The 144,179-nt window shown below is 37.3% G+C and overlaps 1 protein-coding gene across 1 annotated transcript; it reads left to right on the top strand.

Moving 5' to 3' along the window:
- The first annotated feature begins 92,339 nt into the window (after positions 1-92,339).
- Positions 92,340-142,090, top strand: SOD3 (superoxide dismutase 3). The gene is made up of 2 exons (XM_044062181.1): positions 92,340-92,731; positions 140,798-142,090. The coding sequence occupies exon 2, from the start codon at positions 140,804-140,806 to the stop codon at positions 141,494-141,496; it is 693 nt and encodes a 230-aa protein (XP_043918116.1). The 5' UTR covers positions 92,340-92,731; positions 140,798-140,803; the 3' UTR covers positions 141,497-142,090.
- Positions 142,091-144,179: the final 2,089 nt, after the last annotated feature.

Below are 144,179 nucleotides of genomic sequence, written 5' to 3'. Positions count from 1 at the left end.
GGATCTATTTACCCCTTCTATTCCAAAACATAAAATTTCAGGTAGATTTACTGTTTTATATAGCCAGGTTGTTAAGAGGTTGATTATATTGTCTCATAGGTTCATAGGTTCATTGGTTCATAGGTGTTTACTAGGCTAATGACCTCATTGGCCTTTTTAAGCCTAGTCATGCATCCCAAATCTCTGACAAATTCTGATACCTTTGATAAGTTTAAGCATGGACCTGGGAAATGAACAATGTACAGGTTAACTGTGTCCATTACAGACATAGGTGCCAAACCAGGGATAATTTTCTGGTTTCCCATCCAATTGATCAAGTTGCACTTGAATTGGGTTAGGGAGGAACTCTGCTTCACATGGATGGGGAGTCTGTTCCATAGACACGGTAATCTCTGGGATACATACTTATCTCTCCAGCAGGTCCTATTTATATCGCAGGCAAGGATTAAGTCTTTAGAATGGGTAATTCTGGTGTTGTTTATTTTGTGGATATACAGGAGGTCCATCAGAGTGGAATCTGACAATGCCCTGTATGTCAGGCATAGATCTCCCCCTCAAAAGCCTGCAGGAGACAGAATACAGGGATAGGGCCTTGAGGCAGTCTGCATAGGACATTTTACTTACACCCTGTATTATTTTAGTGAGGAGCCTCTGTGGACATTCCAATTGCTGGATATGTCTGGTTAGGTACATACCAAAGGAGGCATTTTACTCAATGATAGGTCTGATGAATGCCGAATACAGTGGAACAATGACTTCCTTGGACTTAGATGTCATACCTTTGTTTATAAGTTGCACAACATAGAATGATTTCCTCACAACTGTAGACACATGATGGCCAAAAGCTAGATTACTGTCTATGTATGTCCCTACGTCCCTGACTACTGGGTCAACTCTAGGGGGTGTGTCAATATGATAGTTATCAGGGATGGATGACTTCCCAAAGGATACTATTATGCATTTCTTGGCATTTAGTTTCAGTCCATCGCTCTGACACCAGTTGTTTGTCTGTGTCAGCCCCTCCTGGAGAACATTTGTGTCAGTGTGAGATTTAATGACAGCTCCTAATTTGTAATCATCTGCAAATGTAGTCAGTCAGAGACCACTGACATGGGCCTTGACTTCTCCCTCATACTTTTCAGGTATTCCATAAATTATAATGTTATATCTGATGTTGTCAGTCTTTATTCATTCATGATAGTTGGGCTTTGGTTCTATCCTTGGAACTGACTCAGCCGTTGTATCAAGCTCAAGCCAGCCAGAAACTCTCATGCTAAGGCTACCCATAGTGACTCTCTTCCCCTCCCTTCAGATCTTGTTTGCTGCGTAGTTTCAGGACGTGTCAGGCTGTGCTCTCAAGCTAAATGCTTCATTTTTCAAATTTTCTCAATATATTTCTTCATTATAGCTCATTTTCTTGGTTGTTTTTGTATTCTATTACCAAATTAGTGACTATCTGTGTGTGAGTGCTGCATTTCACTATTTTTTACCTATTTGGTATTTCTTCAGTACCATAGTTGGTATAGGCCCCACCCTTCCCTTGTACCTCTGGTAACCCTTAAATACCATTGTTCGTATTTTCCCCCTTTTCTTTTCATTTCTTCTTCTTTACCACTTCTGGCTATCTCTCTTGCTATTAGAAGAAGTAACTAAGAAAAGAATAACAGGTCACTTTTTTCCATTGTTGGGTTTAAACATTGACGAAGGGGTACATGTGCCAAGGTCCAGTAGTAACAATACTGGTAGTATGAGTAACAACATTATGTACAAAAATGCATTGACAGTGACCTACAACCCACAATTTTCTTTGATTAGAGATATCTTAGTAAAAAATTGGTTCATCCTTTAAGACAATGAACAAGTGGGAAGTAAAATAGGTGATGAACCATTAGTGGTATGTAAAAAGGACACATGTTTTAAGAACATATTAGAAAAGAAAAAAGAAGGTGTGAAACATAGAAAGAATGGTAGGATGAACAAATGTGGATACAGTTTACAATGTAAGTTTATTTTGGAGGGAGACAGTGTTGAAATTAAAAAAATATGGTGTGATAAGATACTACCATAAAAGTAATTGTGGAACCAAAAATGTGGTATATGTTGCTGTGTGCCATGTTTGTTACAGATATTACATAGGGAAGACAAAAAATACACTCAGGACATGTATATACCAGCACATGTATGATATTAGTAAAGGTAATACAAATAATGCACTTGCCAAGCATTTAAACAATTTCTCCAACCACAGTTTTAAATTTTCAGAAACAAAATTGTGGTACGGAAAAGCAGAAACTTGAATATTCAATGTCCATGAAGTATCGAGTGTCGCCACTGCCAACAAACAGCACCAAATAAGTGCGAGTTCAGTTGCGTGAAATAAATAAAAGTCTTAAATCACTTCCAGCACCATGTAAAGTTTTTCAAACTTCCAACAGTCTCCTCCACCGAACAATAGCTTGTAAAAATATACGAAAAAATTCCAAGCGTTCAGCAAAGTAAAAGCAAGATAGTTTATTGAAACACCCGGCAAGCGCTTTCAACTAGGTCTTCTTCAGGCCGTTACACAAAATTCAAACAATACACACATATATTTGTAGAGGATGTGGCGAAACATCTTGATGTCACATCCTGTTAAAACTAATTCAAAGTAAAAAACAGATGTCTGTGCCCTATCCATCTAAATGCTATAAAATATAGCACTTCACAATCTAATTGTGTATGCACGAAGTGCATGCACTATTAATTCTTGGTTTAAAACAGTCCGTGAAAACATGTACTTAGTATAAAGTAAAAAATATATAAAGTAAACCAATACGCTAAACAGCCTGGTTGTATATGCCCAAAATACATCTGCTGTTATTAGATTATAAAAAATAAACCAATATTATATCCAATTAAAATAAAATAAAGCGCAATGAATCAAGTTTCAATGCCTTATACATCTAGGATCTGTAGAATATAATACTTCACAGTTAAAATATGAATGTATGAATTGCATCTGTTGTTATTTAACATATATAGTAGTGCATAAAAGGATCGACAATTTAGTTATGCTAAAGGTGCTTATCTCATAGTTACACACACAAAATTCTTTACAAAAGCGCTATATATGCACGTTTGACATCCGTTATTGTATCATTGTAAAACCTGATACTTTACAGTTAAAATATAAATATAAAATATAATGTATGAACTGCATCTGCTGTTATTTAACTTATATAGCAGTGCATAAAAGGATCGACAATTTAGTTATGCTAAAGGTGCTTATCTCATGGTTACACACACAGAATTCTTTGCAAAAGCGCTATATATGTCCGTTTGACATCCACTATTATATCAATGTAAAACCTGATACTTTACAGTTAGAATATAAATATATAAGTTACATCTGCTATTATATAATTTATGTAGCAGTAGATTAAGAGATCGACAATTTGATTATACTCAAGGGGCTTGGCTCATAAACACACACACAAGATTCTTTGCAGACAACAATATATATGTGCATTTAACATCCGCTATTGTATCATTATATATAGCAAAAGATCGACAATTTAATTATACAGGATATGCTTGGCTCATAGAGACATACATATGATTAGTTTCAACAAGCGCTATATGTGCGCATTTTGCATCTACTATTGTTACATTGTATATATCATAGATCGATAATTCAATTATACTAGAGGTCTTGACTCATAGAATCACACATGAAATTGTATGCAAAAAGCGCTATATGTGCGCATTTAACATTTGTTATTATGTCACTATATACAGCAAGGCGTATAACAGTAATCTATCATTTACTTCTACAGTACAAAAGTAAAAACAACAATATAACAGCGTATAATAACATAATTCACCCATCCACATCTCAAATGTACACATAAAACAATATGATTATGTGCTAATTTTGTGCAGAGGTGAATATATAAATTCACCAGGTGTATAACCATGCACAATACACCATAATTAAATACATACATCTATATGGAGAACTATATTTGGGCTGAATTATGTAAGGTGGTGGATATATGAAAAAATGGTGTGCATATATTATAGAAAACTATATGAGGTGTGTAGAAGCTCAGTAAAATACACAAAAATGCTGTTTAAAAAGTATGAATGGCCATAAGAAAAAGGGAAATGGGTGTGTGTGTGTGTGGGGAAGGGTGGTTTTCAGGGAAGATATGGGTGGTAGTGACTATACTGAGGGTGGTAGCCACTAAAAATGACAAGAAATTTCAATTTATTTTCAACGAAGTCTTCTGCCTTTAAGTATAGGCTTTATGGATAGCATTTTTGTGTATTTTACTGAGCTTCTACACACCTTATAATATAGTTTTCTATAATATATGCACACCATTTTTTCATATATCCACCACCTTACATAATTCAGCCCAAATATAGTTCTCCATATAGATGTATGTATTTAATTATGGTGTATTGTGCATGGTTATACACCTGGTGAATTTATATATTCACCTCTGCACAAAATTAGCACATAAACATATTGTTTTATGTGTACATTTGAGATGTGGATGGGTGAATTATGTTATTATACGCTGTTATATTGTTGTTTTTACTTTTGTACTGTAGAAGTAAATGATAGATTACTGTTATGCTGGGCATACCTTCATTGAAGGTTGTGCGTCAGGCCTGGCAAGCCGGCACGTAAAATCAACTGCCAATCATTAGCGGACTAGAGTTCCACTGTGGCGACCCCTAACCAGGAAAAGCCGAAAGACACACACAAACAAATTGTTAACAAAAGTGGATGCCTCCTTCAGCATGTCAAATATTTTGGTTGCTTCAGAAAGAAATAATTTGATCTTTGCAGGAAACACCAAAGTGCTTTTAATATTGCTCTTTTTAAGTTCCTTGATCAGTTGTAAACAGTATTTACTTTTACTCGTCACTGTACTGGAAAAATCATTGTCAAATCTGACTATCTGTTCACCTGTTTTAATAGGTAGGCTGGACCATGCTGTTTTTAATATTTAATCTTTTTCTAAGCAAGACATAAACTTAACTATAATTGAACATGGTGGTGAGTTTTCCTTCTCCAACAGTACTGTCAGGGATCTATTTACCCCTTCTATTCCAAAACATAAAATTTCAGGTAGATTTACTGTTTTATATAGCCAGGTTGTTAAGAGGTTGATTATATTGTCTCATAGGTTCATAGGTTCATTGGTTCATAGGTGTTTACTAGGCTAATGACCTCATTGGCCTTTTTAAGCCTAGTCATGCATCCCAAATCTCTGACAAGTTCTGATACCTTTGATAAGTTTAAGCATGGACCTGGGAAATGAACAATGTACAGGTTAACTGTGTCCATTACAGACATAGGTGCCAAACCAGGGATGATTTTCTGGTTTCCCATCCAATTGATCAAGTTGCACTTGAATTGGGTTAGGGAGGAACTCTGCTTCACATGGATGGGGAGTCTGTTCCATAGACACGGTAATCTCTGGGATACATACTTATCTCTCCAGCAGGTCCTATTTATATCGCAGGCAAGGATTAAGTCTTTAGAATGGGTAATTCTGGTGTTGTTTATTTTGTGGATATGCAGGAGATCCATCAGAGTGGAGTCTGACAATGCCCTGTATGCCAGGCATAGATCTCCCCTCAAAAGCCTGCAGGAGACAGAATACAGGGATAGGGCCTTGAGGCAATCTGCATAGGACATTTTACTTACACCCTGTATTATTTTAGTGAGGAGCCTCTGTGGACATTCCAATTGCTGGATATGTCTGGTTAGGTACATACCAAAGGAGGCATTTTACTCAATGATAGGTCTGATGAATGCCGAATACAGTGGAACAATGACTTCCTTGGACTTAGATGTCATACCTTTGTTTATAAGTTGCACAACATAGAATGATTTCCTCACAACTGTAGACACATGATGGCCAAAAGCTAGATTACTATCTATGTATGTCCTTACATACCTGACTACTGGGTCAACTCTAAGGGGTGTGTCAATATGATAGTTATCAGGGCTGGATGACTTCCCAAAGGATACTATTATGCATTTCTTGGCATTTAGTTTCAGTCCATCGCTCTGACACCAGTTGTTTGTCTGTGTCAGCCCCTCCTGGAGAACATTTGTGTCAGTGTGAGATTTAATGACAGCTCCTAATTTGTAATCATCTGCAAATGTAGTCAGTCAGAGACCACTGACATTGGCCTTGACTTCTCCCTCATACTTTTCAGGTATTCCATAAATTATAATGTTATATCTGATGTTGTCAGTCTTTATTCATTCATGATAGTTGGGCTTTGGTTCTATCCTTGGAACTGACTCAGCCGTTGTATCAAGCTCGGGCCAGCTAGAAACTCTCATGCTAAGGCTACCCATAGTGACTCTCTTCCCCTCCCTTCAGATCTTGTTTGCTGCGTAGTTTCAGGACGTGTCAGGCTGTGCTCTCAAGCTAAATGCTTCATTTTTTCAAATTTTCTCAATATATTTCTTCATTATAGCTCGTTTTCTTGGTTGTTTTTGTATTCTATTACCAAATTAGTGACTATCTGTGTGTGAGTGCTGCATTTCACTATTTTTTTACCTATTTGGTATTTCTTCAGTACCATAGTTGGTATAGGCCCCACCCTTCCCTTGTACCTCTGGTAACCCTTAAATACCATTGTTCGTATTTTCCCCCTTTTCTTTTCATTTCTTCTTCTTTACCACTTCTGGCTATCTCTCTTGCTATTAGAAGAAGTAACTAAGAAAAGAATAACAGGTCACTTTTTTCCATTGTTGGGTTTAAACATTGACGAAGGGGTACATGTGCCAAGGTCCAGTAGTAACAATACTGGTAGTATGAGTAACAACATTATGTACAAAAATGCATTGACAGTGACCTACAACCCACAATTTTCTTTGATTAGAGATATCTTAGTAAAAAATTGGTTCATCCTTAAAAACAATGAACAAGTGGGAAGTAAAATAGGTGATGAACCATTAGTGGTATGTAAAAAGGACACATGTTTTAAGAACATATTAGAACAGAAAAAAGAAGGTGTGAAACATAGAAAGAATGGTAGGATGAACAAATGTGGATACGGTTCACAATGTAAGTTTATTTTGGAGGGAGACAGTGTTGAAATTAAAAAAAAATATGGTGTGATAAGATACTACCATAAAAGTAATTGTGGAACCAAAAATGTGGTATATGTTGCTGTGTGCCATGTTTGTTACAGATATTACATAGGGAAGACAAAAAATACACTCAGGACATGTATATACCAGCACATGTATGATATTAGTAAAGGTAATACAAATAATGCACTTGCCAAGCATTTAAACAATTTCTCCAACCACAGTTTTAAATTTACTGTACTTGAACATGTGGAGTTGGATGAAAGAGGGGGACCTGTTGATTTATTTCTTGAGTATAAAGAGTTAATGTGGCAACTTAGGGTGAATGCCACTAGTCCTCCTGGGCTAAATGAAGTAGTATCCCTTACTAGTTATCTAAAACTTAAAGCTGAATTTTATTTGTGATGTCAACATAGTAATATACAACATATATTTTTATGAGTGTATTTAATTTAGTGCTTACATTTATTGATGTTTTAGTGTGTCAAAATTATGTGACCAGACATAAAAACAGTAGGTTTTAAAATTTTGGAGTCTGCAGCTTTAAATAGGAGGTCTTAATGCTTTATTGAGTACTGTTAAGTATGTAAATGCATTTTCTGATGACAATTTAATGTGTTTTGGTGGAAGATTCATTTATTCGGAAGAAGTCATAACTTATTGTTGATGAAAGTGATTAATAAAAAGTTTCTCGTCTTTTACTATGTCTTTGTACGTTTTTTTTACTTATAATATTGAATTCCTATTAAAACAGAATACTGTATTATTAAATAAGGTAGATGATCTTGAGAACAGATCAAGGAGAAACAACATTCAAATTTATGGAATACCTGAGAAGTGTGAAGGTGATAAAATCATTAATTTTCTTACCTCGTGGCTTTATACACCTTTACAACTTCCATAGGCATTGTCTTTTGGTATCAAAAAAGTCCACAGGTCTCTGGGGGGTCTCCACTTCAACAAAATAGACAAATCCTGGATCCATAATTGTTCATTTTTTTCTAACCAGGACAAATAATTAATTTTAAAAACTGCATGGACAAACTCACTGATTAATTTTAATGGGCATGTCATTAGATTTGACAATGATTATTCATCCTCAGTAATACAAAAAATAAAAGAATTTCTTCCCTTAGTAAAATAACTGAAAAAGTCTCAAATTAAGGTACATCTGTTATTTACAGTTAGGCTGAAAGTCTTTCTACCAGATGGAGTTAAAATATTTGAGTACTTAGAAACAGCAATGACTTTCTTAAAAATAAACAACATTTTTGATCATATAGAGAACATGGATTGCAGTGGTGCTTCCTTGAAGAGACAGGCAGAAAAAAAAATACATGGAAGACAACTTAAAAGAAAAAAAATAAAAGACTAATAAATGTATTATTATCTGTATTATATTTTTCCTTTTTTCCTTTCAACAGAACATAGTTAATTTTATTGTTATTTCCACACTGCTTTACAGTCCTTTAACAATTGTCATATCTTCCCAAGGAAAAGGACATTGTGACAATTCACAAATGAAAGGTATATATATATATATATATATATATATATATATATATAGCTTCTTTTTTATTTACAGTGTTTCTTTTGCTGTCTTGTGTAACTTATGTTTTTTGTTAGAACATTGTATTTCATTCAGGCATGCTTCAAACAGTTAAAACTGGGCATCATTAGATAGGGACAGACTAAGTATATTTGTTTGCGGATGTTTCTGTTTTTATTTAGTGCACTCGACTTTGTTTTTTCAAAGTTGATTAAATTCTTTTTGTGAAATTTAGTCTTTGGATGAATGGATAACAGCATTGGTGGGAGTGGATTGTTTGGGATGTGTTTTGCCGTACATAGATTATCGCTAATATGTTTGTCATTATCCGTAGTGAAGTTGGGTACCATTCATTTGTTTACGGAGAGATATGTTGGAGTGCTGCTGCTGTTTTCTAGCGTGGGGGTGCTTGGTTCTCTGCAGTGGTGGTTTTACATTTATGTATATCTGTTGTTAGGAGACTTGTTCTAGTGGAGATCGAGGTTACTTATTTGTATGGAAAGAGTTTGGTTGTTGCTTTGGGTGATGCTCAATACTTTGTTGATCTGTATTAGATGCTCAGTTTGGATCTGCTTTGCTTTTGTATATTTGGATTTTTGAAGCACGGTTCACAAGCAGGGATTTGGTGATGTGAAGCTTTTTGTCTTCTTCATTGTTTCCTGCCAATGTCGTCAGTTAGGTGGTTGATCTGCTGTTTAAATTTTAGTATCTAACTACTTTGTGAACTTTTCCTTGAGAATGTGGGAATGAATGGAGTGATGTAAGATGTAGCTCTTGTAGAGTTCAAAGGTGATTGGGATAAGGAAGTTATACTGGATACTTTTTTATTTCTTTAAGCCTTTTTTTGCTATTTTAATTACTTGTGTTACTCAAATTCTCATTAGATATTATTGAAATGGTAACATGCAGCAACTCTTAAAACAGATATATTACCAGTACCAAAGAAAGTTGTAAGTACGATAAATGTTTTTAACTGAAATTTTATGATGGCAGGTACATATAGAAGATCAATAACAACTTTATCACTCTTGGTTACTCATTTAGTAAAACTAATTTGGGTAGCATCTGACAACTGAAGCAAGGTCCAGAAAGAAATCACTACAAATCTCAAATGTCACTTTGTATTAATTAGTAAAATGTTTTATAATTGTTGCATGGGTATATAAACAAGACAAGAGTGTAGTTTCATTTAATACATGCATTTGTTTCAGAGTCAGTAATATGCAGAATGGATTTTGTGTTAGTTCCACTTTCAATTGATATTCTTAACAACAGTTAACAGGCAGTTTAAGTGCGTTATTCTTTGTAGTCCACCCATGTTCAGAAAAAAAAAGCAAATGAATTAAGACTATAATGTTCTCATATTTATGTATAAATGTCATGGAAAATCCTAGAGGATAAAAAATAGTGGGGTCAAATCAGAGATAGCATCTCGGAGCAAAGTAAAAACATTTCTTAAAAGATATAGTAATAATACATTGCTAAAAGATCAAATAAAATGAATAGATAAACCTATAACAATATCACAATTAAAGTCTCAGATTAATAAATTAAAGTTAAATAAGGCTCCTGGTAATGATGGCATGATTCTGGAGATATATAAACTTCTTCCTAAAGAAGCTTTAGTACGTTTATTAAAAGTATAGTCATTAGTTAATGAATCAGAAAATAAACCCTTGTCTTGGAAATACACATTAATTTCACCTATATTAAAATCGGATAAAGATGAAAAAGAATGTTCTTCATATAGACCAATTTCCTTACTGAATATTGATTACAAAATTTTCATGGCAATATATGCTAATAGAATTAAACAGCACTTACCATTATTAATAAATGAGGATCAAACATGATTTATTATAAATAGAAATTTATATCATAACATTAAAAAAATAATACTTACAATAATAGATTACTTCATTTATACAAAAAATAAATTTAATTTTGGTTAGTTTAGACATTAATAGTGCCTTCGATTCAATGCATTGGGATTACTTGATTTTGGTACTTAATGAATATAATTTTTCTAATAATTTCATACAATTAATCAAAATGCTATATGAAAATTATTTCGTTTACATTAAAATTGGATCATATACATCTAAATCTATTAAAATTACTAAAGGTACCAAACAAGGATGCCCTTTATCCCCATTACTTTTTGCTCTAGCTATAGAACCATTTGCCAACTTTATTAGATCTAATGTTAATATTAAGGGTATTCAATTTAATAATATATTAAATTATAAAATCCAATTATTTGCTGATGATATTTTATTAACCTTGTCTGACTATAATTATTCTCTGCAAGCCTTATTTGATGCAATGATAATCTTTTAAAAATATCTGGGCTTAAATTTAATGACAACAAAACTAAAATTGTACCTATTAATTGTAAAATAACTAGTATAAATAAAACATTTTAGAATTATACAGCTTTAGACAACAAAATAAAATATTTAGGGTTATACTAACAGACAGTATGAATGATATAATATCAACTAATTATACTAGTAAAAACTATGGAAATGCACAGACTTAGATAAATACACCGTTGGAAGAAAAATGGGATAATCACAGAACAAAACCAATGGAGTAACACACTGGCTGAAGTAGAAATGTATTTATAACCAAACAAATAAAACTTAGTTGCCAAATAAATAAAACTTGGTAAGCGCTTTCACTACTGCTTCAGCAGACCATAGAGACTGGACAGTAGGTGGTGCTAGATTACCTGATATAGAAATGTATTCTCTATCAGCAGTTGTAAAGACAATAACTCTATGGCTAAATCCAAATTACTATTCACACTGGAAAAATATACAGGAATCAATCTGGTTAGAGTCTAATCATTCAGATTTAATATGAAACAATAATATATTACCATATGCGTTTCACTGGTTGTTAAGAGAATATATACTGGGGATGAAAAACAAAAAAATACATTCTTGTTATATATCTAATACATTAAATATTTTTAAAAATTGTATTATAAAACTCCTAGCTTGAAAGCATGGTTATTTTTGCAGTTTCCAATAGCTTGTACTCCAAATGTTCTAAATACATACAATATATTAAATATGTCTGAATTCAATGAAACAAATCTTACTTTCTGGTATCAATTTATGGACTCTGAGAAAATGCATACCATGGATTATATTGTGATTAAATATAATATAGCTAAGGAAAAGTGGTTGGATATACAATCTATATGACAATTTGTCATTAATAATATTGAGTTAATGAGTGTGTCTATTAAAGAATCTATTCCAAAGTTTGTTGAATTTATGATTAATTTAACTAATCAACCAATACTAGGAAATAGGCACTTATGTAAAATACATAAAATACTTAAAAAGTTAAAATTGTATTTTAAAGACAATTTTTGGGACTATTACAGCTTGATTAATAACCAATTACCATTATCCCACATAAAATGGAACTGATTAGATTGTTGGAGATGTTGCTTACAGGTTAGGGCAAATTAGTAACATATGTTTTATGATTGTGTTTTCCTTAAGACATTTTGGAATAATTTCAACTTTTTTTGCAAACTATCTTTAATGACAAGTGTATTTTAATCAAATATCTAGTGTTATTTGATGTGCCTGTTCCTAAAAGTGTTCCTAAATCAAAAGTAACCAATTTTATAGAGTTTATTAACCATAGCGTGCAAGGTTATTACAACAAACTGGAAAAATTAAACAACATCCTCTTTCAAGTAATTTAAGAATATAGCAATCAATGTTTCTGCTATGGAATTATTGACTATTCAAGCAAAAATTGATAGAATCACTTCTTGTTGCTTGTCTGGTCAAGATAAAACAGATGAACATCTGTGGGTTCTGTTCAAGCAGCTTTATTATTTACAAACACATTAGGATTGAGGCTTAATAACGTTAACGTAGATAAACTTATAAACAAACTAGCTATCACACTCATACATGCTCACTCTCTGGCTGCACTTTCAAAATGGCACTGAAGCTAGCATGTGCTTGCTATTTATATGCACGTGCTGTCCTTGAAAAGCTTCTTAAAGGTACAGCACACACACTATTCTACATCTTCCCTCTTTGAGAAATGAGTTATGTATTATTGATGACATCAATTGACATGCAATTGATACAAAATAATGTTTTGCCATGCAATTATGCAGAATTATATATACATATTTAATCATGTCCAGGTTGCTGTGTATTTCACACTAGGTCTGGAAGTACAATCAAATCACGTGACATAGAAATTAGAACTAGATTTAGCAACTGGGACTGTCTCTGTTGAATGTTTAACTTTGGGGACATCAGGAACATCATCAGGAATGGAAGTAGAAGTTAATACATGTTCTGCAACAGGAACATTGTCTGGATCGTTCTGAGATCTAGAGTCTGTATCACAGGAACAATACTGCAATATTGATTCTGATACAGAAAGAAAATGTCTGTAATTTCTCCTGTGCTCCACACCCTCAGATTCCATGAAGTAGGATCTTGTCTCAGCACATATACTTGTTATTTGACCAATCTGGTTGAAACCTTTCACCGTTTGTATCTTCACTGCCTCTTCTTTCAATGGACGAAGAAATCTGCTCAATTTATCATAGCTAGACTTCTGGAAAGAATGCTTTCTGAATAGTTGGGCTTTGACTGTCATGTTGTTCTTTGCTTTAGGCCTCAACAAACTGGAACTGATAGGCAATGTTATTCTGGTTTGCCTAGACAGAAGTCTCTGAGCAGGTGAGCCAAGTATATCGTCAGGGAGTATGTTTCTGACATTGAGTAAAATCAAAAAGACATCACTATTATCACACTTTAACTTATGTAGTAATTGCTTTGCACCCTGTACTGCATGTTCAGCTAGTCCATTTGACTGTGGGTATTCTGGACTACTAGTAACATGTACGAAGTTCCATTCTTTCCAAATTTCTGAAACAACTAACTGTAAATTGGGTACCATTGTCAGAAATAACTTTGTGTGGACTACCATAACTGAGAAATTATGTTTAAACTTTGTGATAACAGCAGTGGATGTTAGGTTAGGTGGTAAATCGATCTCAAACCAGTTTGAGTAAGAGTCTACCAACAGTAAGTAATGCTAATTGTTCCATTCAAATGTATCTATAGCTACTGTTGATCAAGATAGTTTAGGAACTTGACTTAGACGAAGTGCTTCTTTTTGCAAATGCGGTTGAGTACTATTGCATACTGAACAAGAAGAAAGTACTTTTTCCATGTCTTTTGCTAGAGAAGGCCAAAATACAAGTCCTCTCATCCTTCCTTTGGTAGGTTTGGAATCTGGGTGACCACGATGCAAAATCTGGATGTATTCATATTGTAAGGAAGCAGGAACAGCAATTTTAAGACCTTTGAAAATAATGTCATCTTCCATCAACATCTCATCTCTGTAAGGAAAATAGGTTTGCACTTCAGGTGGTACACTAGATTGCTTTGACAGCCATCCAACATTAATTTAGTGGTTGAGCTTTTGCAAAACTGGATCAGCCTTTGTATGATCTCTCAGCTTATCAAGTCTCGTGGTAATAAATGATGCACTTCCATGACATCAAAGTCAAAATTCTCTGCATTAAGCTGTTCCATTTTATTTCTGGGTGATCTGGATAAGGTATCAGCCAGATAAAGAAGTTTGCCTTTTGTACAGACCATTTTGAAGTTATACTTTTTTGCAATTTGAGCATCATTCTTTGTAATCTCACTGGAGGTGAATGCATAGGCTTCTTTAAAATAGTGACTAGAGGTTGGTGATCAGTTTCAATCTGAATAGCTCAACCATAAATATAATCATGAAACTTTAACATGCAAGTACTATTGCCAAAAGTTCTTTCTCAGTTTGAACATATTGCATTTCAGTTTGGGTAAGAGTTCTAGATACATAGACTACTGGTCTGCCTTCTTGAAGAATGACTGTGACAAGATGAAATTTTGAAGCATCACAGGCATGAGTGACTGGTTTATTGACATCATAATATCTTAATGTTGGTGGTGGGGGGGGGGGGCAATTTTCTGCTTAAGGTCTTCAAATGCTCTCTGGTGCTGTTCCAACCAAGACCATGCAACATTTTTGTGCAATTGCTCTCTCAAAGGCACTGTCAACTCACTGAAGTCTGGTATAAACTTGCCTAAATAGTTGACCATACCAAGAAAACTTTGTAGGGCTTGAACATTATCTGGTGTTGACATCTTTAGAGTGGCTGCTTGCTTGGACGGGTCTGGTCACAAGCCAATACTAGTAAATAAATGACCTACATATGCAACTCTGGTAGTCTGAGTTTGCACTTCAGAGGATTGAGCTTCAAGTTCACTTCACATGCTCTGTCTAGAACTTTCTTAAGGTTTCTGTCATGCTCTGCTTCACCATTGTCTCCAACCAATAAATCATCTACTATTATGGAACAAGGATAACCTGAAAAAATGTGCTCCACTGCACGCTGAAAGACTTCACTTGCAGAATTTTTTTCCAAATGCCATCCTGAGGAATCTATATCTTCCAAATGGGGTAGTGAAAGTAGTCAGTAGTAAAGATTTGCGATCAAGCACCACTTGCCAAAATGAACTTTTTGCATCCAAGACAAAAAAAAAAACTGTCATTCGGTACTGGGGCTGCAACTTCCTCGACTGTACACATAGGATGATGTGGTCTCTCTAATGTTATTCTTCTTTTGGCTTTTCGCAGTTTGGGGTTGCCACAGTGGAACTCTGGTCCACTAATGATTGGCAGTAGATTTTTACAGTGCCGAGGTGCTAGCCCGGCACCCAACCTTCAACGAAGGCACGCCCATTCACACATGTCTTTGAACACCACTCAACTGCAGGGAGGACATGCAGACTCCACACAGAAGGTGCTCCAGCCAAGAATAGAATGGGAGAACATCTTGCTGTGAGGCAACAATGCTACCGGTGGACCACCATGGCTGATGTGGTCTCTTTAATGGTTTGTTCAAATCTCTTGGGTTAATGCATATACTGATTTCATCTGAACCTTTTTTGTGGGCTGCTACCCTAGACGACAGCCATTCAGTTGGTTCTGTAACTGGACAAATTACATCTTGCTGCACCATTTTATCCAGCTGAGCTTTGACTTTATCCTCCATAGCTTTCAGAACTTTTCTTGCCTGACTGACCACTGGACTGACCTCTGGGTCTAGCTAGAAGTTTGCCTAACTTGTCATTGAAAACATCAGCATACTCTGAGAAAATAGCTTCAGTAAAATTGGAAATGGGACGTGCTTATATGATGAACTTCTTTGGTAAAGGAAAGCAGATTCATTCTTAAACAGTCTCTGAGACTCAAAAATGATTGCATAGAATAGTAAAGTGTAGCAGTTCCTTGCTGAATAACATGAAAGCACTACTGAGCCTTCAGTTTGAATTTCTTCACCTCCATAAGCAACAAGTTTCGCACAACTGGCCATATTAAGTTGCTCACTAGCTCTCACCTTAGCAAATGTGTCTGCTGACATAACATTAAACTTTGAACCAGTGTCTACTTTGAGCTTGGTGGCTTTACCATTAATCTGGACAGTACAAAACACTCCATTCTTTGCCAACAAATCTACTGCATCAACCTTTTCACCAATTACTGATACACTATTTACATAGAAAGTAGAGTTGCAGCTTTCTATATGATCAACTTGCTTTTTTTAAGTGACCCTTCTTTATAAGTGTGTCAGGTTTACTTGGTTTGCAAAACTTTTGAAAATGGTTCCATTTTATACACTTGTGGCATTGCTGACCAAATGCTAAGCACTTTTCTCTTTTAGACTCATGATTGGCACCACAACTGTGGCACTTAACAATAAAGCTTGATTTGGGTTTTGCTGACTCACCCTTGTTCTGCACTGAGCATATTCTTCTCACTGAATTATTCTTAGAACTTGCTGGAAAACTACATGTTTTACCTACCACACTTGCAGGTGTTATAGCTGCCATATGCTTAGGCCTGCTTCTTTTAGCCACATGTTGCATGCTGTCTACATTTGCTCTGGAACCTGCTGAAACCATGATGTTATCACTTGCAAGGATACTTGTGTGCCTTTCTGTAACTTCATGGATTTGACAAAACTCAATAGCTTTGCTCAGCATTAAATCACTGTCATGAAGCAAAATCTTTCTTACTGCAGCAATATTAATACCACACACAAGTCTGTCCTTTGTTAACTCATCTTTTAAAACACCAAATCTACACATTTTAGCTTTATTTCTCAGGTCAGCAATATAAGCTGCAAAAGTTTCTCCTGGCTTTTGATCTTTTGTGTAAAACAAATGCCTCTCTAATGTAACACTTGTCTATGGGTTGCACATTTCCCTGAATTTGTGTTTCAAACACTCAGGGTCCTCCCTTGATTCAGCCCACACAACAATATTATGTTTTTCCCTTCGCCTTCATGTACTGCTGGTGCATACACAAATGAATGGTCTCTTTCAATGGCCTCTGACTCAGCTAAGTTTAGCAAAATGAATGCCCTGGTGCATGAATCTTTGTCAGAATAAGCTGCTTGTATAAAAATATTGTACTCTTGCTCAAATATTCTCCATTTCTCTGCAATATTATGATCAAATACAAGTGGACCTGGTCTGCAAAATGCCTCTGCCATATTAACACATACCAGTGATGGCTTTTGCAGGTATGCATGAACATACACACATATACATATGCCAGAAATGGATGCCAGCACTTGTAACTATGCCCAATAGCACAACAAGCCTCTGAATAACCAAACTTTGGGAAATAAGTCTCCTGAGCACAAGAATACTCTTTAAATCACTGTACTGTAAGAAATTACCTCTTATCAGTGTAAGAAACATTTCAAAATAACTACACTGTGTGAAGAACTGGGCAGAAGAAGCTCAGAATAAAATCATTTAGAAGTAACTACACTTTGCGAATAAACAGTACACAACACACTGAAAGCCTTCCCAAAATGGTTGCACTTTGCTAAATAACTCTTCTACAGTGCAAGAAACACTCTGTAATGGTGTCACTCTGCGAATAGACACACCCAGCACAAGAAACGTTTCAAAACAGCTTTATTTTGACTGCCCTTTATGAAATAGTTGCACTTTGCACACAAATAAACTCTTTGAAATAAACACACAGTAATAAGCGCACACTGTAAGCACTTTTACTCACTTTGAGATACTTTGAATAACTCTAGTTGTGCCCTAAAGAGCTTCAATCAATGTGAAACAATAGTTTATGCCAAAACACAGTAATCTGACAAAAAACATGCAGTTTCCTTGCTTTATTTATACTTAATGTGCCCCTTTTGCACTTTATTATATTTGTTTTGCTCGTTTAATCTCTTCTCATGCCCATTATACTTTTCTTGTGCTCATTTTACTCTAAACATGCTCATTTTACTTTAAACATACTCATTTTGGAATTCCAAGGTAATTCCAAACCCCTCATGTGCTTTTCTGATAATCATTTCATCAAATATCGTAATTTTAAACATTGCGTTTAATTAATAAACGTTTTGTGCCTCTTGCTTGCTTAATAATGCTCTGTTTTATGTTTTTGATAAAATAAATTGTTTGTGCAAGTTTTCATTACATTTAGTTCTTTTCTGGCCCCTTTTTGTACTCGGTTCACTTAGTTTACCTTCACTGCTAACTCTGCACCTCATAGCTCTGAAAAGCAGTCTCTGGAATTCTGGTTCTGACACTATGCTGCTTGTCTGGTCAGAATAAAACAGGCAAACATCTGTAGGTTCTGTTCAAGCAACTTTATTATGTACAAACACATCAGGATTGAGACTTAATAACTTTAACTTAGATAACTTTATAAACAAACTAGCGATCACACTCATACATTCTCACTCTCTGGCTGCACTCTCAAAATGGCACTGAAGGTAGCACATGCTTGCTATTTATATGCACGTGCTGTCCTTGAAATGCTTCTTAAAGGTACAACACGCATATACTATTGTACACTTTTTATTATAATTCCTGGCTAAACGTTAAGGAAGCATTAGGGAAGATTGAAGACAATATGACTGAGATCATCTTTAGGGATTTTTCAATGTTTAATTATTTTTATTAGATAGATATCTTTTGTAAATCGTTTATTGTTTTCACTAATTTCCTCTTATTATTAATGAATTTAATTATGTTATTTGTGTATTGAATGTTCTTATGTATTTTATTAAGAAATTTAATAAAGGATTTTTTGAGAACAAAAACGGGCATTTCCCACCAAAGAGCTAAAGCACATTAGAGTGACCCTCCATAATACCAGAAACTTAAACAAAATCGTGTGGAATCTTAAGGCTTCTCCAACTCAACAGAGTGTTGGGACTTGTATTCTCAATTATCTTACTTTAAGGACCTATCCATCATATTTCGTATTCTTCAGTATAGAGCATTTCATTTGGTAAGATCCTATGAACTTCGTGTGGGAAGGGTGTCCATCGTCTGTGATAAAGCAAATAGATTAAGGGCACAGAGCTGAGATAATAGGAACCCTTTTAACCATTAAGTAAAATTAAAGCACTAGGGTGTAGTGGATATATATATATTTCTTTAATGCTTGTTTTATAAAACTTTCATCTTAAAACTGCTGCACTGTTTTCACATATTCCTTTCTCATACAAAGAACAGCTTGACTTTTGTTAGAGTTCATTAGAGCTTAGAAAGCAGGAGGTAAGTGTTTCTTCTTGTCATGCAAAATTGAAAAAATGTATATATCCTGTACTTTATGGAACATGTACTGTACTTGCATGGAACATATTTGCAGATAAGGTTGTTGAAAGTGAACTCATAAATGTGGCCAAGATGGCTAACTGAGAGCAGGAACTGGTGAAAGCTGTGTGATGGAAATGTTTTCTCTGACAGAAAATATAATAAAATAATTAAAAATTGGAGATACTTGTTAGCTAATTTTATTCATTAATAGTCAGAGAAAAGATTTATAGCTTCAGATTCTTCAAAAGCTGTAATTTTCCTGTCAGAATTTCAACTGCTTGGTTAAGAGAGAAGAGACTTCAATGTGAGCCGCTCGAGAAACGGTACTCAGTATTCTTCTGTTAAAAAAACACATCCAGTCAATAATACCTAGTATACAGGATGTATGACTTAAAATAGACAAACTAGATAGCAAAACAGAAAGTTTCAAAGTAGAGACCAGAAAGAAGATGGAACATTTATAAATTATTATGAAACAGCAAATTACACAAATCAGCAGTATGGAAGAAGCTTTAAATGATCATGAAGGGAGAATAACTGAAGGTGAGTCTCACAATGATTTTTTTTTTAAACAAAATAACTGGCTCATAGATAAAGTTGATTTAGAAAATAAACTGAGACAAAAAAGAAGTTATGTTCTTACCATAACATTTCATCTGTGTTGTTGATTTTCATTCATTCTTGACAGCTGGGTTTCGGTTCTGTCCTCGAAACCGACTCAGCCATTGTAACAAGCTTGTGCCAGCCAGAAACTCTCAAGCTAATGCTACCCATAGTGCCTCTCTTCCCTTCCCTTCAGATTGAGTCTGCCCATAGAAATAAAAAATGGAAGCTTTGTCTGAGCAACTGCCCTACTACCAAGCCAGGACTAATTCTGAACCTCCAGGAGTCTTTAGAGGGGGTAGGAGGGTGGGACATCAAGAATGAATAAAGCTCAACAACAAAGATGGAATGTTATGGCAAGGACATAACTTCTTTATCTGATGTTGTCAATCTTCATTCATTCATGACAGTTGGGACACAGTCCCTAGTTACTTTATGTCCCGGGAGGCCCTATGGAAGGATATTCCTGAGCACCATAGAGCCAAAGGATGCCCTTCCCCTGGAGACCATATCCAATTTGTAATGAGTGATAAAGGTATGAGGGGTAGCCCAAGTAGCTGCTGTGTAAATGTCATCCATGGAGGCTCTAGAATGAAAAGCCACTGAAGTGGAAACTGATCTGGTAGAATGAGCCTTGACTTTAGCTGATAGACTCATTTTATTTTGATGATAAACAAAGGTGATGCAATCTCTCAACCATTTCTACAAGGTGACTTTGGAAACTGGTTTGTCTAGTTGAGTACCTGAAATAGACAGGAACAGTTTGTCCGATTTCCTGAATGATTTCTAAGTAAAAATTTAATTGTCTGTGTACATCCAACAAATGCAAACAGTATTCTCCTTTGTTTGAAATTTTTGAAAAGAAAACTGGCAGATCAATGGATTGGTCAATATTTGAGTCTGAGACAACCTTGGGTAGAAAGGAGGGGTTAGTCCTAAGGGATAATCTCTCATTATGAAAAATGATGTATGGGTGCTTTACACACAAAGCCTGCAATTCTGATATTTTCCTGGGTGAAGTGATGGCTACCAGGAATAAAGTCTTACAAGATAAAAATTTGATACCGCAGGTGGCTGCTGGATCAAAAGGCCGACGGATCAAAGTTTGTAAGACTAACATCAAATTCCAAGGTTCAATGGGCTCCTTAAAAGGTGGCTTCAAATGCTTAACTCCCTTTAGGAAGGTTTTGCAAAGGTGGTGAGATATCAAGGAGAAATCATCAAAGCCATTACGGAAATTTTAAATAGCAGCTAAATGGACTCTGATAGTAGAAGCTGAGGTTCTTGATCATTGTAAAGTTGATAAATATTCTAACACCTTACTAATCAAGGCTGAAAAGGGTCAATTTCTTCTCCTTGAGACCAGATCACAAATCTGTTCTATTTGCTAAGATAAGATTTCCTGGTGGATGGTTTATGGGAAGCCAGAAGAATCATTAGTACTGGGGAAGATAGATTATTCTGTCTGGCAATTACTGGAAGTGGAGGTACCAATCGGTCAGCTTGAAAATTTGTGGGTTGGGATGGACCAGCCCTTGTGGATGAGACAGCAGTCTCAGAGTTGGGTCCAGAGTCCACGGACGGTGAACTAGGTGAGACCAGAGAAAGGGGAACCAGACTTGACAGGGCCAATAAGGTGCAATGAGGATCACTTTACTTCTCAACTGTTGCACTTTCTTCAAAAACTGGGGTATTAGGGGAAAGGGAGGAAAGTCATAAAGCAGTCCAGGGGGCCAATTGTGTAGAAGAGCATCTCTTGGGGACTCCCCTTGAGGGGTATTAGGGCAAAGTAGCTGCTGCAAACAGATCGCAGCAAGGCTGACCCCAATGATGAAAGATTTCCATTGCTACTGTGGGATTAAGAGACCACTCATGACGCAGGAGAATGCATCTGCTCAGTTTGTCCACAATCACGTTGGAATTCCCCAGAATGTGCATTGCTATGAGAAAGCAGTTGGATGCTATTGCCCATTCCACAGGGCTTCCCATCATAAAGGGTAAGATCTGATTCAACCCTGTTTGTTGATGTACCAGACCACTGCCATGTTGTCTGATTGGACAGCAATTGTCCATGAAGGGAGGGTCTATTGAAATGCCTGCAATGCTAGAAGCATGGCCCTCAGTTCTAGGATGCTGATATGCAAATTGACCTCTAAGGGGGACCAAGTGCCTTGGACTGTCTTTACCTGAAAATGCCCCCCCCCCACCCCATCAGGAATGCATTCATGGTCACTACGGCTTTTGGCTGAGGGGGTTAAAAGGGGCGACTCCATAACTCTTCTTCTGGCTTTATCCACCAATTTAGATCCGGCTTGCATCGATTTGTTATGCGGATTGAATAAGATGTTAGGATGTGTCAACAGAGACAACTGTGATGCTAGGAATCATTGAAGCAGCCACATGTGGAACCTCACCAGCAGAACTAGGATGATTGTCACCGCTAATGACCCTAGTAGATGTAAAGCTAAGTGAGCTGGGACTATGTCTTGAAAGAGTATCACTTGGAGCTGTGACCTTAATCTTTGTAGTCTGTGAAGAGGTAGAGCAACCACACAGGATCTTGTGTCGAATGTCACTCCAATAAATTCTATGCTTTAAGTGGGCACCAGTTTTGACTTTTCTTTGTTTATTGAAATGCCTAAGAACTCTGCCAGTGTAGAATGTAGTATAAGGTGTGAAGCAGTAAATGCCTGCTGGGGAGCGGTAAGGAGCCAATCGTCTAAATATGGAAAAACCCAGAATCCTTGCAGCCTCATATGAGCTGCTACCACTGCCATACATTTGGTGAACACTCCGGGGGGCTATGGTGAGACCAAAGGGCAGTGAGCAGAATTGGTAATGACTGGCTCCCAGCTGGAAGCGGAGGTATCATCTGGAGCACTTTTCCATTTTTATGTGGCAATATGCATCCTGAAGATCTATCGAGCACTTCCAATCATCTTTGTCCAGAAATGGAAGGGTACACTGAACCATGACCAGCCAGAATGTTGTCTAGCTGACAAACTTGTTCAAGATCACTTGTCAAGGGACAAGGTGTGAGGTTAGCCAGAATGGTTAGTGAAATTGATATGTTTTACAAAAAAAGGGAGGTTTTAATGGGTATGTTGTTGAGAAGACGGTACCCTGAAGAATTTGTGAGGCCGATATTAGAAGAAGTAACTAAGAAAAGAATAACAGGTCATTTTTTTTCCACTGTTGGGTTTAAACATTGATGAAGGGGTACATGTGTCAAGGTCCAGTAGCAACAATACTGGTAGTATGAGTAACAACATTATGTACAAAAATGCATTGACAGTGACCTGCAACCCACAATTTTCTTTGATTAGAAATATCTTAGTAAAATATTGGTTCATCCTTAAAAACAATGAAGAAGTGGGAAGTAAAATAGGTGATGAACCATTAGTTGTGTATAAAAAGGACACATGTTTTAAGAACATATTAGAACAGAAAAAAGAAGGTGTGAAACATAGAAAGAATGGTAGGATGAACAAATGAGGACACTGTTCACAATGTAAGTTTATTTGGAGGGGGACAGTGTTGAAATTAAAAAATATGGTGTGATAAGATACTATCATAAAAGTAATTGTGGAACCAAAAATGTGGTATATGTTGCTGTGTGCCATGTTTGTTACAGATATTACATAGAGAAGACAAAAAAGTACTCTCAGGACACGTATATACCAGCACATGCATGATATTAGTAAAGGTAATACAAATAATGCACTTGCCAAACATTTAAACAATTTATCCAACCACAGTTTTAAATTTACTGTACTTGAACATGTGGAGTTAGATGAAAGAGGGGGACCTGTTGATTTATTTCTTGAGTATAAAGAGTTAATGTGGCAACTTAGGGTGAATGCTACTAGTTCTCCTGAGCTAAATTAAGTAGTATCCCTTACTAGTTATCTAAAACTTAAAGCTGAATTTTATTTGTGATGTCAACATATTAATATAATATATAACATATTATATTTTTATGAGTGTATTTAATTTAGTACTTACATTTATTGATGTTTTACTCAAAATTATGTGACCAGACATAAAAACAGTAGGTTTTAAAATTTTGGAGTCTGCAGCATTAAATAGGAGGTCTTAATGCTTTATTGAGTACTATTAAGTATGTAAATGTATTTTATTTAATCCTCCTTTACACCCACAACTTAAAAATTTAACTTAAATTTAATTTAACAACTTAAAAATCTGAAGAAAATTTTAGAAAAAGAAATTAGAAAAGAAGAATTACATGGGATGAGAGTATATAGTAATTTGAGTAAGGAAGAAAAACAAATATTAACGGATCTAAAAACAGATTCAAATTTAAGAATAATGAAACCAGATAAAGGTGGGGGCATCGTTATAATGGAAAATATAGAATATGAAAGTAGGATGTATAATATTCTTTGGGATGAAAACAAATATCAAGCAGTATCAAGGAATGAGATCCATATAGCTTATAACAATATAGATATTTCTTTAAATGAGATGGTAATGGATGGATTAATTAATCTTGAAACTTATAATTTTTTGAAGGTAGAGAAGCCCAAAGTACCTATTATATTTGGCATACCCAAAATACATAAGAATATGACGGACCCCCCCTTTTAGACCTATTGTTAGTGCTGATGGTTCAAAGACTCATTCTTTAGCAAAATTTGTGGACAATATGACTAAGAAACTGTGGCTAGATAGGGAACAAATACTAAAAGATTCCTGGGACCTACTACAAACCATTGCTAGCTGTAACAATATGGAGAACTTAATATTTGTCACTATAGATATAGTGGACTTGTTTTCCTCCATACCATATTCTGAAGGAACTAGTATGTTTGAAGAAATAATCTATGAGGACACGAATTTATCTAACAATGACAAACTTTTAAGTGTATGGTTAATGGAGATGGTATTACAGAATAATTTTCTATATTTTAATGGAGAATTCTTCAAACAAATACAAGGCGTAGCTATGGGGGCTGCCTGTGCCCCCACCTACGTGAACTTATTATTAGCAAATTGGGAGGAAAAGTATATATTGAAAAGTGAATTTAACACCTCATGGGTCATGTATAGGAGGTTCCTGGATGATATAGTTATTTTTTGGACTGGTGATGAAGTTACTTTAAAGGCTTTTCTAGATTATCTTCAAAATTCTAGTGATTTTTTGAAATTTACTTATCGTATTTCCCCCAATGTTCTACAATATTTGGATGTGGACATTTATAAAAAAGGAAATGGCTTGGAATCTAAAATTTACAGAAAACTGACCTATTGCAACTCTTTTCTACATTATGAAAGTTCACATCCCCCACATGTAAAAAGGAATATTATAAAAGGGCAGTTCGTGAGGGGATGTAGAATGACTAGTGAGGACGAAGTATTTAGCCTAGAATGTGATTTTCTGGAAAATATGTTTAGGAACAGGGGATAACCGGTCGAACTTCTTCATGATATTAGACAGGAAGTGTTAAATGGTATAAGTAATAGATTCTTGCCAATAGTGAAAGGGGGTAATATGAAGAATAAAGTGGACAACATGGTGAACAGTGTTAATAATCAGGGAAATTACCAGCTAGCTCTCACACTCGAATATAATACTATTAATAACAGAATAAGAACTATATTTAATAAAGAATGGAGTAGATTTACTGAATTAATGGATTTAGATAAGGACAATATTTGCTCAACCAAGACTGTGTATAGAAACTCTCAAAGTATTAGAAATATACTTGAAAATAAAAAAAACTACAAATTTTTAAGACAGAAGAAGGAAGGGGACTTATAAATGTGGTAGGTGTTCCCAGTGTGCAGTTATTTCTAATAGTAATGTTATTCATATTAATAGTAGAAGTAGGACCATAGTGAACGACAAGTATCACTATAATTGTGATTCGATGGGACTAGTATATTTTGTTTCCTGTAAACATTGTCAGTCCTTTTATATTGGAAAAACTGAAAGGAAACTGAAAAGAAGGATATTTGAACATTTGAAAGACATTAAAAATTGTAAGGAAACTAACGCATTATATAAACAGTATGGTATGTGAACAAGCTAGTTTTATATTCTCAGTACTTGAGCACACAGAGAAGGACATTAGAGGAGGACCCTGGGAAGAAAAACTGGAATATAAAGAACTCTGGTGGAAGATTACTCTAGAATCACATAATACACCAGGATTAAATGAGTACACCAGTATCCTACCTCTATTAAAACTGAGAGCAGCTAAATTATAACAGACTATTTTTAATATATTTTATATTTTTATTTATAATGTATATATTAATTTATTGATGTAACTTTTCCTGTCCTATTTATGTAATAGGTATAAATGTTGTTATATGACATTTTTAAAAAAATTTTTTTTTAATTTTATTTCATTTAATAGTTAGATATTTAATACATTTATTAAGTAAAAATTCAAGGGAGATGAGCTGCAATTTATGTAAATGACCACTAGATGGTGATGCAATACACAGATTATATGAACCCCAACACTTTTATAAAGTGAAGTTTTAAGCATTTTAAACAATTTAATTATGCTGCTATAAGTTATAAGATATGTGATATTTATATATAACATTTATTAACAATGTTCTATTTAGTTTAATGAGAAGTAACACTGTATCTAAGATTTCATCTGAAAGTTTTATATGTATTTTTATTCAGTGGAACATTTGACTGTTTTTTAAAAAAAAGGTTTCAAAACCCTTTTAAATGTAATGATTGTTAATTAATTGTATTAATTATTCAATTAGTAATTATATAAAAGTAGTAGGTAAATTGCTTATTTTTATCTGATGAAGTGCATGGTGAAATATGAAAACGCACTGACTTGGAATAGCGTTAATACGAAGTGTTTTTTTGGTGTTTTGGAGTGCTTTCTAACAGCGTGTGGCGTGACAATAAAATCCTGGTAAAGTACTACAAGTTTGTCCAGCTTTCTCCAACTACTGAGGAATTATTGGTTTATTTTCACCCTTATTTCTACTGTGTTCATGTATTTTCTGATGACTATTTAATGTGTTTTGGTGGAAGATTCATTTATCCTGAAGAACCCATAACTTATTGTTGACAAAAGCGCTTAATAAAAAGTTTCTCGGTTTTTACTACGTCTTCATACTTTTTTTGACTTATTTGGTTTGCTTTTCAAGTGTTTTACATTGGTTTATGGGGAATTCAATATTATGTTCATCCTCTGTTACCCTACTTTCGATATCATTTAGTGCATCTTCCATGATTGAGATCTGTAGTTTCTGTGATTTCAGTATTTCATGTAGTTGATCAAATTGCTCTGGACATTTTTCTTTAAAGTTGTCCAATTTAATTGTCCATTTTGCCCAATTTAAATGATAATTCTTGAATATTAGTAAGTACTGACTGCAATTGCTTCTTCATTGACATGTCTTGCAAGTTGGATTTAGAAAGACTCACTTTAAGGTAATGAGAATATACTTTTTTGCTTTTATAATGACAGGAAAAAAATTGAAGAATGGTTTCAAAAGTTGATAAAGTCTTCCTAGATGAAAGAAGGGATGCAATTCCACAAAACAAAAAATAATATGATGACTTAACATTATTCAATCCTGTCAGAAATAGATTCCCTGTAGCAGAGAAGTGAAACAGTGCTGTTAGCCTGTCACCATCTTGGCCACATTCCAGGAAGTGCCCCATTTTTGAATGGGAAATAGGACTTCTTTTGTAAGGACAGTTTACTTTCATTTGTGAGTAAGAATGAGAATTTATATGCATTCTCAATAAGGAAGAGTTTTTCTCTCTGTCAGAAATGGGAGTTGATTTGCTTCTAAAATATTTCTGGTCCATTCTGAATTGTGCCTTAATTTGCTTTAGCTCGTGAGAGACTGTAAAGTGCCTCTATTTCTTCCAGGAAGTCTCCTTCTGTTTCAGATAAGGAAAGATTTATTTTTTGCTCAAATTGTTCATTATCTTGTCTTAATGGTCCTTTAACTCCTATAATAAACTTATTGTAGGCTTGTTGTTACAGTGTAAGTGGCTGGTGGTATATGTTAGAATAAGCATTTTTCTACTTGGTTGTGACAGCGTCATGGTTTTCATCTTTTGCCAACTAAGTGAGGGTACCAGAATTGGCCCTCTCTTTCTAAAACTAGCTGATAAAACAGTTTATCCAAATTATTAACTTGTAAGTACTGATGCTGTGTGGTTTTCACATGCTGGGAGATTCATCCGTCTGTTTGATGACCTTCCCACTACTAGATGGAGCTAGTTGATTACTGACTGATTTGTGGTCTGTACCTGGGAATATAGAGGCAGTGATGGTTGGTGCAAGAGTAAGCTACAGGGGCAGAGATGGATGGAGTAGGTGTAAGAAGCTCCACTTTGTACAAACAGTCTTTTCACTGAGGGAAGAGAAGGTATATATTTACATTGCTTCTGAAATGTGTTATGTATGTGCTGTAGTCAGAGACCTACATTGCAGCCCTTCTGCTGTCATAAAAAGAGTAGAATAAAATGAGAAAGATCACCTAAGTTGTTCCATTGTTAGTATAAGGTAAGGACTGTAACTTTCCTCTTAAGTGACTAGTAACAACCCCACACCCCATATTCTTTCTAAGACTTCCCTTCTGGTCATTTTTAAAAATAGACTGCTACTGTATCAGAAATAAACAAAAGTAAGCAACTCATACAGAGGTTTCCCAAAATAGTCATAGCCTCTAAAAATGATTATCCATTCAGCATTCCACTGAAAGCAAAATATGCAGATCCATTTCTAACTCCCCCGTCATGAACACCATTGTACCACCTTCTCCAAAGCCAGATGACTCCTGGTCATCTACAAAGTTGAGCTACTCCTGTGTTCTCCACTTTTCAAACTACTTAAACTAGGTGTCCTCTTGCCTCTTGTTAATAAACTCTATATTAAATCCACCCCTACAACCGCTGCAACTTCCCCAAGGGACTGTCTCACTCCAAACCCAAACTTCATAGTACTAACCACTCCTTTTCATTCTTTTACTTAACTCTGGAAATGATTTTCATCTTGCCTAAAAGAATCTCTTCTTTCCCCAGTTTCATGCCACAACTCAAAAAATGCTGCCATCAAAAATCTAACTGCAGGTGCTTTTCCATTGGACTTATCACTTAATTTACCCCTGACCTACATGACTACATCATTTCTATTACCTTCTTACCTACTATTCATCCCCATATTCATCACTTAAAACAATTCCTCATTATTTTTTAACAATCGTCTACTTCTTTAATTAGTCCATATTTCTAAATTAAGCTTTTTTGTGAATTTCTTCACTCAGACTGTGCCTACAGTATGATTTGTTATGATCAGTGTATTATCCTAGTAAACAAACTTACTTACATAAATGAATGAACAAACTAATAAAAACTATGATCAACAGAGGTTCTACTGGAAGTCTGAGGGTAAATGAGTACTGCAGTAAGCTTGACAAAAAAGTGTTTGTACAGCTTGAAGCTGTAAAGTGGGTGAGGAAATCTGTGAATGTATAATTTTGTAAAACTAATACCTATGCACAAGTGCCTTGCAGCTAATTTATTACTTTGCAGTTCTCCATGTTCATATCTGCTAAGAGTACTGGGTCTGCACACTTACCACTTAGCTGTGCACGTCAGCTGCAAGCTTACAGCTGAGAGTTTCTTGCCATTCTTGGGTGTAACATGCATCACATTTTGCAGATAGTACATATTTATGTTTGCATCTTCCCTTAAAAATCTAATACACAAAAGCAAGATGTTTGTTTCTCAAATTATGCTGATTTGTATTAGATTCATTTATGTGCAACATTTTTCTGTTTCTGGCATTACATTGCTGTAGAAACAACTGCTGGTTTAATAGAATAGTAGGGCAAGGAAACTGATAAGGAATGCTACAATAGTCAGTTATATCCTAGTTACTAAGTGGCAGGAAGCTGAAATCTGTTTAGTTTTCTTGCTCATTTTTAGCAGATTGGTGCATATGAACCAGTACCTCCAAAACAAACTGTCAATTGCCCAGTGTTTTCAAAACACCCCTAATTTTGACTCATATTTTTACTATATCCCCTGTAAAATGTTTGCATTTCTGGTAAATCGCAGATGATTGCAATCAGTAATGCCAGATGTAAGATTTTCCTGCAGCTTATTATTCAGAAAATGCACATTGATGCAAAACCTGCTCTCTATTAACTTTTTTAATGAAATAAAAGTAATATTTTGAGCCTTTTTCTCACCATTATGTTTGATTTTGACCAGAATTCGTGGGCAAAGAAGTTGAGAGGTATGTTCCAAAACCAAGATTGTGACTATCACAGAGTAGCATTTGGAGTCAGTAGACATGATTTTGTTGGTTTGGGGTCTGTGCTTTAGTTAGTGATAATACGCAAGTTATCATGAATCAAAATGAATTCACGGTCAAAACTAGTTTTGATGTAGACATTGAGTTGTGTAGTATGTTCTGAAGTTGTTACATAACCACATAATAAAGTGCAGTTTATTAAGCTATGAGGTCTACATGTCACTAGAACACAGATGAGTTCTGAACCCTGTAAAACCATGCGGGATAATTCTGCCTTTTCCCAGCCCACTGCAACTCAGTTCCCTGAATGTTTAACTTGTAAATGCCTGTTGAGGCTCTTTGATGTTAATGAAATAATTGTCTGTATAACTATTTACTGGCGCTGAGAAACTCCTCACTGTGGTGTGTCTCTCTCAACTGTGGCTGTCTCCAGTTGCATGCAGCTGTGTTTGTATTTTCTGTCAAGTTTACAGAGAAAATGTATATAGAACTGATGAAGATAAACATGTATCATTTATGCATTTAGTAGCTGAGGGTTATTATGACATTCATTTGTATACAGTTATACATATTATGTACAGTTGTTTGCCAAACCATTGCATTCATATTCATAACAGTCATAAAATATGAGTTCATGTTTCTCATATCTGAACAATTTTCATTCTAGTAACTGTGCATGAAAGCTCTTTGTTTAGAAACTTCTACTCTATCCCCATTTCAATTTAAAATATTTGTTTGTAATTAGATAAGATAAATTATAGCTGTTGGGCATTTTTATTTATGCTTCAGAGTCCAAAGACATACAGAGGAAACCATTATAAAATGCAGGGTTAGCCCAAATAAATCATTTGTTTTTATTCATGATACAGATTACATTGGCAAAGGGAAATGTAACTTGTATGTAAAGTTTAGGGCACGCTAATCAGCCAGCGTTTTTTTAGAAGGTGACAGAAAACTAAGAGTAGTTGGATAACACTTACATGATGAGAATATGAAAGCTCCACCATGAAAATAATCATGGCTTAGTGCTGAATCCCAGGACCTTAAACAGTGACGCAGAAGCCTCAACCACTGAGCCACACTGTTGTTCCTTGGGAGATAGGTCCATTAATTTGTAACATTGAAAGAAATATTTTGCTTTTATTATTGGCTCTGTCAAGACACTTTTAACATTACAAAATAATGACTATATATTCTGTTATAAAATACAGAGGAGCATGCTTAACCATGTATGAGTGGAATCCAGACTGTTGCAACCAGATAAAAACAGTGGACATATTTGCACTGCAAACTGGTAATATTCTGTCCTGTCAATATATCCACTGCAGCTGCCAACATTCTCTGATTTCACAATGTCCCTATGCCTTGTGGTTGTCTCTGAATTTGCAAAACCTGGGGTATTGCTTCATACGTCTGCCTTGATCATCCTAAAAAAATGGGGGGGGGGGTTGGTAAATTTCCAAGGATTACAGTCAATCAGTAATGCTAGATATTAGTTTTGTACTGCTTAATGTTCAAAAAATGTATGTTGATGCAAAGCCTGTTGTTCCCTCCTAAAAACATTTTTTTTTTCAAGTAAATTACTAAGGATTGCATTCAGTCAGTAATGCTAGACATTAAAGTTTCATATGGCTTATTGTTCAGGAAATGTATGTTGATGCAGATAGGCAATATCAACACTTACACTTGGTGACTACATTTACTTTGATGTAAAGTGGGTCCAAGAAGACGGTAACAGCATGTATGAAAAGAAATTTTGAAATTAGCTTTCAGTAAAAAATTTCACCCAGTATGTCACTGCAGGAAGCACATCAATTGGTCTAATTCACTTTAATTGAAAGTTAATTCATCAAAAAAAAATCATGCCATAACTTTCAACAAACCTGGGGGAATTTTTTTCTTTTAAGCAATGCAAGTCCCACTGCACCCCCCCATTTGGGGAACACTCTCCACACACACCCTGAACATATGTATACTTACTCCAAGGTCTCACAACAGTGCAGAAAAGGGAAAACTACACTATCTCCAAAAGTTTTTTCAGCTTGTTTCCTTCAGTCTATTGGCAAAGAAAAGTCTGTGAACAGACGTACGGGCACCTTCACTGAAGAAACAAAGGGGTTGGGGTATGAAAACACTTCAGCTAGATCTTCACAGTCACTGAAATATGGTAAAAAGAGTTTACAGCTCTGCTGGGATATTCTGATATTAGTTGTTTGGTCTGACCTACTGGAAGGCATTCTATTTAGTAATGTCAGTTATTTTGGAGATTAAATAAATGTTGACTTCTTTGTCATTAACAATTATTTTATTACTACAGCTTGCAAGATAATATTAGAACAATGCAGTCCTGAGAAAGTCTGTGATACACTTATTGTTATGTTATGGCCTTTGACTGAGATGCATACAGGTTGTTAACATAATACCAAGAAGTCGATGAGGCAGAACACCTCAATGAATAAGATGTTTACTGAAAGCAGCATACTTATTCAGCCTGTAAGGCTTCCCCTACTATAAAGCATGTCTTTCAGATATTTCTAAGAAACCAAACAAATCAGTGGGAAGAAAAACATGCAATAAACTTTCTTCCTGACATAAATGATAATTACAACAAAAATGTATGTATCAATGTGAATGGTGGCAAAAATCTACTCATTCAATTGGTCTTATTACAATTAAAAATTAAAATGTGTTAAACCCTGTAACTATTGCTGATGAATTTATTAAAACATTTCAGAATTTATTTTTGGTCCTACAGATGGTCAAAGTATGCCTCTTCCAATTTTTACAGGCAATACAGTCCCTGGTAATACACCTGAAAGAACACTCCATATTGCAAAATGCAAAAATGGTATGAGACCATATAGTAAATAGATGTATTTATGAAATGATGCAATCAAGAGTTTTCTTGTGCTATTATACACATTATTTATATGAGCATTAAATGTAATAATGCTGTACAAATTTGGCATCATACCTTTACTATTGCTATCTATAATGGCGGTATGAAAAATAGTACTTCTGCTTACAGACCTATAATTTTAACCAGTATCACAGAAAAGTGCTTCAAAATATGCCTTATTTATGCAACCGAAGGTAAATAAATAAAACTAGTGAATAAACACTTGCTAACAGGGTAGGCTTAATGAACACACAATCCCTTTTCAGGGACAACCTGAGAGCAATGCCTAGTAAAGTGACCTGTACAGATTCACACATAAGGCAAATGGAGGCTGTGAGAATCAAACTCAGGACTAACACAAGGTTTAAGTTTAACGACTCGATTGTTAAACCTATGCACCAAACTGCCATACAGTTGGCAGTGATTAACAGCGCTTATTACACTGATGATGTAAGTAAAGTGATAATAAGCACTGAAGATAATAGTGTTTATTATCACTTAAGAGATTTAACTTAGCATAGACTTTGTAGAAGCAAATAGCATATAGATTCATAGGATCATAGGCTGTTACTAGGCTAATGACCACTATTGCCCTTACAAACCTAGCTGTGCACACCAAACTATTTGGGTCCCGAGTATCAAAGGGGGGAATGTGTTAATAGGGAGGACCTAAGGATATGTATGGGGGTGTTAGTTAGGATAATACTTTTCTTGTTGACAGCCTTGGTCCATAAGGCACACAGAGGCCAAACCAGAGCTAAGTTTACAATTTCCCGTATAATTGTCAAGGTTTCATTTGAATAAGGTCAGGGATGAATTCTGTTTTACATAGATGAGGAGCCTATTCCATACTATGGGGTTCCTTCTGTTTATGTCATAAGCAAAGTCTTTATTCCTGGATCTAGTATGCCTGGTGCTGTTTGTTTTGTGCATCAGGGCTGGGTCTGAAGAAGGCCTGTAAGCCAGGCAAAGATACTTTTTCAGCAGCCTGTAAGAAATTGAATACAGAGACAGAGCCTTTAGGTGATTAGTGTAGATAAGGTATTCATGCCCTGAATTCTCTTGATGAGAATTGACCACCCCCAACCAAGGAAACCACAGCCCCCATGCTAAAGGATAACACTGCCCAAGATACAGAATCCTTTACAATTGCACTCTATGAGCACCTACAAGGATGCATGGATCGTGCCATCCCTAGCAAAACCAAGACTCACTCCCCTAAGAGAAGGAAACCAGTCTGGTGGACCCCTGCCATAAACAGGTTATACAACAAAAGGAGGAAACTAGTTCATAAAAAAAGCAAATCCCAAGAAGGAAAGACATCCCTGGTCAGTATCAGTAAGAAACTAAGGTCCCTCATAAAAATCATCCAAGGCTAACTTCAAAAGAAAAATAGCCAAGGACTCGAAAGATAACCACAAAGCCTTCTTTAGCTATGTCAAAAATCTAAGTGGCAACTCGCAGATTTGCTCTGAGGTAGTGCAAAATAGCACAAAATATACTGAACCTACTGATATTGCCAACATGCTGGCAGATAGATTCAGTGCAAACTTCACCTCCCTCTCACCTTCAAAAGGGCCCACAACAATACCGGAAAAGTGTAGTGTCCCGGGAATCACAGAAACACAGGTGAAAACAGCCCTTTCAAAAGCCAAAAACACAGCACCAGTGGGGCCAGATGGTGTCCCAGGCTGCGTCTTGCATGAACTACAGAATGAACTAACCCCCCCACCCAAACACGCTGTTCAACCTCAGCCTCTCCACAGGCTACGTGCCCATAGAATGGCGCACAGCAATGGTTATTCTGCTCCACAAAGGAGGAGCCACAACTGACCCTGGTAACTATCACCCCATAAGCCTGACTAGCCTGGTCTGCAAGGCTATGGAGCGCATCATCATGGAACTCATTAACAAAGACATTGGGAACCTCCAAACACTTGACTCGACCCAGTTCGGCTTTGTTAAGGGCAGATCATGCCTACTAAACCTGGTTGACTTCTTCGAGACAGTTACCAAGGCCATAGACGAGGGAAAGGTGGTTCACACAGGCTACACCATTCCTCACTCGGGTATTATAGAAAAACTCACCAGCCTGAACATAAACCCCTACGTCACAAGATGGGTTACCAACTGGCTTACAGACAGAACTCACATGGTAAGAATAGCGGGCTCCAGGTCTGACTCTAAACCAGTCACAAGTGGTGTCCCACAAAGCTTAGTTCTGGGACCTCTAATGTTCGGCATATATTTCTCAGAAGTACAGGCAAACACAGGTGGACTATGGCTAGCCAAGTTCGCCGATGACTGCAAACTGGGAGCCATAACTGACTCTCTGGCTGACATGGACATCCTCCAAAAAGGCTTACTGAGACAGACACCTGGTGTCAAAGTCATGGCCTCAAGCTAAATGCCAAAGAATGCATAGTCATCCTGTTTGGGAAAAACAAAAAACCCACAAATTACCACATAGGCAGCAGCCCCCTTAATACAGAAGAGGTAATAAGAGATCTGGGGACCCAGGTAGATAGTAATCTCTCCTTTGACAATCATATTGCCAAAGTAGTTAGGAAATCCTTCTATGTGGCCCATCTAATTATTAAGGGGTTCACATCTAGAAATAAAGAGGTTATAGTGCCCCTCTACTCATCACTCATCAGACCCATCATAGGGGATGTACCTCACAAGACATTTCCAACAGCTTGAAAGACCACAAAAGCACCTCACAAAGAGGATTACTGGCCTCAAACATATGTCCTACGCAGCCCAACTGAAAAAACACTGGCTGTACTCAGTGGCATCTCGCTTACTCAGAGGTGATCTCTGCCTGACTTACAAAGCCATGTCCAACTCAGAATTGATGGACATGCTCTACCTAAAGAAATCCAAGTCACTGCGAGCCACGCACTCTAGTGAGCTAAACCTCACCACAACAATAAATAGAACATGCTGGAGGGATAGATTCCTGTCACAGAGACTCCCCATGCTTTGGAACAAAATTCCTAACTACATTAGGCAGAGCCCCTCACTAACACTCTTCAAGAGAAGCCTTGACGAGTGGATGGGTAACAGAAAGTACACCCCTGGGATCACTTCATTGGCTCTGCTTGACAGAGGCTCAGTTAATTAATCAATGAGGCGGTGAAAGCCGACACACTCTGGCTAGGCTTATAAATGCCCTCGGGTAGATAGCCTAGTACCTACCTATGAACCTATGAACCTATGAGAAGCCTTTATTAACGCTCCAACTGTTGCAACTGTTTGGTAAGATACATGCCAAAGGGGGCATTGTACTCAATGTTAGGCCTGAACAGAGCCAAGTAGGGTGGTACTATAACTTCCTTGGATGTGGATACCATACCCTTACTGATAAGCTGGGTGGCATAGAGTGATTTTCTTATTATCTGAGCTGTATGTTGGTCAAAGGAAGATTCTGTCTACATATGTTCACAAATCTCTTACTGCTGGGTTGACTCATAGGGGCATTTTATCTATGTAGTAATTAACTTGAGTTGACGGTTTCCCAAAGGGTATTATAACACATGTTTTGACATTAAGTTTTAGGCCATGGCTTTGGCACCATTCATTTGTCTGTGTTAAACTTACTTGCAAGATGTTGGTGTCTTGGTGGGAATCTATAATAGCTACCAATTTAAAGTCATCTGTGTACTTGGTCAGCCAGAGGCCTTGACCATTAGCCTTGACTTCAGAGAAGTAGGTGCCAAACAGGAGGGGCCCACCACAGAGCCCTGGGGTACTCCACTGGTGAACAGTCTCTTGGTGGAGATGGTCTCACCAATCCAAACTTCTTGGGTCCTGTTACCCTGCTGATAATCCAGCAATTAGCCTAAGTGAGTTCTATGAGCGTGTGAGTATGACAATGGAGATGAACATTCATATTACATTTATTGACTTAGGTATATCCAAAAGTATTAATTTCAGTACTGCAAAAATACATCATAAAGGGGGTGATCAATAAAGAAGCACATCTCTATATTATCATATGGGTACAAAATAACTATAAGAACTAATGGGTTACTGTTTTGGGACATAAATCTGAATAGGATTCAACATTTCCCTCTCCATAGAATATATGGTTATAAAAGTTTACTGAGTGTAACACTTACATACCTGATAATATAATTTACTAGTGTCTTCACAATGATCTGTCACTAAATTATAATAAGTGTTGTATGGTATATTACAGCAAAGGAACTTACTGTCTACTTTGAAAAAAAAATAACTGAAAATTACTAAGAGATAGGGGATCTCAGTTTTATCATATTTTATACTCTGTCCTTCAGAGGCAGTATCATTATACTAACATCAAGGGCACTTATGTGTATAAACCTACTTTTTCGCTCGTTAATATTTCAAGAGAATACTATGTTAATAGAACAAGTTAAAAATACAATATGGCCAATTTTAGGTTTTGATTTAATGTTTTTTTGTACTCTATACCAAAACTAAAAAAAGCTTGAATCAGTATAGATGTGCATTACAAGCCATCTGCCTAAAGGTACATAGAAAATAAATTATTGAGAGTCTCTGAAAACACACTTTTACAGTACAGGGTACATATTCATGATGGGAAATTATGTTTGACATATATAGTCTTTCCATGATGGTACCCTGAGTTTTCTGTTAAATCTCAATACATATTCTAATTCAAAATCCGTTTGGAGTAACTATGATTTGACAGAGTCACAAATGACCAAAAAGCAAGACAGGCACATTGCTCAATCAATTCCTACATAATAGAATAGGTTCCATGAAACATAAAGACATCTGCTTCTCTGTTAATTTTTAAATCCAGATTAGACATATATGTCGGTACAAAAATGTTTAACCATAGCTTGAAGAATTTGTTCTTAGACGGTCATTCTACTTGGAATGAGGCACTGCTTATTATGAACTTAAGTACTACAGAAAGCAGCAAAAATGGTGCTGAAACAAAGAAAATGAATTACTTTCTATACTACAATATGTCTTTCAACATCCTTTAAAAATAATACTGTAACACTGTAATGACTAATAATGTAGCTTAAAACTAAATATATTGCCATATCAATTGTGACCTGTTCAGAAGTTTCTAGAAAATGTGAGGAAACCAGATTGTTTTCAGAAAACCCAAACCGACATGAAAAGAATATGCAACCTCCATGTAGACAGTGACCAGAAGTCAGAATTAACCCCAGACCATGCGGATGGGAAGCAAGAACTTTAACCATTGAATCACTGTGCTGCCTACATGTTATTCTGATATGTTATTAATGTTCACAAGTGAAATCTCATCAAAACACTTCAGATTCACTCTCCAAACTAGCAACTACATAAGAGAAATCTTATAAAAACACTTTAGAATCTATCCCCAAACAAGCAATCCCATAACAGAAATCATGTTATACATCTCAGAAACTAGCCTCAATCAACTCCATAAGATAAATTTCATAAAGCACATCAGAATGTATCCCCAAATTAGCACCTCCACAAGAAAAAAACTAATAAAAACATCAGATTCTATCCAAAAACCAGCAATCCCCCACAAAAGAAATTTTATAAAAACACACAACAAAATCTATTTCCAATCTAGCAACCCCCTCATAAAAGAAATCTCATAAAAACATTTCAGAATCTTTCCCCTAAACAAGCAACCCCAGTAAGAGAAATTTTATCAAAAAACATTTCTGAATCTTTCCCAAAAACAATTGCTATAAAAGAAATCTCATCAAAGCACTTCAGAATCTATTCCCAAATCAACAACCCATTAAAATAACTCAAAATTTAACCGCAAACCAGCAACCCCCCATAACAGAAATATCAGCTCAGTTCAGAATCTACTCCAACACTAGCAACCCCATTAAGTGAACACATTGGAAACATAAGCCACAAAGTATTTTAGAGACTGATAATGTTTATATCACATAGGATTACCCATTACCAACAGTTCAAAAAATAGAGGTGAGGAAACCAGATAGAGTAGACCACGAAAAGAAGACAAAAGTAGTATTGCTCAATGAAATCACCACACCCAGTGACTACAGTGTCATACGTGCAGAGACACAAAGTCATAAAATACCGGGATTTGTAGGCAGAAACTAGGGCAGTGTGGAGGAAGGATACCCAGACAGTTCCAATGGTAGTAGAAGCAATGGATATCATAAAAAGGAATTTACAATCATATTTAGATATGTTACCAATACATGTAAATCCGTAGGAACTGTAGAAGGAGTCATTAATGGGCACATTGTGAGTTCTGTGAAGAGCACTTCTGGCTGACATCAAAGATTGAAACAATAGTAATTTCACAAACTTTAATCATATTTTGACATAGGAATGGGATCTATTCTCATCATGGTATTAGAAACCCAAAAGACTTAGTGAAATAAAACCATGAAATCTCATCAAAACACATCATAATTCTCAATAAAAAAAATGTCATCAAAACACATCAGAATTTATCCCCAAACCAGCAACCCCTATAAAAGAAATATCATCAAAACACTTTAAAATGTACCCCCAAACCAGCAATCTCATGAAGATAAATCACATTCAAAACACCTCATAATCTGTCCCTAAACCAGTTATCCTATAAGAAGAATTCATGCTGCCATGTAAACAATGAAGTTTAAACACACAACCCTTTATTTATAATAGTTAATGCAAACAAAGAATAATTCTATATCACAGGCCATCTTACAGATCACATTCCATGCTGAAATCAAGATTAGGAGGAAATGCTTCAACATTTTTAAATATATATTTGAGATGATATAGCTCAACTTAGAGCTTGTGTTGACTCCATACACCGCAAATCAGATGTTTATCAATTTAATAATTTTAAGATTAAGTGATGTCTAATTTAGAACATATTGTTATATAATAAGGGAGGAACTGGTACTGCCCTTCAATGACACCCATATGTAAATATAATATGTAAATATAAATATTAATCTGTTGTAATGGGATGCAAGGATAGATGTTCACAAAAGTGCACTTCTCTAAGTTATTTATGTGCATTGCTGATGTTTTCTTAAATTATTAATTGCATTTATCTGCATTTTAAGACTGTAAATTGCATTTGTTTTCCAGTGTCTTTGCTGTTTGATACATTTCTTGAAAATTGGTGTAAAAGTGCTGTCTTAGTTGTTAAATTTGCTTCTGTTAGCTTTTCACATTTAATTAACCTTTGTGTGTTTTCACAATAAAATACTTGGGATTACTCAATTAGTGGCAGTAGGGGGTAGTCTGGTTGTCCTGTTGGGAAACACACAGGAAGGCTTAAAGTGAGATTGTTTTATTATACAGAGGGCTACTGGTGTTTAGTAGTGCCTGTGAATCTACCTCTGAAACTGTACCCAGTAACTCAGTCACTCAAAGAGCAACTAGTCTGTGTGCTGAGGAGCACTGCCCCTGGAATCTACTCTTACATAATCTAGTTTTTGCTTCTAGCCTCAAACACATTCAAGCTATCCTGCTATTAAGCCCTAATGTACCAAACCCTTTAAGTTCATCAAGAAGGACCTGAAAGGTATATGCACTTTCCCAATTTCCCCATCACCATTCTGGTGGATATAGGAATATTGAGGCAATGTAGCAATTGTCTTATGTTCACTGACAACTAACTAATCCTTAGAGAAACCAATACTGTATGCAAGAGATGTAATTACACAATGTCACAGGAGGCAAGACTCTTACATACAAGCACACAAAATAGCAATCAGGTTGTCATTAACAAACACACTACACCCACAACATAGTATAAACCTGATATGTAGACCAACATATGCTGAGGCACTAAACGGACAGTCTTCCTAAACCCCTAGATACTCAATCAACATCAATTATCTTCAACAAACCCCAAAAATACTCTACTGAAACAACACCCAAAACTACACATACAACCACAGCCCATGAAGCCTCGACTACAAAGCCTATGAGGCAAGTCAACACACTACCCAATACTTTAGTCATAGCAGGCTCTAATTTGAGACATATGAATACCATAATCACCAGGCTGATCAAGGGGAAAACCACAGTCAGTTGTCTATCAGGGTCAGAATTTGCCAAATCACTCACGCACTCAGGTCATTGAACCACAGCTACCAGTATGACTTGGTCATAGTCTGTGTAGTCATAAATGACCTGAGACATACTCCCTGGACTATATGAAGAGAGACATTATCGAGCTCTCAAACTACATGTCCCAAGTTGGTATGAATCTAGCAGTGAGCATCATTCTACCTTCACCAAGGATGATGCTATTATATGAACAAAAGATGACGGGCTTTAATAATTGCGTTAGCTTTTGTACTCAATCAACAGTGATACAATATTTGTCAGCATGGGGGGGGGATATTGTCAACAGACCATGTTGCTTTGCTGTGGATGGTCTGCAGCTGCACCTGTTAGGCTTTTGAATGTTGGCTAAAATATTGTCCTCCCCCACAGTGCCTTTTTGGGAATGCCAAACTGACAAACCTTCCAAATTAGCAAAATCATCCCAAGGGAATCTAAAGGTGTTACTTCTCAGTGCCAGGAGTCTAAACAAGAAACCCCACTCCCTCCAAGTTCTCCACACCTTGGAGAATTCAGACATCTGTGCAATTACCATGACATGGTTTAAAGCCCCACAGAGCACCCTGGCAACACAAGGATACAATGCCTTCCACACAATTAGACCAGCTATTATGCAGGCAGTGGAGAAAGGTGATGGCATCTTGGTCTACATCAAAAACAAACATACCTTAAGGTTGGTCAAACAGGGTGATGCACTGGAACTTCTTCATGTCATAATTACCATAGATAGAGTACCATATCATATCCTTGCAAGATCACCTTCTAAGACCCATACTTGAGACAAATAACATTCAACCGAATACCTTATTCATGAGGGACTTTAACACCCCTGTATAAAATGAGAATCCTTCATGACCCCAAACTTACAGGCCCAGAGATTCCTGGACTTTGAAAACGCACATACCCTGGACCAGTTAGGCCATTTGCCCACTAAAGGGTACAAACATACTGGATCTGATACTCACAAATATGGGAAAATGCTGCACCCCCAAAAAATGTAGTGTCCTTTCTGGTAAAGCCAAACCATAAAGCTGACTACTTCAAAATAAAAATCAATGCTGTGACCCCAACAAATCCTGTAAACGTTATGAACTACTCTAAAGCAAACTACCTATTAATTATAAACAATTACCTAACAAAATTTCAAGCCCCCTCCAAAACCAGAGAACATAGCTGCCTCTGTAGACTTGTACACAGAAACCCTATACGATCATGTTAACAGATGTGTAAAGACAGCTGTGCCTACCAGAAACAAGCCCAGAACAAACTCAAAAAAGAAAAGCCACCTTTGTGGAATCCAAACAAAAACAGATTGGACAACAAAAGGAAAAATATCAAAGCAAAAATTAGGAAGTGCAGTGCCTAGCAAAATGAAAACTCTCTTGTTAGACCTATCAAACAACTAAGAGGGCAAATTAAACCTACCAAAGCCAATTTTGAGGTAAAGATAGCCTCTCAAGTCAAGGACAACCACAAGGCTTTCTTTAGCTGTATCTGAAATCTCAAAGGTGGTACACAACAATGCACAGAACTGATTGTTAATGGAACCACTTACATGGACCCAGATGATATAGAAAATCTGCTGGCTGTCAAATTCTGCTGTAATTTTACCCCCCCCCCCATCCTCTGGCTACCCTCAAACATTACTCCCCAAATATCACAAGGGTGAAGGTTCAAACCGCACTGTCTATGGTTAAAAACACCACTTCAATAGGCATTGATGATATTCCAGAATGCCTCCTTAATAGCCTAAAGCATGACCTATCTGGACCTCTGGAGTCATTATTTAGCCATAGTCTCCAGACAGGCTTTGTGCCATGTGAATGGAGTACTGCAACAGTCGTCTGTCTGCACAAGGGTGGTCCATCAATGGACCCTGTGAGCTACAGCCCCATAAGCTTGACTAGTCTCATATGCAAAGCCATGGAAAGGACTATCATGAATATGATTAATGATGGCATAGAAAACCTTCAGACACTGGATCCAACCTAATTTGGCTTCATCAAAGGCATATCATTGCTACTCAGTCTAGTGGGTTTCATTGAAAATGTCACTAACGCAGTTGATGAGAGCAAATGGTGCATACTGGCTACCTTGACCTACCTAAGGCATTTGATACAATACTTCACTTGGGCATTGTAAACAAACTCATGGAATTAGGCATTAACCCTATGTTATACACTAGAGAGAGAGTTGGCTGTCAGATAGGACCAAGGAAGTTTGGAAAGGGGAGACCACCTCCACAAAGAGGGTAGTCACTAGCAAAGTCCATCAGGGCCCTCTGCTGGGCCCACTCCTCTTTGGCATTTACTTCTCAGAAGTCAAAGCTAATATCAAAGGCCTCTGACTGACCAAGTTTGTAGATGACTGCAAATTCTGATCAGTGGTAGAATTCCCCCAAGACACTAACATTCTGCAGGAAGGACTAACACAGACAAATGACTGGTGCCAAAGCCACAGTTTAAAACTCAGTATCAAGAAATCCATAATAGTAGCCTTTTGGAAGTTGTCCACCCTAGGAAACTACCTCATTAATAACATACCCCTAAGAGTTGACCCAGAAGTTACGGATTTAGGGGACATATGTGGATAGTAACCTGGCTTTTGACCAGCATGTGTCTAAGGAAGTAAGGAAATCATTCTATGTTGCTCAACTTATAAGCAAGAGCATGGCATCTAGGTCCAAGAAGGTTATCGTTCCTCTGTATTTGGTCCTCATTGAGTACAATGCCCCTTTTAGTATGTACCTAACCGGGTACATGTGGCAAATGGAATGTCCATAAAGGTTTCTCACAAAACGAATACAGAGTGCAAACAACATGTCCTATGCAGATCACCTCAAAGTTCTATCTTTTCTTGCCAGCCTTATATTTCTTTCCAGAGACTACTGTCCAAGGAACAGGCTCCCCATCCATGTGAAGCAGAGTTCCTCTCTAATCCAATTCAAGTGCAACTTGGACAGTTGGATGGGAAACCGCAAATTCACCCCTGGTTTGGCACCTATGTCTATGATGCAAACAGGTAGCCTGTAAATGGTTCACCTCCCAGGCCCATGCTTACACTTATCAGGGTAACAGAACTTGTCTGAGAATTGGGATGTATGGCTAGGCTTAAAAAGGCCCTAGTAGTCATTAGCCTAGTACAGACCTATGAACCTATTTATATTCAGTTTTCTACAGACTGTTGAGAGGCTATCTGTGCCTGATGTGCTAGGCATCCTTATATCCCACTCTGATGGACCTTTTGCACATCCGCAAAGCCAGTAAAATCAGAACTACTCAATCTAAGGACTTAAGCCTTGCTTGCGACATAAATAGGACATGTTCATGGGACAAGTATATGTCTCAAAGAATTCCCCTCCTTGGGAACAGGCTTTCCATTCATGTGAAGAAGAATTCTTCCCAAACCTTATTGAAGTGTAAAGTGGATGGGCAATCAGAGATTTACCTTAGGTCTAGTACCTGGCAGTCTGTAAATCATACCCTAGGTTATATATACCCCTTGAAATAACCTCAACTTCTCAAAAACTTGAGCTATACACCTGGGACGCATATATAGACTTATAAAGGCCACAGAGGTCATTAGCCTAGTATACACCTATGAACCTATGAACTTATAAAATAGAAATATGTCTTCCTATAAAAGCTACATTGATGTATAATCCTCATTCAGATCCAGGCAAACATCCAGACAAACATTTTTATGGCTTGAAAAAGTAGAATGAAGCTCAAAATGTGCTTTGAAGGGTATTTTCGTCATTCTCCAACTTACTACAACCTTAAATTTAGTATATAAGCATATAAGTAAATGGAACAGAGGTGCAGAGTGTCATGCCACTTATAAAAATGTCATGTTATTTCATTTATATTTGTTTGTTTTTCATTACTGGCAATCTACGTTTTTCATGATAATGCTACCAAGGAGTTTCATTTCACTGTACTGTGCTTTCAGCGAGAACCCATAAGAAAGCCACATATCCCAAAGCTTCACTTAGCCTTTACACAGAGTATGACCCAGTGGCCTCCTTCTCTGTCTATGACAAACTGTCCAATTGTCCGTGCTGAAAGATAAATTTGAGACTCATAGTAAAGTGCATCTGAAAATGAATTTTACTTTGTATCAAGATTTGAGTGAAGTTTTACTTTGCTTATTTGTAGTCCTAGATTTCATCAAGTAGGATAACTGAAAAAAAGACAGTGCAAGGCCATTCCATTTGAAGTATTTTTTTGTAATTTGGCTGTCAAGACAATAGTCACAGCATCATAGTATTACACTACATTAATAAAAATTGGTATTGGCAGCTGCTTGTGGTCAATAAAAGGCTCCTATATGTCCTTTTAACAAAGTGTCTTCCACTCAACTTCACTAGTCCAGAAAGAGACACAAATACACTTAGAATAGCAAGCAGTTCGGTATTAGTACATTTGTACTGTCATGCCCCGCACTATGATATTACTTCGTCTGCCTCAACATTCTAAGTGCAGATCTGTAATTTAAATAGCCAATTATTTTATTACTGTCAGTTCTTTAGCTACTTAGGCTTCCATGTTTGAAATCTGCTTTTCAGACTGGTCCACATGCCCATGAAGTGCTTGTACAGAATTCTTGATTTCCAATGATTCCACTGACATTCTAATTAAAGATGTTCATCATATTGATTATTGCTTAAGTAGTCTTAGCTATATAGGTTATATCTTTCCAACGATATAACAACCAGCCAGCTTTCAAAGCTTCAAAGCACCTTCTATGCACTCAAACCATTAGGTAGCTTGAGATGAGCTGCCAAAAAACACAGGTTTGAATGCAAGCCTTTTAGAGCTTTCCTGTTGTCAAAGAGAGTACTCCTCTGCAGGCTTTCAAGGATTGACAGTCAGCTTGTACTGTTGTTTTGCAGGGCAGATAAGTTCCCTTTGAAGAAAAACCTTCCACATTTTAAATTTATTATTTAAATGTACTTCCCTGATTAGGAAACTACTTTTTCATCAGTGTTTGTGTTTTTAAGGACTGTCACAAGACTTACCTGTACTTTTAAATGGGAGCACACTTTTTTCCTGCTGGTTTAAAAGTAGCTGAAAACCACTTTTCTGTAGAGAAAATGCATTTATTTTAATTTTAGGGACTGGTGGAAAAGTGTATTAAAATGCTTTTTACTGTATTTTGTGAGGTAAAAATGACTTTTAAGAACTAAGTTTTTTACTGGCTTATGCTGCTTGTTTTTCCCAGGGGAAAGAGGCACCACATTCAGTTTAACCATGGACTTTCAGCTTAACTATGGTCAGCCCTTCTTTCAGCAACAAAAAGAAAAAGTTAAACAGCCTTTGCCACCACAGCAGGCTTGCATTTTGCCCCAGCTGCAAGTAGGTTAATATGCTATGGCCAAAGTTGGATCCTCAGACCACTCATCTTTTACCCTGGTGTAGCATTTACAGCCACTGTGGACCAGGGGTTGGTCATGTCCTCTGCAGCTGTTAGGATCCCCTCACAGGGTATTGGAGAAACACTCTTGTGGTTCCTGGGAGAGGGAACAGGGAGGTCTTCCCTGTTTAATCAGAAAGCTGTGCCCATCACTGGGGAAACTGTTCCTGCCATTATTAACTCAGTTTGCCCCATTTTTCCTGTCAAAAAAGCAGAAAACTAAACATGCAACTATTCAAATTTCTGTGGATAAGCATAGTTTACTAGATCTGGATAAGGGCTAATTCAGGCTATTGATCCTTATAAGGTGGCTTGTGGTAAAAGAAAAATGAATGCCTCTTTTCCTGCAGTGATTAAAGATTCTGAATCTGGATAGAAAGCCGAAGGGACAGATGTCCCCTCAGATTTCTGATTCAGATTCAGAAGAGAGCACAGTATCTGATTCTCCCTACGGGAGTTTCTCTTCCTCTGAGACTATTTCCAGAATGTGCCAGTGTTTACAGTGGGAGAATACTAGGGTTTCTCCATTGTTCAGAAAATACTATGAACTGCTACAAATGGAATTTCTAGAACCTTCACCCATTCTTCCAGTACTGTCAACACTGGAGGATGTGTGTGTCACTGCCTGCAATCTTCCCGATAGTCAGCCCGCTGTCTCTAAAAAAGGCAGATAGATTGCATAAAGTTCCTCATTCTTTTAAGTTTTTATATGCTCATCCAAAACCTGACCCAGCAGCTATAACTTTAGTTAATCCTACTGCTGCTGAACATTTAGTTAATCCCAATCCTACACTTCCTGACAAGGATGGGAAAATCACTGATAAGTATGGGAACAAATGTATGCTTCTGCAAATGTGATTTTCAGAATTTTGAATTGTCAGGCTCATATATTAAAGTTTATTCTCACTAATTGTGAAAGTATGAGGAATGTTTTGTCTGCAGTTTCTTCTTGTTTGGAAAAATCCACCTTAAACAGTTTACTTTCTTCCATCTTACAGGTCAGAACTCATTGTTTAAAGTGTGTGTATAATTCTGTTGCTACGTCTTCCAGCACTACAGCCACTGGTATTGTTATGAGGAGGTTTGCCTAGCTGAGATCTCAGACCATCCTAGATGATGTGAAAAATGAGATTTTAAATTCTCCTTTGGATAGAGATTTAGTTTTTTGTCCCTCTACTGCAGACATTATCAAAACGTGTGATGAGATGGTTAGACTGATTCAGGGAATCTCTAAGATTCTTTAGTCCTTCCATGTCTCAAGTTTTCTAAGGGATTCTGTGATCCATCATCCAGTCATGGCAAGAAACAAAATTAACATTCACTGGTAAAAGTTGGTAAACATGTATTTAAGAAGCAATGGCAAAGGGAATTACAAAAGGAATAAAGGAATGTGCCAAAACAAAGTACAGTCCAAGTCAGAATGATTATTTAAGGAACTATGCTCCCCATCTCCCATTCTGTCAGCCCCTTTCCCTTCCAGAAGTTTGAATCTCCACTTCTCTCTTTGGCAACAGTCTCAGACAAGTGGGTTATGAAGATCATTCATCATGGTTACAGCTGGCAATGGGAGAAAATTCTTTCTTGACAGGGGGTAAGTCCTTATCCACCAGACCAGACTCCTCTACTCTCCTCGTCCTTCAACAAATGTTGCCTTGGGGAGTAAAAGAGCCAGTTCCTCCTTTCCAATTTGGGAAAGTTTTTTTTATTCAAGGATGATATTCATGCAAACGAATTAAAATGTTTGCAAACCAGTTCTGGATTTTTCTTTCCCAAACCAATTTGTGATACTGCCCAAGTTCAAAATGCTGTCACTTCACAGCCTTTTACCTCTTCTTCTTCATTTAAGTTTCCTACTAACATTACATTTAAAAGATGCTTATAATCACATTATTATCCATTCAGATTTCAGGTGTTTCTTAAGGTTTTGTGTGTCTGGATCACATTATCAGCCCTCTGCCTTACCCTTTGGACTATCCACTGTACCCAGAGTGTTCACAAAATGTCTAGCTCAAGTTTTATTTATTATTTATTTATTTTTTTATTTTACATTTGTTTACCGGGAATATGTTTTACTGGGCAGAGTTGCTCATTTTCAGAGGAGGCCCAGGGAGAAAATCGCCATACAGTAGTACATAAGATATTAAAAAAATACAGTATTAAATATAGAAAAATACAGAGATAAAATAGACAGTAAGTATAGGTAGCATACAGTATAAATCAGTTATAGCTCATTGCAGGCTACGGGGTATCCACATTTTTCCATATTTAGGCAACTTGATTATCTTTGCTGAGTCTTTTTCAAAGTGTCAGGAATCTTTCACTTGGGTGAGGAATCTCTTACAAATGCTGAGATTACAAGAGAACATTTAAAAGTCTTTTTGACTCTGTTACAAAGGATTGTGTTCCTTGGGAATCTGCTAGACATCTCAGTTCAAACAGCTTTTCTTCCACAGGAAACAAAAGATATATATATATATATATATATATATATATATATATATATATATATATATATATCCATAGATCTGTTTCTAGGGTTTTCCACTCAGACATCGGCCACTGCCGAGAGAATACTTCAGGATATTGGGTCTCATAGCATCTGTGATTCTCGAGATACTCCCTTCAATACTCCACATGAGAAAGATGCAATGGTATCTGAAGTCTCTTTGGTCCCAACACCCATTATCTTTTCAAATACAAGTTCTTGGATTTATCAGAAGAGAACTCTCTTATTGGAGACAGCAAATATCCCTAAATTCACGTCTCCCATTCTCTCTTCCTGCTCCAAAGCAGTCAGTCACCAGAGACACCTCAGACTTTGCTTGGGGAGAAATTTCAGGAGAGATAAAAGTGCAAGGTGTTTGAAAGCAAGGACAGATGCAATCACATAAATATAAAAGAGATGTTTGCTCAAATCAAGGCATTCAACTCCCTGAATCACCTTTGGTCTTCTGAACTTCTTCAGGTTGTTGCAGACAATGCCGCAGTTGTATGGTACATCAACAAACAAGGGGAAAACCAGGTCATGCACCTTTGTCTAATAGGCATTTTAGTTTGATATATAGCTTTACAGTACAGGCTCACTCTACAAGCATTCTGCATCCCATAAGAGCAAAACTGTGTGTGGCAGACAAGCTGAGCATGACAAAGGCAGACCCTCATGAGTGGAGACTAGATCAGAGGGTCTTCCATGATTTGATCCATCTGTGAGGACTTCCTCAAGTAGACCTCTTTGCCTCCTCTCTGAACAATCAGCTGGTAAAATTCTGCTCATGGACTCCAGGCAAGTAGGCCTGAAAGACAGGTGCCTTTTCTATTCCATTCCATGAACATATATAATCATGTATAATTTTTCCTCCCTTTTCACTGATATCAAGGGTACTTCTGAAGATTCAGAAGGAATCCTACAAGATTATATGGTGACTCTATTATGGCCCAGGCAGCTGTGGTTCTTCTTTCTTCTGGAAATGACCAGGGGTAGTTACCACAAGTTTCCTCACAGAATGGATCTCTTCACACAAGAACATGGGTGTCTGATGCACCCTGACCCCAATCAACTTCAACTGACTGCCTGGATGATAAGGTTTTAATTCCCTTTAGGCACCTATTTACTGAGGATGTGCAGCAGATACTAATGGAGGCAAGAAAACCTGTGACTAGAAAATTATATATTAACAAATGGAAAAGTTTTTTTTTTTTTGGGTGCGAATGGCATAACCAGCACCCATTCAGGGATCGTGTTTCTCTGTTTTTTCAATATTTGTATGAGCTATTATCCTTTGGGCTTTCTTACTTCTCCATCAAGGTTTATTTCTCATATACTTCAGCATATCTATCCATGGACCCTTCTCTTTTAATGCAGTCTCATGTGAAAATGTTTTGGAAAGGGGTTTTGCATAAGAGGCCTCCAATAAAACTGATGGCTCCTCCTTGGGATGTTAATTTTGTATTAAAGAAGTTAACACGTGCTCCATTTGAACCAGCTGTGCAGGCAGACTTACGGTTCTTAACAAGAAAATTGTTTTACTGATTGATCTAACCTCTGCAAGAAGAGTATCTGATTTAAAAGCTATTATGGTAAGTCAGCCTTATCTCATTTTCCACACAGACAGGTTTTCTTTGAGAACTAATCCTTCTTTTATGCCTTAAGTGGCATCCAAGTTTACTTTAAACCAAACTATTCATCTTTCTGTTTTCTCTCCTGAACCTAAAAATGAGAGAGAAAGGGTTATCCATGCCTTGGATGTCCACAGACAATGTCTGTACTATTTTGACAAAACAAAATCTCTCAGATCTTTGGATCAGTTGTTCATTACTTGTAAAGCCAAAGCAGAATAGTAGTTAAAATGCAGAAATAGGCAACTAATCACAATGTCACTCTCCAAATCTGGCTGAATGATTCAAAAGACAATAAAGACTCCCTTTAAAATAAAAAAGCAGTTTAATTCTCACTTAGAATTTGGAATTAGTGCTTTCATCCTGTTTAACAGGACTTCTTCAGATTCAATTAAAACAAGATGGCCAACTTCATTTTATAGTTTCTAGAACCAGGAAATGACATCATACTTCTCTAAAAACACTTCCTGTGGCAAAGAAAAACACTGATGAAGGACTATTTCATCTGAAAACTTTGTTCAACATTAAATTATTTGTGTTTGTGGAAGATTGGTTCGCTATTTTTCGCAAAGAATAACATCAAAGATAAAAAAATTTACAACAATGAAAGCTTCCCTTACAAAACCCATAAGATACTTGAAGTGGAATATTACAAAAAAATATAAAATAAACATGAACATGAATTATAAGAAATCACTTTCAAAAGAAACACTTTATATCCCAGCCTCTAATACTGGCTTTAGTGCAATAAAATCATTAAGTCTTGGGGGGTTGCAAGTATTTAATTTTAACTGCCAACAAACTTCTTTTTCTTCTAATAATAACTTACAAATCCCACTCCTCGGTTTAATGTTTACCCTTTCCAAAATGGCAAATCTGAATGTATTACAGGTGTTACTTTCCATGTGCTTGTACAAAGCATTCTTCCTGTTTTGTTTCCTAATTTCATAGTAGTCCTCATAAATTCTGTTTTTTAGGAACCTGTCTGTTTTCCCGACATAAAATGCCAGGCAGGTGGAGCACATGGCCAAATAAACTACACCCTTTGTACTACAGATCCCATACTGAAAGATGACCTTAGTCTGATTCGTATTTTCTAGCTGTATTTCTCCTTTGAGATATATGTATTCACACTGATTACAGCATCCACACTTCTTGGTCCCCTTGTCTCCTGCATACTTTCCTTTATTCTTACTGTCCTCTAAGTTAGTCTTAATATTCCTACCTGTTTTATATACAAAAGTTGGGCTATTTCCGTGGAATTTATAAAGTTCAGTGTCACTCCTTAGTATATTCCAGTTCTTTGTTATCACATCTTTTACCATACGAGAATAAGGGCAATATTTCAGAACCATAGCTCTACTAAAATATTTTCAGATGAATTTTCATGTACAGGGGTAAAATCTGTTCCCAATAAGGGTTTGTACAAAGTTCCCCATTTAGACAATGAGTAGTCAATGGTCTCTCTAATAAGTTTCTGGTGGCACCCCCTTTCCAAAAACATACTACCCACCGTACCTAATTCTTTAACCACTTTGGTATAGTCAGATGTCAGTCTTGCTGCCCTAATACATTGTCCTTTAAGTATGCTTTCTTTTCTGTGAATAGGGATGACAGCTATTAAATTCCAAGTAAGAATTACTAAAGGTGGGTTTACGGTGGATGTTGGATTTAAAACCTCTATCAGTGTGTGAAATGTAACAATCTAAGTAAGTTAAACCTTCCAAATCATAAGTATGAGTGAACTTAAAACAGGAACATCTGTTGTTAAGGTATATAGCAAACTTCTCTATATCCTCAGTTTCTCCTTCCCATAAAATAAAAACATCATCAAGGAAACATACATACAGTTTGAGATTCTTTTTGTAGGTACTGTTGAATACATGTTGGTGTTCCCATTCAGTTAAAACTAAATTCGCAAATGTGGAGGCGCAAGAGGCCCACCATAGCAACCCCTTTTATTTGCTTAAAGTATTCACCCTCATAAAAGATAAAATTATTTTCTAATACAATAGTCATGAATTCTAATGTAGTCAATATCTTGTCATTGTCTAAATTCTTGTGCTTAACCATTGATTGGTGAAATAATTCCAACCCCTCATCTTTGGGTATGGAATTAAATAAGTCCATCACATCAATGGTAACAAATTTAAATCTTTATTCCAAAGTTCATGTTTCAATCTCCCTAAAAAATCCTATGAGTCTCTGAGTATGTGGGGGATATTGTTTTATGTGTGTTTTAACCAATTATCCACCACTACACCAAAAGGGAATATTTTGGACTTACTCCCGGAGACTATCGGTCGGAACAGGGGATGTAAAATGTCTTTATGCACTTTAGGCACTCCAAAGATGGTGGCTAACACAGGATGTTTGACTTTCAAAAAATTATAAGTGTCGAAAGATATTCTTAGGTCCAACAAAAATTCTTCCAGCCATAAATCAATGTGCCTGTATAGTATATTGATTTCATTTAGTGAAATAGTTTCATATACTAAAGTGTTGTACAAAATCCCATGCATTTTGTTGGAATACTCCATCTGATCATATAGCACAATCCCCCCTCCCTTGTCAGGTTTCATGACCCTGACCTCTGCATCATTACATATCTTTCTAAATAAATCTCTTTCTGTTCTGTTTAAATTAAAAATGTTTTTTTTTCTTTTTACCCTTTAACTCTTTTTGAATTTTGTATAAATATTCAGAAATTAGTTTATCCAAAGTGCATAAAGACATTTTACATCTCCCGTTCTGACCGATAGTCTCTGGGAGTAAGTCCAAAACATTCCCTTTTGGTGTAGTGGTGGACAATTGGTTAAAACACACATATGACAATATCCCTCACATACTCAGAGACTGAAGGGATTTTTTAGGGAGAATAAAACCAGAACTTTGGAATAAAGATTTGTTACTACCATTGATGTGGTGGACTTATTTAATTCTATACCCAAAGATGAGGGGTTGCAGTGGCGGATCCAAGAATCTGCAAAAGGGGGAGGGTGCAGTCTGGTTAGTCAGCTACCTGGATGGGATTAATGATGATGATTAAATAGTTCCAGTGTTTCTAATAACATGAAATTTTAAAAACATTAAACATTTTCTCATGTTTTTACTAGCCACAAAGATGTCAATGGTTAATTAATGTCTGGCTGCACAGACTTGATTACCTGGGTTAGCTCTGTTAAGTAAAAGCTGGACATAAAACTCATCAACTTGCCAGTAATGAACTAAGGATTGCTGCAATGAATGTAGATTCAATGAAGGGATGTAACTTGGAAGTGGATGACATGGTGGTAAGTGCAAAATAGGATATTCTGTGTATCTAGGAAACAAGGTGGAAGGGCAGCTGACTAAAATGGTGTTGGAAAGGAAAGGTGGTATGGCAGTGTGTTCTATGACAGTGAGGAACATCAATAGAATCAATAAGAATTCAGATATAGCAGTCTCCATGATCTCAGCCCTGTACTTCACAGCAATGGTGCCATGGCAAGGAAAAGACAGAATTCAAACAGCAGTTACAGGATCTCCTGGACAAAGAAGAAGAATACCAGTTGGTCTCAATAATGGGAGGCCTAAATGCTCATGTATGAACAGACAGAACAGGATATAAGTAATGCCTGGGTACACAGGACTGGGGTAACAGAAGTAATGGAAACACCACTGAAGACATCTGTTTAGAAAATGGCTTAATGGCAGATATGACATGGTTCACCAAGAAAGACAGTCACAAGACAGCATTATAGCAATAACCCACGCCTGGGTGTGGGTAATGCTGGATTTACCCATGGTTGGCGTGGTTTGGTCACGAGGGTGAAGCCCGAGGGACCAAACAAAGCCAACCGTGGGTAAATCCAGCATTACCCACACCCAGAAGTGGGTTATTGCTATTATACAATGACATTATTTAAGAAAAAAAAAAATTCATTTTCTTAAATAATGGCATTGTATAATTCCTCCTTGCTGCCCTTCCGCAGCTGTCTGGTATTCCACGGCAGTTCTGATGTACTGCGCATGCGTATGCCTATGCAGTACATCAGAGCTGTGGGCAAAAGCAATGGAGAAAGCAAGATCTCCGTTGCTGTTTACAAACTGTTTCACTATGTTAAATGGGTTTAACATAGCGAGACAGCTTTAAAATAAGCAGCGGAGATCTCCGTTGCTTATTTTAAAGCTGTCTCGCTATGTTAAACCCATTTAACAATAGCGAGACAGGTTTTTAAAAAAAAGCAACGGAGAAAGCAAGATCTCCGTTGCTTTTTACACACTGTGTCGCTATGTTAAAGGAGTTTAACATAGTGAGACAGCTTTAAAAAATGCAATGGAGATCTCCGTTGCTTTTTTTAAACCTGTCTCACTATGTTAAACTCCTTTAACATAGCGAGACAGTGTTTTAAAAAAAGACTTATACTAATGGAAAAAGTCTGGGCGACCGAACATTTTTCCATTAGTATAAGTCGATTTACAACGTGCACGCTGACCAATCAGCGTGCACGTTTTGGAATATTAATGGGGGGTTCATGGTATAATAAATAGTAATCAGCATGCAACTCAAGTAGACTTCCTGCTAGTAAGGAAAGGGTATTGAGTCAAATTAGAGGTAGCAAACTCACTCCTATGGAAGTGGTCTGCCCCTAAAATAAACCTCTGGTGAACATAATCAGCTATAAACACTGGTCAGAGAAAGCTATAAGGTCAACAGAAACTTGGCTGTGATCTGGAAACTGACTGATGCAGCACAGCAGTTCAAGGAATTGTTCAAGGCTCTAGTACCTAAAGACGAGGAAATAAGGGAAACAAAGAGGAAAGGCAGTGTCTCAGAACAGAATGTGTGAAGACATTAAAAGTGACATATAGCTAAGTATGGAAATAAGGAACACAAAGAAATCTGGTGGTGCAATGATGAAGCCAGCATATATGGAATACTCTAATAATCTGCCTATGGCCATGATAACAACATTAATGCAGCTAAGCCAACTACTGTGAGCAACTCTGAATTCAATGATTTGACAAAACTAATCTATTAAAACTGTATGATAATCTCTCAAAATTCAAATACAAAATTCAAGCCCCCTGTGTAACCTCAGTTGTCAGTTATGCCATTGAAGATGAGACAATAAGCCAAGGTCCTAGCTGCAACAGTTAGTAGTAGCACAGGTGTATATAAAAGATTCCACAGTACTTACCAAAAATAGTAGGGAAAGTCCTCAGTGACCTGGCCAACTTTCCAAGTCAATATAACTACCACCTCAGGTCTCCCCTCAAAACTTATCACTAACTTAGTAGAACTAACTTGGTCAAGAAAGACTAAATAAATAAAATAAAAATTATCCCGTGTAAGAAATAGCACAAATCAAACTGTTGCAATCAGTAATAAATATACTGAGAACATAAAAAAAATAATAATCTTGGTGGAATGCAACATTAATAAAAAAAAATCTAAATTCAGAATGCACCTCTAGATACAAGCCAAATACTTCAGCTTCAAAAAGGATACATCTCCTAATACACTATGCTTCTGTTCTTCCCATTTCTCTGCTGCTCTCAAAAAATTACTAAAAGATTACCCACTTTACAGACTATTGTAAATATTGTACACCACACACTGCTTGTTTACTGCACTATACAAATACAGTTCTATGTAATTAATCTGAACTACTCTGTTATTGCTTTCATGCCTACCTTTTTTGTTTATAAAATGTCTTGTATTTAACCCTGGCTGATTCTAAACTTGATCAGAGTTGATCATTGTACTACCCAGGTAAAAAATAAATAAAACATGTATGAAAACACACACACACACACACACACACACACACACACACACACACACACACACACACACACACACACACACCATGTGTATAAAGGCCTGTAATAAATAAAACTCTATCCACGACTACAGTCAAAGTCTAGATGGGATTACATACAAAAATATTACACAAGGTGCAGTGCAGAGAACAACATACAGTTACTTCAGTATTATATTATATTGTGAAATATTATCTGCAAGATAAAATATACAAATCACAAAAAAATATACCTAATTAGACAAATAACAAAATGCTGTAAAAGGTACTAGTTTATGCAAAAACTGTAGCACTAGTCCAATTCCCCCAACCAACAAGTAAATGGTTATAACACGTGATTAACCCAGTCAGCAGCCTGCAGTGGCACACAATGGGACATGAAGTTGATAATGGCAGTATAAATACACAACAGGAAAGACGTGCTTACATTCACAAAATTAACAAAGTCACAACAGAAATCAAGAGCCTACCCAGTTAGCATCATTGGCAAGGAATGCAGTTAAGCCATCTGTATCACATTCTGGGATTAAAATAGTATTACTTTAGTGTATTTCTCTGCTTTGTGGAAAAAAAGGGGGTACATAAACCTAACTGTTCTATGTAATTACAGATGATTTAGGTGCAGTATGCACTATATACTGCAAGTGTAAGGAATAAATAATGCCTCAGGCCTACCAGTCAACATGCTGCCATTAGTAACACTGAAATTTCCAACAGTATCAATGTTTACATGCATGTAATCCGCGGTGGCGCAGCGATAGCATTGTTGCATCACAGCAAGAGGTTCTCCCGTTCGTTTCTTGGCTGGAGTGCGGGGAGTGCCTTCTGTGTGGAGTCTGCATGTCCTCCCCGCAGTTTGGTGGGCATTCGAAAGACATGCGTAAATGGGCGTGCCTTCATTGAAGGTTGAATGTCGAGCTGGCACCTCGGCGTTCGTGAAAATCTACTGCCAATCATTAGCGGACCGGAGTTCCGCTGTGGCGACCCTTAACCGGGGAAAAGCCGAAAGAGAACAACAACATCAATGTTTACATGCATGCAGTCAAATTCATAACTAGAAACACTGCTGGAAAAGTATAAAGAACCATTAATAACATTATCTTATTAAAAATATTTTGAAAGATGGTATGACCTCTACAACACCACTAAGATCTTCTTTGACAGAAAGAAAGAAAGAAAGAAAGAAAGAAAGAAAGAAAGAAAGAAAGAAAGAAAGAAAGAAAGAAAGAGAAAGAAAGAGGAAAACTAGAATTCAGTAAAATGGTGTCCCAGACAAAAGGTTCTTTGACACTCATCTCCATGCTGCCCACTGCTCACCTCTCATACATATCCCCCCCAGCACTCCACCCACCTGTTTTCTCATGACAGCCTTCCCATATCATCCTCATTTTTTTTTTTACTTTGTCTGACTTTCTGGACCAGACAACACTGTACTAACAGTAGGGAAAATAAATTAACTGAGCTAACGTTTTTTCAATTGGTGTTTAGAGGTGTTTAATATCATCCACCCCATCCAACCACTACCTTTCTTTCCACCCCACTAACTACCTTGATTATAGCAAGCTCAGATGCTCATAAGCTTAGTACTTATTATACAGCAGGAACTTCTTATTGTAACATTTGTTAATGCCTGTTATCTACTTCACAGATACAGATTCTAGTTGTCTACTGATGTACTATGTTCTTCATCTGTAAATATGTTGTAAGTAATTTCTATGTTAAATTGTTAATCGCTATGTAATCCAATGTAACTACTGTCTGTTTATTTTACTGTGGAATTTTTCTCCCTGGGCCTCTGCTGAAAATGGACCTACGTCCAGTCGGACACTCCCGGTCAACAAATTTAAATAAAATAATAAATAAATAAATGTGCATTTTACGTTCTGTTTTTCCAAAATGTTGATTAGTATGGGACAAAATGCTCAAAAGTGCAGCTTGCTTTTCAAAGGATGGCCTGCACTTCTCAATACAAGGATTCCAAATGCTGGCTAAAGCCTTTGTTGGCCCCATAGTGCTCTTTTTTAGACAAAGTCCAGCTTATGGACAACAAACTGCCTGACTTGAGTCTTTTCTGCATTTGGATCACATCTACATTTAGAGTTATTGAAACTTGATTTCAGTGTATAAAAAGCGCTCTCTTCATACATGGGGTTCACAACCTACCATGCTTTTAGACTCAGTGGCAACTGCGGTGACATTTCCATGTTTTCCACAGATCATATCACATCCCGGTAGATTCCCAGAGACCAACAAACTGAATTAACTGAACTCCAGACTGCACTAAACAGGACCAGCTATTAGCTTATAGCTTGCTCCAGGATACCCTCTCTGTCTCCAGAAAGTAATATATGGTTCCAAAACATACTTGCTGAACTCTCTATAAATAAGATCCCTTTCATTTTGGGAGGCTAACTATTCCTCTGGTAATATACAGTATCTAAACCTCCAATGTAGGATATGCCAAAAATATCCTACATTTAATAACTAAAAACTCCTAGGAGCAGATTGAAAACAGACTTATTATAGAGGATATAATCTTCCTGACCTGTTCTTTATAATTATAGCCTCTTCCTGCACTATTCCCCTGGTATCTCCATTCCCATTTGAGGCAGGTCATGAACTGGTGACTTTCAACTCCAAAGCCTCTACATCCTCTAAAATCATTATTTTTGGAAACACAGGATGTCAAGTGGACTAACCTCATGAATTCTATGACAAAGTCTTAAAATTAATTTATTGCCACGTCAATTGTGTGTCATTACCACTACTGCTAGTCAGCCACTTCCTGTGCTAATCACCAATGGTGGCATATGCATCATGTTGGCATAGACCCCCCCATTACAGGTTCATAAGTTCGTAACTGCCTACTAGGCTAATGACCATTAGGCCATTATAAGCCTAGCCATGCAGCCTAAATGTGGCCCACCAATTTGATTCATATAGGAAGTGATTTACTGACCGCTTATGTCCATCAAAGACATAGGCACTAGAAGAGTGGTGAATTTGTGATTATCCATCCATTGCTCCAAGTTGAGCTTAAATACAGGTAGGATGGAATTCTGCTTCACATGGATAGAGAGCCTGTTTAAAACATTGAGAATTCTCTGAGAAACACATCTGTCTCTCCAACACATGCTATTATGTCAGAAGCAAAATTTAGGGCTTTTAATCTAGTAGTTCTGATGTTGTTTGTTTTGTGGATGTGCAAGAGGTTCATAAAAACTGGGTCCAGGGATGCCTTGTATGCCAGACAAAGATCACCTCTCAGAAGTCTGTATGATACCAAGTAAAGAGCTAGGACTTTGAGGAATCAGCATAGGACAGCTCTCTGTATTCCGTTTGTAAGGAAACTCTGTGGATGCTCCAGCTGCTGCATACAGAAGGAGGAATTATATTCTATGATGGGTCTGATGAAGGCCTAGTGCCCTGGTATGATGATCCCTCTGGTCCTTGCTTAACTGATTCAAACCTCTTGGGTCCTATACGTTCATAGGTGTATACTAGGCAAACCACCACTAGGGCTCTTAAAAGTCTAATCATGCAACCCAAATGTGACTCACAACTTGGATTTATATTTGATTTACAGTGGGTGAGTGACTGCCTCTGTTCATCAGAAACATAGCAGCCAGACCAGGGATGAATTTCAGATTATGGATGCATTGGTTTAATTTGCGAATAAACAGGGATATGGAGGAACTCTGATCACATGGATGGTGAACCTGTTCCAAAGAATGGGAATTCTCTGAAAAACATCTGTTTCTCCAACATGTCCTACATATATTGCAAGCAAAATTTAGGTCTTTTAATCTGGTAGTTCTAATACTGTTCATTTTACAGATGTGCAAAGAAGTAATCAAAACAGGGTCCAGGGGTGCTTTGTATGGCAGCTAGTTAGCTATACAGCATATTATAAAAGGGTTTGTACCTAGTTCTGCAAGTTTGTTGACAATGCCCTAGTGGGTTATTGTATCAAATGTTTTAGCCAGATTTAGGTAGGTAGTATGCACCATTTTCCCCTTTATCCATTGCCTTTTTGACCTTTTCAAAAAAGTTCACCAGATTCAATAAGCATGACCTTCCTTTGACAAAGTCAGACTGTCCTTTGTGATAAACAAATTCCATGATAATTCTTTCCATGGCTTTGCAAATAAGACTAGTCAGACTAATGGGTCTGTAGTTTCCAGGATCTGTTGAAGGTCTTCCCTTATGACAGGGGATGATCTTTGGGGTTCTCCATTCTCATGGCACAAAGCTTGTTTTAAGACTGTAGTTATAATGACTCCGGTGTACCTGATAAATCACATTTTAGACTGTTAAGGAGTCATCCTAGGATGTCATCGGAACCCACCTAGGCTGTGTTCTTGGCTTTAGTGAACACAGCCAGTACATGCTCCCTAGTTAGAGTTAAAAGAGTTATGTTTGAGGGTATTTCTTGGGGGTGGTTGTGGAAGAGAAGGGGGTAAAGTCTGAACTGAATTTTTCGATTAACAGGTTCACTATGTCTCCAGGCTTGGTGAATGTGGCACCATTAATCACCAGTTCAGCACATTGGTGTGTGCTGCCCTTGAGGTTTCTGACATAGCTGAAGAAGGCCTTATGGTTATCCTTCATCTGCAAGGCTATCCTAAACTCAAAGCCAGCTTTGCTTGCCCTAATTAGCCCTATTAGTTGCCTATTTGATGAGAGAGATTTTTTTATTTTTTATGGGAATTACCCTTCCCAATTTTTGTCATATTTTTTTTTCCTTTTATTGTATATTCTGATTAATTTGGGATGCCACCTTGGCAGTTTGTTTCTGAGGCTAGTCCTGGGCTCACGTCTGGTACAGCAGCCTCTATGCAGCCACGGACATGCCTGTACAGAGTTTTTGAGAATAATTCAGCATAGGCTGCTGTGATCTCTGGGTTTGGAGGGGCAATGAATTTTGAAAAAAACATCACTTAATAAAAGGTAATTTACCTTGTAATAGTTCCTAACTGTTACTGATTTAAAGGGATTACAGACATGACTTTTGGTTTCAAAGGACACAGCTTTATAGTTGGATCCTACCATGGAGGATGTGCTCTCAGATATTTGTGCGCACAAGGTCCAGTCTGTTAGAGCCTCTAGTGGGTGTATTCACCGTTTTCTCAAGGGTGTTTGTATTTACAAAAACCCAGGAATCTCTATGCCTGTAGATTTGAGCCCATATAGGATTTCCAGTCTACAGAGCAGTAATTAAAGTCTTCCCTGATATGGTGATAGGTTGGATGGTAAGTGTCTTCAGTAGGTCAAAGTATGCATTGCGAGCTTCTTGATACATTGATGGTGATCTTTAGCTGGCTAGAATATGATACAGGATTATGTCTATGGTGATCTGCACGTGGTGGAACTCCAGCACATCATCCTGTTTGACTACCATAGAGGTCTGCTTGTTACTGATGTATATTTAGACACCTCCGCCTTTTAAACCAGTAACTGCACAGATAAGGGCTAAAGTGTGGAATACACTGAAACCTTGCACAGCTGGGTACACTCTGCCACTTTAATCGATATATTGGTAAATGCACAGATGTCTATATTCAAGTGTGAGGAGGTTTAGGCTTCTGGCACTGTGCAGTAACATCTTGGAAGTTCAGCTGAGTTGATTTAGCTATGTCAATACGTTTGTCAATTTGGCATTGTCGAAAAAAGGCACTATGGGGATGGATAACGTTTTAGCCAGTATTCGAAAGCCTACAGGGGATAGGTGCACACAGGTGCAGACTATCCTTGACAAAGCAATGTGGTCTTTTAACCATCTTCCCAAGATGACAAATTGATCTTATTAGAATGACATCTGAAAGACAGCCCATTGTTAAAATCAAAATTTTTTCCTCATGTTGTGCCATTATCCTTGGTGATAATAATATGCTGCTCAGTGCTAGGTTCATACCATCCTGAGACACAGTCAGAAAGCTCCATAATGTCTCTCTTCATATAGTCCAGGGTTGTACATCTCAGGTCATTCACACCTATATGGACTATGATAGAATCACAGTGGCACCTCTGGCATAATGACTTGAGTGTGTACATGATTTGGTGGCTCCTGACTCCAGATAAGCATAAGCTATCTTCTCTTTGTTCAGCTTGATTATCTTACAACAGAGTCCCCCCTGATGAGAGTCCTGGGAAGTGTGTTTGCTAGCCTTAGGGGCTTAGTGTTTGGGATTCCACAGAGAGTGACAGTATGTGTGGTGTTAGGTGTTTCTTCTAAGTACCTTTGGGCTTGCTGAAGCATATCTTTGACAGTGTATGTGGTCTAAGTGATCTTTGTTGTTTAAGAAGATTACTTTTAAGTGCCTCAGCATAAATTAGTCTGGGTATGTGCTGTGTGCTATGTGAGGTGGGTGTAGTGTGTGTGCTTTCGACAACCTGATGTGCACATGTATACAACAGTGTAGCCTCCAATGTCATTGTATATATACACCTCTCATATGCTGTGTCTGATCTTTTAAGGATTAAGTGGTTGTCAGTAAATGAGGCAATTGCTATATTGTCTCATAGGTTCATAGGAAATTACTAGGTGAATGGCCTAAGAGCCCTTACAAGTCTAGCCATTATTACCTGAATTTTACCCAATTTTCAATCCCTAAGGGCTAGAGGATGGCTTAGGTTTGTGCCTCTGCCTTTGAGTATCAGGTCTAGGATACTTGTACCCTTAGAGGAAGTGCAGACTAGCTACTCCAGAGCATTTGCATTGAGAAAGTCTAGAAATCTTTGAAAAATTGGTCATTTGCAACCAGACAAGGGATGGGTGCTTACTTAGTGTAATCTACAGCTATCCTATCCAACAATGTTGCTCAACAAACAAATCAGTTGCTCTTTGAGCACTAATAGTTATGAGTGTTGTAATAATGTAATCGAGAGATAACTAGATGGAGCAATGTTGCTCAGCACGCAAATTAGTTACTCCTTAAGTAGCATGGGACTGAAAATTTATGCGGTAGTTTTTATAGGGAAAATACAACTTCTAGTGATTGCATACAAACAAGGCACCACTAACCACTGCTGCACAAAGAAAACGTGAGTCTTGAATAAAACACTCAGGGCGGGGTAGCTCTGTGCTGAAAATGAGAGGCCAGCCAGAGAGCAATCCAACAAAGTAAAGGCAATACTGGCGCTCTTTCATAAACATTAGCTTAATGTGTAAGTGGGGGATGAGGCAGACACATAACGCAACTTTAACAAGGTAAAAGATAAGAGGAATATAACAATTTAATAAAAAATGCAATAATAAATGATTAGGGCTCAAAATCTGGCAGTACACAGTTCTGGCACGTCTATACATTAAACTACAACAGTATGGACCAGCAGGGTATAAAATACAAACAGATAGCTTTTACAAGAAATTCTACTTGTGGAAATAGAAGTGCAGAATAATGCAGAAAAACAATCTTCCCAAAACTGCTAATAAAAATACAAGACTAAGGTCCCACAACAAACCTGAAAATGTGGGCAAATGGAACAGCAGAAAAATGCCAAGTATTATTACCACACAGGTCTCTACATACAACTGAAATATTTAAGCAGAAGTGAAATAAATTAATTCCCTCTTTTTTCTTTTTTCTTTTTTTTTTTTTGGAAAGCTAGTAATTCAGTTTTACACCTGTTCAAGTCTTGGATAAAAGATGCCTATATCCACCATGCTGGCTAAAGAGAAGTTAGGAAATTGCATATCTATACTGTCCAGTCATTTGATTGGTAGGATACAAGGGGTGGTGTATTTAGGTTAGAATGTTATAAAGGGTGCTTTGTTGATGCAGAATAAGAAGAGTGCTTTATTGGGGGAGATTATGCTAAACAGTACTAAATTACTAACTTTAACATAAACAAACACAATACTGAAGTCAACTAAATTTATAGGTATTGCCACTCAATGCCCAGCTAGCTGTTCTAAGCATGTTGGCATGCAAGGTATTTGCTCTATATTACTGCTTTAAAGAGTGCAGTTTTATAGACCATTCCAAATGGAAAATGTGTCAATGCTAACCCACACAAATGTGCAAATGTTATAGCAGCACACAAAAAAACAGCTAATGAGCCCTCTGGCCAATAAAATGAGTATATTGCAAGTCCTTTTGTGCATTCCCCAACTCAGACAGACCAGGCAAATACCTCCTGCCACAAGATGAAGAAACTCAGCCCTCCTAATCTAAAAACACAGTAGAAGATACGCAAGTGCAATGCTACCAAAAATCATTAAACGGTGAGTTGGAAATCCTTTGCTGAAGAAGATTTCAAAACAGTCTTACATCAGTAATAATGACAGGAAGAGCATTTGTTTCTTAAATACACTGACATGCATGAATAAAAGCTGGAGATCACACCAATCACTCAAAGTAACTTAAGAAGTACGATCTAGCAATCAAAAGGACTTTACTTTTCCTGGATGGCACTCACTATCATAGATCTATGGAAAACAGTGGATGGGGAGAGTACTTAAATAGTTTACACAACAAACAATAGCAATGAAACAGGGGAGTGAGGGACTTTGGAAATCAGATTACCATAAAAGGCAAAGGCCAGAGAAACAGCCTTATGAGACCACAACAGCAAAAGGGTATGAGAGTTGGGAAACTTTTCAAGGGAAGAAGCAGGCTAGCTAGAGAGTCATCCAGTCAAATAAAGTGAATATTGTAGCTCTTTCAGAAACTTTAGCTTATTTTATAAGTGGGGAAGGGACAATCATAAAGAATGCAAGTTTAAGGAGGTGATTGATAAGCAGAAAATAAAAGCACTGAAACACCAACTGGATCAGGAAAACAATTATCTCACTATTGAACTCCTACAACAGTTTAAGGCAGCAGACTATGCAGACATTTACCAGTAACAATGTCTATCTTTGGCCTAGCACTCTTGTGTGGGGTCATTTACTGGACTGTTATAACTTGTTGATACTTGTTAACCTCTGCTATCTCTGAAAAAACAAAAAAACAAAAAAAATCTTGCTTTTTTCCCACTTTTCTGAGATTTAAAAAAGTTCAGTTACAGGCTTGCTGTTCTTGAACTGTTTGTAAGTTTCTGTGAGGCCATTTTTTGCTTGGGCCAAAGGAAAGTCTCTCTGTTGATCAGTGGCAGTGAAAAACATTGAGCAGCCTGCCTGCCCCTGTGCATGGCTGGCCTTAGGCATAGGCCAACTAGGCGGCCACCTAGGGCGCCACTCTAGTAGGGGCGCTTTTCCAGTATTTATTTGGTGTAGGTAGACTAGGATGGGGGCACCAGATAGTGTGGTGGGGGCGCTGTGGAGCCCTTTTGCCTAGGGCATCAGTTGACCTAAGGCCGCTCCTACCCCTGTGGGAGTGGTTACTAACTTGAAACTGTAGTTTTATTGGCCATTTTGGGTCAATTCCAAAACTCCTTCATCTTCCTCTCTTAAAACCCTCTTTTGCACGGTTTTGTGCGTTTTTGAGCATAGCGCAACAACGGGCAGCGCCGCCTAATTGGGTTTAAACTATTCCTGGCTCCACAAAGTCTGCTCTTCACTTTTTCCCTTAGAACTGCTCTATCTCTCAATTTAAACACCATATTCTCATTCTAAGGACCTTCACTGGTCTAATTAAGTAATCCTACAAGTTAGCACTATTAAATCATAAGCACTACTTACTCATACTCTCTACGATTACCCTGTCCTCTATTGGTCTGTCTTAAATTCAGTTTCTCTATTACTCTAGCATGTCCAAAGGTCAGTCAATGGTTTCCTCTCCAGTCCAGCTGGTGAATCTGGGAATTTTAAGGCAATGTTACAACTGTCTCATGTACACGGACAACCCTCTCCTCCTCCAAACAGGTTCAAATATATGTGAGAGATGCAACTATTTAGCCAAACTGGAGGCTGAGCTCTCTCATCTCAAAACTGGTGTAACCAGTCAGGAGGAGAAGGTAACCTCACACAACACAATTCCAGTATCACACAGTCCCACCACATCAGCAAACCAAACACATAAATACACAAAAACATACTCGGAGGCTCTAAATAAAAATCTGCCTAAGCAACAGAGACCTCCAAAGCAGACATCCAAGCAAACGCTACCTCAAAACAAAACACACACAACACATAACACACAAAGTCAGTGTGCCAAGCAGCCACAGCCCTTATGGCTGAATAACACACCTGATACTCTTGTTATAGGTGACTCTATTGTCAGACACACTGACGTCCCGCTCACCAGGCTGAATACAGAGAAGGTCACGGTGATCTGCCTGTCAGGTGCTAGGATCCGACACATAACGCAAGCACTCAGGTCACTCCAAAGCAAATACAAATATGACACAGTCATTGTACATGCTGGTGTGAATGACCTGAGACGTACCTCCCTGGACTACATGAAAAGAGACACAGAGGAGCTCTCTGATCATGTAGCCCAGGCTGGTATGACCCTGACCTTGAGCAGCATCTTACCCTCACCTAGAATGATGCCACAGTACAAAGACAAAATGATCGATTTTAACAATTGGCTAAAATTTTGGTGTCATTCAAAGGGGATCCAGTGTCTGTCAGCCTGGGATGACATGCTCGACAAGCCACGTTGTTTCGCTAGGGATGGCTTGCACCTGTCACCACTGGGCTTTCGGATATTGGCAAAGGCTCTTGCCACCCCCATAGTGCCTTTTTTAGGCAAGGCTCAAAAGTCAAACCCACCCCCATAGACAGCACAAGGAACAAGAAACTAAGGGTAATGCTGCTAAACACCAGAAGTCTTAACCTCAAGATGCACGCACTCGAAGCTCTCCTCAGTATGGAGAACATCGATATCTGTGCAGTGACAAAAACCTGGTTCAAGGCTCTAGAGAGCACCCCAGCACTACCAGGCTATACCTCATATCATGCTTTTCGGCCCCAAAACCTGACCGAACCACAAAAGGAGGGGGAGTTTCCATATTTATCAAGGATATCCACACCTCCAGGTTAGTGGCATTGCACGTATCGGAGACCATCCATGTGCAACTAACAGTGGGCAAGACTGCTTTTCAGTTTATAGCATCCTACAGACCACCCTCTCAAAGTCAGGAATCCCATTCGGCTTTCCTGAAAACATTGGAGAACATGAAGATCTCTCCGAACACCATTATATTGGGTGACTTCAACTACCCAAACATTGACTGGGAGCACTACTCAAGCCTCAGCACCTTAGCCCAAAGATTCCTGGAAATTATAAACTCAAATGCTATGGAACAACTAGTCACCACTCTCACAAGAGGGGACAACATACTAGACCTGATCATTACCAACATGGGGACTCTATGCTCCACACCAGAAGTATATCCCTCATTGGTAAGATCAGACCATAAATTAATTTCACTGGATGTCCACATCCCGACCCCACCCCCAGCCCAGAAAACCACAGTGAAAACTTCTCAAAAGCGAACTTCTCACTTCTCAAAACTGAAGTGGAATCCTTCAAGGCCCCAGGGCCAGTGGAAACTACAGCCCAAACTGCAGAATTCTATATAAATGCATTCTTCGGACATCTCCAGGAATGCATGGATCATGCTATCCCAAACAAAACCAAGACTCAATCATCCAAAGGCAGGCGTCCAGTCTGGTGGACCCCTGCCACAAATAAACTGTACAACAGAAGGAGGAAGCTACTACATGATAGAGCAAAATCCCTAATAGGGAAGGCATCTCTGATCAGTACTAGCAAAAAATTACGATCCCTCATAAAATCCTCCAAGGCCAGCTTCGAGAGAAAAATTGCACAGGACACCAAAGACAATCATAAGGCTTTTTTCAGTTATGTTAGAAACCTGGGATGCAACTCCCAGACTTGTTCTGAGTTGATTCTAAACGACAAAAAATACACTGAACCCACAGACATCGCCAATATCCTGGCAGACAGGTTCAGTGCAAACTTCTCCACCCCCTCCCCACCAAAAGAGCAAGTATCTATCCCGGCAGAGGGCTGTCTCCCAAACATCTCAGATGCTCAGGTGAAGGCTGCCCTCTCCAAATCAAAAAACACTGCTTCCATGGGACCAGATGGCGTCCCAGGTTGCGTCCTACATGAACTACAAGAGGAACTAATCCCTCAAATAAAACAGCTATACAATCTCAGCGTCACTACAGGATATGTGCCCACAGAATGGCGTACAGCAACAGTGCTCCCACTCCACAAAGGTGGAGCCTCTACAGACCCTGGAAACTATCGCCCCATAAGCCTGACTAGCTTAGTCTGCAAGGCTATGGAGAGGATCATCATGGAGCTCATAAACAAAGACATTGGGGACCTACAGACACTAGATCCTACCCAGTTCGGCTTTGTCAAGGGCAGATCCTGCCTTTTGAACCTGGTTGACTTCTTTGAAACAATCACCAAAGGCATAGATGAAGGGAAGGTAGTCCACACAGCCTATCTGGACCTTGCAAAGGCATTTGACACAATACCCCACTCGGGCATCATAGATAAGCTATCCAGCTTAAATATAAACCCCTACGTCACAAGATGGGTCGCAAACTGGCTCAAAGACAGAACCCACAGAGTGAGAGTTACTGGAGCTATGTCAGACTCGAAACCGGTCACAAGTGGCATCCCACAGGGTTCTGTCCTGGGACCACTCTTGTTCGGTATATACTTTTCCGAGGTACAGGCAAACGTGGGAGGACTATGGCTCACCAAGTTCGCAGACGACTGCAAACTGGGCACCATAATCAACTCTCCAGCTGACACAAACATCCTTCAAAAAGGTCTCACAGAGGCAGATAACTGGTGCCAGTGCCATGGTTTAAAGCTAAATGCCAAAAAATGTATAGTCATACCCTTTGGCAAAAGCAATGTGCCCACAAATTACCACATAGGCGGAAACCAATTAAGTACAGAGAAAGTTATTAGGGACCTGGGGACCCAAGTTGATAGCAATCTCTCCTTTGAAAACCACATTGCCAAAGTGGTTAGCAAGACCTTCTACATAGCCCACCTCATCGCGAAGGGTTTCACATCTAGATCAAGAGAGGTAATCGTGCCCCTTTATTCATCCCTCATCAGGCCCATCATAGAATACAATGCCCCTTTTGGGATGTACCTTACCCGACACCTGCAGCAATTAGAAAGACCCCAAAAGTATCTCACCAAGAGGATCAAGGGTCTCAAACAGATGCCATATGCTGCTCGGTTAAAAAAACTCCAGCTCTACTCAGTTGCATACCGCCTACTTCGAGGTGATCTATGCCTGACATACAAAGCTATGTCAAATCCAGAATTAATGGACATGCTCCACCTCAGTAAATCTAAATCCCTTAGAGCCACATGCTCGAGGGACTTGAACCTCAGCACAGAAATAAATAGAACTTGCTGGAGGGACAGGTTCATAACCCAGAGGCTCCCTTCGCTCTGGAATAGAATTCCAGTTCATGTGAGCCAGAGCATCTCACTGAATCTCTTCAAGAAGAATCTCGATAAGTGGATGGGGGATCGTAGGTTTGTCCCAGGGATTACTCCCGTGTCACTATTAGACAGAGGCACAGTAAACTAAACCTTAAAAAGGTACAGTATACTCAAATCAAGGGGTGGCGTAAGCCATACAGAATCGGGCTAGGCTTATAATTGCCCCAGGGCAGATAGCCTAGTATGAACCTGTGAACCTATGAAAAAAATGCAGTAATATATGCCTAAATAAGGCTCAAATTTGACAGCAGTACACAGTCCTGCCACAACTGTCAATTAAACTAAAAGACTATGGCAAGCAGTGTTTAAAGTACAAAAGGCTAGCTTTTACAAGTAAGGATGCTTGGGGAAATAGAAATGCAGAATAATGTAGAAACACAATCTTCTCACAAGTGCAAATTAAAATAAAAGATGAAGGTCACAGAACAAACTAAAAATGCTAAAACATGGAAAAAAAGAAGAAATACAAAATAATATTACTACACAGAGTACCATAGGTACAACTTAAATATTAAAGCAGAATTTAAATAATTCTCTCTACTACTACTACACACACACACACACACACACACACACACACACACACACACACACACACACACACACACACACACACACACACAAGTATAAGGCAAAATCAGAGATCTCCAAAATAAGAAACAGTTTACTGGTATGGTTAACTTCATTACTCAAGACTTGTCATACATAAAGACAATGGGGCAAAACTGCAGACATTTTTTATTTCTCAGTGCCACTTAAAAAGGTTATAGAACAAGTTTTGCATAATTATGCATTTTCCAAACAATAAGAAATATGCAGATCTAATCTTGGACATTACTAACTTGTTTGCAATTACCAGTGAGTTACCAGAACATCAGGGAAGTAAAACACCTGATGCAAAATTCAAAGATGTTTTGCAGAATCAGGCACAGTTGAGAGGTATTACTCCCTGCATGTCTGCCCCTATGTTTAAGGACTTTGGACATAACAAATAATAAATAAATAAATAATAGAGGGACAAAGTTAGGGACAATTTTTTAAATATTACTCAATTTAAACAGTTTATAGAACTGGTTTTGTAAGAAGTAGTTTCCAAATATAAGCACAAAATTCTAAAATCTAGCATTACTAACTTGTTCAAAATCCTCAGTGGTTAACCAGAAAAATCTAAACTTTTAGAAGGGATATAAAAAATATGAGGAAAAAATGAGGGCCGTTCTGCAAAATCAGGGACGACTGAGAGGTATGCGTGCATCCTTGCAGGAATGCATAAGACTCCACGCACACACACACAAACACACACACACACACACACACACACACACACACACACACACACACACACACACACACACACACACATAGAAACTTTTAGGAGATACCATATCAACCTGTACACCTCACCTTCATTCATCAGTCAAGCACTGAATGAGTTCCTTTTTAAACTGCAACTCCCCAAACTGAATTCTGATGACAAAGAACAGCTTCTAAAACTTCCACTGCCAAGGAGATTGTGGCAGCCCTAATATCTGTACCTGTAGCTGAGCTGTGGCTCCTGATGGCTTCACTAATCAAAACTTTTATTTCAATAGATGTTATATAGCACATCTTTCTATCTGGCACATTTCTCCTTTCAGTACACACTCGCTCACAACACCATCTTCGCACATACGCACACACATTTCATACAGTCACACTCACAAAGACATTTATTCCGTTTAAAGAGGGGGTGGGCTGGTGCCCATGAATCTGAACTTTAACGTGTGCACTAGCAATTACTTGTTTGTGCCTAACCAGAAAAAAAAATCCTCAAAATTAATGTTTCAACACCAAGTCAAATATTTACTAAAATGTCTGATATTTGATACCCCTTTTCTTCCCGCACAATAAAGCAAAACCATTTCACACATTCCCTGTCATGCAACTGATGTTAGTTTATCATGTAAAAACAACCAAAGGTCTGATGAAGTGGCTTAGTCCACGAAAGCGCTCACCTTTGTCTTGTGTGGAATAAATTGCTTTTATTTTTCTACAGCCGTGGCCTGTTGCTTCCTTTGGTTGTTTTTACATGATATTTGATTGTTTTTTGGGAGAACAGCTTACCATTACCACTTATTTTTTGCTTTTCTATAATGTTAGTTTATGTTTGCCTTAATCAATAAAAATAACAGCAATAAAAAATAATCTATGTGAATAAAAAACTGCAGTAGTAGTGATCGCTACAAACCAGTATGCCACCTGGGAAAAGGAGAATGACATATTCTCAAACACTGCTGTCCTGCAGAACTTAGGAGTTACGACCAAAAACAAACTCAGCAGTTCTACTTGAATGTGGATCAACTCTGCAGTTCGCTGCTAGCCTGACAAAATATCTATTTCACTGTCTACTAAATCCTCTCTGTCACCAAACAAACTATCTTTCAAATACAACAGAGATGCAGTTGGAGGAGCAATTAAGAATGGTCATGTAGATCACGTGGCTGCAACCGACTACATCTCTGATGCATCTTTCATGCAAAAAGTAAAAAAAAAAAGTTTGGTTGAAACAGAAATGTACCATTTTGGTGGTACATCTTCTGATTTCAGCAAAAGCCCAGGGAAGTGCGCTTCTTTTTTTTATGTCATACAACAGATTTAAAAAGGGGGTGACACGCACCCCTGCCCCATGCCTAAATCCGCCACTGGGGTTGGAATTATTTCACCAATCAATGGTTAAGCATTCCAATTTAGACAATGACAAGATATTGACTGCATTAGAAGTCATGACTATTGTATTAGATAATCATTTTATCTTTTATGAGGGTGAATACTTTAAACAAATAAAAGGGGTTGCTATGGGGGCCTCTTGTGCTCCCATATTTGTGAATTTAATTTTAACTGAATGGGAACATCAACATGTATTCAACAGTACCTACAAAAAGAATCTCAAACTGTATGCACGTTTCCTTGATGATTTTTTATTTTATGAGAAGGAGAAACTGAGGATATAGAGAAGTTTGTTATATGCCTTAACAACAGATGTTCCTAGTTTAAGTTCACTCATACTTATGATTTGGAAGGTTTAACTTACTTAGATTGTTACATTTCACACACTGACAGAGGTTTTAAATCCAACATCCACCGTAAACCCACCTTTAGTAACTCTTACTTGGAATTTAATAGCTGTCATCCCTATTCACAGAAAAGAAAGCATACTTAAAGGACAATGTATTAGGGCAGCAAGAATGACATCTGACTATACCAAAGTGTTTAAAGAATTAGGTACGGTGGTTGGGTAGTATGTTTTTGGAAAGGGGGTGTCACCAGAAACTTATTAGAGAGACCATTGACTACTCATTGTCTAAATGGGGAACTTTGTACAAACCCTTATTGGGAATGGATTTTACGCCGTACATGAAAATACATCAGAAAATAATTTTAGTAGAGCTATGGTTTTGAAATATTGTTCTTATTCTCCTACGGTAAAAGATGTGATAACAAAGAGCTGGAATATACTAAGGAGTGACACCGAACTTTATAAATTCCACGGAAATAGGCCAACTTTTGTATATAAAACAGGTAGGAATATTAAGGCTAACTTAGAGGACAGTAAGAATAAAGGAAAGTATGCAGGAGAAAAGGGGACCAAGAAGTGTGGATGTTGTAATCAGTGTGAATACATATATCTCAAAGGAGAAATACAGCTAGAAAATACGAATCAGACTAAGGTCATGTTTCAGTATGGGAACTGTAGTACAACGGGTGTAGTTTATTTGGCCATGTGCACCACCTGTCCAGCATTTTATGTCGGGAAAACAGACAGGTTCCTAAAAACAGAATTTACGAGGACTACTATGAAATTAGGAAACAAAACAGGAAGAATGCTTTGTACAAGCACATAGAAAGTAACAACACCTGTAATACATTCAGATTTGCCATTTTGGAAATTAACCAGAGGGGTGGTAATTGTAAGTTATTATTAGAAGAAAAAGAAGTTTTTTGGCAGTTAAAATTAAATGCTTGCAACCCCCCCCCCCCCCAGGACTTAATGATTTTATTGCACTAAAGCCAGTATTAGAGGCTAGGATATAAAGTGTTTCTTTTGAAAGTGATTTCTTATAATTCATTTTCATGTTTATTTTATTTTTTTTTTTGTAATATTCCACTTCAAGTATCTTATGGTTTTTGTAAGGAAAGCTTTCATTGTTGTAAATTTTTTTTATCATTGATTTTATTCTTTGCCACAGGAAGTGTTTTTAGAGAAGTATGATGTCATTTCCTAGTTCTAGAAACTATAAAAGGAAGTTGGGTATCTTGTTTTAATTGAATCTGAAGAAGTCCTGTTAAACAGGATGAAAGCGCTAATTCCAAATTCTAAGTGAGAATTAAACTGCTTTTTTATTTTAAAGGGAGTCTTTATTGTCTTTTGAATCATTCAGCCAGATTTTCAAAGTGAGATTGTGATTCATTATTTGTAAAGGTTAGAAGAAGAGACAACATGTGCCAAAACAGACTATTTTTAAATGGTTGTCTCAGGCTATTTCCTTTAGTTATTCTCACCAGTGGTGCAGCTAGAGTGGAGCGAGAGGGGAACTGTCACAGGAACAGAGTGCTGGGGGCACGATTAGCTAATCCAGAGTTCTCCTTAATGAAGTACTGTTTTTTAAAAGCTGGTATTGTATTTGTTGTCATACCTGAGTGCTATAGTGATTCATGTATGGTCTAAGCTGTAGTAACTGCTTGTTACATCATAATAAGCAGTTTGGTATAGTTTAAAAGTAAAAAAAAAAAAAAAATCTTTTTTTAACTGAAACCTAAGTACTGTAGCTTTCCATGCAGGCAGGGTATAAACTGCAGCAGCTGCTTGCCACATTTGTAGCAAACAGTTTGCTATGGTTTAAATGAAGAAAGTATTTTTTAATTAAATATGCTGAAGGAGAGTTGGGGGCAGGGCACAAAAACCAGACCTGAATGGCTGAGGCAGGTGGGAGGGTATGTGCGTGCTGTTCATCATCTGGCCATCTTTTGTTTCTCTTTAGTGAAAGAATTGGGGGGGGGCACAGGTTCATAGTACTGGCCCATCGTGCTGGTTGATCCAGCTAAGCTTCTGATTCTCGCCACAACAAAAGTATTCCAGTTAGGATCAAGGCTCACTGTACCATTGCCAGGGCTTCATCTATTTTTTGAGAGGGTTATAAACTTAATTCCTTCTCAAGGTCTAGATCAGGCTTTGCTAGGACCATTCTCTTAGGGCTGCTGCACCCTTCTCCTTCCACCCCTTAAATGTGATAATCTAGGGTAATATATAGCTAAGGCTGCTTCATCAGTGACCAGTATGATGAACATAGTACAGTTGCGTAAGTAAACTTACCATAGCATTAGATGTTTGAATGGTCACTGCTGCAGTAGCCACTCCCTCCCTTCACCCTCCTTTGCTTTTTGTTTATGTTAGGGAGTGTATTTATATATATATATATATATATATATATATATATATATATATATATATATATATATATACTCTTAGTTATGTCCTCTTAGGGCTCAGCCTCCCTCTCTCTCAAGTCTGAAGGGCTTGATGCTCACACCTGTGTTTTAGTCAGCTCGAGCTGCCTAAGAGTTGGGGTGTCTGGAAGGTGCCCAGAAGCTTTGGAAGCTGGCAGAATGTTATATCTTTGGCAGGATGTAACCCAAATAGCTAAGGTTACTGTAACAGTCATCATTCAAATGTCTCCTATTATCTTACGTTTACTTACACAACTGTAATTTTTGTGCACCGAGGCAAAAGTGTCTAAAATCATCAGAAGTTATTCAGTTTTCAGACTTGGAAGACTTGTCAAGTTTACATTTGCAGTCATCTTTAACATTAAAAAACAAACTGTTTTGCTTTCTTAGGTTTAGAATCATTAACAAGAATCACTAGTAATGCACTATGATGCATGCAAGTCAAATGCTGTGTGCTAACTGAATTCAATATAATGAGACTTAAACAGAAGGTGTAGAAATAGTCCACATTTTCCAATTTTAGGGTAACACTTAGTTGGTCTTCAGTAGTGCTTAAACCTAAGTTGTAAAATGTGGTTTATACATGTAATAACTTATGAAGAAAGAAGAAAACATGATATGCATTTTCTTAGTTTACCTGCCTATCCAGAGACTTAGCAAACTCTTCAGATTGTTTTTCCGGTTAAAGGCTATACCTGTTTTACAGATTACGTGCAGCTCAAGTTTTAAGGAATCCCAACATGAGCTGATTGGTTGACATGGAGTTTATTGGCTAGAAACTGCATATACTTAGAGCTAAAATGATGTAAGCCTTACATTTCTTATCATTAAATAATATGGGATTAGCATTCCATAAAGGGGGTTCTGAGACATTAGGTTCTGTTTTTACTTTAAGATATACAAATAAATATCCTGACACTGTGATGAATAACTATTCACATATGTTACCCATGAGGTAAGAGTGGGGGGAGAGTATGTCAGTTTGTTAATGGCAATTTCTGCAAATGCCATTTCATTGAAAATGTTTTACTGAATGCACCATAGGTGATAGTAGAGAATTCCCTGTTCTCCAATACAGTGTGACTTTGGAGCAGATATATTCAAATTTAGGGGTATGGGGGATGACTCCCCACAGGGGGGTGCAGGAGGACTTGATACCCTGCAAAAAAAAAAGTCTGAGATTTACTGAAAGTGATTTTTGTGAAAAGTTTTCATTGTAGTTGACTTCACAGAAAATGTTGCCAATATATTAACATGGACCCGAGTGGGAGTGATAAGCCAGTAGTCCATTCTGTTCTGGCTACCAAAAGAGGGTACAGAAACAATATAAAATAAACAGTGGGAAAGAGATATTTCTAAGCATACTAGTAACACAATGTCTGGGGTCCTATTAATAACTTACCGACATTTTAAAGTACTTGTTTCTTAGGCAGGACCTGTCAAGAACTGTGGCTGAGGATGGTTATTTTCATTCTAGTTTTGTTAAAATTTATAATGTTCTGGAAGAGGCTTGCAAAACAAATTATGTAACTCTTCTTTAGTTTCATACATATTGACTACTGATAATTTCTAACGGGTATTAAACACACATAACCTAGCATCCTTTTTATCACACCTATGGGAAATCATCTCCCACTCCCCTTGTTCTGTGAACTTGTACTGGTATTCCTTTGAGCTTTGTGCACAGTTTTGTAAATAGTGGTCCACCCAGTTTCATTTCAGATATTTCTCATCAAAAGAGGTTATGTTAGCAATGCAATTTCTATTGATCTGTGCTTTAGAATTTAGAACACTAACCTTCTCTTAGCATGGGTGTTAAGGGTGCTAATCTTTGGCTATGCTGCATAAACCCCTGATTGCAGAAATAATGTATTATCTAGGTCTTCTCAAAAAGTCTACTGTCCAAGAGGAGTGCAGTGGTTACAAGGTAAAAAACTCAGAATAATAGTAGAGGAAAACTGTGTAAAATAAAAAAGCACACACAACAAACACCATCACACTTTAAATAACAATTATCTTATGGGATACATAAACAAAGAGAGGGTGCTTATTTTGTCTCCCTGAAATAGGAAAATGCATAAAATCAGCTTCCTTGTTATGAGAAACTGGAAATTCCTGCTTGGTCAAAAAAAAAAAAAAAAAAAAAAAAGGCAGTCTGTGACCACTGCCATCTTGAAGCTAATATACTTATCGACCTTAAAGGAATTACCAGTTAAAATGGCCTAGTCTTCTTATTTCTACTGAACTTTTGTGCACCTATTGAAACTGCTCTAATCTCCTAGTACTTTAAACTTCTAAGTCACCCATCTCATACTTCTTGCAGAATTCAGAGACTGTTATGGAGTGTGTGTGTGTGTGTGTGTGTGTGTGTGTGTGTGTGTGTGTGTGTGTGTGTGTGTGTTGGAGTTGGCATTGTTTCTCTGGTGACATGGAGTAGAACTTGAGATGTTGCTGTTTGGGTCATTTCTGGTGGTGTCTGTCATCTAAGCTTCACTGCTTTCTGGTTGCAGTTCCATGATCTGATAACAGTTTATGTGGTGACAATAAGAAACCGATGGGAGGTAGCCCTCCATGTAGAAGGGGGCTTGGACAGGGATGCTGCTTGTTCAGACTGCATTAGCAAAGATTGCATTTGTGCCTTAATTCACTTCCCTAACATCACAATGCACTGGTTTTCTATTATCGTATGTTTGAAAGTTTTGTAATTCAGGGACCACTTGTTGTAGGAACTTAGTTTACAAGAATGACATACAGCTATTTCAAGTGATTCAGATGACTATTTATTATCTCTTCAGTGAACCATTAGAGGAACTGGATATTTTAAGAACAAAACCAGGATCTAGTTTAAGAAGAACAGTGCTCAAATATGAGGAAGCCCAAGCATTTGGCCAAGATTTCATTTGAGTACACTAAGCACATTCATATTCAGTCTCCTGTGCTCTTCAGCTATATAATATTGCTTATTGCCACTAATAGCTTGTGTCTGTCATTATTAGTCAAGATTTAAAAAAAGCCAGAACTAGTTTAGATCTGAGGATTAAGGAACTTTAAATACACAGTCTCTGGGACAGGTTCAGGCACCTAGGCAGTGAGACATTTCCCTGTGGTAATTTGACTGGGGACACATGGCTGAAGTGACATTCAGCTGCAGAGGAATATGGATGTTTGCAAATTCCCTGTGGGCAATGAGAAGAATATGTTGCCATGCCCACAACTTCAAGAACCAAATGCACAGGGGAAAAACAATGTCCATGGTCCCCAAGGGAATATGAGACAGCAGGCAATATGGGTAGCCATCGGCAACAGGCTGGCCAGAGGGCATGTCAGTAGCAGTAAAAATGCAGTACATAATGGGCAGTGCCTTTATAATTGAAGTGTGTGGACCACTACCCCCTTCACAGAGTCTAGGGAGCATTACCTAAAACACATACTGGAGCATAAAAATGACTACAGTAGCCTACAGGATTTCCTCCATGCTGTAGCACACTTCTACATGTTGTAGTTACATAAGTATGTACTGTACACTGAACACAATACTCATTACTTCTTCTGCCGCCATGCGTTTGGTTATTAAAGCTGTGAGCATGGCAGTGTGTTCTTCTCTTTGCCCACAGGGAATTTACAAACAGCCATATTTCTGTGCAGCTGACTGTCACTTCAGCCATGTGTCCCCAGTCAAATGTATCACAGCGAAATGCCACGCTGCCCAGGCGCCTGAACCCCCTCTGGGACAAGTTCAGACAAAGAAGAAAAGTTAGCTTATTTTATAAAGACACCATAGCTGCACATTCAATGTCTTTAGTAAGTCTAGTGAGTCTTACATAAGTTCTTCCTATTATCTGTGTAGTGTTCCAGCACTGGCCCAGTAATCAAGGAGCCTTAATACTCACCACTGGCAACAGCTAGGGGACGTACACACTGGGAGGATGACAAGTACACACACAATAAAGTGCAATTTCCCTTATGAGCACACAGAGATCACAGTTAGTCTGGAGCTGGTTTCTCCCTCTTTCTCCAGATCCCCAATAAGACTCCCCACTGGCATAGCTATAGGGTTAAGATCTCAGCTGAGGGCCAAGCCAAGACCTCCAGCACCCTCTCTGTCCAACCAGTGCTTCGTGTCCCTGCCCAAGTAGCTGACACACACACTTTAAGATTTGCTTTATATACAAACACACACATGGGGAAGGCTGGCACAGGTTTACTAGCTATGCTCCCTTCTGCCCAGACTATAAGTTAGTTTCCAGTGCCAAACCCCCCTACTTATAAGCTATTATAAGGCCTTTACAAAGGGTGTCCAATCATACTGTGTAATGTTACTATTAGCCAAATGGTAGTCGGTCCAAGAGCAAGGCTATTTGGAGTGGCCATTTCAGTGTCACCAAATAGATATGCAAGTACTCTAAGAGCTTAAATATGTCTCACAAATACCATCCACAAAGATAGGTTTAAATACATTTAATAATGAATAATAAAAGAACAAGACAATGCTCAATCAACACAGTAACTTCAAGTTCAAAATCACAGGAATTTTTTTAAAACAACATTGCAGGACAGTCTCAAATAAATACAGAAAACATCTAAACTAATCTTTACTATATTCCTAACTATATCTAAAAAAATTACTGTACCTTAGTTACTTTCTATTAGCAAGGCAAGTGCAGATGGTGATGTTGAGTGTATGTTCTTGCTAGGTCCAAGACAAAATACAAAATGCACAGTCTCTCTCTGAGAGAGTTCCCAAATTAACATCAAATATTACTGCTGGGTTAGCTTGGATGACATCACTTTTTGTCACCTATCTTCATTCAGTTCCTAGGCTAAACCCCACTGCCCAACATTTAACGTCTCTGTGAGAAAAATACATAGCTTTAGATGTCTGCAGTTGCTAGAAGTCATAAAACAATAAAACACTTACAAAACAATGCAGAAGGCACCCAAGTTCTAGACATCCTGTCTTCTTGCTGCATTGAAACAAACTTTTATGACACAATCATAAAACACTTTAATTTCAACTTATTTTCTTGAAGTTTTGCAAGTTAACTCTATATGTTGCAGTTTCTACTATTAAAACATACATTTGCACAAGTATATATTTTATACACTTTTTTGTTCTAAGCCAGCAGAACATGCTGTGGTTACATTTTAGCTCAGTACATAACATACAGTTCTGTATAAATCATATCAATATTCACAAATGACATAGAATTATTTATAAAATTCCAGATAGCTGTGCTGGAATATTTCCCCATATCACAATCTGCTTTCAATGTTATCAGCTTTATATTGTAAAGACTTATTTTTGCTCCTATATTCTACAATGCATGTGTTCCCATACATGAAACAAATTTAAGGATATAGCTGACACTAAAAAAAAAAAACTAGATTTGAACTTAAATTATTGATTTTTTTACCTGTCATAATCATTTGATGCTCATTGGTTGTCATGTTTTTTTGCTGTGATATTCAGTTCCTCAGTTATATTGCAACATGATCTATAAGTTGACTGATTATACTCTTATAGTTTAGCTTCAAAGTAACAACTGTAAAACCCAAACTTACTATACTTAGTAAAGCTCAATCTCACAAATGAACTAATTACACTTTGCTTTGTTTGTGTAGCTATGATTCTGAGTTGCTTTGTGCCATAGAGACCAATGCTTGCATACTGTTGTGCCACTCTGTGGTCTTTCACTGGTGATGGGATGGCATATCAGGAAGTTTCAGGTGTGGGAGCCAGACTCCATACCGGTAAAGTGGATTCCAGTGAATTAATTCTACTGATTTGTAGTTCAAAAGGGTTTTAATAAGATGAAGTTCTGGTGAACTTGTCAAAGTACCTCAGATAACCAAAACTAAATATAATGGTATTAGATAACCATTATACCAGTAGAGCTACCATTTCAACAATCAAGCTGCTGTCTTGCTGGGTAGGTTTATTTCCACTTCCCCAGAATTACTGTTTTATGTTTTTATAGTAAAGTATAATAGTGCAGATGTGGTTAAATGAACAATGCAACACATAAGATCTGCCTTCAAATGACAGTATGGCTTCTATAATAAATACAGCACTAGGGGAGTTATCTTCTCCTTTCTACACAACATTCTTTCAGAATGCAAAAAGGGAAACTTTTAGGTACCCTGTGATGATAGCAGTCCAGGAAGGCAAGACTCATCTAAGCTGGTGTGGAGGACAGGAAGTTTAAGGAACCATCACAAGAAGGGTTAGGAAAGAACATGTCTGGTATGACATACAAGGGAAAATGTGTCTTTCAAATGGCTGAAGTGAGTAAGAATGGTGTAAGAAATGGCTAAGCTTTGCTGTGCTCTGGCTATCATATATATCTTTTCTTGTTTTTTTTGCGGTTCTTTGTCTGTAGTGCAGTTCCTGACAACTTGTAAGATGACCAGTTTTGAGAAAGAAGGTGTGAGGATTGTGAACCATAGGGGTTGGCCTTCCGAAGTAGTAATTTTAATACATTACAAACTAATAAATGGAAAAAGTAAGATAAGACTGTCTTTTATTTTGTGAAGACAGGGTTGAAGATGGACTCTGACCAATAAAGTTTAATAATAATAATAGTAAGAGTAATAATAATATTAATATTAATAATAATAACATAGACTGTGTTATTAGGTTAATACCTGGACCACTGAACTGGAAGTAGTGGAAATTGGGAAGGGTGGTGGAAATGTTATTAATGTTACACTTTATTATGGAGGGACAGTAATACTGTTAGGTAAGTGAGCAGCAAAAAGGCAAGAGTTTTGGAGTTATTAAGTCAGGGAATAGAAGGGACAGGTAAGCTGATCAATAAAAACTGAATGCGCAAGTTGAAGGGGCACCCCATGACCTTGTATTAGAATAAACACTAGTTGTGACATGAGTAGTCTTAAAACATAATTCTGTATATATGATGACTTAAGCTTAATTTTACATATAAGATGACTTAACATTTTTAAGTCTTAAATTGGTTGGGAGTTAAAAATCAATAGAGGGAGCCAGATTCCTGTTTATGTTATGTGATACATTTATATTTTGCACGTTATTATTAAACAATAAAAATTACAAAGAAAAAAAATCAAGTGCCCTATTTATAGATTTGAAAAGAACTTTTGTATCTGTAAGCCATGACCTTCGTATAAAACAATAACAATTTATCAGTTCTCAAACAACGTAACTCAGAGGTTATCAAAATATTTACCCAATAGAACCTCTCAAGTACTATCCAAGAATAATACATCTAATATTAGTACCTTTACTTTGGAGTCTGCTTAAACATTAGCCTCATTGCAGACAGTATTATAGTATCAAACTTGAGAAACTTGCATAAAAAAAAATACAAATATCCCACTAAAAGGATTTCCAACAGCTATAGTTAACACTGATAAGTTCATGCAAAACTGCAATGAATCCACAGTGGTGACACGTGGTGTCCAGCAACACTTATATAAATCCCACTACTCTATCAATTCTCCCCAAAATAAATATTTGGAAATACCTAGGTCAAAAAATATCAACATCTAAGTTTCATAATGTGCAGTATTTTAAACAACTAAAAGCCACTTGCAACCTATCTCACTTATTAACTATTGAAGCTAGGAGAGCAGTTGCTTTGAAATTGCTCATCCCTGGTTGGAATATGCATTTCCAATAATAGCTCATAATGTGGTACAAAACACATAACTTTTGTAAACTACTGACATCAAAATATTTTGATTCATATTCCTAACCTTAAACACTACTGCACCTCTACATCTAAAGCCAAATGTATGCCTGTAATAGCTTGAACCCACTTTCTTAAAACTCATTTGCACTGAAATCCTACATAATGGATACTGCATATCCTTAATAAACAAGTTAAAAGAAAAGAAACAATGTACACATCAAGAAATATAAAGGAACACTACCAGACAACCATTCAGTCTCACAAATGGAGAAAAATCATTCTCCAAAATTATGCTAGCAAGCTAAAATTCACAACTCTGAGAAATTTGATTGCTGAAAATGCTAATTTCAGAAACAAATCTGAAGGGCTCTCTAACAGATACTTAACAAATGTCTTTGCTTCAATAACCCTGGTTAAACTCGGAAAATAGAATTAAACTGGTAACATATTCTTGACTTTCTATTGTTATTTCTGCAGTTATAAGCAGGTCTATATAAATTCTTGCACATAATATGTATATACCTAATATAAATTATCTGGGTACCCTGCTACCTAATGTACAAAGTTTATGTTGATATCTTCACAATGCTTCATGAACCTTTTTGTATGTTATGTACGTCTTTGTTTAATTTTTCCATTTAAAAATGGCATATGCCATACAGTGTAAAGTCTTGAATATCTACCATAATACAATGCTATTTTATGCACTGCATGAAGGAATATCTCAGTGTCAAAAATGTTATATGTTTGCATTTATGTTTTGGTTCAGGTTATGACTATAAAGGTCCCTGGACCAATTCACTGGCTAACTATGAAAAACATACAAACAGACAAACAAACATATAAGCAAACAGATAAATAGATGTCCTGCTGTTTCTTTCAGCATTCCTGCTGCATTGTATGATTGGTTTTAGTTCAGGACACCATAATATTTTTTCTTCTTAATGTATGTGTCTGTGCAAGATTTTAATTGTTGTTGTTGTTGTTGTTTACTGGAACAATTTTGTTCTTGCCTAACACTGTTACTAGGTGGGGTGGAGAGGTCATATGGTATCAGAGACAGCTTCAGAGTACTGGGGCCCACAGCAGGACTAACAGCAAGAGAAGTTCCAACAGGATTAACAGAGTCAGGAGCCCCAGTAGAACTAGATAAATAAGTGAATCAACAGAGTCAAACAGCCACCACAAATATAAGAATTAAAAAATGTGAGGGTGTGGACACGATAAGATGAAGTCTTTAGGAGTTTGGATTAAAAAGGCTTCTGTTATGGCAGCTAAGGGTATCTAGGAAGAGATTAAACAAAAGATAATACAAAAAATGAGAAACTGTAAGTTCTTGTGTATGGATATGGATAGTGAGATACAAGCAGTGAAAATGTTTTTAGTCCCTTTAGTTTTATATACAGGTCAGGCATATTTTTATCAACCAGAAGAGAAGTTGTGGACAGTAATTAATAAAGAGTTGAAGGAATTTATCTGGGAGGGGAAGAGGGCAAGAGTTAAGTGGGATAACTTGATATTTCCAATAGAACAAGGTGGTTTAGGATTATCTGATTTGAAGGGATAGTTTAGAGCTACACAGTTAAGGCTCCAATACATAACACAAGCAGAAAGTTATAATTCAAAGTGGAAAGGAATGATGATAAAGCAGAGGGTAATCAAGAAATAAAGACAGAATGGGATTTTGGATGCAGATCCTTAAGGAGAATAACAACAGCCATACAGAATATTATATTCATAAAGTAGCAGAAAGTATTCTATGAACTAAGCCAACACAATAATGGAGAAAGGAGAGTGTGCAGATAGGGATGACTGCAAGCAGGGATACAGAGAAAAGGTAAGAGAGGGCTGAAATCTACTGGGGAAAACTGGCAAAGGAACCCAGGTATTGGAAGCAAATAACTAGAGAAGGAAAGTTAATAGAATAGGATGAGGCCAAGAAGACATTTGGACCGTAGGCTAGAGACTGCCTTCGCTACCAGGGACTGGTATCAGAGTATAGGCAAAGATATAGGGATAGCGGAATCTTAAGTGAAAAACATGCTCTAATAGAGTTTTTAGATAACTATAATTAGCAGACCATATAAAATATTGCATGATAGCTATAAAAATCAATCAGAAGAGGTTAGGAAACATTGGAAAGAAAGATCAGATAAACAGTTTACAAGGGAACAATGGGAGGACGTACAAATGGCTCCCAAATATACAACAAAGTCTAGAAGTTTTATGATTTTTGCTTGGAAGTGTTTGTATAGGTATTTTTATAACACAAGCAGACCCCAAAGAAATTTTCCTCAAGCAGATGGCAAATGTTGGAGGCGTGATAAGGAAGAAAGGTAACTTGTAACATATTTTTTGGAAGTGTAATGAGTTGGCAGATTTTAAAAATTCCCTACAAACTACTCTGCCAGAAAAATTGAGTGAGCAAATGGGTGTAACTAAGGAAATTATTCTTTTGAGCAGGGACACGGGATCTGAATTTCCAAGACACAGTACGGCCTTGTTAAGTTTAATTCTGATGGCCGCTAAAAAAAAGCAATTGCTAGAAAATGGAAATCAAAGTTTAAACCAACTGTATTTGAAGTACTGAATATTGTAACAGAGATAAAATAACTGGAAGTGGGATCTTTAGAAAAGGGTAGAAGCAAATTACTTAGAAAAAAGGGAATTGTGGGAACTATATATGCAGAATAACATTTTGGAGGAGAAATTCGGTTTAAGGGAAGGCAGGAATTGAATTAGTTATGTAATGTTCAACTGACAATAATGGTATAGAAGATTATATGTGATGTATAATGTTTGCAGCTGAATATATGTCAATGTGGTTTGTTTTCATTTATATAAATATATGATTGCCTAAGTCATAAGTGATAATTCAATAAAGATGTTTCTTATTAAAACAAAAAAGTTAAAAGAATCAGAAGGTCCAGTAAGTTGAATAAATTTAGGAAACCTTGAAGGATGAATAGAATCATAAAGCCTAGTAGGATTAATGGAGAAAATGTTTAGCAAACATGATTATCTTTTCCACCAGATCCCAGCAGGTAGAACAGACTCCGCTGAAAATGGGTATTACCCAGTTGGACTTTCCTGGCAAACAAAGAGAAATAAATAAATAAACATGTCCTACATGGACCGACTCAAAGCCCTGTTACTATAGCTGGTATCCTACAGACAGTTAAGAGGTCACCTGTGTCTGGCATACAAGGCATCCTTCAACGCATTACTGATGGATTTACTGCACAACAGCAAGTCAAATGACATCAAAAACACTCAGTCTAAGAATCTAAATCTCTTCTGCAACATCAACAGAATGATTTGGAGGGACAGGTTATTTTGCAGAGGATACCGCTGCTGTGGAATAGACTCCCCATCCACACAAAACAAAGTTCATCCCTGTCCACTTTCAAGCGCAACTTAGATATATGGATGTGAAACAGAACATTTACCCCAGGACTGCTCCTGTACTACTAATGGACAGATGCAGCTCCTAAATGCTTTTTAATCCTATGCATGGTCCCCTCAAACTATCTATGCTATGATCCCAGTTATTCTCATTAGGCCTACTATATGAATATCAACGATGGGATGGGTAAGGCCAATCTATAATCAAATAAGATAGGTTATTTCAAGCACAAAAAGGGAAATTGGCTAGGCTTAAAATGGTCTGCAAGGGCAGCTAGCCTAGTACTTACCTATGAACCTGTATGAGAATGTAGAATGACTCAAACTAATACAGTTCATATCTATTTAGGAATAAACAAACAAGTACAGATAGGGATGTAATATAAATTTAGTTAAGATAATGCAGCTAATGGCTATTTCCTAAAAGAAAACTTAGATTACACTGTTAGCGGACCACAACAGCATTTCTACTTTCTGGTGAAATGCTCCTTTTACACATGTTTAAATGCATGATGCTTTGAAATGGACCATAAATGAAAGTGAAGTTTTCTCCAGATCATCTCTACAGTTTGAGTAGTCTGCATTTCCATGCTTACCCTATGAATAATCAAGACACAACTGCCAATAAACTGACTGCAACTGATCGAGAACATGCCTTACTTAAACATCACCTGTACAGAGTGAAATCTGCATTTTCCATTTGGGGACTTCATCCTCAATACCATCTTATTTATCTATACTAACTTTGTGGTCATACAATGGTAGGAAAAGGAGAAACTCCCTAGTACAGAGCATATCAGTCTTAGACAGATACTATACTATGCCTACAAGAAAAAGATACAAGCTGTGGGGAAAAGGACATATTACCAGATAGGTTTGGGTAAATGGAGCCAATTAGCTGGCCATAAACTACATGTAGTAGTCAGAATTCCCTATGTATTTGAGAAGCTAGTATCAGGTTAGTGTGCTGACCACTAATAGACATTTGAGTGTGCAGATTAGTCTATGGGCATATTTTAGCTGTACAGAAGAGAGATGATGCCCAAATTCAAGTCAGTTTATGCTACGTAGTGAAAGACAACAGTGTATTTTTGCAAGATGATCTGCAGCACATCTAGAAATTATGTTTTGTCCCATTTCAAACTTGGGGCTTGAAAGCTAGTTAGCAGATGTTCTGAGTAAACAAGTGAAGGAATGAAGTACATTGATAAAATGGTTTGTCTGGCAAAGCTTTAAAAGTATGAAAATAAGATAACCTGCATTGGTTGAATTCCCTTGTTTAATAGGATTGCCCCTAAGCAATTGAGAGGTTTGCTGGTACCTGTAGCTTCCCTGCCTGTTTTATAAATACCTAAAGATTTTTGAGTTTGTGGACTATTTTAACAAGTACTACAGTTTTCTATCTATTTATATATCTTTCTAGTAAGTAACTTGATCATTCTGGGACCATTTTCAATCTCAACATGGTCAGAAGGCCAAGGGTAACTGCAATATTCATGGACAATTTAATGCAATGCAGCAGATCATCTAGGATGCTTTTGGAAGGCAGAAGGAAACCAGAGTAGCTGGAGACCCATTTAGACATAGAGCATACAAATTCCACACAGACACTAATCAGAGATCAGGAATGAACTACAGTCACTGGTGCTGTAAGGTAGCAGCAACTCAGCCTCCTTGTTGCCAGGAGGTTGACTTGAATTGGAAGGCTCTAGACAGACTAACGGAGGAAATATTCTCCCAGCAGGATTACTGGAGTCATCTTTTATACAAGATCAATGCACAAGATGGTAAACATTTGTTTTGATTCTGTATTTTGCACTGCCACACCTCATCCCGAGCAGTCTTTTGTATTGGTTGTATGGCCATTGTTTTTGTCTAAGTGTACCTTTCACTATGCAAGCTTTTGTGTGGTTGGGTTCACAGAGCTGTTGCTTACAAAGATGATGTTCTGTCCTTCATATTGAGAAATACACTGTTATTTTCTGAGATCATCCAATACAACCCTCCCTGTTTTACTCACATGCATTTTCAGAGTATGTCACCTCAAATGACTTTTCATATCAAAGCATTTTTTAAACATATCCATATGTTTGGCATTTTTATAATAGCTCTGCCAAAATGCATTCTGCATTTTCTTAAGATTTGTTTCCCTCCCATTATCTAGTCATGTTTTGTCTAGTTCGAATTGCAACTAACATTTTTAGGAAAAGTTTTATATTCAGTTCTCATATCCCCTTGGTTCTTTTTTAATATAACTGTTGTTCTTTGTGAGCAAATAAATATTCTGCTCATTTGTTATTGATTAGTTTAACATTATCTCCAGCTTGCTCAGTCTACATGTTTTTTCTGCAATGATGCCCAAGCAGCATGTAGTCTATCAACAAATTAAGACTGCTTCAGATCATGCCTAGACATGTTTCAGCCAGTACTGTTTGCTCTGTTCTTGCATTACGTTTGGTGAGCAAAAACTGATTCTACCTGTGTTTTCAATGAGCCATAGCACGAGTTGTCAAAAATTAACTTTATCTTTCTTCAAAGTAGCGAAATACACTAACAGGAAATTCCTGTAATGATGTTGTGTGCTATCCAACCTGAATAAACAACCTGATGATGACTTTAATGATACTATTACTATCATCAGCATATGCTCATTAACTAGCATGGAACACTAGTTCTCAATGCCTTATTTTAGGCTCAGCTTGCAAGTCCTGTCTGGTTAAGTGGATTGCTTAAGATTACACAGTAGACAGATGTGGGAATCAAACCCAGGACTGCTACAAATTCTAAGTATATCAGCCAGTCTTAAACCTTTGTGCCAAACTCCTAGACTAACTATTTGTCATACAGCCTTTGAGACAGACCTAATGTAATTTATATACTGTGTTTTACTTGGTTAGTGATGCTTGATTAAGATACCAAGTTAAACAATAATAGTTATACATAGTAACTAGTGTTTGTAAAAGTTGTATATAATTCCACAATCATGTCAGAGGTATTAGTGGGCCATACAGTTGTAAAGTACACCAGGTGCATGCATGTGTTGGCACAGGCACACACATACACAATCAAACGCACACACACACACACACACACACACACACACACACACACACACACACACACACACACACACACACTCATGCAAGCATGTACGTACACAAATATACACAGGCAGTCCCTAGGCTATGCATATCTGACATGTGGACAACTTATAGATAAGAAAGGGCTACTGCAATGTCAGAAATAAAGTGAAAAAAAGTTAAAATAGTTAAAGTTGCCCAAATCTGTGGTATTTTTGTATGTGAGACAGAGACAGAGAGAAAGAGAGATCAGGAGAGTGAGAGCGATCATGTGTGAGTGAAGGCAGGTATGAATGAGGAAGTGACTGTGTTTGTGTGAGATCAGGAGAAAGTGAGAGCGATGTGTGAGTGAATGCAGGTATGACTGAGGAAGTGACTGTATATGAGAGTAAAGAGTGAAAGGGAAAGGGAACGAGCGATTCTCTGTCAGCAGTTAAGAGGTGGATGGTTACATAAGGGGAGGAGGTTAGTGATGGAATAGGTAAAGTGGGGCTGAGTGTGTGTGTGTGTGTGTGTGTGTGTGTGTGTGTGTGTGTGTGTGTGTGTGTGTGTTTGTGTGTTATACCCCTAAACCTCCTAGAGCAAGAAATCTGGACAAAGCCATAAATAAAAGTGGGACAAATGCCCCCAAATACGGACAATTTTACTAAACATTGTTCTTATAAACTTAGAAAGTTGACAGAATAACAGCTTTTGCATTAGCATGAATTTTCTGAAGGGTATGAATTCTGAAACTCACGTCTGTCATCATACCTTTCACCCTCTTAGAGAAAGAAATCTGGACAAAGCCATAAATAAAAGAGAGACAAAGGCCCAAAAATAGGGACAATTTTTTAAATATTCCTCTTACAAACTTAGAAAGTTGATAGAATAACAGGTTTTGCATTAGCATGAATTTTCTGAAGGATATGAAGTCTGGAACTCAAATGTCTGTCATTATTTTCTAACTGCAATATGTAATGATTTACCACTAATTTGCCAGAAAAAAACACAATTATATGAAAAACAGACCAAAATAGGATGCCAAAATCTGGACATTCTGCGAAAATCTGTACAGCTGAGAGGTGTGTCATTGTTTTCTAACTTCAGCCTTTAATGATTTGCTACTACCTTTGCTAAAAAACACAATTTTATGAAAAAATGGACCAAAAATATGAGGCGAAAATCTGGACAGTTGAGAGGTATGTGTGTGTGTGAAAATGTCCTCATAAAAGTAAGGAAGCATAGCTCATAGGAAGCAAGAAAGCATAGCTACAGTATACAGTATTATGTTTAAGATTTTTTTTTTGTTTAGAAGTGTTTTTAAAGTGTTTTATATGCAAAGAAAAGTAAAATAAATACTAGACTGAGGCAAACATTTGACTAAGTGACATTTAATAAGAGCCATACATACGTGTTTTGACTTACATACAAATTTGACTTAAGGACAGACTAAAAAACGGATCTCATCCTTAACCCGGGGACTGCCTGTATGCATAAGCATGTAAGCATTTAAAACTGTTGTTTCAGTTACTCATTGAATTCTAAACTTACATGTATATCGACAAGCAATCTCTGTGATGAACAAACTGATCAATTTCTATAATGAATTTTCTGAATTTGCTATGTAAGATCTGTTTAACTGTTTTTTTTTTTTTATTTGTCCTGGCACCCAAATGAGACAGCAGTGTTATCCTGCTAGCAACTTTCTGTATATTTTTTAATAATACCTGATACAGTCTGTTTCACAATGTTTTCATGTTGGTACTGTTAGTGACTTAGCTGTAAAATAAATTGTGCTTTGAACCTGTAGGCTCTGTTGTGCCTTGAATGATGTGCTGATTTATTGTATTCTACTAATTTTTTGTACATTATCTCACTTTCCTTGCATACTGTCAGGGGCTTTTCCCCCTCTGGTCCTCTCTGAAGATGGCCATTGACCAGCAGAATTAACCTGATTACAGAACTATAGAAAGATGGATAAACAGATCAATAGATATATATAGATATAGATATATATCTTACTCACACCACACAGACACACACACACACACACACACACACACACACACACACACACACACACACACACACACACACACACAAAACACTATTATCTAATGAAATTATAATTTTACTCATACTCCATAGACTCAGTAAATATCTTTTTGTTATTATGAATAAGGAGGAATAGCAGCACTGAATACATATTACAACATTTTTTCAGACGTTAAACAGTCTACAAGCCAGTTATCCAAGTCTCCCTTTCGCAACCAAAAGCCCCACCTCCATCAATGTTGTTTGACTTCATATATTCTGGAATGATACACTGCATTGCTGTGGTTATGACTGTGTGGGTTTTTTGTCCCACTGAGGAGTTCTCAGAGTCATTTACTGTAATTTTTTCAGCAAATATATTATGACTGGTAATAAATAAATCTGTTTTTGCAATGTTACATGACAGAAACAGCTTGGTTTAATTCATTATTTTAGGCAACTCAGCTAGGAAAAGCGAAAAAAAAAAAAAGCCAGACATTTTAAAATAAAGAAAATAAAAAGGTTATTAAAAATGAATAGCTATATTTAGAAATAATTTCCTTCAGGCACTAAATATAGCAAAAATTGATGAGTAAGCTATCCATTCCACACAAGTAGCCTGGGAAGAATTTAATTCAGGAAATGCATTTCCTTTTGGCACTTTCCCATCCCCCGATCTTTCCTCAGTTCATGAAAGAAAACATTATTTTGCTGAACTGGCCAAGGAAACTGCTTCTTAAAAACTTTTGTTTCCTGGCTACGATGACTTGTTTATAACAGCGACATTTGTTGCAAAACAGTTGGCCATGATAAATGGGGATTTAATTTTCTTCCCAACCCATTTTTAGCTACTATTTCTTCCATATCAAGCCAGTGCCGTCAGCAAAGACTGTGTCTCAGCAATAAACTTGAAAACAGAGCAGTTGAATGACTAAAGTTGTTCAAGAGCCTCACTGTTGCTTTGCTTTAAAAACTAGCTGTTCTTTCGGAGTGATTACTAAACTACTTCAGGGTTTATCATTCTACGTCTCTTTTAAAAAGAATATATTAAAGGACATATCTGGAAACATTTACTATTGGGAGAAAATTGCTACACTTGAAATAAATCACTCCAAAAGTTCAGGTAAGCAACACTCTTCTATGTATGCAAGCTTGACAAAGTATTCTAGTCTGTATTATATTTATGAAAGAGCACTTAAATAATCTTACTAATGTTACTGCTACTATGTGCCATAGAATACATTCTTATTAGGTAAGTAGTTAGTCCAGCAGTCTTACTTTGACACATCCCTGTTGGATGAGAAAACAGAGAAAATACATCCTGAACATGAAATAGATGTTTCAATAATGCTGTTATAACATATGCAAAAAGCATTATTTTGCTTAACATCACTATGTGCACAATTATTATGCAAGGAATGGGTGAGAAAAGCTATTTGTACAAAACTACATTTCATTAGAAACTACAGCTTAGAATCCCCCAAAAATCTTTGACACATTACAGGCTTCAAAAACTACACAAACAGTGTGATTTCATATCTCAACTGTCCAGATTTTCGCCTCATAGTTTTTAATTTGTTCCTCATAAAATTCTGGTTTTCTGGAAAATTATCGGCAAATTGTTGAGGACTGAAGTCAGAAAACATCGACAGACATTTGAATTTCAGACTCCATACCCTTCAGAAAAATTCATGTTAATGCAAACCTTGTTATTCTATCAACTTTTTAAGTTGTGAAGAGCAATATTTAAAAATTGTACCTATTTGTGTGCCTTTTTCCCCCCATATTTATGACTTTGTCCAGATTTTTTGCTATAAGAGATTGAGCACCATGCTGGGAATGGAAGAAAAATCAGTGAAAGTGAGCTGACAGTACAGGAAGGAGAGTGAACCCCAGTATTATCACGTATAGCACTGATTTTCTGGGACAACAAGCAGTTGTTTAACCTTTAATTTTCTTATAGTTTGCATGCAGCCATTCTACAAATCACAGTAGTTTATGCAAGAAGCAATGGAAAGTATGTAATTTATACTGTCTTGTGTCTTCAAGTGGAAACATAAGCACAAGTAAGATGGAAAGCTTTGGGACGCCTCGTGTTTGTTAAAATGTTTTGCTTCACATGCATGTATGTTGTGTTGTGTTTTCTGCCCATACAGCCTTGGTAAAAAGTCAGCTGTACAACTTGGCATAGATGGTAATACTAAATGATGTCTACAAATTCTACAATCCTGTTTCACTATTCTGACAGAAAAGGTCTGTCTGCGATACTAGAGATCCGATTTGCTGGGCAATGGTGCCAGACTAGAAAAGGAAAGTGGTTTCCTCCTTTTTTGATATGTTTTGCTTTTATTTTTTTTTCAGTGTTATAAGTTTTTAACTTGCAAAAATCTGTGTTTTGAATGTTGATACTACTGCATGTCGACAATCAGCAATATACCCATATATATATATATATATATATATATATATATATATATATATATATTATATATATATATACACACACACACACACACACACACACACACACACACACACACACACACACACACATATATATATATATATATATATATATGGAATACATTAATTTGAGTATCCACACTAACCTCGAACAGGTGTAATGCTGAATTGGAATGTCGAATTTCACAGTGGCGAATAGTTGGAATGTCGTACAAAACACCGAATGCAACATTTACGACCGCTCTATCACCTAAACAAGCACTAAAGGGGGGGATATTATGCATTTCACATATCTCAGGTTTGCAATTGTGAGATATTGCCGCACTGCTTTTGAACATTTTCCGATCGCCCATCCATTGGCTGATCAAATGAATGTATATCGTAATATATATATATATATATATATATATATATATATATATATATATATATATATATATATATATATATATATATATATACATATATATATATATATATATATATATATATATATATATATTTATATATATATATATATATATACACATACACACACATACAGATATGCATATATGGGTCCTATTTATTTTATCGACAGTACGGTTCATCGAACCGTACTTTGTCAAAATTACTTTAGCAAAAGTGCATTTTGTCAAACATGCAGTTTCGCTAAAGTAAACAAATAAAAAGGAAAACATGCAGTTTGCATGTTGCGTTAGTTGTTCATCAACATATACTGCTGATGTACAATTAAGGAAAGTTTGTTGAGATCGTAGTATAGTGGGGGTAAGGGAATATTCCCTTTTCTCCACTGTAGTACGATCTCGGAGTGAGAATATTAAAGTAGGGGGTGGGTGCAGGGGGGCTTGCCCCCCTACATAACACTGTTTAGTGTGTTATTTTACTTTTTTAGGTAGTTTTTGTTTTTTTATTCCGCGAAAGTGCATTTTCGATGGAATGCACTTTCGCGGAAGTAAGTTCGAGGAAGTACGGTTCGATGAATCGGACTTTCAATTTAAAAATGTAGATCCGTATATATATATATATATATATATATATATATATATATATATATATATATATGTATAAAATGTATCCAGAACCACGCACACACACACACACACACACACACACACACATACACATATACACACATACATACATGCATGCGCACATCTGTGTATGCTTATTAATCTAATATCACAGGATAAAGCCTTATGACCCAGACACCTAGATTAGGTAGCCATTTAAAGTTTTGGAACTAGCAATACCAAGCCCTTGAATGTGGAATCTGAATGACCACAAATCTGGAATAATACATACTAAGTATGAAAGTGCTATGTCTCAGAAAATTCTATTTTCTCCAAGGTATGGTGATCTTGAAGTTGGTATATATAAGTCTGGAGGGTGTGGGAATACTTCACCTTTACTAGGGATGCAGTGGGCTTGCTCCCATGCAAAAAAAAAAAAACAAGTTTGAGGAGAAGAGCGATGTTGAGGATTCACTATTTCCCTGTATTTTAATTTTTTCTTGTTGTTCTGGGTTTCACCATTGTGAGTCACAACATTTCACTGGGGAACATCTGGGATCAATTAGCAATCAAAATACACCAATCATTGCACTTGAATCACTACAGCCATACCAGAACACGAGAGTTAATAGATGACAGATAGGGCTAAATCTACATAGTTAACACATAATGATGTAAGGTAACCTTATTTGATCTCATGTGTAATGTTAGTGTTCGGCAAAGTTATCCTGTTATTTTTTTATAATATGTTGTAGAACCATGCACCATAAATGTTCGGAATATGTAGGAAAAAGAAGAGGAGCATTTAGTGCTACAAATGATTCCGATTTTCATTCTGCCTTTGGGCTTCTCGATAACTCTAGGTATGCTGGCACCCTTGCCAGGTGTTCCACTTGTGTTCAGCATTGCTGTACTGCTTCATTAGCAATGTTCCATGATGTACATAAACCAGTACTAAAACATTCAAGGCACTCCCACCCAGTTCTACTATTAACATTGCCTGACTGTAATCTGTTTGCTTTGTTTCTATTTATTTTTCGGTAGTAATAAAGGCAATCTATCGGTTTCTGCGGTGGTACGGCGGTAGCGTTGTTACCTTACAGCAAGAGGTTCTCCCATTCGATTCTCGGCTTGGCTTGGGAGTGCCTTCTGTGTGGAGTCTGCATGTCCTCCCCATTGTTGGGTAGCGTTTGAAAGACATGCGTGCATAAATGGGCGTTCCTTCGTTGAAGGTTGGGCGTCGAGCTGGCACCTCGGAGTTTCGTAAAAATCTACTGCCAATCAGTAACGGACCAGAGTTCCGCTGTGGCGACCCCTTACCTGGAAAAAGCCGAAAGACAAACAAACAGTAATAAAGGCAATCTACACACAACATGAAGCTCATTGTACCCCCGATAAACGATAAGTATTTATAAAGCATTTAACATGTTGTAGGTAACTCTTATTACTTCATATTCTGTCCTTTAAACTTTAAAGGAAAATTCCACCCTCCAATATAGTTAACATTATTCCAGAGTTATTTTTCCTACCTATAGTATTACCTAGACATTCCCTGGATTTCAGAGATGGGGTTACAGCCATGTAAACTGCCTAACATCGATAGATACACTTTATACAGTCATGTAAAATGAAGTTCAGAGACATTTTTAGCCTCACTGAGGAAGAACTCTTTATTGGCTAATTGACATGTCTCTGAATTGTCTGTAATTACTGCCAGAAAGTAGATGTACATTGTTGGTCATTACATACACAATTTTACATTATAAGACTGTGGCTTACTGATGTCAGTAAAGTAGTATAAATATCTAAGTTTGTTGAAAGAAATCATTATTTGAAGAACAGAGATGAGATGTGTTGCAACAGTACATAAACAAACTGGTAAATGCCCTCATTTTGACATGTGAAGTATTGCTTTTAAGCACATGACTACAAAATTAAACACAGCATCAATAGTTACAGGCAGCTGTCGTTTACCTTATTAACTGCTTGAAGTACCAGTTGGAAGTGAGCAATGAATAAGCAGAGTTGGCAACTTTCACACCTAGACTGTTAGGGAGGAGGAATTTGGATTATTTTTAAAGAGTATAGTTTTGAACACTTAATAAAAATATACTTTCATCTATTTTGTATTGAAGAAAATATAAATTTATCACAAAAAGTGTGATGTTCACACTCTGGGCCAGTAATGGAGGAGCCTGAATACTCACCACTGGCACTGGAAAGGGACGTTCACTTGGAACAGTATTTCCAGATGCAACTCTCTGCATCAAGCACAATTTCTCTTAAGAGCACACAGGGAACACACTCAATCAGGGGTCTGGAGTTCTCTATCTGTCTCCCTCCAGGTCCCCAGTAAGATCCCCCCACTGGCACAGCTATAGAGCTGAGACCTCAGCCGAGTGTCCAAACCAAGTTCTCCAGAACCCTCTCTGTGAAACCAGTGCTTTGTGTCCCTGCTCTAAACAGCTGACACACACACAGTCTTTGAGATTTGATTTTCACACACACACACACACACTTGGGTGAAACTGGCACAGATTTACTAGCTATGCCCCCTTCTGCCCAGATTTTAAGGTAGTCACACTCCCACCAGACACTCCAAAACCAACTACTGTAAGGCTCTTTCAAGGGTACTCAATTATACTGAGTGAAATTAATATTAATACAAATGGTAGTTTGACCAACTGCAAGGCTTTCAGGAGTGGACACAGCTGTCACCAAATATATATAAGTACTCTCAGAGATTAAAATATTCTCTAAAAGACAGCCGCAATGAAAAGTTTAAATATATTTAATAATAAATAAAAGAACATGAACATAATAAATATCTATTTACAGTAAATGCCAGAGTTTCAGTCACAGGAAATATTAAAATAACACAGACAAATAGATTTTTACAGATACAGAAAAACAGTACTTAACTAGTACTTAACTAATCTCATTATATTTTCCTGACCGATCTAAAGAATTACTATTCACTGGTTCACTTACTAGAGCAAGGCACGATGAAGTAGGTGAGGGGTCCTTCTCTGTCACGTTCCAAAAACAGACTGTAATGAGACTTCAGTCTCACCTAGTATTAAAATATATTTTTTAGTGATGCATTACAGAATAATATCACATACATCTGGTCATCTGACTTCTGGTTCCCATGTTACCCCCTTGGCTAGAAGCTGATAGGATTTAGCATATATATGTCAATAACACATGCACACAGAGCCTTCCTAAGATCTGTTGCAGGCAGCTCTTGGAAGTCATAAAACAATTTCAAACCTCCACCCTTCCAGAGTAGCAATTAGTTAACCCTAAAGACAATGCAGAAAGCTTCCTAATAAAAGCTTTTTGCCTCTGGCTGCACTGAGAACTGTAAGATACAATCTTTATTGCCTAAGCCAGGTAATTTAATTTCAAACTATTTTTAAAGTTAGGTGGATTGAGATTAACTTATTCTCTTCCAGTATCCTCTGTTAAAACATATACATTTAAACAATTACAGCAATACATATAGATCTCTTTTTCTGTCCAGCAGGGCACACTGTTGGTACATTTTTAACACAAGCAGCTTTACAAATACATGTTTCAACACAAGCATCTGTACAAATCAGTTTAATATACAAATTACGTATAATTCTTTACAAAATTCCAGCTAGCTGTGCTGGCATATGTTACACATCCACTGCCTTTCTTCTCCTGGTGTAGCTGGCAATACCTCACATCGTCACACAAGGCTTAAAAGTTTATATCAAGCACAGATCAATGTAATTCAGTTAAAAAAGTACAGACACTGCTTTCATAGACCAGTTAAGAAGCTAGTTTCTCACAGCACTTTCACTATAGCTAAATGTAGAGAAAACTAATTTATAATGTCTAAGCTGTGTTAGAGTATGAAGCAAAAAATTGAAAAACAAAATTACAGAACTAAGTTAGTCCCCAATATGGTCATGTGGCATATGGCAAGAAAAATGTAAAATAATTCTGATACATTGCTAAGTGCACAAAATATGAAGATGCGATAAACATATACCTATTGTTTTCAATTTTGGGAGGAGCTTTCCTATTGTGTTTCTTTTCTTCTTCATCCTAATCAAAGTCAATAATGAGATATATTGGGACTAACCCAATATTTGCAAGACCTGTACTTAATTCATGCCGAGTTGGTTTGTTAATCAGGTCGTTCTTGAGTCAGGGGGGGAATGAATAAACCCGTATAAAAAAATACTTTGGGCCTTAAAAATCATTGAAAAGTCTTTTAAAACTTCTCAGTGATCCCGTAATTGCAACTCTGGATCCAAGTTTCGTATAAGTACAGGTAACAGATCTGCTTCAAAGTTACTGGTTATTTGCTAACAAAGAAAAACTACCTTATCCATGCTCATATCTTTTTATTTGAGGTAGATGAGCGCAGAAATAACCAGAACAGTGATAGTTACAATCATTATATACAGTAAAACTTCCAAATTTACAATGACCCAACAATTAATTTGTGCTGTGTGCATCACTGGTTATTCGTGCTGTGTGCATATACATTAAACACATACCCTTGCGGGGAAAATCATGCTGTGGGCAACAAGACATAATAAGCCCTTTACAATGTGATTTCCAGTACGTGCTGTGTGCAATATCGTGCTGTGTGTATAAAATAAAATAATATAACATAATAACACAGTGAGTTTAAATTTAAAACAGCAGTGCGTGCTGTGTGCAATATTGTAATATCAAGCTGTGTGCATAAACTATTACATTCACATTGCGATTATCAGCAGATGCTGTGTGCACTATCTTATAATGACCTATAATGTATAAAATAACATTGGTATTAATCAACAGTACGTGCTGTGTGCATAAATGTACTATCCTCCTGTGTGTATAACATATCACTTATTATAATTGCCAGTACGTGCTGTGTGGATAATCATAGTTTCATGCTGTATGTACAACAATAACAATTTATACCAATGTGGTTCACAACTGAGTTAGAATAACCTATGTCCTGATCAGGGTTCCCCCCAAATTCAGTGTGATGAATTAATAGGAAATAATAAGAAAATAATTAACCTATAGTCTTTTATTGATAACTTAGGCTTATCCAAAAAAAACTGAGTCTAGCTCATTGAACTATTCTATGTGTGCGTGTGTGATTAACCTATAAGTTTAAAATACCTCAGTCACGGAAAATAATACTGTGAATCCATAAGCTGATGGTGGGGTGAAATAGTGTATGGTCGTGGGAGTGGTGGTTGTTCCTGAATGTAGCTGATTGGTGGACTGGATGAAATATTGGCCAGTGATTGACCATGGGAAAAATGCGTAAAAGGGGAGCATCTATCATGATGTAATTTGGGCGGCGGACAAGGAGATGGGGTGGGCTGTCCAATTTGCTTCCCATTGAGGGTATCTTCTGTATGTAATCCACCATGTTTTTGTGATGTGTGTCTGTGTGTGTGTGTGTGTGTGTGTGTGTGTGTGTGTGTGTGTGTGTGTGTGTGTGTGTGTGTGTGTATGTGTGTGTGTGTGTGATCCCCAAACAATGGAATGGCATTTAAGTCAGAATTAGTTTCTCTGCCTTGTATTCACTGAGGGCCAGGTGCCAGGAAAGGTTCCAGCTTTCCTAACTGAATGAAGCAGGTATTGAAGAATAGATGACTGAATGAATTAAAAGTGCCAAAGCTGAAAGTGACAGCAAAAACAAATAAGTGTAATGCTGTTTTTTTCCATGTTGGTTTACTACCTGTGCAGTCTTGGAGCTCATTATAATTAAGCAGGTGTTGTGGGAGCACCCCATATGAAAATACACAGAGAGGGGATTCATTTCCTGAAATATTTTTTTTCCCTATTTCTTTTAGCTTTTTGTGGCTTACCAACTTTCAGTTCAGCCTGATTTTGAACCATATCAAAGTTTTGCACTTATTGTATTTTTCAGATAGATTCTAGCTGTGCTCAAATCAGGGATTATAGCAAAAACAAGCACTACTGATAGCTCTGCAGCATATATGTTTTTATGCTAGTCACAAACAGTACAGCTGCTTGCATAATTAGGATATCACTATCAAGTTATATTTTAAGGTTGGTTTATCCAGTGCATCTTCAAGCAGTTGGAGCATTTTTCATTCTGAGGGTCTCTGTTCAACACCTGTTGCTCATTCTGATGTTTGGAATCTATGTTTATCTTCTTAATAACTGAAAGAAACTGAAAGAAACCCTTATCCCCCCAAAACAGATGCTGTCCTTAGCTTCTCAATTACCAATGTACTGCTCCACTAAGAGCAAGTCAAAGCCATATTATGGAAAAATAAAGTTTATATAACATACTTGATGAGTTTCTTTCTGTCCATATAGATACTGCTAAAGGTTGGCATAGTGGTTAAGGTCTTAACTTCACAAATACAAGATGCAGGGTTTGATTCTGATCTCTGGTTATTATCTAGGTGTGTAATAGTCTACAGACTGATAACCTATTAGTTATAGAGAGGGATGAGGAAGGTCTTTACCTCTCAAATGCAAGGTGCAAGGTATGATTACAACCTCCAGTTATTGGCTAGGTTTGTAATAGTCTGCAGACAAATAGCCTTTTTTTACCTATGAGACTGTTTGCAGCTCGTGCCCAAACAAATGTTCTGGTATTGCAACTTTTTAGGGGTGGGAGATGGCATAATAGGTAAGGTGATTACCTCACAAAGTACAAGGTTTAAGTCTCACCTTTGGTTACTGTTTATGTTTTATGAATCTATAAACCCACTGCAACCTACTCATTCAAATCTGATATACCTTCAGTTCTGAAAGGATAATTTGCCCTAAAACTCCAAGCACTGTCATTTACAAAATCAAGTACAGAGATGCAGCAAATTAACTGGACAGCAAGTAAGAAAGGAATGAAGCAATCCTAATCCACATTCCCTAATTCAGTCCATAATTATGTTTCTTTGCAAGACCACCACTGAAGTGAAACAAATGCAATGCAGTTATTGTGAAGAAAATTTCAAACAGAGGTTCAGGGTTGGGATAATAATGAAGTTGTTTACCTCACAGACATAAAGTACAGTGTTTGATTCTCACATTTGGTCACTATCTGGCTATTGGCTAGTCATGTAATAGTCAGCAGATTGATTGCCTAGCATTCATCTATGAATAAAAGTGAGGCAATCATCATCCCAGACAAGACTGAGGAAAGGCAATCTCCATTTATTGAGTTGTCACTTGTACTACAAGAATGTATTGATTCTCATCCTTGCTTTTTGTCTGACTACACATAAAGTTGTACAACTATGTATCATGTTAGCAAGTACATGCCTGTTAATCACAATGCTTCCTCAATGAGTAAACATCGAAATAAATAAAAAAAGAATCCTATTATGTGGTTTGCTTGCCTGACTATTTTCTGGGACCAGGATATATTAAGAATCAGTAAATATCTAATAATGTTTCTATTTTGTTTTTCAGATAAACAAACAAATGAGCTATTACTTATTAAGAATTAAGACATTATCCTATGACTAAACAAACAAGTGAGAGAGGAAAGCTCCAGCACAGAAGTATTTCACAAATTTAATACATAAATGTTTCATTAAACTAGGACAATGTAAATATTGACAGTTACATGCAAACCATTCCTGGATCATCAAAACCCACTCGGTCTACTAGAATTATACTATATAATACCACAATTTTTTCTTGTAGATACCTCCCTCATCCCCCCAAAAAAGTCATAAACAATTGAAACAGCCCTCCCTTTACCTACTACCCCTTATTCTGTTCCAAGCACTTCTCCATCTTAAACCTCCTCATATTTCACACTTCTTCTCTTTCCATGTCACTTTGATGCCAGATGAGTGGAACACTGCGTTTCTAGCTCACCTTTACTGCCATACTCTGTTACACCTTCCTCCTTTCTGAGCACCTCATTTTACATCTCCATTCTCTAGTCAAGGCAGTTCCTTGGGCATTAGTTACTCTTACCAGATGGGTGCAACTGATTTGCAAATGCTCTATTTTAGAGTGAGAGAAATAAGTTACACCTACCCAGTGAAATCAGAAATATGTTTTTCAGTTTTTTGAAGTGAACTATCTGGCAGACCATATAAAAGCCTTAATCTTAACCCTGAGGCTTTAACCTTAACAGTAACCCTAAACACTGACACTAAATCTCTAACCCTAACCCTAAAAACCCTAACCCTAGTCCTAAAAAAGTCTTCCCAGTACTGAAACCCTATGGACTGTATACCTAATCCCAATCATGTGACAGTCTTCAAATAGCACAATCTGTCTTTCCCCAGCCCATGGCTAAGCAGTAAATTTCTTCTTCCCCTGCCCATCTCTTCTCTTTTCACATCATAATCACAGGCTACTTTTATTTCTACTGTGCTAACCTGTTAGGATCAGTTTAGTTGATTAAGATGAATTGACTTAATAACATTTTGTTGACTTCATTAGATTGAGAGTGCAGTTTGCCAAACTTTACCGGAAGTTAAAATGTTTGGTTTTGTTTTTTTATGCCCCATTAAGTTGAAATAACCTAACTATAGTTATATCTTCTTGGAGACATCATATAAAATTAGGAAGTTAGTAGACTTGTTTGTTGTTGGTGTGACTTTTTCCACTTTATTGACTTTCCTTTAGACAATTTCAGTATACTAATTTTCAGCCAAATGCATGTCTTCATTCTCATGAAGCAGATCCATGCTTATACTGGTTATAGTAATCCCCTTCCCTCTACTGTTCTACTACCCCAAACAAGCATACTCATCCATCAGAAATATTCACATGTTGCCCACATATGAAAAGTATTTTACTAAAATAATGTACATGTATTATTTAGGATACTAGGATGCTGAAACCTCACTACTCCTGCAAAACATTATTCTGAATGTATTGTTCCCACAATTTCCATTTTGTTATGCAATTTGCTCCTACCTTTTTTAAAGATCCCACTTCCAGTTCTTTTATCTCTGTTACAATATTTACTGCTTCAAATACAGCTGCTTTAGACTTTGATTTCCATTGTCTAGTTATTGCTTTCTGGCAGTCACCGGAATTAAACTTAGCAAGGCCTTACTAGTCTAGACAGTTCAGAAATGAATTTCTAAGTCCCTTATTTTCTTTGCCAATTACTCTAAACATAATGCAAATAACAAACGAGAAAGAGGATACACCTGCCTGGTTCCTCTGTTCAGAAACAACTTATAAGAAAGGAACCCTCCCACTTTAATTTTTGCCTCTGATCCCTCATATATCCTCCTAATTAACCTTATTATTGTATCAGGGAATGCATACACTTCCATTGCCCTACTCATAAAATCCCAGCTTAGCTTGTCAAATGCTTTCCCTGCATCAGACCCAATAGTGGAATTTTCTTACATTCTGCTTCCCTGTGGATCACCATTGTTCTATTAATATTGTTAAATGTTTGCTTCCCCTTCACAAGATCACATTGATCTATATGTGTGTATATATATATATATATATATATATATATATATACATATGTGTGTGTGTGTGTGTGTGTGTGTGTGTGTGTGTGTGTGTGTGTGTGTGTGTGTGTGTGTGTGTGTGTGTGTGTGTGTGTGTGTGTGTGTGTGTGTGTGTGTGTGTGTGTGTGTGTGTGTGTGTGTGTGTGTATATATATATATATATATATATATATATATATATATATATATATATATATATATATATATATATAAATATATATATATATATTGGAAACATCTTTGTCATACTTTTAGCTATGATAGATATAAACACTTTATAATTGTGATTTGAAATTGAAATGGGCCTACATGAAGCTGGGTCTGATAAGTCTTTAATGTTTTTAAAAGTTACGGCCACCACAGCTTTCTTTGAGGATGTTGGTCCTTCCCCTCCTCTTTTAAAGTACTTTTAAACAAAACCTTCCAAATCTTTATCACTTTCTTCCTTCCTAGCTTCCAAACTTCCACAGGAATACTATCTAGTCCTGCAGACTTTCCTTCAGATTGATTATGCATCATCGTTTTTTTACCTCCTGTTTTGACTGTTAACTGTTGAGCTGCATTTACCTCTAACCTTGACATACCTAAGTATTCCATAAATATTTCTTCTTGCGCTTTTTCTTAACTTCCACATTCCTATGTTAATATACATTTTCATAAATTTCTAAAATATCTTTAATAACTTTACAGGATCTCTGGTTATTGTTTTTGCTATAGTTTAGTAACAATCCTTTCTACTTTCTGTTGCCTAAGTCATTGTGTTAAATGTTAACAGCAGTCTTTCTAAACGTATGCATGTTATCCAGATAATCCCTTATTTTCTCTTTAGCACTCTTCATTTTTGCCTCTTCTTGTTCTGTGAGATCCCCCTTATTCTGAAATACTTTAACCTTTGTCAGCCTCCTCTAAATAATCGTTCTTGCTTCTTAACCATGTCTCTTTTTCGTATAATTCTACGTTTTTTTTAAACTCTACTTTCATTTTATCCCACTCACTAGCTATAACTTCTGAAGAAATTTCTATCTTCACTAATAACTCTTGAATAATTTCCATTAGCCAGTCCTTAAATTCCCCCTTTTTTAACAGGTAGGCAGGGAAACACAAGTGTCTTATTTGTACTTCACTGTCCTGCATTTTTATCTTAGTTGTTATTGGCACATGATCTGAAATAGTTATTGGATGTGTTTTGAAGCATTCAATTAACTGCACATGGGCCTGTGAAATATAATTTCTGTGTAGTCTAGCCCAGTTACTGTTCCTTGGGGAATAATATATAAATTCTCTTCAAGTTCTTACTACAGTGTTCAAGTCTGCCATATCAAATAGTTTCATAAATTTATTCAAAAATCTATTCTCTTTTGTTATATTTCCCCTTCTAGGTCCCTCAGATATGTCTTCACGTTTGTAAATCAAGTTCCAGTACCCACCTCTAAGTAATATTCTTTGCTGAAAGCTGATTATTTTTCCCAACATTTTTTTAAGCTCTATAATAGCAGTTTTTAGATGGAATATAAATGCATGCCAGCATAATCCTCTTCCCTTGCCAGCACCCCCTTACTACCACAAATCTACCATTACTGTCTTTGTTTTCTTCTTCTATGACTATTGTGTTCCTCTAGAAACTAGTATAAGTACTAAGTACTCCCCTTTTCCATTATTCCTGATACTCTGTCAATATCCCTTCTGAAATCCTTTTTGAAGTGAAACGTCTTTAGGCACAGTAGTGTGAATTTGGAGTGAAACGAAAAGTGAAATGGAAGTGAGACTCCGCCAATTAGTGGTGCTGTTCGGCATCCGACAGTACGATAAATCAGTATACAAGAAAAGTACCACCTACAGCAGTAAGTAATCAAATTATTACCCTCCACCCAACCTCATTGCACACTTTCAAAATGAGAATAAATAAATGTATTTTTAATAAGTTGTGTAGAAACTGACACTCTCATCAAAATGCAGAAGGGTCAGTGTAAGAGCACTGTATTACTATTAGGTATTCAAAAGCAATTTATCTATGTTAGGTATTTAATTCATTGTGATAAAGAGTCATTGCTTAGGTCTTTACTCTAATAAAGTAACATATACACAATGCTGGAGACAGAGGTCTCTGTTCATACATAACTAATCCACAATGTAATTCAGCAAAACATTAAAATATTTAAAAAAGCAACAAAAGTGGCGCCTGGAAGGTGAAAACTGTGAAGACCAACAAAATCCACAAAATGTAAAAGTTAAGTACACAATTTTATTTGAATCGCTTTTCGTCCAGCTAGTAGCCAAACTTCTTCAGACAACAAGATAAAATAAACTACTACATCCAGCTCCATTTATACTTCATCTAAATCATTTGTGGTACAAATTGATTAATTGGTAGGGGAAACCACTTTAAAGAAACAGGTTCCTCAAAAGTGAAATAAAATACATTCCTCCAGTTTAAACACACATATACATACATGTTAAAAAAAAAAATATATATATATATATATATATAATATATAATATGGTACCATAAATACTTATTTACTTATTTAAAAAATGTACATAGCCCTAAGGCTTTCCTAATGTGTGCACATGCACCATAAAAGACTTCTTCATTTTAAAATACAAGACAAGGAAACGTTGTCATTCAAACCAGGAGCCCTATACGATTGTAACTTTAACTGACAAATCAACTCCTGCCTTTCCAACAGGAGTTGAAATGGGCCCCCCTTAACATCAGGCATGATTTGATCTAATACTCTGAAAACAAAGGAGTGTGTAGGGTGTTGGTCACAGTGCTTAGCTAGAGCATTTTCCAACTTGTTTTTCTTATACTACACAGGTGCTCGTAAATCCTGTAAAACGCAGGGCAAAGCTGACATGAGGCAAGGTAAACCACTGACTTAGATGAACAAGTGTACCTTCCTTTAAAATTGTATATCTTGTTGTTAAAAACTGTGTGCTTAACTTTTACATTTTGTGGATTTTGTTGGTCTTCGCAGTTTTCACCTTCCAGGCGCCACTTTTGTTGCTTTTTTGGGTTTGTTCTTTGGTTTCTTTAGATTAAAATATTTAAGCCAGAGTCCAGAAAATGTACACTTTGGCATGATTTCCATAATAAGAATGTAATAGTTTATCACTATAACCTAAGAACCATACCAATTTTTTTATGCGTCTGAAATGGCTCAGTAGTAAACAGCTGAAAGTATCACTCACAAAATTCTATTTTTTTGAGAACCTGTATGCAAAGACAGTGTAAGAAATGCAAATCACATTGTTCCATAGAACTCACCACAGCTTGATAATCTAATATTTCATTCCTAAGGACAATGTAGGCACTTAAACATATATTACACACTACTGCTTTCTGCATAAAATGCTGTCTTCCTATGTTCACCTAACACAAACAGATGTCATCAGACCAAAGGATTTGCATGCCAATAACTCCAGCAAGAAAAACAAGTGACAAGGTTAGCATATTTGTGGCTCCTCCTACCATATGAACTGATTCTGCAGACTCTTCTTCAATGTTATGCTTTACCAAAATGGGACTGCCTAGGAAGGAAGCTCCATGCGTGCGAGCATGTGCGAATGTGTGTGAATATTTGTGTGTGTTGGGGGAGGGGTACCACTCAACTGTCTGTTCGTCTCATATTTTTGGTCTGTTTCTTATATTAAGCACTTTCATCTGAATGTATCCAGAACTTCATCAGAATCTATTAAAACTAATTACTAACACACTTAAATACCTAATCGTTGAATCACATGATACAGCCCTCCCCAATAAGAACATATAGAACATCTCTAAAACAAAGTTTGCCTAACAATAACATAAAATACCACATGAAAAAATGATAACAATTACATATAATCCACAAATCTTTATATCTAAATAGACAAAAACACAAAACAAATCTAAACGTTATAGGGTCTCAACTTTAAAATACTTGAAATACAAATTTGATCATTTAAACCAGGGTATATGTGGGCATTAAGCCTAATCTGTCATGTTAACTCTTTAGCTTTTATCAGATCTGACCAAGGTCCCACTCTGGGGTTTTTGTGAATAATATCTACCCTATAAAACAAAAGAATTATGTGTAGGAAAGTTTGAAACATGCCTGTATAAAGCATTATTCTGTTTGTTGTGTGTTATATCGTAAATATGCTCATATATGCAGTCCTTTAGTCTCTGTTGAGTCTTGCCCACATAAAAACATGTTTAGTCCTGACACTGTGCAATGTACACTACACCCACAGAATTACAAGTGCAGTGAAAGGAAGTTTTCATACATCTCCCAGTAACAAAAAGTGTATCTTTTACTAAGATGTATTTACATTGTGGACAAATACCACATTTGTATGTTCCTAACTTTTTAGAGCTAATTAACCATGTTATGCCTTCATTTTGTTCCAAATAATTATTTATAGACTCCCCTTTCTTAAACACAGTTCTATGCTGTTTACCAGTAATATCCAGGACACCTTCAAAATGTGAAAAAATACTCCAGTTCTTTTTCAAAATGTTAATAATATCTAAATATTCAACAGTATATGTAGTAACAAAAGAATTAATAAAACCAACATTGTCTTGCTGAGAGGTACCCACCCTGCCAGATTCCACATCTTGCTCATACACTAAAAGTGGCTGATATATGCCCTCATCCCTTTTCTTTTTGACTTCATTAAATATATTCTGAACTAAAGGCACTGGGTATTCCCTGGCATACAATACGTCAGCCAACCTTTGTTACATATTTAGAGAGTACTACTACGTTTTTAAAGTTCACATACAATATTAGTAAGGAAGGATGTGAATACCTGGATATAAAACTCAGGAAAACAAGAGGAAACATAGAATCAAATATTTATCGTAAAAAGACATTTTCTAACTCTTACCTTCACTTCAAGAGTTGTCACCCTTATTTCCAAAAGCACAATTTGGTTAAGGGACAAATGGTAAGGCTTTCTAGGATTATTAGTGAGGATAGTGAGTTTTTTGAACAGTTAGACATCCTATCAAATATGTTTGTGGACAGGGGTTACCCTAAAAAATTATTGGACCAAATTAAAAGTGAAATAAAAGAAAAAAGACACACTTATTTCAAGCCTATATTAAAATATGGTATGTGTAAGAACAAACTGGAAAAGAACAAAAGTGGTCAAGAAAAAGCATGTGCATTAATTTTACCTTACACTAGTAACATTAACACAATGTCAGAAAATATAAAAGAGACATGGAGGAACATATTTAACAATGAAACAGAGATTGTGAAATGTTTAGGTAATGAAGCTACAATTGTGTTCAGTAGAGGTAAAAATTTAAAGGATTATTTTGAAAAGGAAACTGCATACAAAAATTCACAAATGAAAAAATGTGGTTTTTGTAGATGTTGCAGATACATTAATGACGGGCCCTACGTAACAATAAAAGGTTTCAACCGGACTATTAGATGTCCTGGGCACGTAAATTGTAACACGAAGTTAGTAGTTTACTTAGCTAGTTGTTTGACTTGTCAGGCGCATTATATAGGCAAAACAATTAGGAAGCTAAGGGAAAGAATTACTGAACATAATAGGGACATTAAAAATAAAAAAACTACAAATTCTCTGTATATCCACAGTACAACTTGCACAGATTTTAAGAAATTTCTATTTTTTGTTATTGACAGGATATCTCAAAACTGTATAAAAGAAGGAGATGTTAATAGTTTGTTAGAATTGAAGGAATGTCTCTGGCAATTGAGGTTAAATGCATGTAACCCGCCAGGTATTAATGAACATATATCTATTGTTTCTTATTTGAAGTTAAAATCCTATAGCATTTAGTTTAACATTTTCTGTATATAACACACAGAACTGTTGTATTTAACAATTTTTTAAGGTTTTTAAGATTAGTTTTATTATTTTAACATTACAGATAATACATACTATACATTCTTCTTATATTTATATTAGTATTAAATATTTATATATATATATTTATTTATTTCACACTTATATATATTAATATTTATTTATATTTATCAAAAGGTGTTATTTATGGAACTATCACCACTCTACACACACACACATAATACAAAGGGTTTGTCTTTTCAAATAAGACTACACGTTGTATTATTACGGATAATATGTTTTTTATATATGTCACATGTTGGGAGTATACCCTAATATTATGAAATGGTTCCTACACAAAATATGTTTTTTAACTATTTATTTGGCAGAAAATCTACTGGACAACTGTTTAATTAACTATTATCAATTAATTAATTAAATGATATGATTGGACAGTTTCATTTATATAAAGTAGCTGCTGTTCTAAAACTCTTCACTCTGATGAAACCCGTGATGTAAACGGGTGAAAGCGCTAAGTGAAGTTATATTTGTTTTATTTGTTCTGACTAATAAATAGTTCTGAAAAGTTTTTGGGTTGCGATAAGCTTTTTTTATTTATTAACGTCAGCCAACCTACTGCCTTCCATTAAAAAGTGTGATCCTCAGAAATCATATGGGCCAATCTAATATATTGTCCTTTAACAAGACCCAACTTCTGGTGAGCAGGATGCCAACTAGTGTAATGTAAAAGACTATTTGAGTATGTGGGCTCCCTATAGATACTACTTACATACTTTCTACTATCAATATCCTTGGTGATTTTCACATCCAAGTAATTGATAATACACTTACTACTCGAATAAGTAAATTTAAAAAAAAATGTGTTATTCAAATAGTCAGTGAAAGCAAATATATCCTCCTCAGGCTTATTCCATCCTATAAATATGTCATCCAAAAAAACAGACATATATATATATATATATATATATATATATATATATATATATATATATATATATATATATACATCCATAACATATGTTGGGTTCTTGCAAAAAGGACCTTGATGCATTGGGACCTTAGAAAGCACATCCCAATGTATGCCATGCTGCTTGTTGATAGCATTTGCAGTCCTTGAATACAGACGTTTCACTTGTACCGTGCATGGCCACCACTCACATTCCTTTTTTATGAAATTCACATGCTCATTTCTTTCCAAGTGTGTCTCCTGTAGTGTTGCTATTGGAACTCTGCATTTCTTCATGTAATTAAATACTTTTTCCTTTTTGACTATACCTATGAGGCCATTCACATTCCAAAATATGATTAGTGTAGCCATTATGATAAGAAGTTATTATTCCCACCTGTTATATATATGACAACTTTTTTAAACATCTGTTTCCAGCTTTTGTGTTGCATGCATTGACTAAAATTTGGCAGGTTGATCTTTTATACAGTTGTTTCTTGTCATGTCCATTTGAACCAATGTCACATTTTACAAGACTTTTCGTTTTAATGAAAACCCTTAAAAAAAACAAAAAAAAAAAACAAACACACCCATAGAGCACCCCGAACCTATTAACTTAAAACAAACACACAAAACTATTGTTCATATAATGAAGTGTAATCCTCCTGATAAAGAACAATTGTCCCAAATCAGCAGCTGTTCACACAGGCAAAACGTAACCTACATTAAGGTTATCCATGCTAAGATGCATGTTAGAGCATGTACTCCTACTACACTAATTGCTGGCTGTTCTTGTCTTATCTTTATTCCCCTACCATTTATGAAAATCAACTTGTATGTTTTTAGAAAACATTAACTTTTAGCCTTAAGAAAAAGTGCACTGACTGTCTTTAAACAAAACTAAATTATACACTGTTCAGTATTTAGTTACCAGAAAAGCTTCTATCTTGCATTCACTTCCAATAATTTCAAACTTTAATTTTTACTGAACTGCTCACCCTTGTATATTTTAATTTTACATTTCTCTCATGAAACAATGTCCAGACCTCTCAGTTTATTTATTGCCTTCAACTTTAGTCAGCTTGTTTCCAAACATAAAAACAAAATGTAGAGCTGCCCTTGACTCCAGATTTCTCAACTGGCACTGAACATTTATTTGCATAAATAAGATTATTTGTTATATTGCAGTCGCTCATTTTTTAAAACCCACTTGCATTCACAAAAATGTCATTAGATTACACCAATGGCATAAGTCCAGACATTCATTTGTGTAAAAGTAAAAGTAAACATCTCACTTCTACATATATTACAACCAGTGCACTTTTACACCCCATCTCCCACCCAACAGCTCAAGATTACAACCTACTGATGTAAACATGCTTTTGCCTAGCCTTTCTTCTCTTCTTACATTCTAATGCAAAGAGAGAAAAAAACACCTGTTTTCTTCAGTTACTTTATCACATACAACAATCACTGAAAATACTTTACTATATAACATGCAGTTTATATCATAAAATCATACATCTCACTGTCCAACTTTTTGTAGAAAGTCCAGATTTTTTCCTCATATTTTTTGTCAGTTCCTCATAAAATTTGTGATTTTCTGGCAAATAACCGGGGATTTAAGTTACTAACTATTTATATACATTTGAGTTCCAGGCTTCATATCCTTCAGAAAATGCATGCTAAAAAACTTTTGTTATTCTCGCAACTTTCTAAGTTTATAATAGCAATGTTTAAAATCTGTCCCTAATTTTGGGCCCTTACTCCCCACCCCCATTATTTTAGGCTCTGTCCACATTTCTTGCACTAAGAGGTTGAGAAATATGCGTAAATATGTATACAAATTTTGTTAAGAACAAAAATGTTTTACTTACAATTACTTTTTATCCCTTTCTCAGTCTTTTTTTCCTTTTAGTGTCCATCCAAACATTAATTACATGAAGTGGGGCTTGTCAGTCCCCCTCAAGTTTAACAAAGTAAACAAAAATACAATCTTTTTCAACCACTTTTTTCTTGTAAACCCATATTTTATAAATATGATTGATGCTTTAGTGTCACATATATCCACTAATTTCAGTGTTGCCGGTCTTCTTCCTGTTCATCTCCATCTCCTAACTCCAAGGTACTCCTGATTCTAGAACTCCTGTGCTTTTTTTCTTTGGAACACTGGAAAAGGTTTCACTGGCAAAGTCTCTCTATGAACTCTCTATGAACTTTACTATCAGAAGAATGAGAAGCAGAGTCCTCTTCTGTTTCATGGTTCACCCCTTTCTTGTTGGACAAACTTTTGTATTTCCCCCCTAGCCTGTTCTGCATCAAAAAATTACTTTGATCCTCCAGGAAAAATATTCTAAAGACAGCTGGATACAGCATCTTCAATCTCACACCTGCACATTTCCAGATTGCTAGGATAAATGTGCTTCTCTTCTCCCTGGTATACAGTGAATAATAATTTCCATAAACACTCTATTCTCTCCAATTTTTAATATTTTCCCTTCTGCCACAGTTTTGTGAGGATCATCTCTTTCTGCTGATATAATTGCATCTTTACTAATGCTTTATCATGGCCATGTTTGAAGCATATACACGCACCTTTTCAGTTAACAAATCCCACTGTAGAATACCAGTCCAATTACTTATTTGTCCCATTACAAAATTAATGTAGTCTGTTTCTTCTAGTTTCTCTGGTACAACTGAAAATCTCAGGCTTTCTCTGCATGCTCTATCATCTAATTCTACCATTTTTTAACATCTCTTCATGAGCACTCTCATACTCAGTCAGCCTTTTTTTTTTGTTTTGACCTCTCATTTTTGCAGTTTTATCAGTTCAGCTGAATAACTGTTTAAAGCTTCTTCCATTGTTTTCAGACTTTTGCTATTTGATTTGATATACCCCTTCAATGTTTCATTTATTTTAATCAACTTTGAGCACATTTTGGCTTATTATTTTCCTCTAAATTACTGGTAGCCATTTGCTGTACCAAACCTGGAGCTTGAATTGCTTTTTGCTGAACAGTCAAGGATTCTTCCCTGTCCTATTTTCTAGCTAATTTTCTTTCAGGCTCTCCAGGTTTCTTCTTTGCTGGCATCCAGGCAGTGTACTTACTAGCCAGTAACTGAGTTTTACTACATCAGGCAGAATTACTGGCTCCAATCAGTTTCTTTTTCCACATTGGGAGAGTTGAAATTAAGGTGTTGATCAGTGTGCATCCATCTTGGAAAAGCCCAATAACTATTTTTATTGACCAAAAATAAAAAAGTTCATCACAAATTTTCCGTTATCTTAAAAGACTCATGGAACTTCCTTAGTAAAAATTAGGGATTAACAATATGAGCCAAGTGATGTTTTGGTCATGGTGGATGTCAAGGACTTGTTTAAAGTTATTCCACAAACCACTGGACTTGAATGATTTGTGACATTGTTTCAACTAATATACCAATGTATCCACAGGACATCAACACTATTTGTATTATGACTGACTTGGTTCTAACAACTTTTTTTTTAATTTGAGAATGAATAGTTTAAGCAATGAGGCAGCCTGTGCTCCAACTTTTGCTAATCTATTTTTTAGCCACTGGGAGCACTTTTTTTCTAAGGAGCAGCAAGTTTTTCAATACCTTGATCCTACTTCCTTTCTGGAATTCTCTTTTAACACTCAGCATGTGGGTATTTCTTTTTTATGTATATTTATACAATAATTTAGCTAACAGACATTATAAGTCTACCATATACAAGAAGAGCACTTTTTCTAACTACTTACATTTTCTTAGTGCTCATTTTCAAACAAATAAAAAGGGAATTGTAAAGGGACAATTTATCCATCTTTCTAGAACTGTATCTGAGGATGAAAATTTTATTAAGGAATGTATTTTGCTTAAAAATATGTTTCTTGATTGTGTTTTGCCCCAGCAACTTATTGGAGGAAATCACTGACTTTTTCTGTTGAGGTAGACTGGATCATTATGTATCCATCTTGAAAAACCTTTATCCAACACCCCCAGAACAGGAATTCAATTTGACCACCATTAGCTATGGTCTTACATCATTCTCCTGATGCTGGTGACATATGCTCTTTTGTTAAGAAAAATTGGTCCAGGGTTTCTGGTATTTTTCCTGGTCTTAATAAATTTGGCACTATACCATTGTTTGTATGCAAGTCATTGAACAATATTGGTACCTCTTTTGAACAGTGGATGGCCACTCCATAGGTTCATAGGTTCATAGGTGTTTACTAGGGTAATGACTACAATGGCCTTTTTAAGCCTAGCTATGGATTCCAAATCTCTGGCGAGTTCTGATACCCTTGATAAGTGTAAGCATGGGCCTGGGAGATGAACCATTTACAGGTTACCTGTCTGCATCAGGGACATAGGTGCCAAATCAAGGATGAATTTCCAGTTTCCCATCCAATTGTCCAAGTTGCACTTGAATTGGATTAGAGAGAAACTCTGCTTCACATGAATGGGGAGCCTGTTCCATACATGGGGTAGTCTCTGGGATATATACCTATCTCTCCATCTATCTTTAGCCATGTGATCAAATGTGGCGTGTGTAGCCAGTGTCATTACAGATGTACCTGCAACACCACAGGGATGTTCTATGTGGCCCTTTGTTCTCCATATCCTGTTTTTATAATGGAAAAACTGAGAGAAGATTAAATAAAATAATCAATGCACATTTACTTTCCATCAAAATGGCAATGAAAATAATGTTCTATTTAAACATTCCAGTTCTTGTAATAATTTTAAAGAGTTTACTTGTTTTGTATTAGAAAAGGTCTTTCAGGACAGCAAGGGGCATGATTGACAAGCTACCTTACTCTGTAGGTAACTGTTATGGCAAATCATTTTAAAATCTGATGTTTTACCTACCTTCAATGAATTTGTTTCTCTTGCTTCAGTTTTAAACTTAAGATCTGATCGGTTGAAGCATGAACACTTCTTGTCAAACCTACCTTTTTATCACATTTAAGCTTGTTTTACAGGGATTTATTTTATTCTGATGAAGCTCTTGTAATAGGAATGAAAGCAGTAAATCATTAAATTTTGTTAAGTACATCTTGTGAAGTGTTCCTTTTTTTTGTTTATTTTATACACTATTCACAAACCTGACCCAGAAGCTATAGCTTTAGTTGAGCCCATTGCTGCTAAACCCTTAGTTAATTGCAATGTTACTTTTTCTGACAAGGATGGGAAAATTATTGATAAGTATAGATGAAAAGTATATACTTCTGCACCTCTGATTTTCAGAATTTTAAATTGTCAGGTTCAAATGTTAAAATTTGTTCTGACTAATTGCGAAAGTATGAGGAACGTTTTATCTGCCGTTTCTTCTAGTGAGGAAAAATCTGCTTTAAACTACTAATTGTTTACAGTGTGTGTATGACCTGTTGATACTTCTATGACCACTAGAACTGTTTTGAGGAGGTTTGCATGGATGCATTCTCAGAAACTCCCAGATGATATTAAAAATGAGATTTTAAATTATCCTTTGGATAGAGATTTAATGTTTTGGCTCCTCTGCTGTGAAGGTGATTAAAAAGTGTGATGAAAGAGGTAAGCTGATCTGGGAAATCTCTAAGATTTTTCAGGCCTGCTTTTCTAAATTTTCTAAGGGATTTTCTAACTCATGATCTAATTTTGGCAAAAAGGAGAATAAACAGTCTCAACAAAATATAGGTAAACAGATGTTTAAGGAGAAATGGCAAGGGGTTCCAAAAATAAGCCTCAGACTTCCCAGAACCAAGGACAGTCTAGCAAGTCTGAATGACTATTCAAGAGACCTTGTGACCTCCTCCCTCCCTGGCCTCTTTTTTCTTCCAGAAAGTCTGAATCTCCATTTTCCCCTTCAACAACAGACAGTTTCAGACAAATGAGTTCTGAAGATCATTCATCAAGGTTAGAGATGGCAGTGAAAGGAAATTCCTCCTTTCTAATGGGTCATTCCTCATCATCAGACTCTTTTGTTTTCACTGGTTCTTCATCACATGCTGTCCCAAAGAGTGATAAATCTAGTTCCTCCTTCCCAGGTAGGAATGAGTTTTTACTAAAGGATGTTCTTAGTGCCAAAGAAAGAAAATGCTTGGAGACCAGTTCTGGATCTTTCTTTCCTAAACCTGTTTGTGATAGTGCGCAAATTCAAAATGATCTGACTTCACAAACTGTTACCGCTTCTTCCTCTTTCAAGTTTCCTGGTAACACTAGACTTAAAAGATGCTTATTATAACAGCCCTATTCATGCAGATTTCAGACATTTCTTAAGCTTTTGTGTGTCTAGATCACATTATTAGGTCTCTGCCTTACCCTTTGGACTACCCACTGCACCAAGAATGTTCACAAAGTACCTAGTGTCAGTTATACATTATTGCAAGATACAGGGTATCCACATTTTTCTGTATTTAGAAAACTTGCTTATCGCTGTAGAGTCTTTTTCAAAATGTCAGAAATCTCTTTCTTCAGTGAAAGATCTCTTAAACAAGTATGGATCCCAAGAGAACTTTCAAAACTCTTTCTTGATGCCTTCACACAGGACTGTTTTCCTTGGATATCAACTTGACAGCTCAGTTGAAACAAATTTTCTTCCACAGGAAAAATAGAGCAATATCTAGATTTATTTATATGATTTACCTCTCAAACTTCAGTCACTTAGAGGGAATACCTCAGGATTTTGGGTCTCATGGCTTCTGTGATTCTCATAATGCCCTTGGCAAGGCTTCACATGAGAAAGTTACAATAGTTTCTTAAGTCTCTTTTGTCTCAGCACCAACACCCTTTGTCTTTTCAAATTACAGTGCTAGGGTTTGTCAGAAGGGAAATCATTTGTTGGAGACAGCAGATGTCCTTAAATTCAGATCTTCCCTTCTTCCTTCCTGTTCCAAAGCAACGTGTAATCAGAGATGCATCAAACTTTGCTTGTGGAGCAGTTTCAAGAGGGATAAAAGTGCAGAATATGTGGGATACCAAGGACAGATGCAAGAACATAATTATCAAATACATACTTACCTTAATCAAGGTACTCACCTCTGTGAATCATCTTTGGTCCCTGTGACCTCTTCAAGTTACCAACCACCTTACTAATCTGTCAATCTTGTCAACACCACTTCATCTATACCACTGTCTCTCTACCTACTCTATCTGACCATATTTTATTCCAACATGTATTGTTTTCTAATATCTTCTACACTACTCCTTATTCTCTCTATCTCCACCTCTTACCACTCCAATCTCTCTGACCCACTCCTATGTTCACCAACTCCTCACTCATACAACATATATCCAACTACTTCATCTTTTACAATCTCCCCTAATCTCTTTACTACCTCTACCTCAAGTCTATATAAACTATCCATAATACAGGTATTTAAACCTTCCCACAAAGCTAAGTCAAAACTATACAAACTCCATCTAGCATCTACTACACACACTCTCCTCATTAAAAACCTACTTTGTTCTGGAGATATCCATCACAACCCTGGCCCCTCTTCTCTCCCCAAAACTACCTCTACACTGCCCCCATCTTACTCCTCTAACAGTCACCAACCTCAGTCACAACAATCATCTCCATCCAAATACTTAACTATTTACTCATTGAATATTCAGAGTCTAGCAAATAAAGTCACTGAGCTGCACTCATGGATAGCTCTCAATACCCCTCACATCCTCTCCCTATCTGAAACCTGGCTCAAGCCACAAATCTCAAATAGTGAAATACTCCCACCAGGTTATAATATCTTCCGATCTGATATACCTGTAAAAAAAAGGTGGTGCCGTGGCCATCCTCTACTCAAACATTCTTAACCTCTCACCATATCCTTCCCCAATTCCTGACTTCCTCCCAGCTGAAATCATCATCCTTAACTGCCATCTGAATCCCCACAGCAAACTTGCAATTGCCTCTATCTACCTTCCTCCTGGTAACAATCTGCCCATTCTTGAAAACATCCTATCCTGGTTCTCCCACAACATACCATATGAGACACTTATCCTTGGTGATGTCAACATTGATTGGTCCAAACTCACAACTGACTCCCCCCAACTCAGTATCCACCTACACGGCTTCCACCAACTTATAACATCTCCCACTCGCTTCCATAAAAATTCCACTTCCAGCTCCATCATAGACTGGATCCTTACCAATTCCCCCACCAATACCACAATCCCACCACCTTACCTGACTCCCTCAGTGATCATCTCCCTACCACCATCTTAAGACACTATATATTCCTAAACCCCACCTTATCAAAGACTGTCGAAAACTATCAACTTTCAATTCATCCCAATTTAACTCCATTCTCCACAACATAGATTGGTCCATTCTAAAACACCTCCCCCTAAACGATGCTGTAAGCACTTTCAATAGCATCTTCATGAATACTCTAAACTCCTTAGCTCCCTCTAGGAAGATCAGAGTAAAATCAAACCATGCTCCCTGCCTCTCCAAAGAGACTAGGTCCCTTATGAAACAAAGAAATCATGCTTGGAAAACCTGGACTAAAACTAAACAGCCACCTTTTCTTCAAAAATACAGGCAACTGAGGAACCTTGCAAAAAAACATACAACTAATAACAAAAAGATATACTATAGCTCTGCTCAGCTTAACAACAAATCCAATCCTCGAAAATTTTGGTCAGTTCTCAACAACATCCTCTATCCTGGAAAGCCCTCTAATCCCTCCCCATACCCTAACTCTTCCTCTCAGGAAACAGCTACCCTCCTGAATAAACACTTTATCTCTTCCATCCAAAATCTGGTAACCTCTAAGCCAAACTCTACTTTGACACCCACCTCTCCAAGTCCCACTAACACAACTTTGTTTTCTTTTGAGCCAGTTCCCATTACTTACATCAAATCTCTACTACTCAAGCTAAAACCTTGCTCTCCTTCCACTGACAATCTATCTTCTACATTCCTCAAACTTGCTGCTGACTCAATTGCCTATCCTGTATCTATACTAATTAATAGATCTATTCTGGAATCAACTGTCCTCACCCTTTGGAAATCTTTCTTCACTATCCCTCTTCATAAAGGTGGAAACTCCACTGATCCCTCAAACTACCAACCCATTGCCATTCTGTCCCCCCTCTCCAAGATATTAGAAAAATGTATTCACTCACAGCTTCTCAATCACCTCCTCACACACCACTTACTTACCCCTACCCAACATGGATTTCGTCCTCACCACAGCACCACCACTGCCCTCCTCTCCTTCACTCATATCATTGCAGAGGCCCTAGACAACAATAAATTCATTTCCTGTCTCTTCCTAGATCTCTCCAAAGCCTTCGATACTGTCTCTCATCCTCTACTACTATCCAAACTCACAAATCTCCCACTATCCCCCTCCGCACTTGCCTGGTTTAATAGTTACCTATCTGGCAGGGAAAAATCTGTCAAATGGCTCTCATCCTCCTCACCTTTCCTTCCCATCTCCACTGGTGTTCCCCAAGGCTCCATCTTGGGACCCCTTTTGTTTAACATCTTCACTAATTATCTTTACACCTCATGCAAAGAATCCTCCCTTATTCAGTATGCTGATGACTCCACACTTATATCCATCTCAAATAACATTCCTGAACTACACTCCTTGACCCAACAGGCCCTACTATCCACTGAACAATGGCTCTCTCACAACCTATTGATCCTAAATCCCAAAAAGACCAAACTCCTACTTTTCCTTCCCCGTTCTCTTTCTCATCACAAAACCTCCTTTTTTATTACATCTTCTAACAATACAAATATCCAACTTTGACACCCACACAAAACTCTTAGGGGTCATTATCAATGACGAACTCAAGTTCAACCTACACATACTCCAATGTATAAAAACAACAAACAAACCAGAAACTAGGTCTGCTATATCGGAACAAAAAACTCCTAACCCCTGAATCTAGACTTACCCTGGGCAAGGCACTCCTTCTCCCCTCCCTCTTATACGCCGCCCCAGTTCTTACCAGTATCCAGGCCTCCACTCTAAACAAACTGCAACAGACTTACCATAAAATAGCCAGATTCATTACTAACTCTCCATACAACTCACACCACTGCATTTCTTTAAACTCTCTTCAATGGCTTGAACTTCCCCAGTTTCTGCTATCTTATCAATTTCATATGCTACACTCTATTCTTTATAAACCCTCCTTCTGTCCATCTCTACCTTCCTTAGTCTCCATCTACATCCCATCCCGGACCCTCCGTACTTCTAACCAACAATTACTTGATATCTACCACCCAAAAAAAGTCAGTAGGCAAACTACTCTACAAACACTCCCTTGCCCATGCTTGGAACAAACTTCCCCTTGACTTACGTTCAATCTCCCACACCTCACACTTTAAAAATGAACTAAAAGCTTATTTTCTCAATTCCAGAACCTGCCCTTGCCATGACCCTACCTAGTCTTCCTTCCCTTTATGTACCCTCAAAAGGACCATACTTAGTACCTCATTACACCTTTCTCTCTCCAATGTGTCTATTATGCATTTGCACAATTTTATACAAACAAAAAATGTTCATTGTTGACCTATTGAACTATATCAATGCAAAACTGTTACTTAGCTTCTTTTAATGCAACTTTAACTTTATGCATGTATCCCAACATATGTGAATCATTTTGCTATAACTGCTATTATATCAATATTGTTTAAAATTGTACTTGTTTTAAAATGTATTACTGGAGCTTTTCTCCTCGGGTCTCCACTGAAAATGGGCCACAAGCACAGTTGGACAAACCCAGTTAACAAATGTCAATAAATAAATAAATAAATAAAAGTTGTTACAGACAATACCACAGTCATGCGGTACATCAATGAGTTGGGGGGACTAGGTTATTCCCCCTTTCAGACTTACCAAGTTTGTGTGGGATATAGATTCACAGCATAATCTCATTCTACATGCATCCTACATTCTGTCAGAGCAGAACTGCATGGCAGACAAGCTGAGCAGGACCAGGGCAAACCCTCACAAATGGAAAGTGAGTCAGGGGTCTTCTAAGATTTGATCCATCTGTGGGGAGATCCTCAAGTAGACCTCTTTGCCTCCTCTTTGAACAATCAACTGGCAAGATTCTGTCTGAGGGTTTCATGCAAGGAAGCCTGGAAGACAGATACCTTTTCTTTTCCTTGGACATGAATATTCCTGTATGCTTTTTCACCCTTTCCACTAATATGCAGGGTACTTCTGAAGATTCAAAAGGAGTCCTCCAGGATAATTGTGGTGACTTCCTTCTGGCCTAGACAACCGTGTTTTTTCTTTCTTTTTCTTTTTTTTTTTTTTTGCAAATGGCCATGGGCGATTACCACAAGCTTCCATCAAAGGCTGTATCTTCTCACACAAGAAAAGAGGTGTTTGATACACCCCAACATCAATCAACTTCAGTTGACTGCCTGGATGATAGGGTCTTAATTCCTTTTAGGCACCTGTTTACTGAGGATGTACAGATGTTATTAATGGAAGTAAGAAAGTCTGCTACTAGAAAATAATATATTAGCAAATAGAAAATGTTTACTAGTTGATGCCAACAACACAACTACCACCCATTCAGGGCTACTTGTACTCTGGTTTTACAATATTTGTGTAATTTACTATCATATTGCCTTTATTATTCCTTTATCAAGTTTGATTTAGTAGCCATTTCACCATATCTGCCCATGAATCCACCTCCTTCAATACAGTCTCGTGTCAAAATGTTTTTGAAAGAGGTTTTGCACAAGAGGCCTAGCTAACTTGGCTGACTTCAGGTTCTTAACATTGAAAACGGTTTTACTGATTGCTCTGACCTCTGCAAGAAGATTATATCTGAGTTCCAATATCTTACAGTGAGTTAACCCTATCTCGTTCTCCTCATGGACAGGGATTCTTTGTGAGATAATCCTTTTTTATGACTAAAGTGGTATCTGAGTTTACTTTAAGCCAGTCTGTTCACCTCCCCATTTTCTTCTGAACCAAAAAATGAGGGAGAAAGCATACTCCATACCTTGGATATCCACAGACAACCCAGGTACTATACTGACAGAACTAAATCTTTCTCATCTTTGGATCAATTGTTCATTTATTGTGAAGGTAAGAAGAACCGACAACCTGTGTCAAAACAGACTGTTTCCAAATGGTTGTCTAAGGCTATTACCATTTGTTATACTCATCGTAACAAAGGTACCAAGGCCTTGGCTTCATCTATGGCTTTTTGGTAAGGGATGGATTCTAGAAGTATTCTAAAAGCTGCTACTTGGTCCTCTGTACATACTTTTACAAAGCACTATAAGCTTGATTCCTTCTCTAGGTCCAGGTCAGGCTTTGCTAGGATCATTCTTCAGTGGTTCCTGGACTCTTCTCCTTCCACCTCCCAAATGTGGTAAGCCAGGGTAAGCTACCCATATAGCTAAGGCTACAGCAGCAGTGATCAATATAATGAACATAGTACAGTTCTGTAAGTAAACTTACCATAACAGGAAATGTTTGAATGATCACTGTTGCAGTAGCCACTCCCTCCCACCCTCCATCCCCTTGTTTTTTGGTATATTTTTATGCCAGAGTGTGGCACATGTGGACATTTATTTTTTGTTGCTCCTAACATCATCCTTTCAGGGCTCAGCCTCAATGTCTCTGTTGGCAGGAAAACTCTGAAGAGCTTGGCACCCACACTTGTCTTTTAGTCAGCTCAGCTCAAGCTGCCTAACAGTTTGGATGTATGGAAGGTGCCCTGAAGCTTTGAAAGATGGTTACCTGTTATATCCTTGGCAGCATATAACCCAAATAGCTAAGGCTATTGCAGCAGTGATCATTCAAACATCTACTGTTATGGTAAGTTTGCTTACGCAACTGTACTTTCCTAACAAATGTCTTAAAGAGCCCAGTTCTTCAAGCAGTAGCAGTCTGTTCAGCATTCTAATACTGCTTTTTTGAGAGGGAAGTCCAGTGTTTTTCTCAAAACAATCTCCAGAGATCACAGTCCAAAATCCTCACAGAAGTCCTTATACATACAGCAGATCTGATTTGAAATACCTAGCCCAGCTTACACTCTCACTGCTGCTTAAAGGGAATTCTTTCTTTTAGATAAAGAAAATGGGCCAATCACATTCAAGCAGCTCAGGGCTAACCTAGCTGCTCTCATAGGTTCATAGGTTCATAGGTTCATACTAGGCTATCTGCCCTTGGGCATTTATAAGCCTAGCCAGAGTGTGTTTGGCTTTCACCACCCATTTTAAATTAATTTTGCTATGCCCTTTTTCGAGGTTAGTATACTGTGCCTCTGTCTAACAGTGACACAGAAGTGATACCTGGGGTAAAGCTACGATCGCCCATCCATTCATCAGGATTCCTCTTGAAGAGAGTCAATGAGGGACTCTGCCTAACCTGGATTGGGATTTTATCCCAGAGTGAAGGGAGCCTCTGGGTTATGAATCTGTCCCTCCAGCATGTCCTATTTATTTCAGTGCTGAGGTTCAAGTCTCTCGAGTGCGTAGCTCGATGGGATTTGGATTTTCTGAGGTGCAGCATGTCCAATAATTCCAGGTTGGACATGGCTTTATATGTCAGGCACAGATCGCCTCTGAGCAAGCGGTATGCCACTGAGTAGAGCTGGAGTTTCTTTAACCGGGCAGCATATGGCATCCGTTTGAGCCCTTTGATCCTCTTGGTGAGGTACTTTTGGGGTCTTTCCAGTTGCTGCAGGTGTCTGGTAAGGTACATCCCAAAAGGGGCATTGTACTCAATTATGGGCCTGATGAGGGATGAGTAAAGAGGCACGATGACCTCCCCTGATCTAGATGTGAATCCCTTCATGATTAGGTGGGCTATATAAAATGTTTTTCTAACCACTTTGGCCACGTTGTTGTCAAATGAGAGATTGCTATCAACTTGGGTCCCCAGGTCCCTAATTACTTCTTCTGTACTTAATGGATTACCATCTATGTGGTAATTTGTGGGCACTTTGTTTTTGCCATAGGGGATGACTATACACTTTTTGGCGTTTAGCTTGAGGCCATAGCTCTGGCACCAGTTGTCTGTTTCTATGAGGCCCTTTTGGAGGATGCTTGTGCCGGCTGGAGAGTCGATTATGGTGCCCAGTTTGCAGTCATCTGCGAACTTGGTCAGCCACAGTCCTTCCGTGTTTGCCTGTACCTCCAAGAAATATATACCGAACAAGAGAGGTCCCAGGACTGAGCCTTGTAGGATGCCACTTGTAACTGGTTTGGAGTCTGACATGGCTCCAGCAATTCTAACCATGTAGGTTCTGTCCTTGAGCCAGTTTGCAACCCATCTAGTGACATAGGGGTTTATATTTAAGCCGGTGAGCTTATCTATAATGCCTGAGTGGGGTATTGTATCGAAGGCTTTTGCGAGGTCCAGGTAGGCTGTGTGGACCACCTTCCCCTCGTCAATGGCCTTGGTGACTATTTCAAAGAAATCGACCAGGTTTAAGAGGCAGGATCTGCCCTTAACAAAGCCAAACTGGGTAGGATCCAGTGTCTGTAGGTCCCCAATATCTTTATTTATGAGGTCCATGATGATCCTTTCCATAGCTTTGCAGACCAAGCTAGTCAGGCTTATGGGGCAATAGTTTCCAGGATCCGTTGAGGCACCACCTTTGTGGAGAGGGACCACTGTTGCTGTATGCCACTCTTTGGGTACATATCCTGTAGTAAGGCTGAGATTGAACAGTAGTTTTATGTTTGGGTTTAGCTCTTCTTGGAGTTCATGTAGGACGCAGCCCGGGACACCATCTGGTCCCATTGATGCTGTGTTTTTTGCTTTGGAGAGGGCGTCTGAGATGTCAGGGGGGCAGCACTCTGCTGGGATAGATATTCGCCCTTTTGGTGGGGGGGGGGGTTTGCGCTGAACCTGTCAGCTAGGATGTTGGCAATGTCTGCGGGTTCGGTGTATTTTTTTGCCATTTTGGACTAATTCTGAGCATATCTGGGAATTCCCACCCAGGTTCCTAACATAACTAAAGAAAGCCTTGTGATTATCCTTAGTGTCCTGTGCAATTTTTCTCTCAAAGCTGGCCTTAGGTGATTTTATGAGTGCCCATAGTTTTTTGCTAATACTGATCAGAGATGCCTTCCCTTTTTGGGATTTTGCTCTATCATGTAGTAGCTTCCTCCTTCTATTGTATAGTTTGTTTATGGCTGGGGTCCACCAGACAGAACGCCTGCCTTTGGAGGATTGGGTCTTGGTTTTATTTGGGATTGCATGATCCATGCATTCCTGAAGGTGTTCATAGAATGCGTTTATAAAGGATTCTGTGGTCTGGGCCGTATTTTCCACAGGTCCAGGGGCTTTGAAGGATTCCACCTCGGTTTTGAGGAGTGTGAAATTTGCTTTAGAGAAGTTTTTCACTGTGGTTTTCTGGGCAGGGGGTGGGGTCTGGATGTGAATATCCAGTGAGATTAGTTTATGGTCTGATCTTATCAGTGAGGGATACAATTCTGGTCTGGAGCATAGAGTCCCCATGTTGGTGATGATCAGGTCCAGTATGTTTTCCCCTCTTGTGGGAGTGGTAACAAGTTGTTCCATAGCATTTGAGTTTATAAATTCTAGGAACCTTTGAGCTAGGGTGTTGGAGCTAGAGTATTGCTCCCAGTCTATGTTTGGGTAGTTGAAGTCGCCCAATATAATGGTGTTTGGAGAGACCTTCATATTTTCCAGTGTTCTCAGGAAGGCCGAGTGGGGTTCCTGGGTTTGGGAGGGTGGTCTGTAGCAGGCTATAAACTGGAAGGCAGTTTTACCCACTGTTAGTTGCACATGGATAGTCTCTGATGCTTTGTGCTTTGCCACCAACCTGGAGGTGTTGGTATGTTTGACGAATATTGATACTCCCCCTCCTTTTGTGGTTCGGTCCAAGTTTTGGGGCCGAAAAGCATGATATGAGGTATAGCCTGGTAGTGCTGGGGTGCTCTCGGGAGCCTTGAACCAAGTTTCTGTTACTGCACAGATATCAATGTTCTCCATGCTAAGGAGAGTTTTGAGTGCATGCATCTTGAGGTTTAGACTTCTGGCATTGAGTAGCATTACTCTTAGTTTCTTATCCCTTGTAATACCTATGGAGGTGGGTTTGTCTTTTGAGCCTTGCCTAAAAAAGGCACTATGGGGGTAGCAAGAGCCTTTGCCAATATCCGAAAGCCCAGGGGTGACAGGCGCAAGCCGTCCCTAGCAAAGCATCGTGGCTTGTCGAGCATGTCATCCCAGGCTGACAGGCATTGGATCCCCTTTGAATGACACCAATACTTAAGCCAATTGTTGAAATTGATCATCTTGTCTTCATATTGTGGCATCATTCTTGGTGAGGGTAAGATGCTACTCAAGGTCAGGGTCATACTGGCCTGGGCTACATGCTCAGAGAGCTCCTCTATGTCTCCTTTCATGTAGTCCGGGGAGGTACGTCTCAGGTCATTCACACCAGCATGGACAATGACTGAGTCATATTTGTACTTGCCTTGGAGTGACCTGAGTGCGTGTGTTATGTGGCGGATCCTAGCGCCCGACATGCAGCTCACCGTGACCTTCTCCTTGCTCAGCCTGGTGAGCGGGACATCAGTGTGCCTGACGATAGAGTCACCTATTACAAGTGTATCAGGTGTGTTGTTTAGCCTTAAGGGCTGTGACTGTTCGGCACACTGGCTTTGTGAGCTATGTGTTGCACATGCTTTGTTTTGGGGTAGCGGTTGCTTGGGTGTCTGCTTTGGAGGTCTCTGCTGCTTAGGCAGATTTTTATTTAGTGCCTCCGAGTATGTTTTTGTGTGTTCATGTGTTTGGTTTGCTGTCGTGGTAGGTCTATGTGAGACTGGAATTGTAGTGAGTGTGGTTTCCTTCTCCTCCTGACTGGTTACGCCAGTACTGAGTTGAGAGAACTTAGCCTCCAGTTTGGCTATATGGTTGCATCTCTCACATGTGTTGGAATTTGTTGGGAGGAGGAGAGGGTTGTCTGTGTACATGAGGCAGTTGTAACATTGCCTCAAGATTCCCAGATTCACCAGCTGGACTGGAGAGGAGATTGACAACTGACCTTTGGACATGCTAGAATAGTATTGGGAATTCCTTTATAATTGAAAAAAAGGGCCATTGGGGAACAAGGTACTCAAGGGGAGTTTGTGAGGGTGTAGTGCTTTTAATATTTTAGTGCTGACTTAGTGAGCAAGTGCCAGGTAACTTAAATGCAATGTGTCACAGGTAACTTAAATGCAAAAATGACAAACAGTAACTTTCTTTCAAGTGAAACAAGGAAATAAGTACAGTAAGCAGTGCAGATATCACTAGGGATCCACAGAAGCGCTGAAAGGCCGCGTTTTAGGTGGAATTAGCGTTTCAGGGAAATAACAAGCAAACAAACAACAAGCATACAAACAAAGCTAGATTTAGCAGGCCTGGATCTAGTCTATGCTACAGCAAACAAGGTGTACCAATTTCAGTAAGAAACAGTTCAAATATGCAGGCACTATAAGCCTTTAACCAGAAATTCCCAGCTCAGAAGGGCAGAGTCCAGCCTCTCCTCCCACAAGAGTGCAGACCACGAACCTTCTTAATGTAAAATAACTGGCCTGAAGCCATATATGTTTTATCACAAAATATATTTAAAAAAGATAATGTAATTGTCATTTTTCTCTTGCTGGAAAAAAATAGTTGTAATTTGTTGTTACAAACTACGTATAATGTCCACTTCATGTTTTTTTATAGTTAATAAAGTGTCCTGTGTAACATTGTCTTCAAAGAGCTACTAAATGCTATTTTATATTTTCTATGATAAAAAAATTAAACACGTTTTGCACTAAATCTTAAATAAAGCCAGATATCCTTCCGCAAGTCATATATGTGGGTTTTCAACCTTCACTTTTGCCTAGTTGCTGTTTTACCCTCACTTATTTTACTGGGCCCTCTCCACCAGTTTGTGACTGCCTTGCTATCCTCATGATTTTCTGAAGCAAGATTTTAAGAATCTAAAAACTAGAGGTGCTGCTAGCAGCAGGCCAGTGTAAATGCAACTGTTGCCCTCCAACTCTGTAACAGCAGAGTATACAGTTAATGCCAGGATACGTACGTGTTTTTGCATAAGAGTATAACGCGTTGGGCATCAGTCTCTGTACTCAATGTATCAGACAAAGGCAACTGTCTCCAGCAGTCATGATTTTTCTCTCTTGGATGGCCTTAGATGATCCTACCCAAGTCACTAGCACTGCAGGGAGAAATCCAGCTGTCGTGCTGATAGAGAAGCCTGGTGTTTCATTTTAAATATGTGTAACGAGACAATGAGACAATACATATTATGTGCTCAGAGAACAGTAATCATAAAGTACTGATAGGCAATACTATACAGGGAACCATTATGGGGAATTACTTAATACGCATAAGAAATATGTTAGCCGAACATATGTAAACATTTCTTGATATAATCTAGTAACATGTAAACTATGTAGCAACATTGAACTAAAGTACACAGCTCATTAAAGCAATCTATTTCATTTTAATGCAGTGTGATTTCTGTTTTATTTTATTTGTCTGATAAGTGAATTGTTGGACTGTTTTCATCCATGACCTGGGCAATAAGGGCAAGGGTAAATGTAATATGCACATATGGGGACAATTTAGTATAGCCAGTCAAACAGCATGTTTTAGGAGGATGAAAGAAAAACAGACACAGTTGAACATGCACATTCCACACACACATTGTTCTGAGATAAAGACTGCACCCCTGGCCTTCCCTGGAGTTCTAAAGCAGAGATCTTAACACTGTACTATCATGCTATAATATTATTTTCCCTCTGATTTTGATCTTATCTGTCTTTATTTCCTATTTTATGCTATTGCCATCAATTATCAAGAGACCTTATATCGTCTCAATTTGTTTTCAGTCATTCTTTTGCACTAGGATGAAGCCTCTCCTGCTCTTTTTTCCATTCTTTTATAATGTTTAGACAATGCTTTTCTATATTTTTTCTTTTGTGTTGCTTTAATTTTTACTGTCATTTTAATAAGGTTAGAGGCATAACTGTAATATAACCTTTGAATTTTTTATGAGTTCCAGATGAATCATTATCTTTCTGCCTCTGCTTTAAGGCACTTGCTAAAAAAACAGTGACATGTTAGAATGTGTAGGGAACAAATTTCCTACATACCTAATGTGGGGCTCAAAGACTGGGGATGAGTTGATCCATTAGCGTAACACACTCCCTGGATTAGTAGGAAAATGTGTGCCATTACTATTAAAATATGTCTTATTAAGTTAAAAGTATCTCAAAAGATGACAACAGTGTAGTTTTTTTGCATTTTTGGTGTTATTAGCTCACAATTACATATTTATTTTTAAATATATGGCTAAATAATTGATCTACATTTAGTGCTCATAAATGTTGACTTGTTGATTTTTAATGTAGGTCCACCACATTGTTACTGCTGATAAGTGAAACTTGGTGACATTTTGTAGCAGATGAATATTCATTTAAATATTTGTAAAGGTCATCTTACTTGAGCTGGTCAGTCATGCCAAAATCTGCCCAACTCAAATTCCCTGATAAGGAATTTCAATGTCCTATTGAGTCAGTGATTATCTAGGCCTTTGTCTTTTAATGCCCTACTGAGTCAGTGATTATCTAGGCCTTTGTCTTTTAATGCCCTACTGAGTCAGTGATTATCTAGGCCTTTGTCTTTTTCATTTCCTATTCATGAGCACTAAGCAAAAGCTAGTGTAAGTAAAGAGTTTCATGTTGCCAGAAGTGAATGAGGAAGAAATTACACAATTGGATCAATCAGCAGATTTATGAAAATAAACTTCATCTGCCCCAATAAAATTCATTTTAAAACTTGTATCTGTGTATTGTTACTGTGTTTCACTGTGGACTTATTTAGCTTTTAGCTCTCCCAGTGTTTTCAAAGCTCAGACCATAGACAATTCCACTTGACTTGGAATAGGAAAGAATAACATGTACTTTCTTAAACTAGAGTAATGCAAATGCAAGCCTAGCAGCTTGTAATCTATAATTCACAGTACTACTATTAAAAGAAATGGTAAAATTTCACCTACAGTACTAGGGTATTAGGGTAGCTTTTTTGTACTGGTGACCTAGCTACAGCTGTACATTATGTAAATGAATAAAAACATGCTGGACCAGGAGGGAAGTTCCATGGTGTTCACTGTTGCCTGTATTACACAAAAAGGCACATCCTACCTGGGTGTCTACATATACGTAGCATCTGTGCATGCACCTGAGTGCCTGCATGCATTACAAAGCCTCCCGCATTACTTAAGTTCCAGCTGAGAAAAATATACTTATTAAACAGAAGTGCAGAATATACATTAAAATAGCAGTTAATGACCACAAATGTTTATATACTGCTTGAAGGAAATTTTCCAATTGCTGCAAAAACTATGACATTATTCAAAGTAAAACACTTCTTACAAGTGGTAAACATGATTCAAAATGATTCAATGTATCATCAAGAAATATTATCATTATAATTGTATGAATATCATTTATTTAACCTTAATTAATAATTTTTTCAAACATCAGCCTGAAATAACATTTGCAGACTTCTGACTCCGTTGTGCTCCTCCTTCTCCACCAGCTGATGTTAGGCAAATAAATCCATGTCTCCAAGATAAAATAAATCTTTGTAGCTCTGCTGAGCTTCAGTCACTTTTGACTTAGGTCAGTGGCTGATCTAGGCCCAACTGATAGGGGGTAGTCCTGTTCAGAGTGCTTTGGTCATGACTCTGTCATCTAGTATATATGTGGCTATATGGATTTCATTTGGCAAAAAAAAAAAAAAACAGTTTGAAGAAATCATCATATTTCTGAAAAATTCTTTATGGTTGTCTACTGCAGTCATCATCTATATGCTAGCCCTGACATGGTCATGGAGATTACACACTCTTCTCTGAACAGTCTCACCAATGATCCATCTGTTAACATGGCCACCTTCTGGGTCATATATCCACCTGAGGTTTATGGTCTGATTATTTTTCAACCTATGGTTAGTGTGGGGGTCATCTATCCTTCTGAGTTTGGGTACTATGGTTATCACTCCTTCTGTGGTAAGTTATTCTACCCTGCTAATTATCTAGGAAGTCAGGTTTCATTAATTTCTTTGTAAGCATTTGTTTGTCCATTCAACTTTGACATATATTTTCTCCATTTTTAAATCAACATTCTGATTTGTCTTCAGTTTACTTTCATTTTGGGCACAGTGCTGATAAAGAAATGCACTTCTGAAAATATTGAAAAATGTGCTGGAATCAGGGGTTCTTTCACTTCCTTGTGGGAGTAAGAATATTTCTATATTGCTGGTGAGATGTGTGTATGGAGGCCTAACTGATTATCAGGCTGTTTTTTCAATACTACACATTCTTACGAACTGAGAGCTTGAATAATTAAAAAAAAAAAAAAAAAAAAAGACTATAGTAATACTGACACATGTTAATAAGGATATGGTTAATTACATTAGATATATAGCAGTATTATTAATGCCTGTAGAATATTACTACATGTATAAAACACCTCATATTTACTGTTAATAGCAATATTAAAACAAGGATGTTGGTCAAATCAGGAGATAGGGTAGAGGCGTTGTCTTGGTCAGGTATCCTCTTTCTTCTCTGGCCTAATCACTAATTTCGTCAAAAATGCCATAGCATTTCTCCATTAAAGTACGTTTTCTTTAATGATTTCCCATGTTAGCTCATGAGAAGTCACCTCCTACAATATTACTGGTATACTAGGTTTTGTAAAAGGTAGATTTGTTCTACCTCCAAGAAATCACTTTTTTTATAGAGTAATACAAAAAGTTGTTTGTTTATAGGTTCATAGGTAGGTAATAGGCTATTGACCCTAGGGCCTATACAAGCCTAGCCAAAAAGGTTCCCTGGCTTTCGCCACCCAAGAAAATTATTTTTTGTGCCCCTGTCAACCAAAGCAACAGAAGTGATCCCGGGGGTGAATTTCATATTACCCAGCCAATCATCAAGATTTTTCTTGAAGAGTGCTAATGAGGAGCTCTGCTGACATAGATAAGTAGTCTATTCCAGCCTATGGGAAGTCTCTGGGACAGGAATCTATCACTCCAGCATGTTCTGTTTATTGTGGTGACAAGGTTTAGATCCCTAGAGCATGTAGCTCAGAGGGATTGGGATTTCTTTAAGTGGAGCATGTCCAACAGTTCTGGGTTTGACATAGCTTTGTATGTTAGGCAGAGATTGCCTCTGAGTAGATGAAATGCGATGGAGTAAAGCTGGAGTTTTTTGAGACGGTCTGCATTGGGCATCTGTTTGAGGCCAGTAATCCTCTTTGTGAGGTATTTCTGCGGCCTTTCCAGTTGTGTTAGATGTCTTGTGAGGTACATACCAAAAGGGGCGTTGTACTCTATAATGGGTCTAATGAGTGATGAGTAGAGGGGAACAATTACCTCTTTTTTTCTGGATGAGAAACTTTTTGTGATGAGGTGTGCCATGTAGAAGGATTTCCTGACCACTGTGGTGAAGTGATTATCAAAGGAGAGACTACTGTCCACCTGTGTCCCAAGGTCTCTTATCACACTTTCGGTGTTAAGTAGACTACCACCTATGTGGTAGTTCATGGGTACAGAGTTTTTACCAAAGAGGATGACAATGCACTTTTTGGCATTGAGCTTGAGGCCATGGCTTTGACACCAGGCATCTGTCTCAGTGAGGCCCTTTTGTAGGATGTCCACATCGTTAGGAGTTTTGATTATGGCTCCTAGTTTGCAGTCATCTGCAAACTTAGTTAATAAAGACCTTCTGTGTTAGCCTGTACTTCAGAGAAGTAGATACCAAACAGGAGAGGACCCAGGACTGAACCCTGTGGTACTCCACTTGTCACTGGTCTGAAGTCTGATTTGGAGTATGCTACTTTCACAGTGTGGGTTCTGTCAGTAAGCCAGTTGGCAACCCATCTTGTGACATAGGGATTTATACCTAGTTTAGTGAGTTTATCTATAATTCCAGAGTGGGGGATGGTGTTGAACGCCTTGGTGAGATCTAGATAGGCTGTATGGACCACCTGACCCTCATCTATGGCTTTGGTGACTGCTTCAAAGAAGTCTATCAGGATTAGGAGACATGATCTGCCTTTTACAAACCTGAACTGTGTGGGGTACAGAGTTTGGAGATCTCCAATGTCTTTGTTTATGAGTTCCATGATGATATGTTCCATGGCTTTGCAGACCAGGCTCATCAGGCTAATGGGGTGGTAGTTCCCGGGGTCTGTCATGGCTCCCCTTTTGTGGAGTGTGGTAACCATAGCGGTGCACCATTCAATGGGCACAAAGCCTGAGGTGAGGCTATGACTGAACATGGTACTTAGGTGGGGTGCCAGTTCATTCTGTAGTTCATGTAGAAGGCAGCCTGGGATGTTGTCAGGTCCCATGGATGCTGTGTTCTTGGCTTTGGAGAGTGAGGTTTTTACCTGTACAGCCGTGATTACAGGAACTTTGCATTCTTCCGGTATAGAGATGTGTCCTTTAGGGGGTGAGAGGGGGGTAAAGTTAGCACTGAATCTATCTGCCAGGATGTTGGCAATATCAGTTGGTTCTGTATATTTAGTGCCATTGTGCTGTAACTCAGAGCAGATCTGAATGTTGCCATTGAGATTCTTGACATAGCTATAGAATGCTTTGTGGTTGTCTTTAGAATCAGTGACAATTTTGTTTTCATAACTAGCTTTGGAGGATTTTATGAGGGATCTCATCTTCTTACTGAGGCTGACCAGGGAGTTCCTCCAATCATGGGATTTTACTCTTTTTTTGCAGCAGTTTCTTTCTTCTGTTGTAGAGTTTGTTTATGGCAGAAGACCACCAGATTGGCTTCCTTTTTTTGGAGGATAGCATCTTGGTTCTGTTAGGGATAGCACAATCCATGCACTCGTATAAGTGCTCATAAAGTGCATTTGTGTAGGATTCAGCAGTTGTACCTCTATTGTCCATCTGCATGGGTGTGGTGAAGTTTGTCACTTCTGTCTTAAGGAGCGTGAAGTTGGCTTTGTAGAAATTTTTTACGGTTATTTTCCTAATGGGGGTGGGACGGGATGTGGATGTCTAGGGTGATTAGCTTGTGGTCGGATCTGACCAACGAGGAATTGACCTCTGGTGTGGAACACTGGTCTCCCATGTTGGTGATGACCAGGTCTAGAATATTGCTGTCCCTGGTGGGGGTGTGGATAAGTTGATCCAAGGCGTTGGAATTGATGAATTCCAGAAAGCGTTGAGTGAAGGAGTTGGTACATGAGTAGTTTTCCCAATTAATGGTGGTTGTAGTTCTTTGATTTCTTCACATGGCAATGTTCTCCAACTTTAGTTTGAAAAGGTGGAGCACTTGCCACTTAGGTGGCATACAGGGATAAAGCCCTGACTACAGCTCAGGTGTCCCAGGTTTGATTAATGGCTCAGGTAAAGTTGCAGAGAAGATGGGTGTGCATGTCCTGGGTGTGAGGACACTCTTCAATGAAACTCCCTAAGGGAAGGCATGATCCAAAGAGGGGAGTTGTTCTCAGACGAGGGGAGTTGCTCTCAGACATAGTCAGTGAGAGTGGGGGCGGGGAAAGGCATATAAAAGAAACCCTCTGAGACTGAAACATGGACAGCCAAGTACTCAGGGCATCATTAGGCTCCATGACCAGCCTCTGTATACTGGAGTAGTCGGAGATTAGGCGGATCACTGGCAGACATGGCGTGAACATGGGGCACTGGGGGCCATGTTGGTAGGATGAGGTTTGAGGGGACAAAAAAATGTAATACAAAAAAAGAGAGAGAATGTGGCATTTGCATGCTAGTGTGCTGTAATTACCAGAGACACATAAAAGACAGTAAGACAAATCAGGAGTGGCAGATTCTGCAGGGGGTACATTGATGATAACTGGAGACTGGAAACTTCTTTACTCCCCACATGAATTACTGACTACAGTGCCCACATGTAACATATATCCCACCAAAAGTACATGACAAAATTCCTTGTGAGCAAGTAGGTTAGGAGGATGTTTTTTCTAGTTTCTCATCCCAGTCCTGTACCTGTTCCTTTTATCCAGAAAACTGGCACCAGAATCACCCAAATGTTTTCACAAAAAATCTTTTGCTTAGTTTGTTCATCTCAGATCCCAGATTTGCCTATCTAATCATATTTCCCTGTTCCAATCTCTCAAGGAAAGGACCTGGTTATTTAATTTGCGTTACTATAAGGCTCTACACTAAAAAGACAGGCTAGAAAGACTGGTCCTCATTATTCTGGTGAAAATCTTGCCATTAACAATGTGGTAACCTACTGGAATGGCTTCAGACTGTAATTTGGGGGAACTGACTAAACATTATACATACATAAAGGCTTCCAGGCACTTAACTTGAATCACTCAAGCTCATGTCAGACTTATTCAGTCATGACAGATTGATTTTTCCACTTGCTCATGCCACTACTGCTGGACACAAATACAAACACAATAATAGTGTATGCATGTGTCTTCTTAATATCTGTTCCAACACAAATACAAACACAATAATAGTGTATGCATGTGTCTTCTTAATATCTGTTCCAACACAAATACAAACACAATAATAGTGTATGCATGTGTCTTCTTAATATCTGTTCCAACACAAATACAAACACAATAATAGTGTATGCATGTGTCTTCTTAATATCTGTTCCAACACAAATACAAACACAATAATAGTGTATGCATGTGTCTTCTTAATATCTGTTCCAACACAAATACAAACACAATAATAGTGTATGCATGTGTCTTCTTAATATCTGTTCCAACACAAATACAAACACAATAATAGTGTATGCATGTGTCTTCTTAATATCTGTTCCAACACAAATACAAACACAATAATATTGTATGCATGTGTCTTCTTAATATCTATTCCAGTCATCTCCAGTCTTGCAGCCTCTCAATGAAAGAATGAGATAGGCTTTATACTATCGGTGATTGTGCTTTCTTTAAGGTCCAGAGACCTTGGAGGGAGAATACCAAAATAAGGGGTACAGAGGGGCTTGCTACCCCTGCAAAATGTTTATTTTTTTGGTTTTGTATTTGCTCATATTATCAGAAGCACAAGTACATTTCTTCTGAGTTTTGTGTGCAGTTGAGCTAATGCAGTACAAATGCTTTTTGCCAAGCCTTTGTAATGCTAGCTTGGATGACCTGAGAAGGCAGAGTGCAATCACCCCTGTGATGGAAGGACAGGGATGCCCGACTTGTTTTTTGGAAGGACTGATAATCTTTTTTGTAACAGCACCAGACTTGAATGAATATTCTGGATTACACAATGATATTTAGAGAAACATAAAATACATCGAATCTTGCTAAGATTTTGCACATATGTCCTTAAACTCAGGCTTTCTGGTGGAATCATAACATACATGCATCTTGCTAAGACATAATTACTTTGTACTCTGTATTGTTAAGCCCAGACTTTATGATTCAAGCCCTAGGACAATAAAGACATTCATGGCTAGACTGTAACGTGTAAAACAGTGTCAGACATTCCTTCCAGATTTCCAGGATAAAACTACCAGAGACATCTGGTATGGAGGCATCTTTAATATCACTAACTTTTCAAGGCTGCTATGCTCATTGCCAAAAATCATAACAATAAATTGCTAGATCTCATGTCTCTCTTGCAAAGTAAACATATAGCCATGTTGTAACAGGGATTTGATTTCTCCCTCTTTACCAGGTTTCTATGCCCATCACTCATTTAGACTGCTGGAAACTGGGGGAGAGTACCAATATCTGTCAGAGACTATTACCTCTTGGGTTAGCAATAGATTCTCCACAACCCATAAATAGAAGTTATCAAACTTCAAATTAACCTGAAACACGACAAAGTATCAATTCATAGCCTGCAATATGTCATCATTTTTGATGGATAACTGGAGCATCTCTATCATAAAGGCTGGGCACATCCAAGGATTCCTAGAATTAGTAAATGCTAACTCCCCTGTGCTAATACTTAACCAGCCCACTAGGGGGGGGGGGCTGAAATCTTCTAGACCTCATTCTCACCACTCTCTTCTTCTTACACTACCTGCAGTATCCTTATCTCTGGACAAATCCAATCAGAAATCAGCAGTCTTTTTCTTTTAGAGCATCTAAATCCAACGCAATGAACACTTCTGAACTGAAGGAATTGAAAAAGACAACCCTATTAAAACTATGTGGTAAGCTCGTAAAATTCAACTGCAAGATTTCAAGCCTCAGTGTAGCCTCAACTGCTGTTTATACAAATGAAGTTTATTCACATATAACAAAGTAATGTAAACCAACACGTTTCTATCATAACCAAACATATTGAGTAATGTAGAAACAAGCCATTTTGCTGGAATGCCAGCATTAAGTTCTATAATGAAAGGTAAAATAATTAGAGCCTATAATAAACCAAAATCTGCACACATTTAAGACTTCAGTGGCCTAATGGTTAAGGTGTTTTCCTTACAAACACAAGGTGCAGGGTTTGAGTCTCACAAGAGATAGTTGTCTAGGCTTAAAATGGCTTGTAAGGGCAGTTAGCTTAGTACTAAACTATGAACCTATAAAAAGATCATCAAAATCTTGAATGTTACTATAAGGAAGATTAATGCAAAATATGAGTTATAATAGTGCTATTGAATGCTTATCATTTTAATTGAGATTAATCTAACAATTAAAAGAATAAATCTTAGTAAATCTTAGTTCTAATTCTATGGTAATGGGGGGGGGGGGGGGTGATCATCTGTTACCAGCTCATTTGTCTTGGGAGGATTGTGACACTATTACAATTTACTACTTTCTGAAGAACTGACAGTGTCATGTGACTCATGCTCCCACTAATCTAACCTTCCATAATGAGATTTATTACTATTACAGTAGCTTCACATATTACCATATATGACAATCCTCTTTGTTCACTTTCACTCTTAGGTCTTGCTCAAACCTCCTATCAGCTTGATCTTCTATTTGCATGCACCTTGATTTACTACCCAAACAGTCTTCCCTCTTTTTGTCATTAATTATATGAACTGTTTTAGGGCATGCTGTTTTCTGTGGTGTGCATGAATCCCTGTGCCTTTTGACTCAGTTGTAGCTATATGTGTCATACAGTTTTCAGACTTAAGTTACTACAGAGTTGACGAAAGGTGTAAACAGTAAATGTCAAGCTAATAGGCCATCCTAAGATATTTTTTGATCTCATTTGGTTATTTGAATCCTTGCCCTGCTCCAATGGATTAAGTTTCACACCTACTTTTGTGCTAACTGCATCTGTACAGCAACGCAATGCTTCTCCAGCAGGTGGAAGTCTGCACATATTATAAAAGGCCGCTTGAGTGTTTCCATTTACTTGACAATATAACTGTTTCAAGTCAAAGGTCAGAACTATGGCCATACCTCTCAAACTCAAATCTGAACAAAGCATAGAATAATAGGGGACATTCTTATAAACCTAGAAAGTTGCTAGGTGTTAGCATGCATTTTCTGAAGGATATAAAGTCTAAAACTCAGCAATATGTCATTATTTAGTGACTTCTATCCTCAGTGGTTTGCCAGAAAACCACAAATTGTATGAAAAACAGATAAAAAATTTGAAGTAAAAATCAGGACGTTCTGCAAAAATCTGGTCAGTTGATAGGTATGCATTCTTAAGCTTAAATTTAGTTGCTTTCTCTACTACTATTTCAAATAGTTATCCTCACCTGACATATTACCATTTTATTCCCTCTTTTTTTTCTATATAGTCTATTATTGATCCTTCAGCATTTTGTATCTTACCTTATCTATACCCATATCCCATAACTTTCTACAACCTAAATAAGAACTTTCCACATTTACCATTTCTGATTTCCCTCTTCACATTCTAAAATGAGTGACTTTTCAGTGTATTTTCTTGCTGTTTCTGACTTGAATCAGTTACACACTGAATTACTCTCATCAGTTTCTTACAGCTCTTTTCAAACCAGATGCAGAATATTCTTCATTTATATTCCAGTTCATCTTAGTACCCTCTGCACACACTACTATATTCGTTGGTATCTGCTTCCATTGTTCTCAAATTTGGAAATTGGTTGTTGCTATAATTACCTTTCTCTGCACTGCTTTGGAAACTGTACTTAATGAATGAACAATTAGCTCTGAGTTTATGGTTGTAAACTTCATAATGAAATTATAACAGTACAGTATACCACAAATCTTATCTGCTCTGTTGTGATGCCCTAAATGTAACAATGTTGTCTTTACCTTGTTACTTTTTCAGCCTATAATTATTTTCACACATGGAACTAGTTACTTTCAGCAATTGTGTTATTATTAAATTTGTACTGCTTGGATTCTAATCAAATTCATTTTTCAAATGCCCAAGTTTGTTGCTTTTTTTCATTAGGCCATACAGTACGATTTTACTAAATGTCAACTTTATTGTAATATTCTGTTATAAATAATGCTAAGATGAAACACTAATTGAAAAATGCATTTCTTTACAGTGACAAGTTTTTTTTTTCTTTGGTAGGATACCATGCGTAACAAAATGGTGGTTTTATCTTTGAGTGTAACTATGCTGTTGTCACTCTTCATTTCTTATTCAACCGGCACTGATGAAGTTCCTTTGAAAGATAATTGTACTCTGGCAAACATCGAAGAGAAAATCAATGACATGTGGTTTCACTTATTTCACCATCATCCCATCCGTAATGGCTCTAAAGACGTATATGCCATCTGTGTGCTAAAGCCCAGCACAAAGCTGGAACCTGGGAAACCAGTGATAACTGGACACGTGCTCTTCAAACAAAGAGATCATAAAAAGAAAACCGAGGCCATTTTTAATGTGGAAGGATTTCTGGCAGGAGATGTCCATCAAAAGCGAGCCATTCATGTGCACGAGTTTGGTGATATCAGTGATGGCTGTGATTCAACTGGTGGCCACTATAATCCATATGGAGTAAAACATCCATACCACCCAGGGGATTTTGGCAACTTTCTTCCTAAAGATGGCAAGATCACCAAGAAAAAAAGCATCAAAGTTACTCTCATTGGACCTGATTCCATCCTTGGTCGTGCAATAGTAGTCCACGAAAATGAGGATGATCTTGGAAAAGGGGGCAATGAAGCCAGTCATTTGCATGGAAATGCAGGCAAGCGATTAGCTTGTTGTGTCATTGGGCTCAGCACCAAAAACAAATGGTATCAAAGTCAGAATGATTATAAGTAGAATGTGACTTTTTAGACTGTATAATACAACATCATAATGTCAGACCATCTTTTAAGATGTTACCTTTAATGAATGCAGTTAAAAATCATCTGACCGGGTGAGTCAGAATATTGTGTTAACAGGTAGCATACAATATGTAAAAACTAGCTGCTGTTTCTTATTTTGCACTATGACTGTGCTATTATTACCTAATAAACTATATGAGATTTCCTGCATTGTTTTCCATCTTTGAGAAAATATGATTTCATTTATTAATACTACTAACAATCAACCTAAATGTTTCTCACTTGATCAGTCTGATGCATATTTATACACTTATGAATATCTTTGTACCAGTTTCACATAGTAATGAAGTTACAAAACATAGCACTAATGAATACACTTCATTTGAAATACTGCATTTGTCTTGCTTTGTAATAACATGTAAAGTATTTCTAATAAAAGAAGAAATGCCAATGCCACTGAAAAAAAGAAAAATAAAATCACTGCATTTTTATAAATCTTGCTATTTTTTTAAATCTTGGTATTTTACTGCTTAACTGTGTCATACCGAGTGAAATGCTGATTTGCAATAAATATGACTTTCATCTGTTACTGCATGACCTCGATTCATTCCTTCCTTGCTGTTAATCTTAATTTTCTACAGTTATGCTAACATTTACTATGGATCATATTCTAAGCAGCAAATTCTTTAGCCAGAATGAGTCACACTGCACTGGTGTTTTTAAGTGGACTGTTCTACTTGCAAATCCAGTAGACAATGGAAGTATTGAAATACTGGATATCCTGCTTCTGTACTTTGCAATGAGTGTGCATGTCAAACCAACATAGAACCTGGACACTCAGAACTATGCCAATGTTTACTGCATTAAATGCACTGGTAATGTACTGCAGCACTAGTAATAAAAACATATTATACCATGATCCCCCCAAAACGTGCACGCTGATTGGCCAGCGTGCCCGTTGTAAATCGAGTTATACTAATGGAAAAAGGTCCGGTCGCCCGGACTTTTTTCCATTAGTATAACTCGATTTTTTAAAACACTGTCTCGCTATGTTAAATGGGTTTAACATAGCGAGACAGCTTTAAAATAAGCAACGGAGATCTCCGTTGCTTATTTTAAAGCTGTCTCGCTATGTTAAACCCATTTAACATAGCGAGACAATGTTTAAAAAACAGCGGAGAAAGCAAGATCTCCGTTGCTTTTTTTCGCTATGTTAAATGAGTTTAACATGGCGAGACAGTTTTAAAATAAGCAACGGAGATGTCCGTTGCTTATTTTAAAACTGTCTCGCTATGTTAAACTCATTTAACATAGCAAAACACAAAAAAAAAAGCAACGGAGATCTTGCTTTCTCCGTTGCTTTTAGGCCCAGCTCTGATGTACTGCGCAGGCGCGCAGTACATCAGAACTGCCGCGGATGCCAGACATCTGCGGAAGGGCAGTAAACAGGCATTATACTATGCCATTATTTAAGAAAAGTAAAAGTTTCTTTTCTTAAATAATGTCATGGTATAATAGCAATAACCCACGCCTGGGTGTGGGTAATGCTAAATTTACCCACGGTTGGCTTTGTTTGGTCCCTCGGGCTTTGCCCTCGGGACCAAACCACGCCAACCGTGGGTAAATTTAGCATTACCCACACCCAGGCGTGGGTTATTGCTATAATCACTCCCACACACACCTCTCAACCTGCAGAATCTGAAAACAGCAACAAAGACCTTTGAAAACTAGGTACCTCCAGTTAAAAATCAGGACATCGAATTAGCATAAAATTAGAAGCGGAAATAGCACTTAACTTTTCCCATATCTAACAGGAATGGTGGATACTACTCAGAAACATGTTTAATAAACAGACTGTGACAAAAATGATGGAAAATATAAACATATTATCAAAGAGACAGCGTAAAATCTGTAGACTTCAATGAACTATTAAAAAATTCTACCATACAAGATCACTGATTTTGCTTTAAAAGAAGGGAGATGTAAGGTGTGCCCTCTTTCTTTAAATTATTGTTGCCACTAGTATGTTGGTCATGTAGTGTAGTTTTCTGTTTAGTAAATGGATTAAAAAATCCCATGTGATGAGAGATTCAGAAAATTGTGTGAAGGGGTAACTCAACCTGAAAAAGGGACATACCTCCAAAATTAGGGTAATCTTGTGCAGGGTAAATCAGGCCTAAAATATGAACATTCTTCCAAAATATGGACAGTTGAGAGATCTGCTCCCACAATAGGAAGTCTCAAAAATGGTTACAGAACCCACGTCACTTTCCATGTAACATAGCATACTATATCCCAAGACTTGGACTAAGTAGTATTCCAAGGTGCTTCCCTTCCTGTTTTCTCATCATCTTAGTTCTGGCATTTACCAGTCTGCATTGGGCAGAACATTTTGTCAAACGTCCCAGTAGCTATCAAAGTATGAATTTGAATATTATGGCTTTGATGGTTACTGTTTAGCTATGCCAGGGAGCATTCTTATGTTTTGCCCAGACAGTATTATTAGACAGTAATAAAGTAGTGTAGCACCAAGCTAGTTGACCCTGTGGTACAGAAGAATGGATGCCTGACTACAGCCTAAGTGATCGGGGTTCAGTTATCAGCCTGACACTGGATGAGGGAAGCGCAGCAGGGTAAGGAATGAAGGGGTGCAGCCAACTGCACTCTTTAAGAAAGGG

Source organism: Protopterus annectens, chromosome 2.part1 (genome assembly GCF_019279795.1).
Source record: "Protopterus annectens isolate FY-2018-M chromosome 2.part1, PAN1.0, whole genome shotgun sequence".
NCBI classification, from domain to species: domain Eukaryota; kingdom Metazoa; phylum Chordata; order Ceratodontiformes; family Protopteridae; genus Protopterus; species Protopterus annectens.
This window is presented reverse-complemented; position numbering and strand designations above follow the sequence as displayed.

What these genes read in the sequence shown, in the direction of transcription:
- SOD3 (XM_044062181.1), top strand. Translation starts at nt 140,804, where the DNA reads ATGCGTAACAAAATGGTGGTTTTATCTTTGAGTGTAACTATGCTGTTG.